Genomic DNA, 123,221 nt, shown 5'->3' with positions numbered 1-123,221 from the left:
ACATACATGAAGCATATGCTCACACAGACATGTGCACGTAAATATAGAAGCTGTGGAATGGGTGGTAAGTGCTGTCCATAAGGTGACCCCACACACTATTCACTTCCCGCCTCCATATTTATATATTAACTTGCATTAATCCTGAGGCCTATTGATTATAAGATAACCTTTATTTTCTACTTCTCTAAGCAAAAAAAAAAAATCTGTAGCCCTGTCCTTATGATTTACCAATGCAAGTTAAGTGCATCCCAGCTGCACTGTATTCTCAGTGTGAGCAAAGTGTCAGGCTCTCCTGGGGAGATCTTGAGCAGATGTCTCCCCCTCCCCAGGTGCTGGTGGCACCTCACTGTTACTTTGCACCCTTTTGAGCCCTTTACATGACACACACATCCTACACTCAGCATGGACCCTCATAGCGACCCCAGTGCCATTTTAAAGGTCCCATAGTAGCCGGGCATGGTGATACACGCCTTTAGTCCCAGCTCTGGGTTTGAGGCCAACCTGGTCTACAAATCAAGCTCTAGAACAGCTAAGTCTTTACACAGTGAAACCCTGTCTCAAAAAGCAAACAAGAAAACCCACCCTTAGCATGGAAAGTACTCCTTGATAAGCAAATGTCTCCTTAGAACACAAGTCCCCAGCTGCTCTGTCGCACTAGGGGGACAAGGACTTTGAAACTAGGCCTGTTCTGCAATGCCTTCCTCAGGGAAGCGATCACGTCCCAAATACCCTTCAGGGTGAGGACGCCAGGGGTCCTCCCTCACAAAGGGCCTGCATCTGGTTGTTTTAATCTCAAAGCATGAACAAGTGTCTTGGGAAAATGCTATGGGAGCTGGGACTAGAGCCTGGTAGAATGCTTGCCTAGAATTCACGAAGCTGTGGATTTGATCCCCAGTACCATATAAACTGGCAGCTATGGTGTAGACCCGTAATCCCAGCAGTTGGCATGTGGAGGCCAAATGATCAAGTTCATCCTTGGTTTCATAGGGAATCCAGGGTCAGCCTCACTACTTGAAACGCTGTCTTCAACAAGTCCTGAAGTCAGCCTGGACTATGTAGTTTGATCACCTCAGAAAAAAGTCTTATGTGACGGGAACTGAATGTTTGAAAACGGGAAATGGGAGTGCCCAGGGACAGGCGGCAGGAACGACAATCTAGTCCAGTGCTTTTGGAAGGTGCTGGAGTTTGACTAGTCTGAAGTTTGAAGCCTGAAGATGTTGGGTTTGGGAGAGCTGTGGAGAGAACAGGTCCCGTGTCTGACGCTGTGGAGCTGGTAACGAAAGAAAAGCCTTCCCTCTCTGCTTGATCTACCCAGAAACGAGGCAGTCCTGCACACACAAAGGCCAACCCAGGCTTTCCTCACCATGATGGACCATATGCTCTTATACTGTGACCTAAGATAAATCCTTCCATTAGATTGCTTCTATAGATGTTCTGCCAGAGTACCACAAAAATAACTACTGTATCCCCTTCTGCTCTTCTGTTACTTAGATATGCCGAGTCCATGTCTTGCATTACAGTAGCCCAGGCTGGCCTGAAGCTCCTGACTCAGCCCCTTCCTATTTCCCTTCTTTGGCCTCGTTTCTTCATAGCCCTTTGTCTGGCCTACAGCCATTTAATTATCTTCCTCCAGGACAAAATACACAAGACTGGGACTTTTTGTTCCTGAACGAAACCACTTGGCATGCCTTAGATAATTACCAAATCTATTCACTAAGGAGTGGATAGATAAGTGTTGTAAAGGCGTAAAGGCACTGGGTGTGGTGGCACACACCTTTAGTCCCAGCTCTCCAGAGGCTGAGGCAGGCGGATCTCTGTGAGTTCCAGGCCAGCCTGCTCTACCTATCGAGTTCCAGGCCAGCTAGAGCTACAAAATAATACCTTGCCTCAAAAGCTATGAAAGCTGGCAAAGCTGAGGCGGACACTTGGGGTGATGATAGCAGAAACGTATGTTTCAGAAGAAAGCCGTGCTGTACCTTTTATTCCGTTGTAGCTCTTCATTCTCGAGTTATTTTAATGCATCTGGTTTCTTCTCTATTTGCTTACAAGTCTCACCCCTGTCGTCATCTGGTTGGTGCAGGTGGTTAACTTTAGGCTTGAGTTTATAATTGGAAACCATTATACAAACCAGGATTGCCAATATGCTGCTACAATGTCCCTGTACTATTCCTTTTAAGATGGGTACCTGTTACCTGTCAAATTTCTATAGAAATAAAATTATCTGAATCATGTTAGCCCAGTGCTTTGAAGCCGGCACCTATGGAGCAGTGAAACTGAAATAATAAATATAAATAAAATAAAACAATGTTAGGCAGTCATAGACTGAGGGCCATTTCTTCTCAACCTTGTTGCTCAGAAATGGCTAAGAGAATTGCAATGGGCTGGAGAGATGGCTCATTGATTAAAACTTCCAGGTGGACCTGGGTTTGATTCCCAGCACCCACATGGCTGCTCGTGCCTTACCTGAAAGACCCCCAGTGCTGGGGAGACTCTCACTCAAGTCTCAGGATAACACGACCCCCCCCAGTAACTCACGAGAGACCGTCCTTGCTGCAATCATACGAGGCTTTAATGATGAGATGGGACGGGAACCAGTGCACTGGGGCCAAGACTCATAACCAACGCAGGGGGAAGAGTTCGACCCTGAGTGACCGGGAGAACCAATTTTTAAGGGACGAAACCACAGCTCAGTGATCCGGAATTGGCAGGGAGTGTGTTACAGAAAATTCTGAAAATACCAGTGAAGATCACAAGGGGGCAACTCCCTGCCTCTCAGGACCACTCCCAAGGTCATAATCAGCTAGTTCCTAAAACACAATACAATGACAGTCACAAGAGGGAAACTCCCTGTTTCTCAAGATTATTCTCAAGATCACAATCTAACTTTATCTTCAGCTAAATCCTAGACTTTTGATTCTTCTCTTCCTGCTTGGATTTTTGGCTATTTTCTTCCTGCTGGGGAGGTCTGGATTTATCCAGGTCTTTCATACCTATGACTCCAATCTCCAGGTCCAGGGGCTCTGAGGTTCTCTCTGGCTTCTGTAGACACCAGGAACATTAGTGGTGCATGGGTATACATGCAGACAAAACACCCATACTCATACAAAATATTCTCTTTAAAAGGGTCTTGAAACCAGCAATACCACTGTTGGGTATATGCCCAAAGGATGCTCAATCGTACCACAAGAACATGTGCTCAGCTATGTTCACAGCAGCTTTGTTTGTCACAGCCAGGACCTGAAAATAACCTAAATGCCCCTCGACTGAAGAATGGATAAGGAAAATGTGGTACATTTACACAGTGGAGTACTACACAGTAGAAAAAAGATGACATCTCAAAATTTGTGGGCAAATGGATGGATCTAGAAAACATCATATTGAGTGAGGTAACCCCAACCCAGAAAGACAAATATCATATGTACTCATTCATAAATGGCTTTTAGACATAAAGCAAAGAAAAACCAGCCTACAATTCACAATCCCAGAGAACCTAGACAACAAAGAGGACCCTAAGAGAGATATACGTGGATCTATCTACATGGGAAGTAGAAAAAGACAAGATCTCCTGAGTAAATTGGGAGCATGGGGATCATGGGAGAGGATAGGAGGGGAGGGGAGAGGAAGAGAGGGGAGGAGAGAAAATATATAGCTCAATAAAAACAATAAAAGGGTCTTGAAACTGATGGTGTACACTTTTATTCCCACACTCAGAAGGTGTAGACACAAGTGTCCCTGAGTTCAAGGTCAGCCTGGTCGTACAGTGAGTTCCAGAACAGCCAGCACTATAGTGAGACACTGTCTACATCATGTATAGACACAGAACTACACATAATGCCCTGTTATATGCATTATGGGGATGGCTCATAAACAAATCAAAAAACCAAAACAACAGAAACAAAAAACAAGACAACCCCCCCTCCAAAATCACTTAACTATAGATAATAGGATTAGTAATACTTTTGGGGAAAGATCTTGATCAAAAAGGAAGAATATACCAGGCATGGTGGCATAGACCTGTAATCCTAGAGGCAAGAAGATCAGGAGTTCAAGACCAACTTCAGCTATAAAGTGTGTTAAAGATCAACGTAGTTATATGAGACCTGGTTTTAGAAAAAGCAAGGAAACTTGACTGGGCATGGTGATGTACACCTTTAATCTCAGCAGTCAGGAGGCAGAAGCAGGGAACTCTCTAAATTCAAGGCCAATTTGTTCTACATATCAAATTCCAGAATATCTAGGACTACATAGTAAGACTGAGGCTCTGTGAGTTCGAGACCAGCCTGGTCTACAGAGCTAGTTCCAGGACAGGCTCCAAAGCCACAGAGAAACCCTGTCTCGAAAAACCAAAAAAAAAAAAAAAAAAAAAAAAAAAAAGACTGAGGCTTTGTTTTTCGAGATAGGGTTTCTCTGTGTATCCTTGGCTGTTCTAGAGCTCACTCTGTAGACCAGGCTGATCTCGAACTCAGAGATCTGCTTGTCTCTGCCTCCCAAATGCTGAGATTAAAAGCAATGGCCACCATACCTGGCTCAAGACCCAGTCTCTAAGAACAACGGTAGGAAAGTACTACAGAAGCTGTCGCCGATGAGCTGGCGCCTGGGGGTCCTGGGGAACAGGGTCTTGTGCTTGTATGTCTGGGCCAAGAACAACTGCAAAGATTGCCTTGAAGGTCCTTCCAAGTATGTGTTGGGTCACTTAACTTGACAGAACAGACCAGTTTTGCCGGGCGGTGGTGGCGCACGCCTTTAATTCCAGCACTTGGGAGGCAGAGGCAGGTGAATCTCTGTGAGTTTGAGGCCAGCCTGGTCCATAAGAGCTAGTTCCAGGACAGGCTCCAAAGCCACAGAGAAACCCTGTCTCGAAAAACCAAAAAAAAAAAAAAAAAAAAAAAAAGAACAGACCAGTTTTTGCTTGCTTGCATAGATACTGAAGGTCTTCTTGTGGTTTTCCCCTTTAAAAGCCCCTTTCTCATCCCTCTCTTAAAGCAATCTCAAATTTGGCTCAGAGATTTTTTTTTTGTCCTGCAAGCAGTTAACCAGTAAATCTTTAACTGGATTGAGTCTATGATCTTTTCCCAGAGGTCACAAACTCTGTAACAGGTGCTTGCACAGTAAGGCAAACTACATCCTTCAAGTGAACTGTTAGGGCTAATCTCCTATTTATCATCTTATGCATATGCATAATTGGCATGCATACAGTTAAAATCAGATGCATTATGGGAAGGAACATGCACAGTAGAAAAATGATTATATGACCTAATCGATTGGTTAAAACCAAAAAACGGGGGAGGGAGAGAGGAGGGGGAGGAGGGGGAGGGAAATGGGAGGCTGGGAGGCAGCGGAAAATTTTTTTTTCAATAAAAAAGAAAAAAAAATATTAGCATCATGCCATCGAATTTTGCAAAAAACTTTTAAATCTTAGATAAATGTATATTTATTCTTTTTTTTTTTTTTTTTTTTTTTTTGGATTTTCGAGACAGGGTTTCTCTGTGGTTTTGGAGCCTGTCCTGGAACTAGCTCTTGTAGAACAGGCTGGTCTCGAACTCACAGAGATCCGCCTGCCTCTGCCTCCTGAGTGCTGGGATTAAAGGCGTGCACTACCATCGCCCGGCTCAAAATGTATATTCTTGACTATCAAAATTTTGACATCATCTGCACTCTCATCTCATGAGTTATTAAACTGCTTTACAGATCAATAAAAAAAAAAAAAAAAAAAACAAGAAACGGGCCAGGCGGTGGTGGCACATGCCTTTAATCCCAGCACTCGGGAGGCAGAGGCAGGCAGATCTCTGTGAGTTCGAGACCAGCCTGGTCTACAAGAGCTAGTTCCAGGACAGGCTCCAAAACCACAGAGAAACCCTGTCTCGAAAAAAACCAACCCCCCCCCCAAAAAAAATCTTTTTATTATCTTTTCTCTCTTGTGTTCAGGATCAAACCCTAGGTCTCACACATATAAGGCATGTTGACTACCACTAACCTAGACCACCAGAGCCGATCATCCTTCTTTGCAGGGCTGGAGAGCTGGCTCAGTGGTTAAGAGCGTGGCTGCTCTTTCAGATAACCTGGGTTCAGTTCCCAGCACCTACTTGGCCACTCACAATTCTCTGTGACTCAGACTTTGGTGGATCCACTCCTTCACACAGACATACATGCAGGTCAAACACCAATGCATATAAAATAATATGAGATGTCTTTCCATTAAAAAAAATTTTTTTTTCAGTGCTGGGGATCAAACCTAGGGCCTCAGTATATTTGGTGAGCACTACTACTGAGGGATTCCTGGCTCCTAAATCCCTTTTTACCTGTATTCTATTTTTGTTGTTGTTGTTTTTTGTTTATCAAGACAGGTTTTCTTTTTTTGTTGTTTTTTTTTCGAGAAAGGGTTTTTCTGTGGTTTTGGAGCCTGTCCTGGAACTAGCTCTGTAGACCAGGCTGGTCTCAAACTCACAGAGATCCACCTGCCTCTGCCTCCCGAGTGCTGGGATTAAAGGCGTGCACCACCCCCACCTGGCCCAATTCCAGTTTTAATGGAGTGCACAACTGTGTGTGTGTGTGTTTTCCAGGATGGTCTTGAACTCCTAGACACAAGGGACCCTCCTGTCTTGGCCTCCCGGGTGGGTATCACTACAGGCAATGCTGTCGCCATGATAAACTAGTCTACTAGGTCTGATGTGGCCCTGGATTCACTACATCACCAAGGATGACCTTGAATTCTTGCTTTCCAGCCTCCATCTGCCTATTTAGAGGCTGTGTCACCTAGAGCTTCATGAACACTAGGCAATCACTCTACCAACTGAGTTATACCCTGTTGTTTATTTTTTATGTTAAGAGAATATACATGTTTATGTGGGAACACAGATGACCAGTGGGGGAAGAACAGAGGTGAAAGGGACAAGGTATTCCATAGCACACAAAAGAAAGCTCCTGGAGCACATTGGAGCTTTGTCCTTTTTTCACCTTCTTCCTTTTGAGATGGGTAATAAGTAACGGGAAAGGTGGCCTGGTGATTAAAGTACTTTCTGCTCTTCCAGAGGACCTGGGTTTGGTTCCCAGCATCCACATGACAGCTCACAACCATACACACTCTAATTCTGGAATATCCAGTATCCTTGTCTAGCTTCTGCAGGTACCAGGCACTCATATGTGCACACACATACACACAGGCAAAATACCCATGCACCACTTTTCTTTGTTCTTGTAGCCATCTTCCTCTGAATCCCTCTGAATCCTCCCTGTCTATTAAGTAAGCTTTTCAAAGTGTACGGCCCGGCCCGTAGGGTGGAGACTAGCCTGGGCCTCAGGCATGCTCACTACTACCCAGCATTCCCTTGTCTGCGGTCCCCACAGCATCTAACTCAGAATGACTTTTGCTTTTGCTGCACGGCAAGCACTTCCCCCTTGGCTGTTGGCTTCTGGTACCAGGGACTGTGTGAATATTAGAATTGGGCACCAGTAGGCATCACTGAGTGTTTTATGGACTGCCAGCTACCAAGGAATGTGGCAGGAGGCTCCGGGTGGCTCCATGCAACAGACAATAGATGTTTTAGTTTTCTTTAACAAAGTACTCTTGAATGAGAAAGTTCTAAGCCGGGCGATGATGGCACACGCCTTTAATCCCAGCACTCGGGAGGCAGAGGCAGGCGGATCTCTGTGAGTTCGAGACCAGCCTGGTCTACAGAGCTAGTTCCAGGACAGGCTCCAAAACCACAGAGAAACCCTGTCTCGAAAAACCAAAAAAAAAAAAGAAAAAAAAAGAAAGAAAGTTCTAGAGCTTTAGGGCTGCCTCCCCCTCTGGCCTTATTATTGCATTCGTATTTTATTAACATATTTATTAACTCTTTCGAAAATGTGCGACATGATTTTAAACACGGTCACCCCTGACTACTTCTGGAGAATATCTGTCCTCTCCACTCTGTGAACTCATATTCTGAGTGGGACCGTGTCTTGATTGGTTTTGGTCAACTTGAAAACATCTGGGAAGAAGGAATCTCAACTGAGGAAATGGTCCATCAGATTGGCCTGTAGGCAAGTCTGTGACGTAGGTGGTCCATCCCTAGGCAGGTGGCCCTGGGCTGCGAAAGAAAGTAAACTGAGGAAGGCAGGAGGAGCAAGCTAGTAAGCGTCATTGCTCCCCTCTGCTCTCGTTCCTGCCTTCATGTTTCCAAGCCTGCCCTTGCCAGAGCTGTTGCCCTGATTTTCCTTAAATGATGGACCATGGCTGGGGCATGTCAAACCCCCTTTCCCCAAGTTGCTTTTGGTTACGATGTTTTATCATCGTACTTGGGACCTTCTGTACCACTCTTGCGTCCTATGCTCACCTTTGATGGATGGAAGCAGAACCACCCCAGATCAAGGAAAGCATGGCACAAGCCTCAACCCGGTCTCTCTCTGGAGACTTAAGTGTGAGGGTGTGAGTCTATAAATGCTGGAGGTTTTCCCTACCACGTGGAGAGACTGCTGTGAGACATTAAAACCGACCCATAAGAGAACCAAAGCTGGGTTCAGGGACGTAGCCTACAACCCCAGCACTCAGGTAACAGGAGGAAAGCAATTGAGTCTACATTGGGCTACAAAGTGGAACCCTAGTTCAATATCTTTCCCACTTTGCAAACAAACAAACAAATAAACAAACAAACTTATGTAGGGCCAAAGAAGAAAGCTGGAGAGATGGGAGTCCCAACAGCATTTGAATTCTTGACATTCATTGGCTTCTCTGATACTTTTACTGTTGTGATCTGGTAAATTCCTTTTATTTTGTATCCATTGAAATTTCATGGCTGTCTTTATAGCTAGTGCGACCATAACAAGAAACTAAAAGTAAATAGGATAAGAAACAACTTTGCTGTCAGCAGTAGATATAGCTCAGTGGTAGAGCTTCTGACTGCAGATCAAGAGGTCTCTCTGCTTCAAATCCAGGTGCCCCTTTACTCTCTCCCCTCCTAGGTATTGACTGCCTAGTAATATTTGGGAGGAAAAAAGTGATGATACTGGGAAAACAAGGAGCAGATTAAGAGGAGAAGAAACAATCAATAAAGAGGTGTCCACCAGAGGGAGTGAGATGATCAACCTGAAACTGGAAAAACAAAAACATTGTTCTATCCGTGATTACTTGGAAGACCTGGCAAGAGAGACTAGAAACTGGAGTGGCTACCCTGTGATGGAGAGGGCTGGGCTGAACCTGGCTCCTTGACACTCCACCTCCCCTGCACAGGGCTGTCTCATAGCCCTTGCAAGCTTTCTTCTTTCCCCTTGCTGCTGACAAAAACATCAATGAGATAGCTTCTCCTTATTGATCTGCACACGAAGCTCAAACTCAACCTTGCAGGTTGGGAAGAGAGGCCAGGTGAGGTGGAGGACAGTAAATCCAACTTAAGTTTATTGTGGTGTTATTCATAATAGCTGAAATACCAAAGCAACATGGGCTGCAATGAATAATGAGCAAGCAAAAAAGCAAAACATAATGTGTATGTATGTATGATGTATGTATGTGTATATACATACATGTATATACACACATATAGGACAGACTACTAATTCAAATGTAAACAAGAAAATACTGGGTATGGTGGTTTGGATGAGAATGGGCCCCATAGGCTCATGTATTTGAATGCTTTGTTCCCAGGTGGTGGAACTGTTTGGGAAGGATTAGGAGGTGTGGTCTTGTTGGAGCTGATGCATCACTGAGGGCAGGCTTTGAGGTTTCAAAAACCCACACCAGGCCCAATCTCTCTCCCTGCCTCCAACTTTTGGATAATACGTAAGCTCTTAGCATGCTTTTAACCCCAGAAGTAGTAAAGGCAAGAAAATCTCTGGGTTCAGAGTTTGAGTCCAGCATGGGCTACATAGCAAGTACCAAGACCCTATCTCAAACACACACGCACACACATGCATGCACACACACGCTACTATTCCAGCATCTTGCCTACCGGCCTTGCTGCCATGTTCCCCACAACCTTGAAGGTCAGGAACTCTGAAACTGTAAGTAAGCAACACTCCTTTATGGCTTCTGCATTAGCTCTTGCCTCCAGGTTTCTGCTGTTTGAGTTCCTTCCCTGACTACTCTTTTTTTTTTTTTTTAATTTTCGAGACAGGGTTTCTCCATAGCTTTTTGGTTCTGGTCCTGGAATTAGCTCTTGTAGACCAGGCTGGCCTCGAACTCCCAGAGATCTGCCTGCCTCTGCCTCCCAAGTGCTGGGATTAAAGGCGTGCGCCACCACCGCCCGGCTCCCTGACTACTCTTGATGATGAACTGTTATGGATTGAAATAAAACCCTTTCCTCATCATGTTGCTTTTGATCACAGTGTTTCATCATAGCAATAGGTACATGCCTTTAATACCATACTCAGGAGGCAGAGGCAGGTAGATCTCTGCAAGTTCTAGGCCAGCCTGATCTACATGGGGAGTCAGCCCAGCCAGTGCTACACAGCAGACCCTGTCTCAAAACAAAACTGAAACAAATAACAATGAAAAGGAGGGCATTCATATATGCCACAGCGAGAACGTTATGCCGAGTGAAAAAAACCTAGTCACATAAATACTAACGTGGGTCCTGGGAATGCTGCCCAGCTGGTAAAGTGTGCAAACACTGGGACCCGAGTTCAAACCTCAGCACCCAAGTTAAAAAATAAATAAATACAAAGCTAGGCTTGGGCCAGTGAGATGGCTCAGTAGGTAGAGGTGCTTGCTGCTAAGCCCGATGACCTGAGTTGAATCCCTGGAGCCTGCAGGGTAGAAGGAGAGAACTGACTCTCATTAAGTTGTCCTCCAGCTTCCACATGTATGTTGTGGCTGGCATGTGCACACGCACACACACACCCCCTCCAATAAATGAAAAATGGAAAGGTTTACAGTGCACGCACAAGGTATATGGTTCTATTTAAATGAAGTACTTAAAGTCACTAAAATGAAGGAACAAAGTAGATGAGTGGCTTTGAAGAGCAGGGGGAGGGGGAGAACGACAAATTACTGGTTGATAATGTCTCAGTCGTAAAGGACCAGTTAGGAAAAGAGATATATGGTGATGGTGGTAATGGCTACAGGACATTCGGATTTTCAAAAATTGTTTATTATTTTTACTTAGGAATGTGCTCCAGTTCACATTGTAGATTTTTATTTTAAAAATATACTTTTTTATTTTATGTGTAATATTCAATTTATACAAATGTATGTGCACCCAGTGTATGCCTAGTGCTCACAGAGGCCAGAAAAGGGTATAGGATTCCCTGGAACTAGCAATTATTAGTGTTTGTGAGCCAACATATATGAAGGTGCTGGAAACTGAACTTGGGTCCTTTGTAAGAGCAGCAATTACTCTTAACCACTTCTCCCTGGCTCCAACATTATGGGTTTTAAAAACCACTAAAGGACTGGAGAGTTGGCTCAGAGGTTAAGAGCATTGGCTGTTCTTCAAAAGGTCCCGAGTTCAGTTCCCAGCAAACACATGGTAGCTCATGACCATCTACAATGAGATCTGATGCCCTCTTCTGGCCTGCAGACATATATGCAGGCAGAACACTGTATACATAATAAATAAATAAATCTTAAAAAAAAAAACAAAAACAAAAAAAACAACACTGAGCCGGGCGATAGTGGCACTCGGGAGGCAGAAGCAGGCGGATCTCTTGATCTCCAGCCTGGTCTACAAGAGCTAGTTCCAGGACAGGCTCCAAAGCCACAGAGAAACCCTGTCTCGAAAAACAAAAACAAACAAACAGAACAAACAAACAAAAAAAAAAAACACTGAACTGTACATTTAAATCTAGTTGGGATAGCAAATTATATGTTCTGTGAATTTCACCACAATAATAACAATTGAAAAAAAATCACAATTGTATTTCTATATTTGAGACACAATAGAAAATATAAACTATATGAAAATAACATTCATTATAACATAAGGTATGAAGCATTAGAATTAACTCAATCAAAATACTGGGAGAGTTTCCTCCACCTGGAAAAGCATAAAACCTTGAGGGAGATTGTACACTAGATAGGTAAAATAAAGTAAAATAAAGTACTCCATATTTTATTTGTAAAATACATCAATTCTTATAGAATTAACTTAAAAAGACTCTTTGAATTCCAAGCAAATTACTGACAGGCTTTGCTTGGGGTAGGGCAAATCAGCAATTCTAGTTCATTTTTAAAAAGAATTATATTTTTGTATGTTATATAAATATATTTATATAACATAAATATATATACATGTGTGTTATGTGTTGGCATGCACATGTCATGACTCTTGTGTGAAGATCAGATCAGAGAATAACTTCGGGGAGAAGTTCTCACCTTAATTCTAAAGTTCATGCGACAGATATGAAAAGTTTGTAAGACACTGGACTAGGTACATGATGCAGTAACTAGTCCACCGGTAATGATTAGCAAGCTATAGGGGTTATGACTTAACACAGTACAGGCAGAGGTAAGCTGACCTCTTAAGCTCGCAATACGAGGGGCCAAGGACAAGCCCACACTCTATGAACTACGGAGAGGGAAGCTGTGTTCGTTTTTAGCGTCACAGGGAACGTTCACAGGGTTTGGTCCACAGGCTCTAGTCAGCTTCCTTCTGCCGAGGACTTAATTTTGTCAGTACAGCTCCAGAAGGGAAAGAAACTACAAACCCGGCTAAGGAAGGAGTAGTTAGGCAGTGGTGGCACAACACACGCCTTTACTCAGGAGGCAGAGGCAGGTGGATCTCTGTGAGTTTGAGACCAGCCTGGTCTACAGAATGAGTTCTAGGACAGACTCCAAAGCTACACAAAGAAATCCTGTCTCAAAAAACCGAGAGGGAGAGGAAGAGAGAGAGAGAGAGAGAGAGAGAGAGAGAGAGAGAGATACACGAATGGACTGGAACCAGGGACCCTTTGTTTCCAAACGCTCTCCCCTTGAGACACGCTCATTAGTCCTTCTCCACACTTCTAATCCCAGCCATGCAGGTGCCTGTTCTAACCAGTCCTACTCTACCGTAAATGGACTTCCTTGTGCCACACTTTCCAAAACCACCATCAGCCAGGTGTGGTGGTGTGTACCCACAGTGCTGGCAGAGGCAGGAGGATCTCTGTGAGCCGGGCCAGTCTGGCCTACATATGAATTGCAAGGACAGCTGGGGCTACATAGAAAAATCCTGTCCCCAGCACAAACAAGAAACCCATCGTTTCTTGTCACCAGTTTAGGAGGTCATCACAGGACCCACGTGAGATAATACTCTATTATAGCTTGGAATCCAGAAGACGAACCCCAAAGGGAAGTTATTACTCTCTGAGCAAAAACTAGAGCTTTCGTTGCCGTCTTTGTGCTAGGATTCGTGATGGTTAATACTGTCGACTTGACAGGATCTAGACTCACCTAGGACAACCAGGTGTCCCGTACTGTCTGTACACCACAGGATGGTTTGTGAGTCAGGCAAGGAGCTGGAGATTGAAACACAGAGACACGGATCATCCTTGAAACAAGAATGCCAATTTTATCGTGTTCCAGGGCAGCTTATATAGGGCTCTCCTTGACTAATGGCCACACTCTAGCTCTCGGGATTTTTCAGCTGTAAGCCCACCAGAAACCACTCCCCTGCCATCAGGAACTCATGAGGGTCTCATGCTCAGAGCAGCTGCAAGCACAGGAAAACAAGCTGTTTACTCCGGCAGGCAAGGGGTCATAGAAAATTCAGGGTCTGAAGGTCCGCAGTCCCTAACACTCAGGAGTTCTGAGGGAGTTCCTGGATTAGGTTGAAGGTGGGGAGACCCTACTTAAAAGTGGGTGGCAGCATGCCATAGTCTGGGATCCCAGACTGAATAAAAAGGTGAAAGAGCAGGCTGAGGACACGGCACAGTAAGACAGACACAGGCTGTGTGAGCATGGGGACCAGGGTTTGGATCCACAGCACCCAGTAATTTCCAAGCAAGCATAGCAGATGAAGACAGAATCACGGAGCAAGTTGGCTAGCCAGACGAGCTGAATCATTGAGCTCCAGGTTCTAGTGCAAATTCTTGCCTCAATACATAAGGCAAAGAGAGTTGAAGAAGACGCCCAACATCTACTCCAGGTCTCCACACATCCACGTGTATCTACATATGAATATGAATATACACTCACAGTACTACACACACAACAACAACAAAAGCTGAGCACCAGTGTCTCCTGCTCTCTGACTGTGGATGTGATGTCACAGCTGCCTCATGCTGCTTCCCCATCATGGTAGACTGTCACTTCTTCAGTTGTAAGCTAAAAATCCTTTCTCTCCTTAACTTGATTCTATCATGTATTTTGGCAAAGCAATGAGAAAAACAGCTAATTCAAGGTCTCTTTCCTGTAACTCAGGTAGAGATGAAGATGAACCCTCCCACGTCTCCTTCAAATTCTCCGTCTTCTTGAGATGCTTCGAATTTCAATTTTTGTTTTAGCTTTTTGTGTGGAATAGTCTGGTAAAGCAGGCCATTGAGCATCAGTTCCTTCTTGGACATCCTGGGGTAGACCAGGTGTCTAGGGTTCCCTGGACTGGGAAGGACTTACCTTAGTGGTTCTGGATTCTTCATGAGGTAGCCAAGATGTCGTGAGCAGACTGTCCCAGGAGGAGCCCTCCGGGCTAGCCCACGGCTGTGGTTGTTGGAAAGGGAAGACAGTGCCTCGCTGGTACTGGCAGGAGGCCTCCCTTCTTGCTAATGGGGCTTTTCACAGGGCAGTTCAATGTGTCCTCATGACATGGCCTGACTTGCCCAGAGCTCCAAGTGAGAGCAGACGGAGTCACAGTGTTCCTGACCCGGCTCAGAAGTGGCAGCTTTGCTTCTGCTCCATCCTGTTCATTAGGATGGCGGCACCAAGTTAGCACGCATTCAAAGGGAGGTTAATTGAGCTTTGCAGCCTTCGGGGAGAAGTATCAAAGACCTATGAGCGTACTTTAAAACCGCCACAGTGCCATCAAAGTCAAGGGAGTAGAAAGGTGGATGCCACTGGGCTTTCTAAAGCTGACTCTGAGCTGAGATTTCCCAGTCCTGATGTGTTAGCTCCAGGGACTAACGGCTCCAGAAGGGGCCATCTGGATTGGAAGCAGAGACCTCTTACTAATTATTTGCATATATTGGTTAAATATAATTACATAGCAATGGCTTCATGATGACATTTTCACACATGTATACAATATATTTCGACTACATTCACCCCATTGCCATCTCCTGCCCCTCCAGTCCCACTTACCTCCCTTTTCTTTCTAACTAGCTAGCTCCCTTCCTACTTCCGTGTCTTTTTACAAATTCTTTTTGTTTGTTTTGTTTTTTTGAGACAGAGTTTCTCTGAGTAGCCCTGAATGTCCTGGAACTCGCTCTGCAGACCAAGCTGGCCTCGAACTTGAAATCCACCTGCCTCTGCTTCCTAAGTGCTGAAATTAAAGGCCAGCGCCACCATTCCCAGCTACAGGTTTTTAAAAATTATTATTGTGTCCGTAAAATATGGGTGCAGGTGTGCACGTCACAGCAAGCGTCTGTGAGTTTCCCAGTGCCTGTACCGAATGCTTTGGTTGTGGGACACAGGGAAACCAGGCTGGAGGAGTGAACTGCCGCTTCCTTCCTGCTGCCTGGCTCTCCCGGTTCAAGAAGGTGCTACGTAGACTGGGGGGGGGGGGTGCCCAAAGTGTCAGTAACAGTCTTGCTCAGCCGTAGACCAGAAAAGTGCAACCATGCTCGAAAGCGGCCTGAGGACAGTCGGACGAAGCTACCCTGAGGGGAGGCACCCCAAGGTGGGGCACAATGCTGGGTGCTGCTGGTCACGGGAGGCAGGAGCGGTAGCAGTTGCTACCTGCTAAGGCAGGCAAACATGGGACCTAGCTTAGCAACCTGGGACTCCACTTGGCTTGGAGCCCTCTCAGAATAAAGAACCTAAGCAATCTGTCTGCAACCTACACCCTCCATCCGTCGAGAACTGCAGCGTGCCTGCTTTAGATGCTCCACTGTGAGTAAGCACGATCCCTGCTTTATTTACATTACTCTCCTTTGTGACCTTAGTTTGCTTCCTACTGCTTCCATTAAGACGATGGCCAACGCAGTTAACGAGGAAAGGGCTTATTTCACCTTACAGCTTAAAGTTCACCATGAAGGGAAGTAGAAGCCGGAACCTGGAGGCGGAGACTGAAGCAGAGGTATGGAGGAACACTGCTTACCCCTTACTCTTCTTAATTTGCGCGCTCTCTCTTTCTTCCCTTAGACATATTCTAACTATATAACTTTGGCTGACCTGAAACTGTGTAGCTCAGGCTGAGAACTCAGAGACCTGCAGCCTCTGCTAGGATTAAAGGCTTGCCCACCACACCTGATTCTCAGTTTGCACAGCCTGTGCCAGGATGGCCCTGCCCACTGTGGGGCCACCAATCAAGAGAATGCTCCACAGGCTTGCCTACAGGCCCCTTTGATGGCGGTATTTTCTCAGTGGAGATTGCCTCTTCTCAGATGACTCTAGCTTGTGTCAAGTTAACAAAACCAACCAACCAATCAACTAACCAACCAAACAATAACAAAACAAAAACCACTCCTCAAGCCGGGCGGTGGTGGCGCACGCCTTTAATCCCAGCACTCGGGAGGCAGAGGCAGGCGGATCTCTGTGAGTTCGAGACCAGCCTGGTCTACAAGAGCTAGTTCCAGGACAGGCTCCAAAACCACAGAGAAACCCTGTCTCGAAAAACCAAAAAAAAAAAAAACAACAACAAAAAAAAAAAACAAAAAAAAACACTCCTCAATAATGTGCCACTTCTATTCAAACACTTGTGGGAATTCCAGGTTTTAGGTGCATGCACAATAAGGCAAGCTTCTAGGGGAAATCCCCTATTTAGCATCTTATGCCTTCATAGTTGGGTTAAAATCAGAAGTAGTATGGGTTGGGACATATGCAGCAAACAAGGGCTTAAGTCGTCAAAGCCTGCCAGTCAAAACAGAGAACCACCAAACTAAACCCCCAGCAAGCAAACTCTCTTCTTTGTGAGACAATGTCTCATTATGTAGCCCCGGCTGACCCGGAACTCCCTATAAAGACCAGATCTCACTCCAGGGATCCACTTACCTCTGCTGCGCCACCACAGCTAGCTTCTCCTTCTCTTGAACCCCATAAAAGGAAACCCCAAACAGTAACTGAGGAGTTTGGGCACCCTCATTCATGTGGCTCACCAGCAGCCTGAGTGTTTCTGGTCTGTTCTCCACTTTGCTTTGAGTAAGCGTCCCTTGCCCCTTTGCAATCTAAGTGACAGTTTACTTGTTCTTAAGCACTTGGTCCAGACCCAGGCCACCAGCACCACTGCGGCAGGAACCTGCCTAGAAAAAACACTGCATCAGGAATATAAATTCTTCGTTCTCTGGGGCCACTGCTCTCTGTGACCAAGCACAACGCTATGCCGACCGACTAGAGGGATGTACAGTCCCACTGCACTATGTTTAAGTGGCAGCATGCGGATAACTGTTGCAGGGAACAGCTGACCAGAGATCCTCACTCTCAGGGCAGAGCATCAGTCCCAGCTTTCCCAGGGACCCCCAACCTCAGACAGGCCATCTGTGCATGCCACTGTAAAATCATCTTTTGCAAAGCACTCTGCTCAGTCAGTTTAGCAGAAATCGCCTTGAAATCTGCTCATTATCAGCATCTTCACCCTTCACCTCCTCATAGGTCCCATCCAATCAGCACCTGTCTTCAGCAAGGATTCCACTTCCTTCTGATGTTACCTTTTAGGAATTTTCTTTAAAAAAAAAATTAGCCAGGCATGATAGTATCATTGACGCAGTATAAACAAGCAGATCTCTGTAAGAGAAGCCAGGCCAGTCAGAACTACACAGCGAGAACCTGCGTCAACAAAACAAAACAAAACAACAACAACAAAACCCAAAAACCAAAACAGAATGTTTTCTGGTTTTGTGTCTGAGTGCACACACGTGAGCTGGATCCCCTGAGTTGCAGGTGGTTGAGGACCTGTCTGGTGAGGGTGTGGGGAGCTTCTGCAAGAGCAGCAATAATTCTTACTGTGTATAGGGCGAGTGCTTTTACCTGCTGAGCCGCACACCACGCTCTGCTCTTTCTGAGATAGTCTTTACCATGTAGTTCAGGCTGGCCTCCAATCCCCTAGGTAGCCAAGAGTTTTAGCAAGGTTTCTATTGTTGTGATAGAACATTGAACAAAACCAACATTGGAGTGAGTGACTGATCTGGCTTACGTATCCTGGATTGTAGCCCACTGAGGGAAGTCAAGGCATGAACCTGAAGCAGGAACTGAAAGAGAAACCATGACGAAATGCTTCCTACTGGCTTGTTCGGTTCGGTTTCTAATACACTGCAGGACCATCTGCCTTGGGACACCACCCCCACAGTGGCTCACCCTCCCATATCAACCACCAGTCAAGAAAATTTCCCACACATTTGCCTACAGGCCAATCTTAGGGAGGTTTTCTCAGTTGAGATTCTTCCCAGATACTCTACTTTGTGTCAAATTGACAAAAGCAACCAGCCAAGACACCAAGGATGACCTTGAACTCCTGGTCCTCCTGTTTCTACCTCCCAAGTGCTGGGGTTAGAGGTGTGTGTCACACACCCAGCTTACTAGTGTAACATTTACTAAGGCAGGTGCCCTTTAAGGCCCTAAGCACGCAGTCTCCATGTTCGCCCTCGGCCGGCCAGTTCTGCTGACATCTGCCCCTACTCTTGTGCACTCCACTTTCCCCTAAATATGAGCCTGCAACTTAGTTGGCCAGATGCCTTTCCTGGCATTGGCTAAGCCCCCAACAGCCTCCTCTATGGCCAAGGCCTTAGCCCCTGTGAAAGGAAACCAGAAAAAGTGTGTGTGGGGGGAGATGCAAAAGAAGTAAAAAGTCTGACCAGGGAGCGTTGTACCCAGTGGTGTGACGGGGGAAGGAGAGGACACTCCCGGGAGGGGGTGCTTGGGTGTGAGTAGGTGGGAACCACCAGGGAAGGGAGCAGATCTCACCCTTGTGGGCAGAACTGCTTGGGTAGTTCCCAGCAGACAACACAGCCAGAGCATAGTGGAGAGGTCATAGACCAGGAAGCTAGTTTTAGAAGAAGCTACCACACTCTGGGGGATACAGCCTAGGGGCACAGCAGTTGACTGCAATTTAAGAGGTTCCTGGTTCAAATCCAGGTGCCCCCTGTGGCTTTTTTCCCTTTTGTTCCTGGAGGCATGGAGCCCCTTTTTATCTGGTAGACTGACTCAAGAAATTCTTTTTTTTAAATAATTATTAATCTTTTTTAAAAATATTTATTTATTATGTATACAATATTCTGTCTGTGTGTATGCCTGATAGCCAGAAGAGGGCACCAGATCCCGTTACAGATGGTTGTGAGCCACCATGTGGTTGCTGGGAATTGAACTCAGGACCTTTGGAAGAGCAGGCAATGCTCTTAACCTCTGAGCCATCTCTCCAGCCCCAAGAAATTCTTAAACCAGCATAAAAGATGTGCGTATCCCTATTGTGAGATTTTTCCATGCTTCGTCTTTACCTCCCCGTCACAATTATCCCCTGAAGTACTTAAAGAAATCTGCCTGCATCTTTCTGAAATGAAAGGAAATACATTTCTATTGTTCAAACCACCCAGTTTGGGGACTGTGGTAGTCTAGGGATAGAGAGATGGCGCAGAGGCTAAGAGCACATCTTGATCTTGCAGAGGAACTGAATTTGATTATTGGAACCCACATCATGTGGCTCATGGCCACTGGTAACTCCATCTCGAGGGGGTCCAAAGCCTCTGGTTTCCACTCTCCGTGGACACCTATACTCAGATGCACATATCCCCCATATATATACAGAGAGAGGTATCAAGTAATTACTTTCTTTTTTTAAAATATATTTATTATGGATACAATATTCTGTTTGCATATATGCCTGCAGGCTAGAAGAGAACACCAGACCTCATTACAGATGGTTGTGAGCCACCATGTGGTTGCTGGGAATCAAACTCGAGTCCTTTGGAAGAGCACGCAATGCTCTTAACCGCTGAGCCATCTCTCCAGCCCCAAGTAATTACTTTCTAATATCATAAACAACACTTTGATTAATTTGAACATACACCTTTCTCTATATCAAACTGTATCTCTAGGATTGACTCCTCAATGTGAGAATCTTAGGGTACAAGACTGCTGTCACTAATGTGCTCACAAGTGAGTCTCGGGATTAACACCGAGTTTCTGGCAGCGCCCTCTCTCCCTCACACAGTGCCTGCCGGCTCTAGCATTCAGTCTGCCCTTAACCCTCACTGAGTGCTAATTATTAGCTTAGAAAAGCACCCAGAAATCCTGATCTTCCACGCAGTCATTCACGAAAGGAGTTTGGACCTGGGGTTTGCAGCCCAGACCTCTCAACTTGTACAGGAACCTGATTTGACTGTGTTCTCAAAACCTCCTTAATGACACTCTGAAGGAGTGATGCATAACAAGCCAGAATGCCCTTCAGGTTACCTGGGAAACCAAATTAGCCAACGGAAGCTTGCTTAGTGAAGCTGCCACCAGAACAAATGGAATCAAATGTTCTTGAGACCATTTTCTCAGGCTGTGGAAAATTAATATGAATTATTCTTGTTGCAAAATATTGGTCCCTCTCTAGAGGTCGGAATATAGTCTCACACCCACAAACTCTAAAGCCCAGTTCATCACCGCTGCTTCCTCAGCTCTGGGACCAAAAGTTCAGGCCAAAGTTCTTCCGGCACAAGCTGAGGGATAGATGATAGTTAACTTTACTCTTTTATAATTAAAACAACCTGAAGCTAGGCATGATAGCACACACCAGCACTCAGGAGCAAAGACAGGTGGCTGTCAGTGAGTTTGAGGCCAGACAGGGCTATACAGTCAGACTCTGTCTCAAATAAAATACAAAATAAAATAACTTAATCTATATTTTGGGTTCAGCTGAAACCGAATGATCTAGATTTAGGGGCTTCACCCAGGGCTTCTCTCGTGTCTGTACATTCTGAGCTGGCATTCTATGCACTGTAATGGTAAGGTAGTGATGGGACTCTGGCCTCCCAGGCTCTCCCATCACATATGGACGTGAGTCCCTCTGGTCACCTCGGGCACACGTCCATGTTCTTCTCAGAGTCTCCTCACCGAATTCCTGAAGATGCCTAGCCATGCCCAGTTGGTTCTGCCACCGTTTATGCTATGCTAATGTCAGTCCCCTGAGTCTCGCAGCACACAGCCTGGTAAAAGCAAAGCTTGGCAGCAATGGTTCCACCTGGGAGACCAAGGGAGGCGAATGCAAGTTCGCTCTGCAGGGCCCCTTTCTCAAAATAGTGGGGGAAAAAAAGAAGAAGAAAAGAGGAACAGAAAGCTGAAGGAAAACAAAAGGGGAGGAGGACGTGAGTGCTTCCCAGCATTCCTCTTAAACACGCATGCATTCTATGTGCACAGGTGTAGCGAGCTGCGTGAAGCCACATCTGATAATCAGCTCCTAATTATGGCTAAGACCTGACTTATGCTGTGATCACGCAATGCTTGTCAGCTGCTTGCATATGCGTGGACCTATGGGCAGTGCCCGCCTGGCAATACGGGCTTGGTTGCCCATGCCTACTTAAGGGCTGGGAGATTTTGCCTGAGGAGGAGAGAGGAAAAGAGAGGGAGTGAGAGAGGAAAGGAGAGAGATTTTACAATTGTTAACAAGGTCCTGAATAAACTGCTTAGCAAGAAGAGCTCCGGTGTGTCGTGAGTCTTCTTTGCTGGACGAGGGGCACCGCGACAAGTGGTGGCCCATTGGGGGGCAAGTGGTGCCGCGTACGGGGAACCTCCAAACCTCTCTCCGTGGAGCCCAGAACTTGCTGCAGTCAGGGGGTGCACTGGGTAATCCTCAGGTAAAGACTGGGGATCCGCGAAAAAAGCTGGTTTTCCGCTCTCGCTGGTAGAAGGGAGAGTGGGGGTAATAGGGCCGCAACTATAGCGGACGGATTAAAGTGAGGGCCACGACCAAAGTGGATGGTTTAAAATGAAAATAAAGAATGGGATTTTAGAATGGGTGCTTCAACATCACACCTGATTTTTCTGGCTCTTAACGAGCTGTTACTGAGCGCATTGGAAAGGTTTTTGACTGAATGTGACACAATTGCTCCTTGGTTTGCCGTCTCTGGCAATCTTAATGTGTCATCCTGGGACAAGCTTGGTAGAGATCTGAATTTTGCCGCCGAACAAGGTATACTAAGGAAGGGAGTTAGATTCATGTGGTTTGAATTACCGAGACCTCCTGAGTTTGCAGTGGAGTGTGAGCAGTTGCGGCTCCAAGGCCAAGCAGCGCTGAGGGTCTGGGAAGCTGCAAACACCCAGGACCTGCCTTGAGGACCGACAAGGCCAGAATGCCAGGCCACTCCCAGCGTGTGCCTCCGGGCATAGAAGCGCAGCACAACCGCGATAAGATCTGTTGGCCAGGACCTCTGTCCCTGCCCAGGGCAACAGGAGACAGGATCCGTCCCACCCCATGGGGTCGGGCCAGCCGCTCTGCGCTGCCATGCCTCCACCTTACAGCTGGGTGGGGAGGTAGAGTCTCCGCCTCTCCCCAGTTGCTGCCCTGACCTGCGTCTGAGAGAGGCTGAAAATGGCAGTAAGAATGCAACGTCCCCGCTCAGCAGGAGTAGCCAGAGAGATTGACAATGTCCAAATTCCCTATAAGATAATTTAAGTGGGGCTCCTGCAGAGCAGCAAGCCTGCTTCCCTGAGTTCCGCTCCACTCCGTGCACCAGTCTGGACCCAGAACGAATGCAGCTGGGGCAGAAAGGCAGCTGGAGCAGAGCTGGAGCAGAGCTTTGCTAGGTGGCTGTGGTGGAAGGCACATTGCCTCAGCAGTCGGTGCCTAGCCTGGCGGATGCCACAGCAGTGCTAAGAGTATCAGCAAACGCAACAAGTGCTGGAGCTGAGACAAGCTGGAGCACAGACCCCACAGGGCTGCCCGAGAACGCAGCGTAGCTGCAGGGCAAGGAAAAGGCAATGGCAGTTTCAGGCTCTGCAGGCCGCTGAAGAGTCTGCAGCAGAGCGAATTTAAATCAAGAGACTTCCCTATTGTAGGAGCAGGTGGACCTATGGCTGGTACAACAAATGTTCATTATTTCATTTGTATGACATCTGTTAATATTGCTAATGCCTCTTATGTGGTGAAACAACTCAATGGTTACTTGAATAGCCCTTGAAATGTTACAATTAGCACACCAGATTGTCGATACCTGTGTGATCTGTTTTAGCCAAAGGGCTGGTAGAATAGGAACCCTACTGCTGGCAATCTTAACACCTGTTGTCATGGGCATTTATCTTTAAATCCTGTGTAAGATCAGACAACCCATGAGAATGCAGCATATGGTCACTTAGCAGAAGCAGGATCAGCTGAGCTGCTAGGGAAGCCAAAGAGGTGCATGAGGGAGAAGGTGTCTTCCATGCACTCAGCTGACAAGAATGAATGTGCCACGGGGGTATGGCAGCTGGGGTATGTTAAGAGAGGCAAGTCCATACCCTAGTCTGTCAGACATTTCTATCCATCCGGGGCTGTGTGTGACCAGCATTCAATATGACTCATGCAGCTAATCTGTCTAAAGAATTGTCTAGCCGGGCGGTGGTGGCGCACGCCTTTAATCCCAGTATTTGGGAGGCAGAGGCAGGCGGATCTCTGAGTTCGAGACCAGCCTGGTCTACAAGAACTAGTTCCAGGACAGGCTCCAAAACCACAGAGAAACACTGTCTCGAAAAAAAAAAAAAATTGTCTAGATCTTTTAGGTGACTGGTCTGTGAATTCAAAAACTGGAAAAGCTGCGAGTGGTGACTGCAGATTCCACACGCATGGATACCAGCCTGGCAGAAGGACTATGCTCCTGGATCACTCCATGGATCATCTGAAGGAGTGGGCGGGAGTAGGAGCCCTAGCAGGCTTAATGGTGCTTGCCTCCCTGGTATGCCTATGGTGCATTTGTCACATAAGGGTTTCACAGCATCGCAATGCAGTTATGATCATTCAGGCCTTCACGGTCATTGAAGCAGGACAGTCCCCTCAAGCTTGATTATATTTGAGCACAGGATGCGAGGCTTGCACACTGCACTTGAGGTAAGCATACATCAACCTCAAGAAGAGCAAGTCTGATTGCATGTGGGTTGGTGTCTAACTCCCACCTCTGTAAAAAGGCACCGGACAGGCCGGGCGGTGGTGGCGCACGCCTTTAATCCCAGCACTTGGGAGGCAGAGGTAGGCGGATCTCTGTGAGTTCGAGACCAGCCTGGTCTACAAGAGCTAGTTCCAGGACAGGCTCCAAAACCACAGAGAAACCCTGTCTCGAAAAAAAACAAAAAAACAAAAAAAAAGGCACCGGACAGGTCTAGTGTTCTCTGGGTGGATGACACCTGAACAGACACTAGTACATGTTCCATTTTTAACAGATCAGACCTCTACTCTTGCCTGATGCTTTACAAAACAAAAGGGGGAACTGTAGCGAGCTGCGTGAAGCCACATCTGATAATCAGTTCCTAATTATGGCTAAGACCTGACTTATGCTGTGATCACGCAATGATTGTCAGCTGCTTGCATATGCGTGGACCTATGGGCAATGCCCACCTGGCAATCCGAGGTTGGTTGCCCACGCCTACTTAAGGGCTGGGAGATTTTGCCCGAGGAGGAGAGGAAAAGCGAGGGAGAGAGAGGAAAGGAGAATATATATATATATATATATATATATATATATATATATATATATTGATTTTCGAGACAGGGTTTCTCCGTAGCTTTTGGTTCCTGTCCTGGAACTAGCTGGAACTAGACCAGGCTGGCCTTGAACTCACAGAGATCCGCCTGCCTCTGCCTCCCGAGTGCTGGGATTAAAGGCGTGCGCCACCACCGCGCGGCTGAGAGAGAGAGATTTTACAATTATTAACAAGGTCCTGAATAAACTGCTTAGGAAGAAGAGCTCCGGTGTGTCGCGAGTCTTCCTTGCTGGACGAGGGGGACCGCGACACACAGGTGTTTTGCCTGCATGTGTATATGTGCGGTACACGTGTGTAGGGCCTGAGGGGATCAGGAGAGGACATCAGATCCCCAGAGCTGGTGGTGGGTGCTGGGAACAGCACCTGGGTCCCCTGCAAGAGATATGCTCTCGCTGGGTGGTGGTGGCGCACGCCTTTAATCCCAGCACTTGGGAGGCAGAGGCAGGTGAATCTCTGTGAGTTCGAGACCAGCCTGGTCTACAGGAGCTAGTTCCAGGACAGGCTCCAAAGCCACAGAGAAACCCTGTCTCGAAAAACCAAAAAAATAAAATAAAAATAAAGATTTTTAGACAGGTCTCAGTATGTAGCTCTGACTGTCCTGAACTCCTTACTATGTAGATCTGTCCTCAAACTCACAGAGATCCACCTGCTTCTGCCTCCCGAGTGCTGGGATTAAAGGTGTGTGCCCCCACGCCCAGCTCAATTGTACTTTTAAAACATGAACTCAGGATTCACAAAGCTTACACTCAAAAGGAACGTCACAAGCAGTAAAAATTCTCCGGCTAGTTCATTACCCACCCAAGTTTGTTGTTTGGTTTTTGCTTTTTCCAAACAGGATCTATGTAGCCCTGGTTTCCTGGAACACACTGTGCAAGCCTAGCTAGGCTCGCCTTGAACCGGCCTTTATGTCTTCCGAGTGCCAGGATTACAGGCTATACCACTGTATCTGGCTACTGAGTTTTTTGGGGAACACTTGAGCTAATTAGCCCTTGTAAGAACAATGCTTCCATGCAACTCCGAATCGAAAGTCACGAAGTGCTGCTCAGAGAAGTTTAAGACGTCTTTCGCTCTCCCGCAGTCTCCAGTCTTGTCCCCCCTTAAACCGGAAGTGCTCCCTTAGCCTCCCAGGTTTATTTTATTCTGACGCTTGTATTTGTGTACAGACGGGTGCACAGGCTAAGACATAAATGCCCAGGCTTCAAGTTTCACCGACTGCTAAGGCAAAATAATTTTGGAAATAAATGCAAATGAAGTTGGGAGTAATGACTTAATCCCAGCATTTGGGAGACTGAGGCAGGAGATCACCACAAGCTTGAGGCCAGCTACAGCATCGGATCCTGTCTCACGCAAACAGACAAAAAAAACAAAGTCCTATCTCTCCCGACTTTCATGTTAACAGTCATTCGGTGCTGGATACGATAGGCTCTGCTTGAGATGCTCGTGAGGCTGCCGAGCCTGTGACCACCCCATTGACCCCAGTCCTCCTCCGACAATATAGCTGGCTTCCATCCTGCCGTCGCAGGTGCTAGAGTGCCCTGGAGTGAAATCAAGCACACAGACACTCTAAAGCACCGAGTGTCTATAAGTAGCTCTTAATTATAAAGTAGCCGGACAAGCGATCCACAGCATGCCTGCATTGAAATCAAAGCTGCCGGATTGCTGGCGTGCATGGTGTATGCCTGTGGTCCCAGCGCTCGAAAGGCTGCCGCAGAAGGATCGGGAGTTTAAAGTCATCCTTAGCTACACAGGGAATTTGAAGTCAGCCTGGATTACATGAGTCTGTCTCAAGCAAAGCAAAACCAAAACAATTGAAAACAAAAGATGCCAGTGCCTGCCAGATGCCTCAGCAGTAAAAGAACCCAGGTTTAATTCCTAGCACCCACATGGTGGCTCACCACTGTCTGTAATCCAGCCCCCAGGGATCGGACACAGACACATTCAGGCAAAATACCTAAATACACATAGAAAAGAAAGTGGAAGTGGGGTTACTGGTAGGCTCCACTGTATCATCCTCTGACCTCCACACGTTCTGGTGCACGTGTGGGTATGTGCACACACAAACAGAAAAGAGAAAAAAGGAAAAATACTCAAACTCCCGGAGCCACTGGAAAATTCCTTTGAGCCCTGTCTGAAAGAAGCTCCAAATTGCCCAGCACCTCATGGATGGTGGTGACATCCAAGGCGGGCCTCAGGAGATTTGGTGTTTTCAGAGTCTGAACCTCAGACCTCCCTGGAGCGTGGCTTGCTTTTGCTTATCCCTGCTCCTCCCTTCCAGCTGAGAGTCCATCCCCAGAACAGGCGTCAATGGTGGCTGCAGACATTCAGAAACTATAGAACCTTCTTTTCCTAGGGGGAACATGAGGGCCATCAGGGACAGTTATGCCGGTAAGGCCTGTTGCCCTGACTTTGATTCAGGAAATTACTGCCTGGTTAACTCCTGGGGAAATTAATTGTAATATTTGTTGTACCATCTCTGTGCGATGGGAAAGCACAGGGCTTATGTGCAGTTCTGGGTAGAATAGTCTGTGAGGCTGCACCGTCTCAGTCAGAAGCCTTGAGACTGTTCTGGATGCAGAACTCCGAGGAAACTGGAACAGAGGCATTCTGGGAGGCTGGATACCTGGATCACCTGCTCTCATTGGTGTCTGGTCCCCTTGCTCTGAGAACACACAAACTTGCAAAGGCAACATGTCTGCATTAACACAAGCGTAGATTGTCCATTGTACACAAACCAATCAAAGATATTTTTTGTTTCATGTTTTTTTATCTTTGGTAAAAATGTCACTTGTCATTTTTCAAGGTTTATTTATGTCCATATAGCCAGGATGTTCAGGTCTCCCCCACCAAACCTGATCACTATCCACCTTGAATGAATCCTCAGCCTTTCATTTCCTGTGGAAACAAAAGCATAACCTCTTCCCCAGAGCAATACACTTTAAAGTTCTATCTTAAAGCTAAAGCATTCTTAAAAAGCATCTAGGTTGGTTTAATTTAGCAGTCCCTGTTGTAATCCCATCTCTCGGCAGCTGCCTTCCACTCGCCAGCATTCAGAGCCCGGAAACATAACACAGCAGCCCCCCTGTGTTTCTCATCTACACGTGGCTTATTTTTTTTTTACATATTATATTACTTCTCCATTTAAAATGTTTATCTTTTTTTTTTTTTTTTTTTTTTTTTTTTGGTTTTTCGAGACAGGGTTTCTCTGTGGCTTTGGTTCCTGTCCTGGAACTAGCTCTTGTAGACCAGGCTGGTCTCGAACTCACAGAGATCCGCCTGCCTCTGCCTCCCGAGTGCTGGGATTAAAGGCGTGCACCACCATCGCCCGGTTTTAAGCTATTTTTTCTATGTCTATATCCTTTTTCTTTTCTTAAGCCTATGCACATTTTTATACACACTGGAACCTATTTAGAGGTGTTTTTTTTTTTTCATTTTCACCTGCTCTACTGCCTAGCTCTAGTCTTTGTCTCCATGAGCAGAAAACTGCTAAGCTAAGCTGCAGCTGGTTCCTCCGCCATGGCTTTGGTGGCTGGCTCAGCCCCCTACTTGGGTCTGTGAGAGCCTTAAGCCTGGTCTGGAAGTGTTTGATTGAGAAACCCCCCACATTCAAACCCCCAGCTCTGGAATGCTGGCTCCCTGCTTACCTTTTTGCTTCTATTTAGCATCAACAATGCAGTTTAAATGCTCTGCTGTAAGGCAGGGTCTCTAAAAGGAGTCTTACCCTTTTTCCTCAGCTTTCTCAGGTCCTACACAGAATATGGGGCCCATGTTTGAACACCAAAATGTACCAGGCTTTTTCTTTAAAACCACCAGCCAGATCCCAAACCATGACACAGAGGTTTATTGTTAGCTCTGAATGCTTGGCCTTAGGTTAGCTCCATTTTGGCTAGCTCTCTCTCTCTCTCTCTCTCTCGCTCTCGCTCTCGCTCTCGCTCTCGCTCTCGCTCTCTCTTGCTCTCTCTCCCTCTCTGTCTTGGGTCACCGACTTTACTGGTTCAACAATAAACAGCAAAAGCTGTCACTTCGGGGCGTCATTCACAGATGTGAAAGGCCTTGGCTAGCTCTTTTAACTTACAGGAACTTGTTTCTCTTCACCTACCTTTCGCCTCAGGCTTTTTACTGTTCTTTCGGTTTATCTTACTTTCACTGCTTCTTGTGTCTGGCTGACTGGCGACTACCTGACTTCTGGTGGTGGGCATCTTCTTTGTTCTCTCCTCCTCTCTCTTCTCTCATTCCTCCAGCTCTTTCCTTGCCTAGATTTCTCCTATTTGTTCTCTGTACCTGCTAGCCTGTCTATCCTTTCTCCTACCCAGCTATTGGCCGTTCAGCTCTTTATTAGACCAATCAGGTGCCTTAGGCAGGCACGGTGAAACAAACACAACACATCCTTTCATAATTAAACAAATGCAGCGTAAACAAAAGTAACACACCTTTATACAGTTAAAGTAATATTCTGCAGCATTAACAATGTTACACATCTTTGCCCAATTAAATAATATCCCACTGCATCCTGAGAGCAGACCACTGCCTGAGAGCTCCTTGGTGGACATCTCCAGGGGGCTTCACGTAAGTATTCATTCTCTGACTGGTCCTGGAAACAGGCTTCCCATGTCACCCTGAGAGCACCTCAGCCATGCTTCAAAAAACTTGAGTTCAATAAACTTGATGTAGCCTTCCTGGTTCCCACCCTTGAGGAGAGGTTGCTAGTCCAGGTGAGCACACCGTAGTCACTCAGCGCTGCCTCGGTAGAACTGTGGTAAGTGCTGAGAGCCCGGAACAAGACAAGGTAAGATGTCACCCTCAATTGAGCCGTTCCAAGAACTCCCCTAGACAGTGACATTTCCAAAAAGTGACAGGGGTGGGAGTGGGGGATGTGATCCGGAAGATAAGTTGACTAATATGTCTGTGGCTGAGGAGGCTGTGACCCCATGGGCCAGCAGAGAGGAGGCTGTGATGTGACAGGTCAGCAGAGAGGAGTCTATGACCCCATGGGCCGGCAGAGAGGAGGCTAAGGATTGCAATCTGAGCGGGTTCACTAACATTTTTGTTCTAACAATCTCCCAGTGTGCCAGGTGGTGGTAACGCACAACTTTGATCCCAACAGTTGGGAAGCAGAGGCAGGCAGATCTCTCTCTGTGAGTTCGAGGCCAGCCTGGTCTACAGAGTGAGTTCCAGAACAGAAACCCTGTCTCAGTAACTAACTAACTAAATAAACAAACAATAAAACAAAATTATGAAGTATGTTTATAGTCAAAAATCCTGACTTCCTTGTGTTTTAGGTATTGCAGGAGAGATAATGATTTAAGAGTTCTTGTAAGCCGGGTGGTGGTGGCGCACGCCTTTAATCCCAGCACTCGGGAGGCAGAGGCAGGCGGATCTTTGTGAGTTCGAGGCCAGCCTGGTCTACAAGAGCTAGTTCCAGGACAGGAACCAAAAGCTACAGAGAAACCCTGTCTCGAAAAATCAAAAAAAAAAAGAGTTCTTGTAGAGGGCTGGAGAGATGGCTCAGCGGTTAAGAGCATTGCCTGCTCTTCCAAAGGTCCTGAGTTCAATTTCCAGCAACCACATGGTGGCTCACAACCATCTGAAATGAGATCTGGTGCCCTCTTCTGGCCTGCAGGCATACACACAGACAGAATATTGTATACATAATAAATAAATATTATTATTTTTTTTTAAAAAAGAGTTCTTGCAGAGAACTGGAGTTAGGACACAGGCTCTTAACTGTGTGTAGTTAGGAACTCCAGTGCTGGGGGAATCTGATGTCCTCCCCTGCTTTCTGAGTGTTAGGAATCAAGTCTGATTCCCCTGGAAAAGCAAAAGGTGCTCTTAACAACTGAGCTGTCTGTCCAGCTCCTGCTGCTTCTTCTCCCCCTCCATCTTCCCTCCCCCTCTTTCTCCTTCTCCTCCTTCTTCTTCGGATATAGGGTCATGTTGCCCAGGTTGATTTCACATTAACTGTGTAAGGATGAATTTGAATTTCTGATCTCTCAAGTGCTGGGATTACAGCCGTGGCCCATACCCAGTTTATCTCTCTTACACCTTTGTTTCTTTGTTTTATTTTTGGTTTTGTTCTTTGAGACAGGGTTTCTATGTGCAGCCCTAGTTGTCCTGGAATTCACTCTGTAGACCAGGCTGACCTCAAACTTACAGAGATCTGCCTGCCTGTGCCTCCCAAATGCTGGAATTAAAGGTGGGCACCGCCACTGCCTGGCTTTCTCTTAATATCTGTGGTCAAATTATATTAAACTCTGTTCTTCAAGAACTCCAAATTTCTTTCACCATGACTTGTCCTGAGATTCTTTTTTGTTTTGTTTGAGACAGGGTCTCATGAAACACAAGCTCCTAACGATGTAGCTGAGGATGACTCTGAACCTGATTCTAATGCCTCCATCTCCCAAGGGCTTGACTTACAGGAGCTCACCTTTGAGACCAGCTCCGAAATTCTTTTGACACGTGCCAATAATCTCAGCTCTATCTTACTCCTCAGGCTGCTACAGGTGGTGGTGGGGGGGTGGGGTAAAACATGTGCACATGAAGATAAGCACAGGAGAAGCCAGGAAAGTTAAACTTGCAGGCATCCTTCAAGGGAAAGAGATGTTTAGACCCTTCCTCCTGGAATGCTGGGAGTGGATGTAGCTGACAACCTGTTGATCCTTTGCTCTCTGATGAGCCAAGGTCCACCTGTACCTTCCAGAAATTATGTTTTATTTGTTCCAAACCCTTTCCCCCTAGAACCTGGAGCACTGCTTCTAGGTCATAAGCCTCATCCTTGTGAGAAATGTCATTTGAACTTTAACGTGACGTCTGTGTTACCTTAGGGCCACAGGGCCGGGCCAAACCCTGACTCCCACAGGCATTATGTTTAACTCAGGCATTTTCCCTAGACTCTTGACTGTTGATTCTAAGTCAACAAGAACCATCTTACAGACGGGTCATGTGTTCTCTGTAAAGCGCTTCAGAGTAAACGTGCCTTAAGTTCTGTTGTACTCACCGGGCTGAGTCGTTACATGAAAACTTCCCCCAAATTGTGCTTAAATGTGGCAGAAATGAATGAACTGATATCAGACCCAAGTGGTCTGGGTCCAGCAGTGGTCACTGGGTGTAGGAAATCACAGCCTCCCAGCCCAAGAGGAGCCAGCCTGGGGTCTGCCTGGTGCTGCCAGAGGTCCTGATTGTGCCTAGCCAATGAGGGCAACCATGGGATGCCAACAGATCGGAATGCCTGGGTGCTGGGAAGGTATATAAGGTTTTCCCCATTGCTAAATAAACGAGTTTGCCGTGTTCATTTCACCGACTCCTGACATCTGCCATTGACACAACACCTTCTCAGCCCTTCCCGTGATGGAGGAGTTAGGACCCAACAGTGGGGATATTTTCCCTGCTGGCTATAAAGCCTGTAGGGACCTCCCACAGGTAGGAACTGCAGTGCTTCTGGCTGAAGCTGGTGGGTTGATAAGCCAAGGTTTGCTGAGCAACCATCAGAAGGTAAGAGACAGGCAGGAAACAGATTATTTTCCCACAGCTTCAGTTTCTAGTTTTTGTACCTAAAGTCGGCTCCTTTTCTGTTAGGAACTGTTGAGACTTTTATTACTTTCCTAGAATAGGAGAAGGAGGAGATAAACTCCATAGTCAGTTCAACTCTTGGTGTCTAGGAGGCTATAGAGGAAAGAATGGCAGCAGGCAGGCTCACAAGGAGAGTTTTGCAGAGAAGTCTGACACCTCTCTCTCCCACCACATCTGTCTCAAAGGTTCTTCCCAGACATAGACATGGGAATTGCTAACGATTACGTCAATGGAGGGTGTGTTCTTTAACATGCAGACAGGACTTGCAATGACCAGTTCCTGCCAGTGGTGGTTTTGGAGCCTGTCCTGGAACTAGCTCTGTAGACCAGGCTGGTCTCGAACTCACAGAGATCCGCCTGCCTCTGCCTCCCAAGTGCTGGGATTAAAGGCGTGCGCCACCACCGCCTAGCCACAGACAGGACTTAATATGAAGTTACACGTTGTCTTAAGTCCAATTAGTTCCTGATAGCTCACCAAAAGAGGGACTTCTTGGCTACAGGCACTGTATCTTCAACGGTAAGAATAGGGTATCGGTCACCCAGGAGGAACTCAGACAGATTCATCCAGGAAGAACCAATCTGTCACAGACTGAACTTGATCTTCTGGCCTCCAAAATTGTGAGACTCAGTGGGTGTGGTGACCCAGCTCTTGGGTGGAGGTCATCTACATAGTAAGTTCTAGGACATCCAGGGCCATGTAGCAAGGTCTTCCTCTAAGAAGGTCTGGAGGACCAAGGGTCAGTTCTCAGCACCTATATGATGTTTCATAACTCCAGTGCCAAGGGACCCAACACCTTCTTCTGACCTCTGAGGTGCACATGTATACATGCAGGTAAAACACTCATACACGTAAAATAAAATAAATAAATGTTAGAAACAAAAACCAGAATGACTGGAAAGATGACTTGTAAGCGCTTGCTGCTCCTGCAGAGGACTGGAGCTCAGGTTCCGGCACCCATATCACGCAGCTCACAACCATGTGTACGCATCCACGCTCAGAGATACATACAAATAAGTTTAAATTAATTAAACCTTAAAGGACTGATCAATTACTTTTTCCTCGCTATTGGCTTTCTTCGCCGCCGCAACTGGCTTGAGCCATCGGTTGGGGTAAACCTCGTATTTATTATGCGCTGCAAATTCCGGAGACTTTGCCTGGTGTACTCACAATTGTGATTGCACGGGGATTTGCAAAAGGAACTAAGGGGCGGCACAAGATTCAGAGAACTGTGTCGAGCAGGTTCGAGGGTGCAGGGCAACGACGACGCCGGCATTGAGGAATTGTTGCAGGAAAACGGCACTGCATTGGCCGGCAACGCTGGGGCCGGCCTTTCGGGGCACCAGCCACCCCTGGGCGTGGCTCGCGGACTGGGAGCGCGGAAACGGCCCGCGCCGCCACCACCACCGAGAGGCCCCCCTCTCTTTCCTAGAGCGGCCGCCAGCAGCCAGGTACGGCCCTGGCCTCCGCGGCCTTCTCGGTGCTGGCCGCCAGGGGGCAGCACAACGGCCAGCGCGGCCCGACGTGGCGTGGCTTGCAGGAGCCAGCAGTGGGCTCGGCCTAGGGAGAAGTTGCTGGGCAGGAGGATGTTTGGAATCCAGAACATTAAAATTAGTTTTAAATGTATAAACAGAATATTTTTTTACATTTAATGAAAATATAAATATAGAAACCTATAAGCTACCTTTTGGGGACTAGAAAATAGGATGGTTTTTGGAGCCTTGGCTCTCTTTGCCACACTCACAAAATCTGTGAGGCACACACGGCTGGTTTTCACGACTGTTCAGGGTTTGCAAGTTTGCTATAAAGTCTCTGGGGCAGAAATGATGGGCTCTGAGGCCGCTAGGGAGATTAAGGCCACGCTGGGGGTGGGGTGGGTTCTTTGGGAATCCGGAGGGCTTGAGGGGATCTGGAAGGGGTTTGGGTGATCTTTCCCAGGGTCTGAGCTTCCGTATGTGCCGTAGAGAGTGGGCAGAGAGCCAAGTCAAGCATCTAAAACAAGAGCCTCAGAATATGGTTTATTTTGGTCTCCAACAGTTTGCGCTCAGTCAAAAAGGTGGTCCTTCGGACGCGGAGGTGGCCAACCACACCATCTTCCCAGGGTCTGACTTTGCAGTCTGCCTGCCCTTGGATTCCTTATCAGACTTCTGGGTGACCTTCCTTCTCCCGCAGGTCGGGTATTCATTTGGAGGCTTTGGCAGTGATCTGACCCGGAGACTTTCCACCTAGTATGTGGGCTAAATATGAGAGGGAATGCTAGAATGACTGCATACTAAAACAATATCATTTAAAGGTTTAAGAATTTTTTTTGTTTGTTTTGTTTGAGACAGAATTTTGTTTGGCCTCCAATCTGCTGTGTAGCACAGGCTAGTCTCAGTCTACTGAGCACTGGGATTGCCATGTCACCACACATGGCTCTGGTCTGGGATTGCCTATAATTATTTCTGGCATACTCCTTTAATCCCAGTACTCGTGAGGCAGAGTCAGGCGGTCTCTGGGAGTTCCAGACCAGCCTGGTCTACAGAGTGAGTTCCAGGACAGGCTCTAAAGCTGCAGAAAAACCCTGTCTCGAACCCCCCCAACACACACACACACAAAAAAAAAAAAAGAGGAGGAGAAGGAGGAGGAGGAAGAGGAGGAAAGAGGAAGAGGAAGGAAGGAAGAGGTGGAGGAGGAAGAAGAAGAAGTATGTCTGATTGGAAGGGTATTGGATGGTGGGACAGTGATGCTGAACCCCAGCACTTGAGAGACAGAGTCAGGGGAGTTTGAGGCCAACCTAGTAAGCTCCAGACCAGCCAGAAAGGCCTAGTGACACCCTGTCTAAAAAACAAAATTCTACCAAGGTGGAGTTTTTAATCATTGTTGACCTGTAGCATATTTATCCACTAGACCCTTATAGACTGCCCAGGTGTTAAGACTCCAGAGCAAGCACAAAAAGTAAAAGCTGTCCCTATCCATGGGGAAAATCAAAACATGATGGCCACTGAGCGGCCCTAGGACGGCACAGCCTCTCCAGGATGCTCACAAGCTGTGAGGTGAGGCCCACCAATCTTCCCTGGCAGAGGCAGCAGAAGCATGTGCTGTCGTTATAATGTAGCCTTTAAGGACATCTGTGCCGTCATGTCCAAAGCCTTCCAGGAATTCTTGGTAGTTTTGGCTTCTGAGATTTTCCTGGTGAGGTTATAGAGACTTACAATTTTCTGATAGGAATATCTACCAAGCATATGAAACACAAAAGAAAATTAAAGTTAAGAAACTTTGTTCTATCCAAGACTGAGGTAACTATGGCAAGTGTCACTGAATAAATTAAACACACAGAGCTTGAATTGAGACTTGGACTTGTTAGGAAGAGTCATAGGGACTTGGCCAGAACCTTGGACTTAGAGAAAGCTTGCACCTTGGTGGTCCCTCACAGAAGCCACAGCAGTGGCCAGCAGGAGAACGCCTTGCCACGGACATGGTGAGACATAAATAGGGGATTCAGAGGCTGAAACAAATGTTTGAGAACACAGACACAGTGCAGAAAGCTAGGACTGCGGAGCTGGCAGATCTTCGTCCAGTTGATGAAGCTATGTGTCTTGACGCTGGTTCTTACAGCACTCGGGAGATGAGGCAGATGGTCCTTCCGCATGTAGTGAGCTCTCTGCCTCCCTGGCCCCAGGAGACTCTGCCTCTAAGAGAGAGGGGGGCAGTAGCCCCTTCCAAGTAACACCACAGGTGTGGAAACGGCTACGAGTTCTCATGCCAGATGGCACCTAACACACATTTCTTTGGTCACATTTAGGAGAGAAATTGATTAGCAGAAAAAAGTTATTTGTTCACATAAAATTTTTTGATGCTTAGAACTCAGAAATTCACTAGGCAGTGGTGTGTAGGCTTTTAATCCCAGCACTCAGGAGGCAGAGGTGGGTGGATCTCTGTGAGTTCAATGCCAGCTTGGTCTACAGAGCAAGTTCCAGGGCAGTCAGGGCTGTTACACAGAGAAACCCTGTCTTGAAAAACCAAAGTAAAAGAATTCAGAATTTTTTTTAAAGCCAGGAAGAAAGAAAAGAAAGGAAGGAAGGAAGGAAGGAAGGAAGGAAGGAAGAAAGAAAGAACCTATTTTCATTTGAGGAGGAAAATGTTTTAAGTAAAAGTTTCAAATTCTGTGATTATGTGCTAAGGCGAGTTAATCTTTTCCATAAAATGAACACCCACATCTGTTTGGGTGAAGTTAATATTTGTTCCAAGACTCCAGGCAGCTGGCAAGAAAAACGCATCTCTATTTCTTTCAATATGTCTACTGTTTGAATCAGATATGCAGAGACCATCTCAATTGGTCTAGATTTTCACTTGTTTGTTTTGGTAATTATTATCATATTACTTGTTTTGTTTTTTTGACACAGGGTCTCACCACATGGCAGTGGCTGATCTGCCTGACCCTGTCTCCCTAGTGCTGGGACTAAAAGTGTGCACCAACACATTGCTGAAGCTCCCCCTCTCTCAGCATTCTGAAACCTTTAACATTTTTCTCCCCAAATTTACTTGAAGATGTATCATAAACTTGGTTGAATAAGGCACTGGTTAATTCAAGTTAAGCAACCACAGGATTAAAGACAAAAATGAGTAATCGTCTTAGTTTTACATTAATTAGCATTAAATCATTGGGAGGTAAAATTGTGAGAACCAATGTACTTCTGCTTTTGGACAAAATTAATGCAATTTTCATTGTTAACTATGCTCAAGTAGGTAAACATACAAACAAACTTTTTATTTGTGTGTATGGGCATTCTGCTGGCATGTACGTCTGTGCGCCATGTGTTCCTGGTACCCTGAGAGGCCAGAAGGCAGCAGATCCCCGGGACTGGAGTTACACACAGTTGTGAGCTGCCACGTGGGCACTGGGAATTAAACCCTGGTCCCCTGGAAGACCAGCTAGTGCTCTTGTTGAGCCATCTCTCCAGCCCCCACACAAAATTTTTATCTTAGATGGTGGTAGAATGATAAGAGCACTTGCTTAAGCCTGCAGTGCACACCTTTAATCCCAGCACTGGGGAGGCAGACACAGATGGATCTCTGAGTTTAAGGCCAGTCTAGTCTACAGAGTGAGTTCCAGGACAACCAGGGCTACACAGAGAAACCCTATCTTGGAAAACAAAACACAAACAAACAAAAAGATTCTGAGCCAGGCCTGGTGGCATCTGTAATCTCAGCTACACTGGAGGTCGAGTCGGCTTGGGTTGGTTTAGCATTTGTTCTCATTCATGTCGGGAGAGATGGTAGCTCTGATCCTGCCACATAGAGGCAGGGTGTGTTACTTTAAAAGTGCCTTTTTCTTCTAAGAATTCCTTTTCCTGCCAGGCAGTGCTGGCACACACCTTTAATCCCAGCGCTCAGGAGGCAGGCAAGTTTTCATGTTGTTTCCCTGTTGGACTATCTTTGGATCACCAGCCTTCAAATAATGACCCGAAGACGTCTTATGAGAGCTTTGCGTAGTTTAGGCTTTTCTTTCCCCCCAACTAGTCTTTATAACTTAATTAAACTCATATTTTTAAATCTACATTTTGTCATGTGGCTTGGTTACCTCTTCTTAATAAGGCACATCTGACTTGTTCCAGTCTGTTGGCAAAATCACACCTAGATCCCTCCTCTCAGTTTTTCCTCTTTCTATCTGGAAGTTCCGCCTATTTTTTTCCCGTCTAGCTATTGGCCATGTAATTCTTTATTAAACCAATCAGAAGGCACCTTAGGCAGAGACATCTTTACAGTGTAAACAAATGTTCTACAACAGATCTCTGTGAGTTCGTGGCCAGCCTGGTCTACAGAGGAGTTCCAGGACAGTAAGAGTTACACAGAAAAACCCTGTCTCGAAAAACCAAAGCCAGCCAGGTGGTGGTGGTGCACGCCTTTAATCCCAGCACTCGGGAGGCAGAGGCAAAGGATCTCTGTGAGTTCGAGGCCAGCCTGGTCTACAATAGCTAGTTCCAGGACAGGAACCAAAAAGCTATGGAGAAACCCTGTCTTGAAAATAAAAAAAAAAAAAAAAAAAGAAAAAAAAAAAAGAAAAAAAAAAACCAAAGCCAAACAACAGAAGAATCTCTTTCCCCAACTGCTGCTCTGATCATTGCATAACAGGTTTCTTGGGTCCCAGCCTCAGACAGAACCTCAGGAGGTGGTAGCCTCTTGCTAACCTCAGGACACAAAGTAGCTCGTGCACAACAGCCATCATTTTGACAGACAGGCAACTGACAGCCTTCTCCTGATGGAGGTGGGTCTTGTATTAATCTGTTGCTTTCATTGGTTAATTAATAAAGAAACTGCCTAGGCCCATTTGATAGGCCAACCCTTAGGTGGGCAGAGTAAACAAAACAAAATGCTGGGAGAAAGAAGCCGAGTCAGTAAGTCGCCATGATTCTCCCACTCCAGACAGATGCAGGTTAAGATCTTTCCTGGTAAGCCAGCTCATGGTGCTACACAAAATATTAAAAATGGGTTAGATCAATATGTAAGAGCTAGCCAATAAGAGGCTAAAACTAATGGGCCAGGCAGTGATTAAAAGAATACAGTTTCCGTGTAATTATTTCGGGGCATAAGCTAGCCATGAGGGCGGCCGGGTGCCAGAGACGCAGCCCCGCCGCTCTTATTTCAACATTCTCGGAGTCCCAGTCCACTAAGTGGGCAACATCTACTAGATCTTGGTTAAGGAATGGCAGGGTTGGAAGATGTCTGCCTTCAGCCAGTCCAGGTTTAATGGAGGTGTCCATGAGTCAGAGCTGCAGGCTTTGCCTCCTCTTCTGAAGGATCATCTGGATAGAAACTGGGAGGCATGACAGCAAATACTTTGGGGCCGAGCTTAGGTTAAATTCTGGCCAAGCAAGTTTGCTGATGTCTGACAGTCATCTGTTAGAAGGGGTAGGGACAGCAATTTCATAGCTTGTCATGGGATGAGACAGAAGCATTTGTCTTGTACAATGCCTAGAATATGGCAAGAGTAAATTAAACATAGGTTATTTTCATTATTCTTAATAAACTGAGAGATGATTTCAGTTTTTATGTAAGGCCACTATCAGTAGTATTAGGCTGAATTCCTTTTCTTCTTTCCTTTTACTTCTTTGAGTCTGTGGCTATCCTTTGTCAGAAATAGAAAAAAATTAAATTGTGTGTTTACTTCAAAAACACATTTCAAGGAACCCAACTAGAAGTGTTCAATTCAAAATCAACTCTGAAGAAATTTTAATTTAAAGGTTCCCACTACCAGAAGCAAGATGATGCTGCAGCCAAATCACTTCCCGGAAGGCTGATGCAGAGGCCTGGGCCTGACTCAGCATTGCCCTGGCAACAGAAGGGCCTATAAAGCCTCAGTCCCTGATCCCTTAATCTGAAGACCTGACACACAGGCCCTGGGAAAGGTCTCCCGGGCACCTGGCTGTTGGAACTGCTCTGGGGAAGGATAGAGGTGGAAAATCAAAGATGTGGCCTTTTGTTTGTTTTTGTTTGTTGTTTTGCCAGTGATAAGTGAGAAAATGTTCTCCCTGAAGCCCAGGCTTCTGCAGACCCCAAAGGTGCAGCTCAGAGAATGAAGCCCAAGCTGCCCAGCCCAGCACTGCCAAGGCAGCAGTGGTTTGTTTCCTCACAGAGCCCCGTACAATTCTGGAGGCCACACAACCAAGAACCTTAATGGTCCCAGGCCCACACCTTACTTCATCTGCTTCCTCCTGCCCTGACAAGAATCTCTCAGATGGCCAAGAAAACTCATCAGTTGCCCACTTAATGGCTCCTTCTAGGAAATGCTGTCTTGCTCTAGAGTTTTTTCTCCCGCTAAAATTCATTTCCATCCTTAGGACACTCATCATTTTGACAAACACACAGTCTTAATATATTTCCTTTCCCTCAATCTTAATTTCAATGAAAAAAATCTGGTATAAATAGAATAGATAACAGACTGGCTTTTCTCTTTCCAACAACCTCCAGATCCCAGGGAAAGAACTTTAGGATCAAACATGGCTTTTTGGGTTGAAGACTTGAGTTCAAATCTGAGCTGTGACCAGGCATGGGTGGTTAGGGTCTTTAATCCCAGCACTTTGGAGGCAAAGGCAGGGAGATATCTCTATCAGTTCCAGGACACTCTGGTCTACATAGTAAGTTCCAGACAGCCAGAGGTATATAGTGACACCCTGTCTTAAAAAAAAAAAAAAAAGCCACGAGTTTGAGACCAGCCTGGGCTACACAGCGAGTCCAGACCAGCCTGGGCTACACAGTGAGTCCAGACCAGCCTGGGTAGGTGCAAGAGCCTGCTTCAGAACATTAAAACCCAAAAAGTAAACAGACAAAAATCCTGTCATTTTCTTTTGTGTGACTTTGGACTACATAAGCTGTTACCCCTGATACCCGTGTGCACTCCCGATACCTGTGTGCACTCCCGATACCTTTGTGCACTCCTGATACCTCCCCGATACCTGTGTGCACTCCCGATACCTGTGTGCACTCCTGATACCTCTGTGCACTCCTGATGATACCTCTGTGCACTTGATACCTCTGTGCACTCATGCATGTGCACACACAAGTCCTACCCCCACATAATTAAAAACAACGCCCCGAATGGTAGTTGTTACTGCTCACCTTCCTCAGTCTTCGGGCCTTCAAGTTGGTCAGCATTGTCCCTCCTCTTGACTTTATATTCAGTCAGTGGCACCTGCTTCTCCTTACCCCCCCACCCCCATGGACAATGAGACAACCATTGTGTTAGGTGATACTAGGTATACAGCCCTCGGGCCACTCCAGCCCCTCCCCTTACAAACCAAACAAGAACAGCAAACAGGAAACGCTCATCTTTTAAAAATTACTCTATTATTATCAAATAGAACCACAGTATCCAAAAGGTAATTAGAAAGTTCTATCCCCGACTAAATGGCCCTGCATCGCCGCCTGTGAGTGGCTGGCAGCCAAATCACTGCCCCCGTGCAGATTGTTTTCATCCATTTTATTGTCAAGGAAATTAACAGCCTGAAGGGGTTCCCCAGGCCCAAGAGCTCCCCCCCTGGGACCCTGGGGGAAGCAGGCAACAAGCGACCTGGTTTCACTACCCGTCCTGGGGAGAAGGGACAGGAGGGGAGGAAGGTTCACAGCAGAAGGGCTTGGGGCGCCCCGCTCCCGCCCACTGGGCTCAGCCTGGGGGCAACTGAGGCACCGGTCCCAGGGGCCTTAGACCCTTGCACCTAGCTGCTCATCTGGCCGGGGCAGGGGCGGGGCGCATGCTCACTCGCCCGTGTGGGTCCGCAGGTGGTACTTGAGCGACTGTTTGTAGCGGAAGCACTTGGCGCAGTGCGTGCAGGGGTAGGGCCGCTCGCCAGTGTGTGCTCGCTGGTGCTCCAGCAGGTGGTGTTTCTGCGTGAAGCGCTTGCCACACTCGGCGCAGTGGTAGGGCCGCTCACCAGTGTGGATGCGCCGGTGTTCCAGCAGGTGGTGCTTGCGGATGAAGCTCTTGCCGCATTCGGGGCATGCATGCGGCCGTTCGCGCGAGTGCACGCGGCAGTGGTTGGTGAGCTTAGATTTTTCGCTGAAGCTCTTCTCGCACTCCGGGCACTTGAAGGGCCTTTCGCCGGTGTGAGTCCGCTGGTGGCGCAGCAGGTGCGATGGGCGGCTGAAGCTCTTGCCGCACAGGCTGCAAATGAAGGAGACCTCGTGCTTGCCAGCATGCACACGCTGGTGGATCACCAGGCTGATGTGCAAGCGGAAGCTCTTCTTGCATTCCGGGCACGTGTAGGGCCTCTCTCCCGTATGTGTGATCTGGTGCTTGGTCAGACTTGACTTGTGGCTGAAGCTGCTGTCACACTCGGGACACTTGTAGGGCTTGGGGCCACCACCACTGCCTGAGCTGGGCGACTTGGGGCGCGGCTTGAGCGAGTGCTTGGGATTGAAGGCTGACCCGCGCTCCGGGGAGACGTAGCCGCTGCGCACCCTGTGGATGCGCTGATGAAGTGTGAGTTGCTGCTTGTGGCGGAAGCTTATCTCACACTCGGCACACTCATACGGCCCCTCCTTGATGTGGTTGCGCTGGTGGATGATAAGGTTAATCTTCAGCCGAAAGCTCTTGCCGCACTCCATGCAAGTGAAGGGCCGCTCGCCTCGTCGATTCCTCTGCTGCTGGCTGGAGGACCCACGGTTCTCACCCAGGTGCCGCTCACCATGCCCATGTGAATGCCCATGAAGGCTGGGCGCCAGCCTCTTCACTGCTGGGTTGCCCAACTGCAAGGGTGGGGGGCTCTCCTCGCCCTCGGGGGACATCTCCCCAGGAAGGGGGGTCTGGTACATACTGGCCTCGTACCTCCCGGATAGCTGCCCAAGGGATTGCAAGTGCTGTGGCAGCTCGTCCTCCTCTTCTTCTTCCTCATCCTCCTCCTGCTCCTCAGTCTTTATCACGATCCCCTCTGCTCCGAGGTTAGAAAAAAAGAGTTTAGCCATTATCTAGAACCCCGATCCTGGATAAGCACAAGGCTTAATCCTCATCCACACCAACAAACATTGTGCTACACACAGACACACACACCTTGATACATATATTTATCCAAATTCCTCCTTTTGGGAAAATCTAGTCCCATGATTCCTACCCTTTGGATGACCAGTTGTGAAACTCAGTACTAAACAGGGCTCTTGGGGAGGTAGTAGGGGAGCTGGCTAGTTGGTGCCCTGGTACTCCTAATATGAAGTAGCTGGAGGATCACGCCCCAGTGGGAAAGAAACCAGCCCTGAGAACCATCACACCGTGCCTGAGCTTGTGCACATGGACTCCAGGCTGTGGGACAGCAAAGTTCCACTTCTCCTTTCGGTGCACCTGGGGCCTAGCGACGGCTGTGGTCTCAAAGGGCACTGCAGAATCAACATCCTTCTTCAAACAGTTCTTCCCCGAGCCCACCTGTTGCTCTCCTTGTCATGCCTTCATTCACCCACCTCCATTAACTCCTCCCTCCTCAGTCTCTGCCTTGCTGTGTGATCCTGACCGGCGAGTGACATTCGACACAGCTGAGCTCTTCCCCACTGGACTCGGGCTCTGGTTTTCTGGCAACCCAGGAACTACAGATGCAGGTCTCACAGATCCAGAGTGCAACGCCCTGCAGTGCCCAGCCGGGATTCCCTGTACCTCCAAGTCTGGCTTGTCCCCATAGGACCTGAATAAAGCCAAGTTCTACAGGGGTCCCTGAGAATCTACGCAACATCTGACTCATTCAAATTTCTCCAGGTGTTTTATAGTCAGTTGTTTGGCATTTCCTAACCAGTGTTAATTGTTTTGCTTTTGAGACAGGGTCTCTCTATGTAGCCCTGACTGACGAACTCGAGTGCACCCCATCTCTGCCTCTTAAGGATTAAAGGTGCGTGCTACCTTGCTCAGATTTCTTTTGTGAAAATAACATTTCTTCCCTTCCTTTCCTTCCTCCAAACCCTCCCATTTACTCCTCCTTTCTCTTTTCAAATTCATGGCCTCCTTTTTAGCTGTTATTACACACCACACACACACACACACACACACAATTTCCTAACTATAGCCCACTCAGTCTGTATGACATCACTCAGCTGTTTCATCATCTTTCAATTGTGTACCTGTGTATGGGTAAGGGATCCCACTGGAGCTGGAGTTGCAGGCAATTTTGAGCTGCCAACAGGAGTGCTGGGAACTGTCTGTCCTCTTAACCACTGACCTATGTCTCCAGTACAGTTTTTAAATTCTAACAAAATTTTACACCTGTCCTTTGTACCTGAGCACTGCATGACCCTTTGGGGGTCAAAAGACCCTTTTACAGAGACCGTCTAAGATCACTGGAAGACACAAATATAGATTATTCATAACTAGCAAAATTACAGTTATGAAGTAGGGCCAAAAATAATTTTATGGTTGGGGCCACCACAACGTGAGGGACTGTGTTAAGGGTCACAGCGTTAGGAAGAGCGAGAACCACCACCCTAAAGCTTGTCAACTGCAGTGTTGGACAGGCAGCACAGGTGTGCTGAGTGAGCCTCCAGACCTGGCCTTGGGGCGCTTAGTTAAGTCTAATAAATTAGATGCTGATCACTTGACCAAGCTTACTGTGAGATTTTTATTAATTGAAAAGATGCAGATTATAGGCAGGTGAGGTGGTACATGCTTGCACTCTCAGCATTGGGAAGGCTGAGGCAGGAGGGATCAAGAATAAGGCCAATCTAAGCTACAACTGGAAGCCCCCAATCTCAAAAACAAACAAACAAAACACAAAAAGCCAACCAGTGAAAACTGGAGCACCAAAAAAAGCTGTCGTGAAGGATATTCAGGATCAGCACTGAATGCCCACTGGTACAATACTATACTCCTGGGGAGCAGAATGAGGACACTGGGATTATGTAGTTACAAGCACTGTGGCCAGAGCCCAGCAGAGAAGGACAGGAATCTCTCTCTTTTTAAGAGTTTAAAAGGAAAACCCCAGGGCAGGCAAGCTATAAATCTCAGTAGCTGTTCAGAGGAGGAGAATGGAGAAATGAAGGGAAAAGCTATGTTGTCTGAGTTAGGCTGGCATGGAGGTCAGAGAGGCACTCCAGAGAAAGACTAAAGAGAAAGCACACTCAGACTCTGGTCAGCATTGGGGAGCTGTGATGGGGGAGGATGGGCGGGGAAAGAAAAGAGGAAAGTTAACCCTTTCTAGGTTAGGACTCAGAATGGTAGGCAGAGTCAGCAGACCCTTGTATAGGCTCACAAGGACTGCCCGTGTTGTTTTTAAAACATGCTTTTCTTGCAGGGTGTGTTGGCACAAACTTTCATTCCCAGCACTAGAAGGCTAGCCTAGGCTACTTAGTGAGACTTTGTCTCAAAAACAGACACCACTATGCAAATAAAACAAAGCAAAACAAAACTACCAAAGTCACAACAGCATGAGATAAATATCAATGAGAAGGAAGTTCGAGCTCTGCCACTGCCTGTGTGACCTTGGATGTGCTCTGACCTCATCTGTCTCTGAGTTCTTGTTTGTGCCAATCTTGGGCAGACCAACTTCTTTCCTAGGCTGGGAGATTCTAACAAATCCCATTTCACAGGAGACAGGCCCTCTGCAGCCCCACAGGCAGAACTCACCCGTGCAGTTTCTCTGCTGCACCAGCATCTGTTTGAGCTCGCTGAACTCGCTGGAGCCCTCGGTGGACTCCTCCAGCGTGTTTTCTTGTTCTTGCATGTCCAGGTCTGGCTGCTCTCCACAGGGGTCACCCAGTTCTGAGTCCTGAAAGCCGTGTTCCTCCACTTGTCCCATCAGCGGCTCTGGAGTCTCCAGTTCTTCTGAGCCCTCATCGTTGGTCTGCACCTCGATCTTAATCACGATGCCATCGTGTGCTGAGGGAAGGTGAGGACACACAGAGCAGTCATGCCACCTCCCCAGGTTTCTACAGTCCTAGCATTACATTCCAACAGGTCTTTTTAATAGAGACCCTAAAAAATACAATAGAGTTCATGGTGAGCAGAAAGAATTTTCTGGACACTTTGTAGTCTAGAATACTATTACAAATTGGAGTCGAGTTATAATAATAAAAACGTTATTCCCTATAAATCCTAAGTTGTTTAAAAAATTGTTTCACTTTTCAAGTCAGGCAACCAAAACCCAGTTTAGTTTCTCTCTTGCTGGTCCATCTATGCACCAAAGACCATAAAAAGGTGGGCTGTCTCCTCACTTCTCAATCTGACTGGGTTCTGGCAGACAGACTCCCAGGTCCTCCTCTTGGCCCACATCATTTACCAGCACAGGTATGACTGCGGGTGGGGTGTCCTGGGTTCCGTCTGTTTTTAACCAGACAGAACACCACAGATACATGGCTGTAATATTTGCGCTTTCTTGCACAGATCTATATTAATTTCAGATGGGCTTTATAGATACAGCATTACTCTACACAAATGGGAGCACAATACACATTTTTGCTTTTCGGTGCAGTCTTTTTTTCTCCTATTAATTTGCTTTCTCCTTTCAATGCACCATTAGGACCATGTAGATGATGCCTGTTACTAGCTACGATTGACTCTATGCTTATATAGTTACATTCATATCAGCATATATACCTTAATTTTATTTTTTGGGTCACTGTTAAGAGCTCAAATAAAACAGCCTCTTCCTCTCCTCTGTGACCAACTATCTTGTAGACATCCCTTCAAGCCCATTTTCACGTGCTAACCAGTCTTTTAAATGATCCATATATCCCATCCTGTGGCTCATAGATAATTTAGCAAGTTATTCCCTAATGGAAAAATACTTTGTCCTCGTCTTTTGCTACAGTAAACAATACTACAACAAACATGCTTATATTCCCAATTACAAAACAGTGGTTTCATTTCTATGATACCGAAGACTGCAAGGGCAGCTCACCTTTCCACTACATCCCTGACAGCAACATTTGCATATGATCCTTTTCTTCAACAAATGCAAAACGTGGCAACTTTGATTCTTTTTTTGTTGTTGTTTTTGGTTTTTGAAACAAGGTCTCACCATGTAGCCCTGGCTGGCCTGGAAATCACTGTGTAGACCAGGCTGTCCTGGAACTCAGAGATCTGCCTGCCTCTGCCTCCTGAGTGCTATGATTACAGGCACTAACACTGGAGTGCACCAACACGCTGGGCTGATTACATTTCTTGACTAGGGAGGTTTATATATGATTTCCTTTACCTATTGGTCCTTCAGAATGACTGTGTAGTAAGTACTACCTATTTTTAATTTTTTAAAGAGATAAGTTTATCTCCACCTCTTAGAGGTGGAGGCAGGAGGATCAAGAATTTGGGTCATCCTTGGCTGCATGTACTCTCAAGTGCTGAGCTGTCTCTCTAGCTTCTCTTTTTCACTTTTTAGAGAGGCTCATGCTAAATTCTCCACACAGTCTTGAACTTACTCCAGTCCTTTCAGGTCTCAAATTTGTGGTTTTCCTGCCCCAGCCTCCCAAACTTCCAGTGCTGGTGCTCTGGGTATCTTAAGTATCTACTAAAGGAGTGGGTCCCACCTTCCCAATGCTGTGACTTTCTAACAGTTCCTCATGTTATGATGACCCCAACCATAAAATTATTTTTGTTGCTACTTCATAACTAATTTTCTGCTGTTATGAAGTATATATATTTGTAGAGGTTTGCCCTTGAGAACCACTGTTCTGTGGGCTCACATGCAATCCTAAGTACTAGTAGTGGAGGTGGTAAAAAGATGGGTAGACTGGGGGCACTGCTGTGGTGAAGGCGGCGACGCTGGCTACGAAAGAGACACGGTTTCTCTCATCTACAGGATGCCATCTGCTGTGCTAGGATGGAGCCAGGACAAGAGGTGCTGGCGACAAGCGCTCGGCAGTCAAAACTGTAAGCTAAACACACGTGCTTTCTTTTCCAGCGTCAGAGTCTCACTTTTCAACTCAGGCTTGTCTGGAGCCCAGGAGGATCTGGAATTAGCTTGCAGCCAAGGATGACCTGAGCTCTTTTCCCAACCTCTACCTCCCGGGTACTGACCCTACAGTGACACAGTGTCTACAACAGAACTGTTTTCTGTATAAATTTACTTACTACTCCCTAAAAAAAAATTTCAAAACAGTCTCTTTGCACCTTTTTGAATAAATATATATGTAAGCTGGGTCATCACCTTAATCTTATCACTTGGGGCGCTGAGGCAGGATTGTTACAAGCTTGGGATGCACTGAGATTGTCTTAAAAAAAAAAACAACTTACAACAAAAATATAATTTCTAGAGTGAACACTGAGACAGAAATGAGTTTTTTCCCATTCCTTAAGGTCACCAATGGAATCTAAAAACTCCAGCAGGTTTTTTTTTTGTTTGTTTGTTTGTTTGTTTTTCGAGACAGGGTTTCTCTGTAGCTTTGGTGCCTGTCCCAGAACTAGCTCTTGTAGACCAGGCTGGCCTCGAACTTCCAGAGATCCGCCTGCCTCTGCCTCCCGAGTGCTGGGATTAAAGGCAATCCATTATTTGCTTAAAAAGCACACAGACAAGCTCTTTTTTGACAGCTGGGATCTTTTTTTATAATTATACATATAATTTATCACACACATACACAGTGCTGTCTGCATGTTTGCCTGCAGGCCAGAAGAGGGAACCAGATCTCATGATAGATGGCTATGAGTCACCATGTGGTTGCTGGGAATTGAACTCATGACCTTTGGAAGAACAGCCAATGATCTTAACCTCTGAGCCATCTCTCCAGCTGACAGCTGGGATCTTCACTCCTCTCTACCTTGAGCCTGTTTCCAATCCCACTTGGCTCCACAAATGCTATCCTAATCAAATGCTCTTCCATGCTCAGGAGCCTTTTGCTGATCACCTCATAGGCCACAAAAATGTTCCTGGAAATGGAAATATAATCTTGTTTTCACTGCTAATAGTCACAAGGCTGTACATGTTCATTTCTTCCTGGTTGAAGTTATCCTTAGCGTCAATTATGCAGAACGATAAACAATTATCTAATATGGAAAATAAAAAAGTTTGGAAACAAATCTAAAGATAAGGAGAAATTTTTCTCAATTAGTTCAATTACAAGAGAATAAACATATATTCTTACTGTATAATTAGACAGATTAGAATCAGGTCTACTCTGTTTCCCATTTTTTTACAGACACAGGTACTGTGGAGGGTGCTCAGTTGGGAAATGTCATTTGATTCTTTGAACTTATTACAAAAACCATTGGGTTGAGGCATCATTAAAAATTGTTCTTTATGGCGAATGGCCAACAATTATGTTCTTTTGGTTTTTTGGTAAAGCAAAATATTGCAAAAAACCCAACTTACAAAAGGCCTGCCACACAGGTCCAAGAGCCCCTCTGCACATATCTTCCACCAGCTTGGATGGTGGTGACGCAGAGAGCTCACCTCAGAGAAGCCCCAGTAAGATTGGGATGGGCACCTTAGAGATACTCCATGTAAGATTGGGATGCGCACCTCAGAGATACTCCATGTAAGACTGGGATGGGCACCTCGGAGATGCTCCATGTAAGACAGGCAGGGGTGCCCTCGTATTTCTTGTGGTCCATGGGATGGAACCTGGGATCTAATGCAAGCCAGACATGTCTACCACTGAGCTGTGCTCCCAGCCCCCATTTTACTTTTTGTTGTTGTTTTTGAGGGGGGTACAGGATTTCTCTGTGAAGCCCGGGATGTCCTGGAACTCACTGTGTAGACCAGGCTGGTCTCAAACTCACAGGGATCTGCCTCCCAAGTGCTAGGATTAAAGGTATGCACCACCACTGCCTGGCATTTTACTTTTCAAATTTGAGATACACACCTTAAATGTGAATAATGAAATCATATTAGTTCTGTATTAGAAGAAAGTCTGGGTGTATACACTTCCTAATTGGTTGTTCACACAAACATTAAATACTCCACATCCACATCAACTAAAGCTTCTGCTGTTAAATCTTTTGCTATGTAGCCCAGGCTGGCCAACTAGAGCTTGGGGTTCTTTTGCCACTGTATCATGACGCTGGGATTACAGGTCTGTGCTGCCATGACGAGTTATTTTATGACAGTTATGTGTATATGCTGTTGAGGTGGCACATGTACCACACTTGCACAGGAGGTCAGAGGACAGCTTTTAGGCCTGGGTTCTTGCTGTGGAATAATCCTTTTATACACTGTGAACATGTATTGCTATTATTAGTAGTAAAGAGCTGACAAGCCAACAGCTAAGCAAGAAGAGGTCAAGAAATTTATTTAATCTGTGATGCTATGTCCGGGCTAGCCTCACTACTGTGGGGACCCTCCTGCCTCTGTATCCCAACTGTTGGGAGGACAAACATGAATCATTGCACCTGGCTGGACTGATTTTTAATCTCTGTAATTGTTTTTCATAAAGACTGTTAAGAAACAAAAAAACTAGCCTACAAACTGATTTTGAATATATTAAGGGATACCTGTTAATGGAAACTATGCAATGTTATATTTGGAGAAACTTAAACAATTGGTTATGTTTCACATTTCCTTTGTTTTGTTTTGTTCTCTAGTTTTATAGATTGTTCAAATACCTTCAGGGTTAGCCCCAGCCCTCTCCTGCCTCTGCCTTCCAGGTGCTGGGATTCCAGACATGCACTACCACACCCTGCTTCTCTTTTTACTTCTGACAGCCACTCACTAAGCTGCCCAGCCGGGCCATGAACTATGGATCCAACTCTCTCATCTTGCTGTTCTACAGACAGGGTCTCAGGTAGCTCAGGCTGGCCTCAAACACACTTGGTAGCCAGGGATTCCAAGGATCCATGCTTTTTACCCCCTGGCTCCTAAAAACACACCTGAACGGACAGTTCTTGAGCCTGTTGGACAGGACTGTCCCCTCCAACCCCTCACTAGCTACCAGATTTCTCATGGTTTCAGTAAGCCTGATGTGGAGTCAGCCAGCGTCGATTGTATCTGCAGCTGGCTTTTCCCCTACAGGTGATCATCTTTTCTTTTGCTTTGCTCACTGTTAATGGTCACACACTCAGTTCCAAATTCTCCTCAATCCCCTCAGCTATGTAACTCCACGCTCAAAGCATTCACACATATATAGCATTTATTTAGTTTCCTTTACTTGTAAAAATTCTAGAAACTTCTGGTGTGACCAGGATCTTTCACAGAGTCCCACTTTGTCTTAATTTTCTTTCCCGTTCCTCCCCCCCCCCCCCTTTATTTGTTGAAGGTAGAGGGAGTGGCAGGAGAATCTCTGTGAGTTTGAGGATAGCCTGGTATACACAGAGAGCACCAAAACAGCCAAGACTACACAGAGAGACCATGTTTCAAACAAAACAAACAACAACAACATGGGTTCAATTCCAAGTCATGGTGGCTCAAACTGTCAATAACTCCAGTTTCAGAGGACCCAATGCCCTTTTCTGTCCTCCACGGGCACCAGACATGCATGTGGTATACACAGATTTACATTCGAGTAAAATACTCATACACATAAAATAAATAGGAAATACCCTAGGGAGATGGCTCAGTGGTTAAAGTGTTTGTTACATAAGTAACCACTTTGGATCAGCAGAAACTATGCAAAGGCTGGTTGGGCATAGTGGCCCCCTGTAACCCCAGCATAAGGAAGGCAGAGACAAGGATACAGGAACTAGCCATGTCAGTGAGCTCTGGGTTCAATAAGAGACTCTGCCTCACTACATAAGGTGAGGAGCAATTGAAGAAGGCTCTTGACATCATACACAGACATGGGAACCTACACACATACATATATGTATGCACACTGCACATACAAACACAGAAAAATTAAGATAACACAAGACCTGGGGACTGGGCACGCCTTTAATCCCAGCATCCAGGAGGCAGAGGCAGGTGGAACTCTGTGAGTTAAAGGCCAGCCTGGTCTACAGAGTGAGTTCCAGGACAGCCAAAAGCTACACAAAAAAAACCCTGTCTTGAAAACTTAAAAAAGAAAACAAAAAAACCCTCCAAAAAACCAAGACCTGAGTTCCTTCTGATCAACAGATTCCTGATGCCCAAACCTGCCAAGAGTCAGGGTTCTGTACTTTACAGACCAATCTAACCCTGTTCATACCATCAACACCTAATGTCCAAATGTCCAGTGTCCAAAACCAACTGTCTCTAGTTCAGACCTCTGCTTCTCCCTGGGGTCTCCCTGGGGTGTCCCCCACATGTTCAAAAGTGAATTTTTGTTGTTTCTCTTCACCCAAGCCTCATGTCTCTCATCTTCCCCATAAGCTGGGTCAGGGGCTAGAAACCACCCTCTGCATCCGCCATTCCCCTTGCTCACATCCACCAGTCACTAAGCTTCTCTTGGCCAACAGTCAATACAAATCTTATAAACAGCCACTGCTCCCCCGGGCTGTGCCAAGGCCTCTACGCACTGCCGTCTCCCAGCTTCCGTGTCTTCCCTTCAATCAGTTCTCCTAGGAGCAAGGAACCTAGCTGTTATTAGGTCTCTACTAAAATTTCCTTGTTCCAAGATTTGTTTTCTTAATTGAATGCTTTCACTATATTTGTGTGCTACGTGCGCATTCATGAGTGCAAGCATCATGCATGTGAAGGCCAGAGGACTTGCTGGTTCTCTCCTTTTATCATGGGCATCCTGGGGTTTGAACTCAGATGCGCAGGCTTGGCAGCAAACACTTTTACCCGCTGAGTCATCTTGCCAGTCTCTATGATGCCTTTCTGACCCCCCAAGCTCAGCAAAACCTTCTGTGTTTTGTCTTGCAATCTGGCTGCTTCTTGTCACAGCTGCATTACAGGAAGTGATTGTGGTTTTTCTCTTTTAAAGACTTACTTTACTTAAGTGTGTACATCTGTGTGCACCAAGGTCATGTGCACACACTGTGTTCATAAGCATGCTTGAGGATGGTAGTGAATCCCCTAGAGCTGGAATGGTAGGCAGCTGTGCACCATCTAATGTGGGTGCTGGGAACTGAACGTGGGTTCTCTCCAAGAGCTGTCCATGCTAATGGCCGAGCCATCTTTCCAGTGCGGTGACTATTTACATATAGCGTAGAAGTGGTTGCTAGAACTGGTCCTCCCTACTGGGGTATATAAGCCTAAGTGAGGGCAAGGACCTCTTGGGTACCCAGCTATGGACAAAGTACCTGATATAAAAAACAAATCTGATGAACTAAATAATAAACAAACAAATGAATCTTATGGTATAAAAATTCTTCATGTGATGTCAGAGGTGACAGAAAGCATATGATACACATAGTATTTTTTTTAAAGATCAAATCTAGGGACTTGTACATACTAAACAGGCATTCTTTTTTTAATTATTTATTTTATGTGAATTGGTGTTTTGCCTGCATGTATGTCTGTGTGAGGATATCAAATTTTGGAGTTATAGACAGTTGTGAGCTTCCATGTGGGTGCTGGGAATTGAACTTAGGTCCTCTGCAAGAGCAGTCAGTGCTCTTAACCACTGAGCCATCCGTCCAGCCCTATACATAGTATTTTTAAACTGTATTTTAGATTCTGTTCAATGTTACAGACTCTCTCAAAGGACATTATTAGGTCAAATGTATTAATGTTTTAAAAATGTTTAAAATTATGAGAATACTTATTTCTGCCGTGCCTTCTGGCTTGTTTTGCTCTTGCAGGGCTGTGAGATATTTCTAAGTGCAAAAATCTGAATTTTCTTTGGATCTCTTAGGGGCCAAAAGCACTGAATGAATATACTGAAGCGGCTCATAAAACTGTCAGTCTTGACATGTGGAACTAAGAAAATTCTGTTTCTAGATGCCCGTTTGGTAGCATAGGAACCAGAACCTTTGGACCTGGTTCAGGGTTGCCTCTGCCGCCTCTTGCTAGTGAGGAGTCACTGGACAGATTATCCCAGATGTGTATAAGGCACCTACAGTTTCTCAGGCTGCAACTGTCTGTAGCTAAGTACGTGGCGCAATGGTCCTGTGTCACCTGCTCCTACTGATGTCAGCTCCAAGGGCTGGGAAGGAGAAGAGCAACAAGTAACACTGCCTCTGCGGAAGCTCGGGCCTGGACAAGTGTGCCAGACTGAACCCAGCTCAGGGCAAGTGGGCCTGGTCATTTGCTATTCACGTCGGACCCTACTCAATGGGAGGTCCGTCTGTGATACAGATGACAAAAGTAGACAGACGAAGAGTTGGATGCTACCAGTGCAGCCCTGGACCTCAAAACCAGTGGGACCAACAGTCCTATTTTCAGGGTTTTGGCCACAATAAGCCTCCCTGCCTCTGGGTTCTTCCACACAGAATCTCTCTATTCCACCCAATTCTTATTTTCAGATGTGGGCACTCAAACCTTTAAAGTACAGATTTTCCTCCAACCAACATGTAGCCCTAGACGAACCCCCGACTTTCAAATTCATCTATTTTTATCTGTGGTATTGAGTTGCATGGGCCAGGCATCCATGGCCTGACCCCTCTGAGGCTGGGAGCCCAAACAAACCTTTTCTGCCTTGGGTTGTTTCTTGTAGTCTTCAAATCAATGACATTCACTCATAACAGAGTCTGTCTGCTGGTCACTGAGTTCCCCAGCAGGATAATCTCCTGACTTCCTTTTTTTTTTCCCCGAGACAGGGTCTCTCTGTAGCTTTGGAGCCTGTCCTGGAACTAGCTCTTGTAGACCAGGCTGGTCTTGAACTCACAGAGATCCGCCTGCCTCTGCCTCTCTGCCTCCCGAGTGCTGGGATTAAAGGCATGCGCCACCACCGCCCGGCTCCTTTTCTGTTTTTTTTTTTTTTTTTTTTGGAGACAGGGTTTTCCCGTATTGTAACTCACTCTGCACACCAGGCTGGCCTTGAACTCATAGATCCACCTGCCTCTGCCTCCTTAGTGCAGGAATTAGAGGTGTGGCTGATGGTCTATTATTTTTCATGGTTACATTCCCCCCTGAAGGGAAAAGGGATGTTTCTACTCAAAATCTCTGGGGCAAGTGATACAAGTCCAAAGGAAAGTTCCCAGGCAGAGCCTACAAAACTGATGTACCAAGATATCACTCACAGTGAGTGTGTGCAGGCAACTACCAGTAAAGTCCAATCCTGCCCTATACTCTGAAGGCATAGCCTTCTATGGGAAATCTAGAAGGAACAAGCCTAATACAGGAATGCCTTCTCTGTGATTCTTCCCGCAAAAAGGAATGGGTCATGTCAAAAAAAAAAAAAAAAACAAAAAAGAAAAAAGAAAAAACCAAATAACCAAACAACAAAAACTCCAAGACAATGAACTCTAAGCACTCCTACTTATCAGCTACCTGGGCTCCTGGTGGTCATGGGAGACCCAGGAAGACCATCTATCTGCAGGCCTCCTTTCTGAACAGCTTGCTATCATATCATGCTTTTCAGATCCTCCCTTACTGTGGCACCCCCAAACTGTAGCCACCTAACTACTGGAAGGCCCAGGATGTAGGCCTGGGACATCCATTCACTTGCCACTCACCAGCACTGGGGTCTGTGGGTGTCTCACCCTCCTCAGAGTCCTCTTGCTCCTGCATGGCTGGCCTTTCTCCACGCTCCATCTGTGACATGAGGTCTGGTTTGGATATTGCATAGTCTGGAAAGAAAATATTCCATGGTAAGAGGTGGCACTGTATTCTGTAAAGGGGCTCTGTATTCTGTATTCATTCGAGGGGATGTGACCTAGAAGAGCCCTTCTTCCAGGGACTAGCAATGCTGGAAAATAAATGGGCAAGTATTCAGCCTCTTGCTCCAGGCCCATTGTGCACGTGTGTTTCATGATGTTCACAGGTACTGAAGCTTGCTCAAGAGCTTCATGACAAAATTCAGATTGTATGAAGAACTAATCCTGATAAAGTATAAAATTCATAAAACAAAATACTGATAGAGTTCCTTATATAAAAAAGGGCTGTCAATCATGATGGCTCACGTCTGTAATGCCAGCACTTGGGAGGCGGAGACAGAACTGCTGTGAGTCCAATGCTGGCTTGGGCCATAGAGGGAGAGCCTGTACCCAAGAAAAAAAATTAAAAAAAAAAAAAATAATAAGAGGCCAGATGTGTGGCATGCACACTTAATCTCAGCACTGGGAGACAGAGGTAAGCAGATCTCTGTGAATTCAAGGTGAGCCTGGCCTATACTGTGAGTTTCAGGTTGGCCAAGGCTACACAGTGAAACCCTGTCTCCAAAAGAAAAAGAAAAAGTTAGGGCAGGCATGTAGCTCAGTGGTAAAACATGTGCTTTACATATATGAGACCCTAGGTTCAATTCTCAATACTCCTCAAAAAGTTTAAGATTATTTTAAAATAAAAAGATGAAGAAATGTGGCAGAAATATTAGAAACATACACACTCATCACATATAGCAAATGGTTAATTCATAATTATTCAAAAGCAACCTTTATAATCAGTGAAAAAGGAGCAAAAGTATAAATAAGTAATTCACAGGCTACAAATGACTTGCAATCACATAGAAAAAAATGCACAACTTCACTAACCACCAAATAAATACACTCGAATAAAAATAGTATCAGTTTTTCATTATCGAAAGGACAAATATTTGCCTATGTTAAGTACTTGGAACGGAGAGGAATCAGGAGTTCAAGGTCAGCACATCTGAGGCCAGTCTGGGTTACAAAATCTTGTCTCACAAAACAAAACAAAACACGACAGAGATTTAAAACAACAGAATAAACAAGGGTGTGAAGAAATCCATTCTCATGTGCCGCTGTAGACAAGACACCATTCAGCCATCTAGGAGGCACCACGGTGGTACATCCCTCACCCCAAGCCCACTCCACATCTGTACTGTCGATCACTGGGTCGATGATGCACAGATTTACAGGGCTGTTTATCACAACAGCAGCGAGACACAGAAGCAGCACGACTCAGCAGCCGTACAGTCAAAAGCCAGAGTTCAGAGGGCTAGAGAAAAGCTCAGGGGTTAAGAACACTTGTTGCTCTTGCAGACAATCTGGTTAGGTTTCTAGAACCCACGTGGTGGCTCACAATCACCTTTAACTCGAGTTCTAGGAGAGTTCAATGCCTTCTTCTGATCTCCATGGGCACCAGGCATGCATGTGGTACACATGCTAACATGAAGGCAAAACAATCAAAACATATTTTTTTTAAAAAGGCCACAGTTCACCTGGATACTGTACCTTCTTTCCAAGGGTTGTGGCCTACAGGTGCTGATAAAGAAAGCTGTCCCCTGGTCTAATGTAAGGTACTGTAAGTGAATGGTTGCCTTCGTGCAAACTCCACACTACATGTGTAAGATGAGAAAGGACACAATCTAAAGAGGACACTTCCTCTGTGGGGTGGTGATAGCGAGCGCATAGTGGTTGTTCTTTGTTACTGCAAATTGGTAACTTTTCATAATTATGCTGGTATTTAAAAAAAACATAAATTTTTAAGAAGAGTAATGTTAGCCTATGGAAAAATATGTCTAAAATTACCTTTTCTAGCATAAATCAGTTTGCTTAAATCTACAGGCATTTTTGCCTACACGTCTGTCTGTCCACCATGTACACAGTGCTGTAGAGGCAAGAGGGCATTGGATCCTTTGGAACTGAAGTTACATATGGTTGTGAACTACCATGTGGGTGCTGAGAATCAAATCCAGGTCTTCGGGAAGAGCAGCAGATGTTTGTAATATAAGCTCTCTCTCCAGCCCCGTATTTATTTAGTTTTATTTTAGTGTAAGTGTTTGCCTACATGTCTGTATGTGTACCATGTGTGCCTCATACCCACAGAGGCCACAGATAGTTGCCATGTGGGCGCTGGGAACCAAACTGAAGTCCTCTGCAAGAGCAGCAAGTGTTCAACTGCTGAGACACCTTAGCACCTGAATCAAAGTCTTTGTCCAACAGCGTACTCAGCATGCAAACATTTCTCTCTTGTGTTTGTGTTTTTAATGAAAACAAGAACCAACAGACATTGGTATAGACAGACTTCTATGAGACTTCCTAATGCAGATCAGGACCCTGGGGCCATATGGCCTCAGTAAGTGACAGTGTTCAGTTGTATGAGTAAGAAAACTAGGTCTCGATCTTGTCCTCAGTCCCTCACTACATGTTATTCTTGGGAAGCATTTCACACCCTGATGACACACAGTAGGCCCTCAGCACATGTGTTCTCTTCTAGTGACTTTCCTTTTAATAATAATTTCCTAGATAAATGAATTTTGTGAGCAGGATACAGAGGAAATGTTCTGATGGAGAAGCCCACCACCGTCTAGCCAGCTTTTCCCCTGCTGCCCCAAGTGCTTCTCCAGAGTGTGGTGTCTCTATGTATAGATTGTTCCAGCTGTGCCATACTGATATACAAGAGTATGTGAGAGGCTTGGTTTTGTTGTTCTTGTTGTTTTATTAATGTTACTCCTTTTAAAAAATATTTATTTATTATGTATACAATATTCATTCTGTGTATATGCCTGCAGGCCAGAAGAGGGTACCAGACCCCATTACAGATGGTTGTGAGCCACCATGTGGTTGCTGGGAATTGAACTCAGGACTTTTGGATGAATAGGCAATGCTCTTAACCTCTGAGCCATCTCTCCAGTCCCCTAATGTTACTCTTGTTAAAAGAAGAAATTATCTTATTTTTAATTACATGTACGTGTATGTTTGTGTACATGTGATTCCAGATGCCTACAAAGTTCAGAAGAGAGTGTCAGACGTTTGGAGCTGGCCTTATGTGGCTACCTGATGTGTGTGCTGGGAACTTTTAACCACTGAGCAACTCTAACCCATCTGTGGCACTCTTTAAAATTCTGTTTGCAGGCGGGGAGATGGTTCAGGTGGTAAAGTGCCTGCTCAGTATGAATGAGAACAAGTCTCGATTCCCAGCACCCATGTAAAAGCCAGGTGTGGTGGTGATCATCTGTAACCCTAGTGCTGGTGGGGTCGGGGGTTGGGGGAAACAGAGAGGTCCCAGAAGCACACTGGCCAGCCAGCCTAGTCAGGTGAACTAGTTCAGTGACAGGCCTCATCTTAAAAAACTAAGAACAACATTTGACATTGACCTCTGGCCTCCACGTGCAGACATGCACACAACATAATATACACATACACACAAAACAAGTAAAATTCTCTCTGAAGCAAGGTGTGGTAGTGCATGTCTATAATCTCAACATTCAGAAAGTTGAGGCAGCAGGATTGTAAATTCAAGGGCAGCCTGGGATAAATGGTTGTTTCAGGCTAGCCTCTCTCAACAGAAAGATCCTATTTCCTATTAAACTTATCATATGCATGGCAGTGCATTCCTATAATCCTGGTTCTAGGGAGGCAGAAGCTGGAGGATCTCAGTGAGTTTGAGGCTAGCCTGGTCTACACAGCAAGTTCTAGGTCATCCAGGGCAACTCTATAACAAAACAAAACAACTCATACATACAAACCTAAACCCAAACATGCACCCCCACCAATGAACCAAATAAAACCAAAACCAAGGCCGGGCGGTGGTGGCACAAGCCTTTAATCCCAGCACTTGGGAGGCAGAGGCAGGCGGATCTCTGTGAGTTCGAGACCAGCCTGGTCTACAAGAGCTAGTTCCAGGACAGGCTCCAAAACCACAGAGAAACCCTGTCTCGAAAAAACCAAAAAAAAAAAAAAAAAAAAAGTAAAACCAAAACCAAACCAAATGTTTGCCTTCTTACCCATAGAGACCAGAGACTCATAGTTGCCCCTCATTACATTCTTGTAGAGCTCCTTCTGCCACTCAGAGAGGTTTCCCCATTCCTGCTCTGAGAAATGGACGGCGACATCATCAAATGTGACAGGGACCTGAAACCAAACAACTGGGTCAGAAAAGACCAAAGTGATGTAATACCACAGACTGTTAAACCCCAGCTCTTCTTACATTTCCTTTTTTTATTTATTATGTATACAATGTTCTGTCTGTGTATGCCTGCAGGCCAGAAGAGGGCACCAGACCTCATTACAGATGGTTGTGAGCCACCATGTGGTTGCTGGGAATTGAACTCAGGACCTTTGGAAGAGCAGGCAATGCTCTTAACCGCTGAGCCATCTCTGCAGCCCAGGATTAACATTTTTTTTATATTTATTTATTATGTATACAATATTCTTTCTGTGTGTATGCTTGAAGGCCAGAAGAGGGCATCAGACCTCATTATAGATGGTTGTGAGCCACCATGTGGTTGCTGGGAATTGAACTCAAGACCTTTGGAAGAGCAGGGAACGCTCTTAACCCGCTGAGCCATCTCTCCAGCCCCCAGCTCTCCTTCTTAAGGAGGGAGAGGAAAGCCTTCCTCCCCTGCCCTTGCTTAGGGGTTTTATGGACTGGAGGACTCATCTTGCCCGGGGCCTTTCCCCGACTTTAAAACACGTGGCACCAGTAGCAACAGGGAACCTGCAGGAAATGCAGACTCTTAGGCCTTGCCGTGGACCTTCAGGGACCAGTGTGCCTTTAGTGAGGCCCTAGAGTTCTAATGCACACCAGCCCTCAGGAGGTACTGGCTTACAGTCTGTTTGAAACAAAAAGAAAACTGGTCTACACTCATGTTCCTTTAGAGCCATCTGGAAAATAAGATGAAAGCCTGGTTCTTAGCTCCTCAAGGATACTTCCTAAATGAGCTTTATTGGTATTAAAGATTTAGAAGTAAACTGACAAAAAACTATGTCAGAGAGCAGAAAACCTCTAGCAGTGAACTACATTCTTCTGCCGTGCCGTCTGAGGGGAAGCATTAAGCATTGCTCATTGGTACTATTGTCCCTCGGTACCTGCAAGGGATTGGCTCCAGAACCTCAGGATACCAAAGTCTGCAGATGCTGAAGCCCTTATATATAATGGCACAGTAATTTCATAAAACCTATAAAAAGCTCCAGCACTTTAAATCATCCCTGGATGGCATGCAATGCTGCCCCAGTGTGAATGCTGGGTACAGTTGCTACAATTTATCACTCAGGGACAGCTAGAGGAACTTGTTCATGTTCAGTGCAGACATATTAACCTGGAGTCAGCGCGCAGAACCAGAGTGTGTGGAGGGCGGACTGAAAGGGCAGGCTTTACACACTCTTCCAAGCCTTCCTTCTGCATCCTATCTCAGGCTCTGGGAAGGGCTTCGCTCACTGCTTTGTAAGTGAACTTTCACACCACTCTGAGCTTTTAACAACAGCTGAGGCAATACCGGACAGCAGGGAGCCTTACTTCTTAATTTTCCTTTCCCAACCATCACCTTTCCTTTCTTTCAACTGAACTAAACCCCTAAGCCAGGTTCCCCCGGGTGTACCTTGGGAACTTCTCCATTGCTGCCTGGGGGTAGCCGCAGGATCCAGAAATTTCTGTTTTTCAGCAGATTCTCCATGTTCTCCAGGCGCCGCTGCAGCAGCCCGTACTCCTGCAGTAAAGTCCCCAGTACGACCCACTTGCTCTCCAGATGGTTTGCAAACTCCACAGCCGTTCTCTCACAGTCTGCTATCTTCTTCTCGTTGGTCCCTGTCCTGCCCTCCAGGGTCAGCAGCCGCATGGCCTGGGCCTCCAGTTTCCTCTCCACCGCTTGGACAGCAGCCCACACAGCTAGGCGAGTGATCTCTGCAGTGGGCAGCGGCTGCTCCTTCTGGGCTGCAGAGGAGGTAGGAAAAGGAGTGTCCTTTTGCGAAGTGGGACTCTGGAGCAGGGCATCCATGTCAGTTTCCGGAACCGTGGGCGACAGAGTTAGCGAGTCTTTCTCGGGAACCTCAGGAGAGTGGGGTGGAGCTTCCTGATGTTGGATGGAGTGGGAAAGGAGAGGGGTCCCCTGACCAGCAGCCGAAGGAGGATACTGAGTTTCTTCTTGGGAAGCCAGGGATACCTGGTGGTGTGTGTCTTGCTCCGAGGTGGCAGGATACAGGAGTGAAGGTCCCTTCTGGAGAACGGGTGACATCTGGCCAGAAGTCTCTTGCTTAGGAGTACTGTCAGTCTGGGGCAGGGCACCTTGCCGGGGGGCGGGGGGAGACAAGGAAGGAATTTCTTTCGGGGGAAGAATGCAAGAAGGGAACACAGTTTCTCTGGGGAGTCCAGCAGAGGCCTGATGCACAGACTCTTCGTGTGGAACGCCGGAGAATGACAGAGGTGATGAGTGTTCGTCCTCCATGTCCAGCTGCTGGACCTGTGTTCAAGGAGAGAAGGACAGACAGCATTAAAGGTCACAGTCTCCAGCTGGCAAAACAAATCCAAGAAACAGGCATTCATGCTAAAATGCCCCCAGTTTCTGCAACAATAAGACATTCCAAGGAGGAAAATGTCTTCCGACAGTGGGACTGATGTAGACGTCGATGGTAAAGCTATTAGGGACACCACATAAAGGACGGCCATGCCACCTTCCGTTTCCTACAGATATGATGAACGGTGTGCAGGCGGGAAGGGGACCAGGGAGAAATCAGAGCACTCGGCTGCTGGTCCCATCAATACCTATCACTGCCCTTTCCACTATGGCCTGCTTGTTTGTCTGCAGAGGCTGGGGCTTGGGGCATGGCGACTGGCTTCTGCTCCAAGTAAAGGACACTGGGATATGGTGGCGGGTAACACAGGCAATGCAGCCTCCTCAGGAGTCCAGGTTTCCTAGGTAGATGGCCCACTGGGACAGGTGTACATTGCTGGGCTTGGCTCCCTCACTGCGGCTCTTGAGGTAGGGAATGAGGGAGAAGGCAGGCCTGCCATGACGGAAGCCGTGCAGATACTACACTAGTTTTGAGTGTGACAAAGGTGTTAGGGACCAGAGGCAGAATAAAGATGTGGTTCCTTGTGGCACTCCGATCCCCATCTTGCCACATCCACATTAAAATCTTGAACCACGAGGGAGCTGGAGCCATGCTCTTCTGTGAGTGCTCAGTCCAGTTATCTAGTCACTCAATACCTTTACCGGATCTACACGTAGCTTTTCTGTAACCATTTTTGTTCTTTTCTTCATACTATTCCTTCAAGGACTCCCTGTTCAGCCTCTGTGTTCTCTATAAGAGCGCTCTGTAAGGAAATTAACTCGTGCTCAATAAATGGCTGTGGAGTGAGTCAACTGTACACTGATAAACTGAAAAGACTATCTAGGTAAGTAACGAGGCTCCTTTTGCCATCTATGGACGACTCGTCTAAACGCACGCTATGCCTCCCGCAGCTGTCTTTCTTACGTCTCCTCATTGATTCGCACGATTTCACCACAGTAGCAATATACTTTTAAGCCAAGGACTGAAGATTTTGAGACCTTGTCCAGCATAGATCTTTGAGAAAGTACGACCCATAGCTGTTATATGGGAGCTTATTAGCAGGGTAAATATTTCGGATTTATTATGTGCCATAAACTGTGTAAGCGTTTCAAAGGATTACCTCACCTGAGCCCCACAAAAGTTGATGAACTAGACGCTACTGGAGTTATCCACCTTTAGCCGACGAAAACACAGAAAATAGGAGAGGTCACATGTGCCTTGCCTCAGGTCACACGGACTCTAGGCCTCAATTATAGACAGGCAGCTGATAGGTGTGAGCCAAGTCAGAGGCTTGGTGATTTAATACTTATGGGAGGCTTACCACAGGCACATGGGGATGGAAGGCCCTATCCCTTAAAGACATTGCTGATTATGGTGGTGTCGAGATCCCCTAGGAAACCTAATGCAAGCGATGAGTTCTCAACATACCCACAGATGCATACTTCTGCAAACACTGAAAGTGGTCAAGGACGCCTTAACTCTCAGCCCTTCATTGTTGAGTTGGTAGCAAGACTAGACAGATCCCTTAGATGGAAGCCTCACTAACACAGGTAAAGAAACCAACAGAGCCAACACAAGAGGTACATTAAGACTGTCTACCTGAGGGCTATTTGCCTACAATTAGTAGGAAGAAGGAAAAAAAATACCTGGAGGGCAGGTTAAGTGTCTGCCTAACACAAGGTTTTAACTCAAACAAGAAAAAAGGCTCACTATAGTAAATAAAGCCAACAGGGCAAGACATCTTTTTAGCCAGTTGAATCTGAGCTCAAAGGAAAATAGTATATTTGTTTCCTCTATTTAGGGACCTGGAGTACGGGAAAGAGGTGAAGAATCACAAGGCCCTTCCCTTTCCCCTTCTGCTACTTAAGTCCTGATACAATGTCATCAGTTCCAGTAAACCTGTGGCTTGATCTTACCCTTAAATAAAGATACCTAAAAGGAAAAAGCTCAAATCCTCAAACTCCTAGAAGAGAGAGGAAGGTTAGAACTCCTCTGTGCCACAGTTCATAGATTCTACCTGTCTCTCTTTCTCCCTCCTTGTATGGTTAAGAGAATGGGGGCTCCAGGATCCATGCCAACATACTAGAAAAGCGCATAACGAAACACATTCAGACTTCTTACAAAAGATGTGGCATTTTCTTACATGACCCAGGATGGTTCCACCAGAATTACATGCCATGAAAGGGTTCTGGAGACCTAAGCCCAGAGGTAGGCAGGTTTAAAAAAAAAAATCTTCGTTTTATTTCCCATGAGTTTTGTTATTGTTATTTTAAGAACTGAAAGGCTTTTAGAAAGCCATCTATCCCAGCTCTTCCTGAACACATAGGAAACAGGCTCAAAGGCACGGACCCCCTGCAGCAAACCTGCCTAGCAGAGATAGGGTGCCTCAGAGAGCACGTTGGGTGGGAGGGCGATTAATTATTGAATGACCCTCTGAAGTGGTACGTCAACCTCTTAGGTGCTCACTCGCCAGACCCCATCCATCCATACCCCAAGTTTGACTCGGGGCCCTCCTGATGCAGACGCTGTGGGTCACAGGGCCCCCCACATCAGAGACGCTGGGCTGGGCGCTGCCCGGCCTTCCCCTCCTCCCCCGACGGGCCGCAGCCAGTGCTCAGCCAGCCCAGGCCGCCCACCCCGGTGAAGCCGCCGCCAGCGCCGCCCCCTCCCCGTCCAGGCCCGCAGCACGCAGGGCAGGCCTCAACGGGGCTGCGGGCACCCAGCCCGGGCCGACTCGCTACGTGACCTTGGGGCAGGCAGGGCAGGTCGCCGCCGGGTGTCCGTGCCTCAGTGTCTCCGCTCTGCGAAATGGGAGAGCCGCGTCAGCGCCGCGCCCAGGCCGGGAGCCGCTCCGCGGGGCCGAGCTCTGCGGAAAACGTGCCGCCGGCCACCCCGACGGACGCAGCGCCGGCTCCGCAGCCAGGGAGCGAGCGCGCCGCCCGCGCCCCACCTCGGGCCGCGTGTCCGGGCGCCGTGCGGCCGCGCAGCCTCGCACGGACGGCCGCCGCTCCCGCCCGCCCCGGCCGGCCTCCCCCCCAGGGGGCGCGCGAGCCCGCCAGGGCGCCCCCTCCCCGCTAACGTCGCCGCGCCCGGCCCTTACCGAGACCCCAGGCCGGGCCGCCGAGCCCGGAGCACGCAGGCAGTCCCCCGGGCCCCGAGGCCGCGCGTCCGTGTGCGCGCGAGCTGCCCTCCCCGGAGCCGGGGCCGCCTCGGCCATGGCCCTGCGCCGCCCGGCCCGCGCCGCGCAGTCCCCGCCGCCGCCGCCGCGCGCAGTCCCACGCAGGCCCGGAGTCGTGGGCGGGCTGGCAGCACGGCGCGGCCTGGCCTCGCCCGCCGGGGCTGCGCGGCCGTCGGGCCCCGGCCTGCTCGGGGCTGCGCGCGGCGGGCGGGCGCGGGCGGCGGCGGCGGCGTCGGAGCGCGGCTGTGCGGGCTGTTCTCCGGCGGCAAGCTGGGCCCCGGCGCTCCGCGGCCGCCCCCGGCGCGCTCGCCCGCCCCGAGCGGCCGACGCTGCGACCCCGGCTGCGGCCCGGGCCCCGGCTGCGAGCTGCGCGGCCGTCCCGGCGCCTCTTCAGCAGGGGAGCTGCACCGCAGCTGCCATGTTGCTACAAACTGCATCCTGGGAGGCATGTCCCTCTCAGGCGTTTCAAGAGGAGCGCTTGGAGGCTCGTCGGAGGCGGCCGGAACCCAGACAGCTCCATCTACAGCCGGTAGGAGCGAACAGTGAGGCGCGGGCCGCCGCGGCGCCGGACACGCCCTGAGCCCGTCGCGGCTCCCGGGCCCTCGCGGCTCACCTGGCGTCCTGGCGGCCCGGCGCCCTCGGGCCTGGCCGCGGCGGGCGGCGGCGGCGGCGGAGCGGAATCCGGGGCGCGCGGCCCGCGCGGCGCGTTGGCTCTGGAGGCGGGCCGATGGGCTCCGACAGCCTTCCGCCGGCGGCCGCCTGCGCGTCTCAAACCCAGAACCCGGTCGTTGGCTTTCAAAACCTGCGCTCACAAAGGGATCGGAGAGAGCCGTCACACCAGAGAAAGCCGGAGTTCATGTGACCAGCGCGGTGCAGCCCGGGTTCCAGGGACGCGGGCTGTGGATCTAAGGGGAGCGAGGGGTGGGGGTGGGAGTGCTTTGTGAAAAGCCTCAGTGTTGTTTTCGGCCAGAAAGGACAGAATTCCTGGAATCCTTGAGGGCACCGGCTGGAAGGGGCTAGACGGGCTGCTTGGGAGGAAACTGAGGCCGAGCGGGGAGCGGCTTGCTGACCCCAAGTTGCTGTTTGGCCCCCGTGTACATAGTGCTCTTTCCAACCGTGACAGATGACCCTCTTTCCTGGACAGGTTCACGGAAACGCGTGTTTGTTGAATGCCGAGGAGCTGGCAAGATCTGGGAACGGAGTGAAAAAAGAAAGCGAGAAAAAAAGTGAGCAGGTGCCCTGGTTAAGTTAGGGATGCACCCCAACTGGAACCGAGAGGAAAAGGCAGAATAATTTTTTTCACTTCATGGAACCCTGGGGATGTCGGGGTTGGAACGGGTCTTAGAAGGCAACCGGGCAGTATGCAGCTCTCACTAAAAAACGGAGACGAGGCCCAGGCCGTCTAATTTACCTCCCTCTAGTCTGTCTATGAATTGCCTGTCAGGTGTGCACCCGCAAACAGTGTACCCTACTGGGTTCGGTATTCTTGAAAATTTATACAAATGGCTCTTTATTCAGCCCACATCCTGTTGCAGTTTTTTGTTTTCACGGCCAATTATTGTTATTTTGAGATACGGCGTGTGTAAACAAGTCTGTTTGGTCTATTCGTTTTAACCACTGTATAGTATTTCATTATCCTTTGGGGGGGGTGAAAGCAACCCAGCTGCCAAGAGGCCGCACACACGTGACAGGCATACGTGGCCCTTTGTGCTGTTCACCAGATAAGGACCAGTGGGTGGCAGGAGTCCCTTCAACTCTGCCAGGCTTCAAACTGCTCACCAGAGATGGTGCCACTTACCCTACCACCTAAAAGTGCATAGCTCCCCGTTTTCACGTGCTGGCCAACGGTCACTGATAAGTGATTTGGAAAATTTGTCAAAAAGTTGAATGAGAAATGCAACTTACTATTACGTGTCTATGATGCCCTCATTAAAGAAATTGTCTTTTTATATTTATGGCACTCAATAGTTTCCTCCCCTGTGAAGTTCTTTGTGTCCTTTGCCTGTTCTATTGGATGTTTTTTCTCCCATTGGTTTATAGTGTAACCAGTGCACTTATTTGTTTATTGAATGCAGTGCTGAGCCCCAGGCTTCGTGCATGCCAGAGTACTGCTCTACCACTGATTACATCCCAGCTCTTATTCTTTTTCTCATTTGTGTGTATGTGGGGTGGGTGTGGGCACACACATGCAGTGAGCTCCAGGAGGGATCACAACTTCTGGAGAGTCAGCTCTCTCCCCCCATGTGAGTTCCTAGGATTGAACTTAGGCCGTTAGGCCTGGTGAAGTACAGTACGGCGTTTCAACATTGCAGCTTGTCTATACAACGTAGGTCAGGACAGCTGGCTTATTCATGAGTTCACCTTTACCATTCTTAGGGTTGGGTCTACCCAGGATCCTCCTGCCTAAGGCCTCAGGCAAGCCCTCCACTACTGAGCATCCCCAGCGCTTGCTGGCTCTTCTGAAACATCCAATAAACTATAGCCACAGTTTACTCTCCTCCACTTTAGACTAAGATGATCCTGCTTAAATCTACCATCTTATGAGTTATTTTCTACCTCTTACAGATGTTCGGAGATTCCCCCCCCCCCCCCCCGCTTTTATAGGCTAAGTAAATTAGCATTTACATTTTTCTTCTCTTTTCTTTTTTTTTTCTCTTTCTTTCTTTCTTTCTTTCTTTCTTTCTTTCTTTCTTTCTTTCTTTTTCTTTCTTTCTTTTTTTTTTGAGACAAGAGTCTTACTCTGTAATTTAGGCTGGTCTGAATTCACAGTGCACCCCAGCTAGCATTCACCGGCAGCGTTGTTGCCCCGGCTTCCCAAGTGCTGGCTTACAGAAGTGAGCTAGCTCCCTGGCAACATTCTAATTCTAAAGTTACCTCTTGCTTTTCACCATTTACTTGTTAGTTACACTTCATTTTAAGTGGGTGCCTTAAGTTATAGACTGTGGGTCTTTGTGCTAGTTAGTTTTTTGTCAACCTTGACACAAGTTCCAGTCATTTAGGAAGAGGCGATCAGTTGAGAAAAAGCCTCCAGCACTGTGGTTCTCAGCCTTCCTAATGGCTGCAACCATTTAATGTAGTCTCTCATGTTGTGGTGACCCCACCCCTAAAATTCTTTTCCTTGCTACTTCATAACTGTATTTTTGCTGTTGTTATGAATTATAATGTGAATATCCGTGTTTTCTGATGGTCTTAGGCCACCTCTGTGAAAGTGTCATTTAATCCTCCCCAAAGGGGTTGCGACCCATAGGTTGAGAATTGTTGCTGGCAGATTGGCCTGTAGGCAAGACTGAGGGTCATTTTCTTGATTGATGATTGATAGTTATGGTTGATGCCAATTCTGGGCAGGTGGTCCTGGTTCGTATAAGAAGGCAGGCCGAGCAACCATGAGGGGCAAACCAGTAAGCAGCAATTCTCTCCAGATTCCTCCCTTGGATTCCTGCTCTTCCGCACTTCATGAGGTGCTCTTAGGTGGTGTAAGCCAAATAAATCATTTGTTCCAAAGTTGCTTCTGGTCATGGCTTTTATCGCTGGAGAGCTGGCTCAGCAGCTAAGAGCACTTGCAGAGGGTGAGCCATCTTTGGGCACATTGGCCCTCGAGCCTGGTGACTGTAATTTGGTCCTTGGGACCCGTATAGTGGAAGAAGAGAACCAATTCCTACAAGTTGCCCTCGGACCCTCCACACATGCCTCATGGCTCCTTCCACCACAAAATAAGTAAATGTGAAAAACATGTCTAGAAAGTTGTATCTCTACAGATCTTTTTCTTCACCATTATTCCCCAAACAACACTGTATAGCAAGTATTTGCAAATCATTTGCATGTATTAGATATAACTGATCTAGTGATGACATATAGTATATGAGAAGGCACATCTAAGTTCTGTATAAATATACTGTCACTTCAGATAAGAGCCTGAGCACCCATGGGTTTTGGTACATGCAGGGGTCCTAAAACCAATAATCCCACAGTTTAGGGTGCTGTGTTATCTGAGGCCTTGGATCCACCGGGGCTTTGGACTGTGTTCTCTTGCATGTCTTATAGGAATGTAGTTTTCTCTGTTTCTCAGTATTTTGTTTCCTACACTGGTGTGTTTGTTGCTGTAATTGTATGTATGTACTCTTTGTATTACTCCCCCTGGGGATTACCAACTGTATATGTAAACATCAATGTTATATGTTCTGTAACCAGATGAAATTTTGCTATGAACTTCCCGTAGAAAAGATTGATCTGTTTCCAAACTGCCCTGAACTGGTCTGATCTCAGAAACTAAACCAGGTCAGGCCTGGATAGTAGTTGGATGGGAGGGAGGATTGCTTCCCTAAAACACTATTAAATATTTTACATTTTCTTCAATAAATGACTATTCTCTTTACAATTTTTGTTTGATTTGATTTTTTTGTTTTTGAGACAGGTCCCATGATATCTTCCTGTCTGCCCTGGAACTAATGTGTAGACCACGCTGGCCTTGAACTCAGAGAGCTAGCTGCCTGCTTCTGTAGCGATTAAAGGAATTTGCCTACATGCCTGGTCACAAAGACATTTTATAGGGTCACGATTATAGCTGGGTGGTAAAAGATTTGCCTAGCGTATAAAAGGCTTTAGGTCAAATTCTCAGTACCGCCCTCCCCACTAATTACATATCATTTTATTATTTACTTTTTATTTTAGTGTATTGTGATTTTTAAGAGCAGTCTGAACAAAATAGGTTATTTGAAATGTGCTGTGTTTTGCTTTGCAGCAGTGCTGGTACTTTGTTTATTTTTGTTTTTGAGGCTGGATCTCAGGTAGGTTGGCCCTGGACTGGCTTTGTAGGTAAGACTGACTCTGAATTCCTGATCCTTCTGCTTCCACGTCCTGAGTGCTGGGATCACAGGTGTGCACCACCACACCCAGATCTTGACTTTTATAAATGACTGAAAAAGTCTCTGGAAATCCATGCCTTTCAGGTTTTTGTTTTGTTTTGTTTTCTATAGACTGGACTGTCCTTGAACTCACAGAGATCCACCTGCCTCTGCCTCAGTAAAGGTGTGTGCCACCACTGCCTTTCAGGTTTCTTATGGTCTTATTCATTTATCAATTACTGAGAAAAGTATGTGAAAATACCTCATTCCCAATTTGTCGTTATAGTTCTCTAGTTTATTTTTTTGCTTTTTGTAATTTTGAGGCCATGTTAGGTACATTAAACTTGTTTTCCCTTTGATATTGTGACTTTATATCCTAGTAAATAGTGCCACTGGCGTCAAAACCTGCTTGGTCTGATAGTGGTAGAGGTGTGCTGGCTTTTGTGGGCTCGTGTTTGCTGATGTCTTCCTCCCTTAATTCTGTGTGATCTCAAGAGACAGAGCTTCAGGAGCATGATCACTGTCCAGGATTGACCAATCACTGATCTGTCTGTTCCCATCACATACAGGTGTGCCACCACCTTTCCTGCAGAGATTTTAAAGGCAGGGTGGCTTTTAGGCCTTCCCAACACCTCTTGAGCCCTGCAAGTACACGAACTAGATAAGAGTTCAGTAGCTTCTTTACCTTCTTACAAAGCATGGATGAAGGGGCGGTCTCAGGCTGCCCACTGGGCTTCATGCCAAAGGGTGAGATGCCTGTACCACAAAAAGGCAGGGATTTCCATCTGCCTCTCTAGGACTGATTCTCAGCATCTAAGGGGGACTCACAGGCAAACATGGAGCCAAGCTGATGGCAGGTTATGTATCCTCTGCCCCTAATCTCTATCTATCTAATTCATCCTAACCTAATCTAATCTATCTTGAGATAGGGTCTCTCTCTAGCCCTGGCTGTCCAGGCTGTCCTGGAGCTCATAGAGATTCACCTGCCTCTGCCTCTCAGGTATGGGATTACCAGCTCCTATGTAAACTCCTAAAGCTGGAAGAACGCTCTGTGAGAGTCTAGGCCATTAGCTGGGTATGGTGGCGCACACCTTTAATCCATTGCTTAGGAGGCAGAGGCAGGTGGATCTCTGCGTTATAGGCTGGTCAGGGCTAAGGAGACCATATCTCAAAATTCAGTCTAGGCCAAAGTCTGAGCAAATGAAGTAAGGGGAGAGAAAGAAAGCTAGGAGGGGCAGTGGGAAGAGCATTCTGCTGGGTTCGCAGCTGCTGAGCCATCCAGTTCTTTGCTAAATGTTTCACACTGAACCCTAAATGCAGTCAGGACTCAGAGAAGCATGGTGCTTTTCTTGATGAGAGCAAGTGACAAAATCTTTTGACATCTTAGCAAGGTGTCATTATGGTACCGAATAGCCAGTGAGAAAGGAAGGCTTGACAGTGCGGGAACAGGACGGTCACTAGGAAAAGAAAGATGATTTTCTGCCCCAGTGGGTTCACGCTCTGAAACTTGAAAGCACAATTTGTTCTTCATCCAAAGAACTTTTCTACTTCATAGTGAAGGTTTGGATTTTCCCACCATTAAAAAACAAACGCTGGAAAGACAGCCCAGCGATGAAGAGCATCTGCAGCCTTTCCAGAGGACACAGTCCTGTTCCCAGCACCCACATCGGGAGGCTCACAACCACCTATGCCTCCAGCTCCAGAGACTCTGACACCTTCGTAATGCTTCTTTGGGCACCCGCAGATATGTGATACAAACACACACACACACACACAAATGAAAAGCATTTTTATTTATCTTTTTAATATTTACTTATTATGTATACAATATTCTGTCTGTGTATATGCCTGCAGGCCAGAAGAGGGCACCAGACCTCATTACAGATGGTTGTGAGCCACCATGTGGTTGCTGGGAATTGAACTCAGGACCTTTGGAAGAGCAGGCAATGCTCTTACCTCTGAACCATCTCTCCAGCCCTCCCCCCACCCCCACCCCAAAAAAAGCATTTTTAAATTAGACATGGTGACATACACCTTTAATCCCAGAACTTAAGAGGCTGAGGCGGGTGAATCTCTTGAGTTTCATGCCAGTCAGGTTTATATAGCTTGTTACAGGGATACACAGTGAAACCTTGTCTCAAAAAACCAAACAAAACAAAGCCCCACAAGGCTTTAATATTAGTGCTCTCTCTGTAGCAGTGGTAGCTCATGCGCTAAAATTGGAACGATGCAGAGATTAGCATGTCCCCTGGGCAAAAATGACACTAAAATTTGTCTTAAAATTTTAAATCTTAAAACTACATTCACCTATGTATTTTGTGTGTGAGGAGGCACGCATGAAGTGAGAGGTCAATGTCGTGAGCTGGTTTTCTCCTTTCACTGGGTGGGCCCCAGGGATCAGGCTCAGGGCATCAGACTTGAGGGCACGTGCCTTAACCTGCTGAGCCATCTTCCTCGCCCTTCCTATTAATTTTACTTTTTGGGTTACTTTCTCCTTTTTCTTAGATCAAGCAGATTTCCTTTTTTCTTTTATTTTGGAGTGGGGTGTATGGGTTCAGTGAGCTTTATTGATGGTATTCAGGAGAGTAGGATTCCCTAAGCCCTGCCCTTTCTCCTAGGTCTGGGATGGAAACTGAGGGGAGATGCTCAGCTGGGACAGGCACTCCTCAACAGCTGAGGGCCTCTCTCTTGCTTTCCGGTTCTTACTGGGGTAAGTGGTCAGGGCTGCTTACTCTTTGTGAGGCCATGAGGCCATGATAGCTACTACCCTGTTGCTGTAGCTCTATTCATTTTCATACCAGGAAATGAGCTTTGTGGAATTCTCACCGAGAACCATGTCAACCCCAGCATCAAAGGAGGAAGAGGGGGCATCCCTATTAAAGTCGCAGGAGACAACCTGGTCCTCAGTATAGCCCAGGATGCCTTTTAGTGGGCCCTACCATGCCTGCTTCAGCACCTTCTTGATGTCATTGTACTTGGCAGCTTTCTCTAGGTGGCATGTCAGATTCAAGAGAGACATGTCAGGGGCAGAGCACAGGAGGCCAACCCGGTGAGCTTCGCTCAGCTCTGGGATGACCTTGCCCACAGCTTTGGCAACAACAGTGGATGCAGAGGATAATGTTCTGGGTAGTCTCATGGCTATCACATCACAGCTTCCCAGAGGGTCCCCCACAGTCTTTTGGGTGGCAGTGATGGCACGGACTGTGGTCGTGAGTCCTACAATGTTGACGTTGTCATGGATGACCTTGATCGGGGGGTCTAAGCAGTTGGTGGTGCAGGAAGCATTGCTGACAATCTTGCGGGAGTTGTCATACTTCTCATGGTCCACACCCATTCCTTTTTTTATGATAGAGTTTCACTATATACCCCAGGCTGCCTGGAACTCAACAGCTTCTTCTGCCTCTGTCCCTGAGTGTTGGAATTAAATGCATACACAACTATGTTCAATGAAGCAGGTTTTCTTTGTATTTTTCCCTCTGCTAGGTGCCATTCTGCTATTCTTTTAGTGTTGTGAATGAACATTTTAAATTGTATGGTTGACTTAGAAAGTCTAAAACCTGGTTCACTGGGTTTGGTGGCACATGCCCAATAATCTCAGCACTCAGCAGAGACAGAGGCAGGTGGATCTTTGTGAGTTTGAGGTCAGCTTGGTCTATACAGTAAGTTCTAGGCTAGCCAGTATTAAAAAGTGAGACCCTGTCTCAAAAAAGCCTTAAATCAAATTGGTATCCATCTTTTTGTTTCTTTTTAAAAATTTAATTTTATTAAAAAACTTTTTTTTTTAAGATAGAAGCTCATGTAGCTCAGGCTATTTTAAATTCCTGATGTCTCTGCCTTCATGGTTCTGTGGTTACAGGGGTACACTACTTCTGTCATCTCTGACCTTTGAAATCCCAGGGCCTGCTGGGCAGTGGTGGCACATGCCTTTAATTCCAGCACTTGGAAGGCAGAGACAGGCAGATCTCTGTGAGTTCAAGGCCAGCCTGGCCTACAGGATAGGCTCCAAAGCTACAGTTTCCACTTGTCATTTCTCTACTCTTCATTCTAGGCTCTCTTTTTCTTTTTTCTTTTTCTTTTTTTTTTTTTTGGTTTTTTGAGACAGGGTTTCTCTGTGGTTTTGGAGCCTATCCTGAAACTAGCTCTGTAGACCAGGCTGGTCTCGAACTCACAGAGATCCACCTGCCTCTGCCTCCCGAGTGCTGGGATTAAAGGCATGCGCCACCATCGCCAGTCTAGGCTCTCTTTTCATCTTTGATGGAGCTACAGTTAGCTCTCAGTACTTGTGGGTTTAGACGTAAAATATTTTTATAAAAATAGTCACTAATCCCTAAATAATATAGTATACCAACTATTTGTATAGCATTTGTATTGTGTTCGATGGCACTAGTACTATTGATGTGATTTAAGCCATCTTGGAGGATGTGCATAGGTTATATACAAATACTATGGGGTAAGGGCTTTGGAATGAGTTCTCCCCAGTACTGATGAATGATGACCATGATTCTTTTCAACTATTGGCTATTCTGTTGTTTAATCAGTCCATTAAGTTTTTTTCCCCAATTTTTGTGATGATATGTCCTGGCTAGTTTTATGTCATACTGACACAAGCTTAAGTCATCTGAAAGGAGGGAACCTTATTTGAGACGCCTCCATAAGATCCAGCTGTAGGGCATTTTCTTAACTAATGATTGATGGGGGAGGGCCCAGCCCACATCCCTGGGCATGTGGTCCTAGGTTCTATAAGAAAGCAGACTGAGCAAGCCATAAGGGACAAGCCAGTAAGCAGCTCCCCTCCACGGACTCTGCGTCAGTTCCTGCCTCAAGGTTCCTTCCCTGTTGAGTTCCTATCCTGACTTCCTTCAGTGATGGACCATGATGTGGAAGTATAAGCCAAATGAACCTTTCCTCCCCAGCTTGCTCCTTGGTCCTGGCGTTTCATCCCAGCTACAGAAACAGAGACACCTTAACTAAGATGCCATTCTTTTACTTCTAGAAATACCCTATTTATTTGTTTTTGCAACAGGTTCTCACTATGTAGCCCTGACTGGCCTGGAACTCCATGTGTAGACAAGGCTGGCCTCAAATTCAGAACATCTATCTGTCACTGCCTCCTCATTGCTAGGTGTAGGCTAGGGGGCTGGAGAAATGGCTCAGCAGTTAAGAGCACTGGATGCTCTTCCAGAGGTCCCGAGTTCAATTCCTAGCATCCAAATGGTGGCTCACAACCATCTAGAGTGGGATCTGATGCCCCTGTCTGGCATAAATTCATACATGCAGATAGAGTGCTCATATATAAATCTTAAAAAAATGTGAGATATTATGGTTGTCTAGAAATACCTTCCTACCTGCCCTCTCCACAAGAAAAGGGTTTCTCTGTATAGCCCTCCTGATGCAAACTCTGTGGGTCACAGGGCTCCCCACATCAGGGATGTTGGGCTGGTGCATGCTTTTAATCCCAGCAGAGGCAGGCAGATCTCTGTGAATTGAATGCCAGCCTGGTCTACAAGAGCTCATTCCAGGACAGGCTCCAAAGCAACACAGAGAAACCCTGTCTCGAAAAAATAAAAAAGAAAAAAAAAAAAAGAAAGAAAAGAAAAAAAAATCCAATCCGATTAGCACGGTTTATACCATTTTGAGTGTGTGGTCATTCACTGTAGTATGTTTCACCTACCAGGGACCATATCCTTAAAGAAAACTAACTCTCCTTGTCCTGGCAACTGTCTATTTACCAATAGCAACTCAGTAAGGGTTGGCTTTGTGCCCACCCTCTCCTTCCGTGCTGGGATTTTGTTTGGCTTGAGCTGTCACAGGTATTGAGCTGCTCTCATAGCCGCTGTGAATTCACACTTGCGGCTGCCTTGCTGGGTTCTTTGTAGTCACATACCACCTTTGGCTCTCATAATCCTTCCACCCCTCACCCCTTTTCCCACCACGATCCCGGAACCTTGGTAGGAGAAGAGAGTGATAAAGATGCACCGTTTAGGGCCAAACACTTGGTAGTTCCTTATTCTTTGCACCTTGACCAAATGTGGACCTCTGTGTTAATTGCTGTGTACTAAACAGCTGATGAGGTTGGTGAGGTTTGAGAGAGGCACTAATCTCTAACAATAAGTCATTAGGAGTCAGTTTAATGCTGTGTCCCTTTAGCAGAGATAGTAATAGTACGTTCTCCCCTAGAGCCTATGGGCCTGTCTAGCCACAGGTTCTTGGCCCTGATAACGGTGCCGGGTACAGGTTCCGTCTGTGGAATGGGTCTTAAATCCAGTCAGAAGGGGTCAGCTACTCCCATGACATTCTTGCCACTATTGGACCAGTGGGCACAACTTATAAGGCTGGTTTTATTGTAGCTTGTAGGGTTCACAGTTGCATAGAAGATTGATGACTAAGGTTTAGTGGTTTCTATGGGCTGTGCCTTTTCTAATTTCCACCTTTGTGCTGTTAGTTTTATACATGCTTAACAAGTCATATTATCTTTAGAAATCGGTTTGTTTGTTTGTTTGAGACAGGGTCTTACAATGTAGCTCTGACTGACTGTCCTGGACTCACTATGTAGATCAGGCTGGCCTCGAATTCACAAAGATCTACTTGCCTTTGCCTCCCATGTGCTGGAATTAGAGGTGTGAGCCACAGCATCTGACTTTAGGAGTATCTTTATATGAATTTGAGTTCTTGAATACAATCATGATATTAGTGTTTCTTATTAATGGTAGATTGTTTTGTTTCTATTGATTAGTATTAGTATTTTTTTTTTTTTTTTGAGACAGAGTTTTTCTGTGTAGCTTTGACTATCCTGGAACTCGTTCCGTAAACCAGGCTGGCCTTGAACTCATAGAAAACTGCTTGTCTTTGCTTCCAGAATTCTGGGATTAAAGGCATGCACCACCACCTCTCAGTGAGATTGCTTCTGGTTTTGTAATGCGTGGTTGTGCGTTTATATTGAACAGGGTTTGAGGTCTGTATTCTGGGGTGGTTCCTCCTGTTGTCGACCCTGCTTTACCTGGGAACTTCAGTTCTATCTTTGTTCTCTGCCCAGTTTTTCTGCCCATATATTAATATCAACCCCTCGGATAATGTAAATTTGAACCCCTAACCTGCTAGGTATGGTACTAACAGATACAAGCTCTGTTGTTTGTTTTGTTTGTCTTTTTGTTTTTTGTTGACAGGGTTTCTCTGTGCAGCTCTGGCTGTTCTGGAACTTACTTTATAAACCGGACTGGCCTCATACTCACAGAGATCCTCCTGCCTCAGCCTCCAGAGTGCTGGGATTAAAGGTGTGCACCACCATTTACCACGCCAGAGCTCAGCTTGAGCTAGATCAGCTTTTGTCATCTGTGGCAGCCATGCTGCTCTACAACTTGGATCTCAGTTTAAGGGCTTGCATTCAGCTTGCCCGTGAACACCTTTGGGAAATGCCTTGGTTTTCATGTTCTGCTTGACAGGGACTGAGAAGCAGGTGGTTGGGGCCTGGTCATTTAGGGCTAGGGTTGGAGGCCTTCAGTGGGCAGCATTTGCCCTAGATCACCTTGTTGGGCTGGTTGAAACTGCCAGGTCTACATTCTGCTGTGCTCCTGATTTCCAAACTTGCTTCCCTGCCTCTTCCTGTCACAGGTGCTCCCCCTGCCTGCGGCCTGAGATGCGGCCTCACATGTAAACTTCTTGTGCTTCAAACTGTTTGAGCATCTGTTTCCCAGGAGACCCGCCTTCACCTTCACATGGTGCTATGGTAGCAGGCCGTGTTTTGGAAGCTCGTGTGTGCTGATGACATGGTGGTGGACAAGGTTTTTGTGGAGTCCAGTTTTGGGGAGTCCTTGGACTTATGGCTGTACCCTTCTCCAGACCCAACCAACCCCAGATAGGTACAAGAGGGACTTCTATGATTGTAACTTGGGCATGCAGTTGTCTTCATTTGGGGCATATACTCTTTCCCTTTATTTTTTGTCTTAGCTTTGTATTTGAAAGCATGTTTATTAAATCTTATTCAGAATTTCAAGATACGCATATCAGAAATGTTTGGGTCATATGGTTCACAATATCTGCATTTATTACTTAAAAAGCTCCTTTATATTTATGCACATGAGTGTTTTGTATGCATGTGTGTATATGTACTATGCATGCTTTGTATTTGTGGAGGTCAGAAGAGGGTCAAAAGAGGGTGTCCCAGAACTGGAGTTATGGATGGGTGTGAGCTACCATGAGCATTCTGGGAGTTAAACTCAGGTCCTCTGCAAGATCACGTGCTCCCATTGAACCATCTCTCCAGTGGCTCCCCACCCATGCCACCCCCTTGTTTAAAATGGCCTCACTCTGCAGCCCAGACTGGCTTGGAAAGTTCATCACATAGCCTAACTGACCTTGAACTCAAAGTGATCCTTCTGCCTCAGCTTCCCAAATGCTGGTATTAATAGATGTGAGCCACCATACCTGATACCCCCGCACTTAAAAAATAACATAGAATTAGTGGACAGTATATATTATCTAAATGGTCTTTTAATATTTTCAATCAATCATGTGTACATTGTAGGATACTTTGTCAATTACATCCAAATTAGAAACTCTGCCTTACACTGTCAAAGAAAAAAGGCCTTGTTTTCTAAGCCTGTTGTTGTGTTTTTAAATGGGCAACTTTCATAGACATCTACAAGGTAGAAAAGGGTGGGACAAGGTGACAGATGGAGTCTACACAGGAGTCTGGGACACAGGCAGAGCTGGTGTCAGTTCCACTGGCAGAGACCAGGGGAGGCAGCACAATTCTTTGAGCCAGGAGCAAGGGGAGGTAGGAATGTACCAGATGGACTGGGGATAAGGGAAGGTGGATATTGTTTGTGGTTGCTGTGGTATAGAGTTCAGGGGAGCAGTGGCTCAGTTTGTTTGTCTCAGGTGAGATGCAAATGGAACATGGGAAAGCACAACGAACCCCCCTCCCCCAACCCCCGGGTTAGAAGTGTTATGCTCAGTTTTAGATTTTAACCAGCGGGTAATGGAGACTCCTTTGCCAACCAGGGAGCATGGAACAGGGCCTTTGTGACAGTGAAACTTTCAGTGATGTAGGAGAGTTAAGTGTTTAGAAAGATCATAGTTGGGTTGGAGATAATGTCTTAGCAATTAAAAGCACTTGCTGCTCTTGCACAGGACCTGGTTTGATTTCTAGAACCAGTGTAGTGACTCACAGGGGCCTGCAACTCCAGTTCCAGGGAATGTAATACCCTCTTCTGACTTCTGCTGTACACACATGTACACATGAACGCACCATAAGCACACACACACGAAAAGAACTTTTTAAAAAATGATAGTTACTTTCCAGCTATGTTTTTATTTATTTTTTACAGGGCCTCACTATGAAAAGCCCTGACTTACTTGGGACTATGTAGACTAGGTTGGCTTTGAATTGCAATGACCCTCCTGCCTTTGCCTTCGAGTTGCTGGGATGATGGAATGCACCACCACATGATGTTACTGATATGGTTAAAATGCAGCTTTTCCCATCTTGTCTTTTGTCATCTGGCAAGTGGCACTCAGCCCAGGATGGAGAAATCCTTTATTAGGGAACCATGGCCAGGCTCTCTGGCTTATTAGTTTTGCATGCAGGAGTGGAGGGGTTGGGGTAGAGCAAGGGCACAGTGAACTGGGTAGGCCTCCTTGGCTTTCAGTACTGGGGACATCCAATGGGAGAGATGACCAGAAGTGAAGGAAGGGGTCAAGTTAGCAAAGAGTTAGCACTGTCATGATTCTCCATCATGGGCCTGGTAGAACCATCCCTCTGTCACACTTTTTTTTTAAGATTTATTTATTTATTTATTTATTTATTTATTTATTTATTTATTTATTTATTATATATACAACATTCTGCCTGCATGTATGCCTGCACACCAGAAGAGGGCACCAGATCTCATTACAGATGGTTGTGAGCCACCAGGTGGTTGCTGGGAATTGAACTCAGGACCTCTGGAGGAACAGCCAGTGCTCTTAACCTCTGAGCCATCTCTCCAGCCCCCCTCTGTCACATTCTTATGTCCTTCATGGAAAAAATAACATGAAATAAGTGAATAAAATTATATATATCTTTATTCTTAATTATGCATATCTGTGTGGGAGCGTGTGCTCATGAGTGCAGGTGTCTTTGAGGGCTGGGGTGTCAGAGCCACTGCAGCTAGAATTACAGGAGGCTCACAGCTGGGAATTGAACTTGGGTCTCTGTAAGAGCAACAAGTGCTCTTAACTGCTAAGCCATCTCTCCAGCCCCCAAAATATTTTTTTCTTTTCCTTAAAAAAATTATGACAAAGATGAAAAATTCCAAAAGCGTGAGGTTAAATGTCAACACTGATTGGCCCTTGGGTGGGAGTATGGCAGAAATGCCACTGGAGCAGCAAGACCAGGTTGCATCTAGAGGTACTGCCACCTCTCCAGGCAAGGAAGGGTGGGAGGACTCAATAGCTTACATCCATTTTCTTGATATTCCATAGTTTTCTCCAAGAGTATCCTATCTTCCTGAATACCATCTCAGAGTAAACTAAAGTATATAAACTGTATTCACAGTCTGTAGCAATGTGATTGGTAGGTTTTGATTCTCTCCAAAATCCAGTTTATCTCCAGGGAGCCAAACCGCCCTGAAATCACCTTCTCATGTTCCCAGAGTGGCCAAGTGTTAGCTGTGGGCTTGGGGCATGGCCGCCTAGAGAAGCTGTTTAGAAGCAGCAGGGAAAATGGCCAAATATCTAAGAATGGATCCATCAAACAGCCTTGGTGCTGGTTAGGTTTTATTTTAACAGGATGTTTTCTGTTCATTTGTTTTTCAAAATATCAGTTATATCAATATTAGAAGTGTAAACAGGTACAAAATATACAGTACATAGAAACAATCTTCTTAACTAGTCTATTTCTAATAAAAGTACGCAGAAGGGAGTTGAGTGGGCACCATGGTCTCTGCCCTCTTCAGGGAGTCATTACCCACTTGGGGAAGAGGACCAGTGGCTGCTTTAACAAAATGGGAATGGTTATGTGTGGTGGGGACAGCACTGTATTGACAGAAACTTGGACCTAGCTCTAATTCCATTGTGAAGATAATCCAGGCAAGCCTGAGGAAGCCACTTACCCAGTTACCTGGCATTCCAACTACCTGTGTGTCTAGTCATGCGGAAGCACACATACTGGGGGCCGTCCAGCTTGAGCTGCCGAGGCCGTTCTCTGTGTCTTGATGATCTGATCCATTTGTGTGAGACAAATTTTTTAAGAGGGCAAGACCTCAAAAACCTCTCCTTCCCTAAACTGGTGTTCCACGAGAGCTGAGACTCAGCTGGAGCTCTTCCCAGTTCCTGGAACACACAGTACTTGTAGTTAGAGGCTGTATCCCCTCTGAGCCCTTTCTTTGTTCTTTAAAAAGAACCACCCATCTGCTGCTTCCCAATGTGAGGTGGAACCATTTTGAAAACGAACATACTGCACAATGGGCAGCCAAGAGAAGCATCTATGGATAACAGACATAGCCCAAGATGGGTGGCCCTGGCTTTCTGTGATCTCATGCTCAAGGGCTCAACACTGTTCAGATCTAACACTACTACAACGCAATATGACTCTTCCTAGCCAGGCCCAGGAGTCACTACTACAGTGAATGTTACCATCTTGGACAGGTACCACCAATGGCTCAAAAAGGGAAAAGTCAGGGCTGGGCATTAGGGTCTTTTCAGAAAGTAAGGAGTCCTTACTGCTGAGTGGAAGCTGTCTAGGCCTCAGTGCCCTCATCACCCAGGGCCTAAGGTCCAGACCAGCTGCCTGGACTGAATGGGAACTCACCTGCCATAGGACTGTATGGTCTAAGGCTGGGAAGCCTTTGCCTGGTCTTCCCACTGACCGCCTTTCCAACACCAGTAAGACAAGGTGAACACACAACCCTGAGAGCCACAAGCACACCTCAGAACTTCAACTGGTGTGGCTACTATTTTCCATCTTTTTTTTTTTTCTCAAGAATTAAAGAGAAAAACAAAAATGGGTTTGTAATTAAATTACTTAAGATTCTACTAAGGTGTTCAGTCTCACAGTCAGAATCCTCCTCACTTTAGGTGGAGGCTGCACTGATAGTTTCTTTCCAATGATCAGTTCCAACAGGGAAATTTGATTCTCTGCCGAGTCTCCCTTTTTGCTTCTGAGCTTTCTGGCCACCCTGCTGTCTGCACACGGGACTTTGTACATTTGTGGCCTGCAGGGACCACAGAAGGGTTGGGGGCCCTCAAAGGTCCCCTCCACCATCAGTGGGTCCCAGGACACTTAGGCCACAAGTCCAGTCAGTCACAAGGTCTGTGGAAGCCATGGGTCCTTTGGCTGCGGGGCTCTTGAAGGGGTCGGGAGGAGCTGGCAGTGGTGGGAGTGGCTGCCCATGGGTGGGCGCCTTGGCCACTGCCGGGTGGTTGCGCTGGTGCTTGCGGAGGTGGTCCTTGCGGATGAAGCTCTTGCCACACACTGTGCAGGTGAAAGGCCGCACACCCGTGTGCGTTCGGTAGTGGTCGATAAGCTTGGAACGCTCTGTGAAACGCTTCTCACACTCGGTGCAAGGGAAGGGCCGCTCGCCAGTGTGTAACATGCGGTGGCGGATGAGGTGTGCGGGGCGTGTGAAGCAGCGGCCACACTCCCCGCATCGCAGGGCACTGCTGTCCCGTGCGCTACCCCCGCCTCCGCTGCTGCCTCCGCCGCCACCACCACTACTGCCACCTCCACCTCCAGTAGCGGTAGAAGCTGCCCCCGTGCCCGCCCCGTCAGGCAGTCCACAGCTGCGCTGGTGAGCACTCAGGCTCACCTGCAGCTGGAAGCTCTTTCCGCATGTGGCACAGGTGAAGGGCCGGCCTCCGGGTGGCGCTGCTGGGTGCTTCTTCTGTCCCGGCTTATGACCAAAGCCTTTTGTCCGGCCGGGATATTTGCAGGGATCGTTGAAGGGTCTTGAGGCCTGGCTGGGGTCCAAGATGGCATCTCCATTGTCAGGAGAGGAAAAAGGGAGCCCCTCAGGCACAGTCCTTGGGTTCAGGCCCACTGGAGGTTTGCACCGGAAATTCCAGCCCCACCGGACACCACCAAAGAGCCAATCCCCAGGAGGGGCCTCCTCCTGTGCTATGGCAGGACTGAGCTCACCAATGTCCCTCTCTGGCCTAGTGGGCTCCCGCAGCCCAAGCACCGTATCCTGGCTAGGGAAAGAACTGCCCTGACTTTCCCAGGCTCCTTCCTGGACAGGGCTAGGAAAGAATCTTGCAGCTTGGCCTGGTGCAAACAAAGTCCCATGAGCCTCCAGGTCGGTGGGATGCACAGGTGTGGCCACCACCTCCTCTTCCTGGACTTCTGTTTTGATGACAATTTTTACATCTGCTGAGAAGAGAAAAGAGCAGAGATCATTCTGGACATTATTAAAGGACAAAGGGTCAGCCCCTTCATCTGGAAGCACCGCAATCGGTCAGCCCCATCGGAACACCACAGCCCAAACGAGCAATCCATCCTGTTTGAGAGGCTAGCCAAAAGCTTCATCTGGCCCGGTGACTTCCCCACTGTAAAAGCAACCCTAAATTTCGTCCCCAGATTCTGTTTTCTCTTTCTTTGGCTGTTAAATCATGAGTTTATTCTAAGAAAGGGATTCTGAATGTGATGGCCATGTACTAAAAATACAAGCTTGGCCTCTGAGGCATCTGGGACTCTGTACAGCTGTCAGACACATTTCTTAACCACAGCTCCACTGTGAATGCCCAACTCCACAGGGCAACAAGCTTGGACAACACATCTAAAGGTACCTCAGCATGCCATTTGGTACACAGTAACTGCAGTTACCTGATGACCAAAATGTTACTGAACAAATAGAACTGTTTGACTTTATATAAATATATTGAATTTCAACCCCAAGGCTTGTTATTGGATTTTTAGTGTATTTACGGGTGGCAAAAGATGACAGAAATTTTTATTAAGGTAACAGATAATTGGCCTTCAAACAAGAGAATGAATACAAGAATGTGAGAGTTGTTCTTTCCAACTCTGGCTTCCGCTGTCTTTGGCAGCAGTGATATCTAGGAAGTGGTTTTAGCTCAGTCTGTTTGCATCTGTGCCATGGGAGCCACAGGTTGCCTGGGGGGAGGGGAAGGCCTGTCCTCCAAGAAATCAGACTATTTGAATAGATTGGCTAACTCTACACAAAAGGAACTATCTATATCTATAAAAAATATCGGCATCCTCAAGAAAGGCTGTTCAAATCAGAGAGTTCTGAAGGAGAAGAGAGCAGAAGGCACAGCGAGCTGTAAGATCAGACTCAGTGCATGGTGGCTGGAAGGACGGGACAACTGACCAGCAAGAATAGGCTCCCAGGCCAGCACTCATTCTCCTTTCCTGCCACTCCTGTACCTTCTGTGGATGCTGCTGTGTTGAGCTTCAGTGTTCCATCTGAGCATGCTGAAGAGGGGTGGTGGGGAGGGAGGTCTGCTTGCCAGGAAGTGGGCGGGACGGTGGTTGAGAAGTTGGAATGGATACCTGTAAGGGAGAGAAATTGTAGCCTGTGGGTTAGGGGAAGGACACGGACATGGGAGAACAGTGAACATGAAAACTGAGGGAGGGTGAGGCAGGGCAGCGAAACCCTGAAAGCCCTGCTCTGAATGTCCATGTGCAACGGCCTCTCTGAAGTCAGTGTGTTTTGCTCCCTTCTCTGTAGCACTGGAAAAGTCAGATGTTATCAACTCACCTTTCTCCAACAAAAGGCGAGCCTATGCCTCAAGGAAGGTTTGAAAAACTTCTTGTCAGGCCAGATTTTTTTCTTCTTTTTAAGATTTATTTTTATATTATACAGATGGCTGTTTTGCCTGCATGTATGTCTGTGCACCATATGCATGCCTTGTACCCTCAGAGGCCAGAAGGGGCCATCAGATCCCCTTATGACAGTCTGCCATGTGGGTGCTGGGAATTGAACCTGTGTCCCTGGAAGAGCACTCAGTGCTCTTAATCACTGAGCCCTCTTTGCAACCCCTTGGCTAGATCTTCTGAGAGCTCACAGTTCCTCATATGCTTTTAGGCACCTTCCCAACCTCTACCTTCAGTCCCTAAAACTCATGCCAGAATCTGCTCCCCTGTCTCAATTACTTACCAGAGGTAGCATCTGTGGAGATGTCTCCTGCCCCAGAGTCCAACTGGCTGAGGCCCCAGGGCTCTTCCCCAATATCTGGCTGTCCAGCTGCCCAGGCTTCCACACCTAGAGCCTGCTGCTCCTGCAGCTGGAGCTCCCCTTCCTGCTTGATCTGCATCAGGAGGTCAGGGGCAGGAACTGGAGCGCCGGAGCCTAGGAAAAGGAGAGCATGTGAGCCCCTAAGGCCTGAGCTGGATGTATATATGATCAAGGAGTGCAAGAAAGCCATGGCGTAGGGTGCGTGGGTTGGTGAGAAGGAAAAACATGCAGACAGGTTCAGGGCTAGAGCTGATCCAAGGGTAAGTCCTAGCTGCCCTGGAGTTTTCCTCTCATTTGTATGTAATAAGCAATGCTTGACCTCTCAACTCTATCTTACCCTGCATGAGCTTAAAAGAAAGAGTCCAGAGGTAAAGGAAAGCAATTCAATTAGGGGATGGAGTGAGGAACATGCTCTTCTGTGGGCCAGAAGAGGCACTAGATCTCAGTACAGATGGTTGTGAGCTACTGTGTGGTTGCTAGGAATTGAACTCAGGTCCTCTGGAAGAGTAGCCACAGTGCTCTTAACCACTGAGCCATCTCTCCAGCCTGAACTTAAACTTCTGATCCATCTGCCTCTACCTCCCAAGTCCTGGGATTACCTGACTGTACCACCATCCTTTTTTAATGTAGTGCTGGGGATTGGACTGACGGCCCCTTGAGCTAACAGGCACTCCACCAGCTCCTACATACACAGACTTTGCATATTTATAGCAGAAAAGGCGAAGCGAAAATTAATGGGCTAGTCAGGTAATGCAAAGTATCACAAATGAAGCAATACCGACAACAAAAGCCTTCATTTACGTATTTATTTAATTTATTTGAGACGGTGTTGTAATTCAAAAAATACCGCAAAGAGAAGTCATGCCATGTAACAAAGCTCACATAGGAAGAGGAAAGAGAAGGGACAGAAAAGTGGGCAGAGACAAGAGTGGCAGAAGAGAAAGGAAGAGACAGAGAGATGGGGTGGGCAAGGTTGACCTTTTAAAAGGGAAGGTAGAAAATGCACACAGGAGGTGCCCCTAGTGGCTGCAGCTGAGGACGTTTCCTGTCAGGACCCTAAAGGCAGGCCAGTACAAATGCCTGAACACTAACACAGGGTCTCTCTATGTAGCCTCAGCTGTCCTGGAATTCACTGTGTAGACCAGGCTGGCCTCAAAACAAAAGCCTTTAAAGAGCAGAAGGAAGATGCCCTGTGCTCAGGCTTCTAGTCCCAGCTTCTTGGCAGGCAGTGGGAGAGGATCATAAGCACATTATTTATGGTAACCTGGGCCATGTTCTGAGACCCTGCCTCAAGAAGTGGGGAATAAACAAAGTCAATCAAACAAAAACAGCTGGGTACACAGTGCTAGGTAGAGAGTACTGGCCTAGCATATGGGAAGCCCTAGGTTTAATTCCCAGTTTGAGAGAGGAGGAAAGACATGAGAGTGGAATTAGTGAAGTAGAATATGGGAAAACAATGCGGAGAACATAAGATTAGTTTGCTGAAAAGAATATTAAACCAGTTCATCTCTAGTAAAAGTACGAGGAGAAAGGAGAGACCCTGACGGTCTGAGCATGATGCAGCTGAGGTTAGCATGGTAAGGAGCACACTGTGAATGGTATTCTAAATGAACGCATCCCTAGAAAAATTACAACATGCCAAAACACCCCAAAAGGAACAGAATACCTAAATAACCTTATAACTAAAATACACTAAATCTAAAGCCTCCAGCAAAGAAAATTTGAGACCCACGTGGCTTCAATGGTGTCTTCTTTACACCCAGAGTAGATCATTCCAACATCAAACAAACTGAGCAAATAATAATGGAGACCACATCATGGCTTATATCTTTAATACTAAAAGCAGGAGGAGGCGGTCTACAAAAGGAAAATTACAGTCTAACTGACGAACACTCAGCATAACAAATCTACAATGTACACAAATGTTCATGATGCAGTAAGGCTTATTCCAGGATCACAAGGTTGGCTCAATTTTAGGAAATAATGTAATTTACTGTATTAGCACACTACAGGAACAAACAAACAAACAAGTATCATCTCGATAGATGCCAAAGTCAACAACAAATCCATCCTATAAAAGTCTGTAGTCCCTCCTGTTGGATATTGGAAACCTCTAGCCTCCCGGAACTGTAGGACTTGTTTAGTGGCATTTTCAATGTGGGAAGTTCAAAGCAGTCTCTTTAAAATCATGAATCACTGGAGTGCCCATTATCACGTACATCACTAGGGCACCCACTATTACATCTATATCACACTAGGGTGCCTATTTTTTACTGAAGTCATTACAGATTTGAAAACAAAAACCAATAATCTTTATTAATTAATGATGTGATTAATTTCTCAGAAAATGTGGAATAGACAATTATTAGAAAAGTTATTTAGTATTAATAAGAATTTCAGGAAGATTTCTAGAAATGTCAACAAATGAGAAGCAACTGCTCTCTCTTTCTTTCCTTCTTTTTTGCTTTTTCGAAACAGGGTTTCTCTGTGTAGACCTGTATACCTAACTGTTCTGGAACTCACTCTGTAGACCAGGCTGGCCTTGAACTCAAGAGAAATCTGCCTGCCTGTCTCCCAGAGCTCGGCTTAAAGTTGTGCACCACCACACCTGGCCTCACAACTACCTTTTTAATACATTACTAGTGTTCTGAGGAGCCAAACAATTGCTATTTTTTCCTGTCATGGATCTTAACACAAGAAACAAAGGAGGAAAGCGGCTCAGCTAAGCTATTTTTATGATGATAATTCAGATTTTCACGTTCATCTGTGGACAAAGAACATTTTTACAATGACCCTAGTATCAGAAGTTAACCTGGGCTGGCTGGAGCCTGTTCCTAGCAGAGAAGTTGAAGACACCTGTCTCAGGAGGAAGCCAGTGGTCCAGGGACTACGCTGTTCTAGCTCCTGATCCTCATCTCTCCAGTGTGGTGTGTTACTTCACACTATCAAAGGCGGCTGTGTGAAGGGCAGAGGACTGAAAACAGCACCTCCGCAGAGCTCCTGCTAGGTGGGAGGGGTGTTTCCTGCCTCTAGTCCCCATAAATCAGCAATAAACAGACACTGCTAGTTAAAACAAGATACCATTAAGCATAGTAATTAAAACAACAATAGCAACAAAAAACCAAAGTACAGGGGCTGGAGAGATGGCTCAGTGGTTAAGAGCATTGCCTGCTCTTCCAAAGGTCCTGAGTTCAATTCCCAGCAACCACATGGTGGCTCACAACCATCTATAAAGAGGTCTGGCGCCCTCTTCTGGCCTTCAGGCATACACAGAGAATATTGTATACATAATAAATAAATATAAAAAAAAACAAAGTACACATGGAACATAGAAATATAAAGAAAAAGTATAAGACCTTTTGAGCATAAAATTATGAAAACTTAGATATCCTAAGGACTGCAGGTCATCAAGTATAATGTGACTCTATGAGAGTGAGAAGTGTCAATACTTTGCAATTTCAAAACCCCACTTGTATTTTTCATGGCACTTGATTTGGCAGTGAAAGTTTTCTCACAATGGTACAGGAAAAAAAACAAAGTGCTAGTAAGAAAGTACCAAGGTCTTCTCTGCTGCTCTGCAAAAAGCCTAAGCCTAATCCTGCTGGGTTAAGGACTTGAATATGTAAAGCAAAGTTTGACACTTTCAGTAGGAAATACAAGACTTTACGATCTGGAAACTGGGAAATATTTCTTAATTGCTGGAGACACAAAAGACTCATGTATGCAGGGAAAGAGTATCAAATCTAAGTAAAGTGGCCTGAGAAGCATCTGGGTTCTAGAATACAGCATGGAGCACACTGTCGTCTATTGTATGCATGGCCTGGAGTTCCAGCTCCAGCACATAAAACAATCAGTAAGCCATTTCAACTTGAGAAGTGTCAGCACACACACAAAGATTCATATTCATACATGTAAAGAACTACAAATGAATAAGAAAAACAACTAAGCAGACAAGCAGAAGACTGGCCCATGAACACAGCACACAGTGCTCCATCTCACATGTGCTCACAGCCTTTTCACTCCCACACAATCGTCAGAAATAAAAACACCTTTTGAATGAGGCAGGAGCCCCAGGGCCTGCTGATAACTCCACTTCAGGGCCACTTTGACATTACGGTTGTCACTTCCAGGTCTATAATAGAGAAACCTTTGCAAATGCCTAAGAATTTTCACAACAGCATGTCCTTATAGCAAAACAACCAAACCAAACCCAAACCCATAACTAACCCAAAACATAGACAAAATGCAAATACTTCCCAACAATAAATGAAGTAAATGCAATGTGGTAATTTAGGGAAATCATGGAAATGAACAAGTTATTGGCTTTCTTTTTTTTTTTTTTGGTTTTTCGAGACAGGGTTTCTCTGTGGTTTTGGAGCCTGTCCTGGAACTAGCTCTTGTAGACCAGGCTGGTCTCGAACTCACAGAGATCCACCTGCCTCTGCCTCCCGAGTGCTGGGATTAAAGGCGTGCGCCACCACCGCCCGGCTAAGTTATTGGCTTTCTATCAACATAGAGGGCTCAAGCACAAATGTCCAATGAGAAAAGCAAGCACAAGAAGAAAATCTGCACCATGGTACCATTCATAAAAACTCTAAAACTAGGCCAAAACAAACAATGGTTTTTGGTAATACACACAGAAAATAACAATATAAAGAAAGGTAGGGAATGATCTGCTCAGTGCCTGATTTCTGTTTGTTAATAAAAAGGGCTGGGACTTGGAAGGGACTCAGACTCTGGAAGGTTCTAGTGGTGCTCAATTCTCATGCTAGGTGTTTGGCATTCAAGTTGTTCATTGCATTCTAGATACCTCATCATCCTTTTCTTGGATATTTTCATATTATGTGTGATGCAGAAAAATCACACTATTAAAAAATAAAAGGAAGTTGAGTGGTGGTGGCGCACGCCTTTAATCCCAGCACTCGGGAGGCAGATCTCCGTGAGTTTGAGGTCAACCTGGTCTATAAGAGCTAGTTCCAGGACAGCCAGGACTACACAGAGAAACCCTGTCTCAAAAAAACCCAAAACAAAACAAAAAACAACAAACAAACAACCCCCAAACCAAAAGGAACCCTCTATGTTTGATAACAATATTTGTCCACAATAAACACTTCTGGCTAGGAGATGAGCTAAAGTGCTTGGTGACCACGTGCATGAAAGTCTCTATAGTGGATTTCCACACAACTGCCCCCGAACCACCCACCAGTTTTGGCTAGATACAAGTAGAAGGGTACGGGTATGCACGTGTGCACGGTGCCGATGGCAGCACTAGGACCTTGCATGTTAGGCAAGAGCTCTATCACCGAGTTACATCCTCAGCCTTTGTTTTTTGAGACAGGACCTCATGATGGGAGTCTCAAATTTCTGATACTCTTACTCCTGAATGTCATGATTATAGGTGTACACAGCTATGCCATAAAACTTAAATTATGTTAAATTACTTAAAATTATGTAATAAATTGCTGATTAAATAGGGTAGTCTAAAATAATTTAAGCTGCCTGACACAGATGCTGGGGAACAGAACCTGGGTCCTCTGGAAGAGCAGAAAGAGTGGTCTTAACAACAGGGTTTCACTGTGTAGTCCTGTGCTGGGGACTGTGGACACCCAGACTTTGAATTTTGCAGCTGCTCTGAGCACAAGACCCTGATGGCAGGGGAGTGGTCTCTGGTGGCTTGCAGCTGAACGATCCTGAGACCTAGGGCATGGCCATTGGTCAGGGAAGGCACTATATAAGCTGCCCTGGTACACAATAAATTTGGCATTCTTGATATTCTTGTTTCAAGGATGACCTGTGTCTCTTGTCTCTGTATGTCTGTGTGTGTTTCAATCCCCAGGGCCTTGCCTGGCTCACCAACCTTCCTGTAATGCAGACTGTAAGGTACAGGTATCATATTGTAGTACATGTAGTACAGGCGAACAGGACTGTAATACACTTAGTAGTATGGACGTTACAGTCCTGGCTATCCTAGAACTCACTCTGTAGACCAAGCAGGCTTTCTTTGAACAAGAGATCCATCTGCCCTTGCCTCACAAGTGCTGGGATTAAAGATGTACAAAGATACTTTGTTTTTTTGAGACAGGGTCTCACTATGTGGTCTTGGCTGGATTGGAACTTGCTATGTAGACCAGAGATTTACTTGACTCTTGTTTTTTTTTTTTTTAAAGTATTTATTTATTTATTATGTATACAATATTCTGTCTGTGTTTATGTCTGCAGGCCAGAAGAGGGCACCAGACCTCATTACAGATGGTTGTGAGCCACCATGTGGTTGCTGGGAATTGAACTCAGGACCTTTGGAAGAGCAGGCAGTACTCTTAACCACTGAGCCATCTCTCCAGCCCCTTGACTCGTTATATACATCAGAGGTCTACCTGCTTCTGCCTCCCAAATTAAAGGTGTGCACCACCATGCCTGGCTCTTGAGAATATTTTTTTTTTATTCTTATTTCATGTGTACTAGAGTTTTGCTTAATATGAGAGCGTTGGGTCCCTTGAAACTTGAGTTACGAGCAGTTGTGAGCTGCCATGTGGGTGCTGGGAATTGAACCTGAGTTCTGTGGAAGAGCTGCCAGTGCTCTTAAACACTGAGCCATCTCTCCAGCCCCCTTTAGAAGACACTTTAAAGAAAATTCCAAGCCAGATATGATGACACACACCTGTAATCCTGAGTCTCAGTAGGCAGGCTTCAGATGTGAGGTAACCAAGGAAATGGAATCTGTTATCTTGGTAGCTGGGTCTATGTTCAAAATGCCACTTTGTGGCTGAACATTCTTAGACTGCAGTTAGGTTATCCCCACTATAGTAAAACTAGAAGGAGGGGGCACTTTCCCAGTTGCCACACATGTGAACTAACAAAGGATATGTACCCTCCCAGGACCCAGGTTTCAAAATACCATTGATATTGTGATTTTTGATCTCTTTAGTGGGTTTCTAAAAAAGAGCACGGGAAGAAATGCCCTAGAAATGTGCTCCAGTGTACCATGATTTGGGAGAGAAAAGGTTACCTTACCACACAAATAGGCTATGCACCTCATAAATATTCATAACACTTCTTACAAAAATAACAAGTGCAAGATCTTTTCAGCTACCTACCCTTGGGTCAGCTTATTCCCAGCTATATGGAACACACTATGACTTTGCTTAATTGTGCTAAGTAAATCATAGCTTAAACTGAGCCCTTCTGATGAATTCTTTCCTTTAAGACAAGCACCCAAGAACTCTCCTCCCAGGTAACAGTTCCAGTGCTCAGCAGGCAAGGAAAGCCTGGGCAGCTCAGGGGGTGCCATGTCAAGTGAAAAATCAAGTATAAACTTAAAAGGAGGCTTGGATACAGCTCAGTGAGAGAATGCTAGCCTGCCGCGAGCAAGGCCCTGAGTTTCATCTTTAGTGCTGAAAACAAAACAAACCACTTGATAAAAAGAAACATTAGCAGCAAAGGTGTCTATTCCACAACATCTTATTGTTAGAGCAGAAACAACGTTGTACAAGTCCCTGGGCTCTATCCCTAGCACCGCCATGACTTTTTTTTTTTTAAAAATATTTATTTATTTTATTATGTATACAATATTCTTTCTGTGTGTATGCCTGAAGGCCAGAAGAGGGCACCAGACCTCATTACAGATGGTTGTGAGCCACCATGTGGTTGCTGGGAATTGAACTCAGGACCTTTGGAAGAGCAGGCAATGCTCTTAACCACTGAGCCATCTCTCCAGCCCCCCGCCATGACTTTTTTGTAAAGGTTTAGAGAACCAAAGATGTCTGAACAGATGACTCACCTCACCTAACAAGAGCAGCATTTTTATTTTAAAGTTTTTTTTTTTTTTTTTTTTTTTTTTTTTTGGTTTTTCGAGACAGGGTTTCTCTGTGGCTTTGGAACCTGTCCTGGAACTAGCTCTGTAGACCAGGCTGGTCTCGAACTCACAGAGATCCGCCTGCCTCTGCCTCCCGAGTGCTGGGATTAAAGGCGTGCGCCACCACCGCCCGGCAAGAGCAGCATTTTTAATCTAATGAAGTCAACGCGTATCACAAGTATCCCTGTCACAACTATATAAAACATAAAATTAAGTTTAAAGAAAACTCTTTAAGTAAAGACTGTGAAACCTTATCCAACCACCTAAGAAACTGTCAATAAATGAGTCTTCCTGTGGACAGAAAAGCCCAGAGTTGTAACGATGACAATTCTCCAGAAGTTAAATTATAAAGCAAACGAATACAATTCATCTATGCTCCCAAGAAGATTTTTCTTGAGAACATAAAGATTCCAAAATGCATATCAAAGAACAAAGATCCAACAACAGCAGAACAGTTCAAAGAGCAAGCGGGGCAGGTTTGACCCACGAGTTAAGGTTTGGAGGAGCTGAACAATGTGGTGTTGGTAGAGACAGAGCAACAGAGAGACCAACGAGCCCTCCAACAGCCTTGTGGATATACAGAAACTAGTTCAAGTTGGAGGTGATATTACAAACCAGCCAGGACAGGAGTATTTACTAATTAACGTATGCTTTGAGTCAGGGTCTCATGTATTTTAAGCCTGTCTTCAATTAGCTTTTAAACATTTATTATTATTGCGTATGTGTGTGTGAGTGCCAGTGCCCATATGTGTAGAGGTCAGAGGGGAACTTTCAGGAGTTGGTTCTCTCTTACCATGTGGGTCCTAGGGATCAAACTCAGGTCCCTAGGCTTGGTGGCAAGTATTTTGGGCAGGGCCTGTTAGTCATCCCTCCAACTTTCTCAGCAGTCAAGGATGATACTGAGTTTCCTATTTTTGGCTGGGAGTGGTGGCACATGCCTTTAATCCCATCACTTGGGAGGCAGAGGCAGGCAGATCTATGTGAGTTGAGGCCAGCCTGGTCTACAGAGTGAATTCCAGGACAGCCAAAGATACACAGAGAAACCCTGTTTCAAAAAAACCAAAAAAAAAAAAAAAAAAAAAAAAAAAAAGTTTCTGATTTTTCTGCCTACACTCCCAGTTAGTTAGAGACATGTGCCACTGTGCCCATGGAAAAATTTTAAGTTCTTCTTTGCAGCCTATATAAATATTAATTCTAGATGGATTAAGGACTTACATTTAAAAAACAAAACCTTAGAAAATGTATTTGGAAAATACATGGGCTGGTGAGATGGCTCAGTGTGTAGCTGCTGAGTTTGATCCCCAGGGGACAAGAGAACGTATCCTATAAGCTGTCCTCTGACTTCCATGTGTACATGCACACCCACACCCCTAAATTTAAAGTGTAACTTAAAAATATTCAAAGGGGTTGCAAAGATGGCTCAGCTGCTTAGGACCCAGGTTCAGTTCCCAGCACTCACATGGTGGCTTACAACAGTCCGTAACTCTAGTTCTAGAGGGAATATGATGCCCTCTTCTGGCCTCTGTAGGTGCTGCACATACATGGTGTGCACACATAAATGCAGACAAGACATTCATATACATAAATCTTTTAAAGAAGAAAAAATTAAGACAATCTTTGCTCTGCTTTCTGTTTGCCCTGAGGTGAATAGACTCTTTTTTCCTCTGTGTGCTATGATATTCTGTTGGAGAAACAGAAATTAAACTGAGATACAATTTCATACCTGCCTCACTGTCAAATGCTAATTGTGAAAAGATGTCAGAAACATATTTCATAATGCTGATGGAAGAGACTTCTGTTGATTCTCGGGAGAGCAGTGGTACTGCAAGGGGTGACCAAGACTTGACACAGGGAAGCACCTTAGGTTGCTCTAAAGAAACATTTACATGTTGATACAAAGATGTGCTCAAGGATGCCACTACCATGCTGCTTTTGGCAGTGAAAAAAAGACATTACTGGAAAATACACTGCAACAGTTTCTTCTTTTGTTGTTGCTGTTTTATTTTTATAGGGTCTATGTAGCCCTGGGTGACCTAGAACTCATTGCAATCCATCTGTCTCAGCCTCCAAAACACTGGCATACATTACTATGCCCAGATTTTTCTTTTATCTTGTTTGAGAGGCTTCACTAATGTACTCCTAGCTCATCTCAAGAGTCGTCTTCTTTCAAATGCTGAGATTACAGGGACGTGTTGCACCCAGCTATACAGCGTTTTTCAAATATCAAGCACCTGAAAAGCCTGGTCCAGGTGCAATAGGCCCTGCCTCTAACACAAGTATTGAGGTGATGGCTGGAAGGCCTGAACTAAAACAGCAGGACTGTCTTCTGCAGCAGCAACACCCTAATATGTTAGTACAGACAAATGTGAAACACAGAGTAAAAATAAAATGACATTTATTTTGGTTTTCCAAAACACAAGGGCAAGTAGTAACTGCAAGAAGAATGGGACTTGTTGTGGAATATTATTTTAAGATGTGTTACACTTGTTTATGCTTTGGAACATCTGCTTTAATGATGCAAAGATATGTTGCATTCTTATATGTTGCATTTGTTTAACTCTGTGAAGCTGTGTTACTGTGTCTGTCTAAAATACCCGATTGGTCTATTAAAGAGCTGAACGGCCAATAGTAAAGCAGGAGAAAGGATAGGTGGGGCTGGCAGGCAGAGAGGCTAAATAGGATAAAGAGAGGGATAGGGAAGCAAGAGAGATCAAGGAGCAAGAGAATAAGGAAAGGAGGACTCGAGGGCCAGTCACACAGCCAGTCATGGAGTAAGAGTGAAAGTAAGGTATACAGTAGTAAGAAAAGGAAATAGCCCAGAGGCAAAAGGTAGATGGGGATAATTTAAGTTAAAAAAAAAAAAAAAAAAAGCTGGTTAGAAAAAGCGAGGCTAAGGCATTTATAAGAAAAAAAAGTTTCTATGTGACTTATTTGGGAGCTAGGTGGCAGACCCCCCAAAAGACTAAAAGAGTTAAAAAAAGAAAAGAAAAAAAAAATCCAGCAATAGAGACTGACTGAGTCTGCAAAGGCAGCTAATGATACCAGAGACACATTCCAAATACCAAACCATAGACACATCTTAAAGGATGGACTGAGCATACACTCAAAACCACTTCCTGAATTCCTACTCTGTTATGAAATATTCCGAGTATGGAATTATTCCATGAACAAAAAACACATACTTTTTATCGTCTGAGATTTCTAAATGGGAGGGAGGACATGCATATAAAGAATAGATAAATACACAACACCTGGAACAAAGAGAGACTAGAATATTAGATGGGGAAATCTGAGGAAAGTCCCACTCAAAGGCCTCCCTGCAGTGGCTCTGAAGAAGTACACCACTCAGGGATTTGGGACCAGAAGCCTGAATGCTGAACAAATAGCTTAGAGGAGAGTGGGATGAGAGCAGAAAGACAGGAAAGTGGGAGGATGGCTGGCTGTGAGAAGTTAGAATGTGCATTTTACGCGGCTCTCTGCTGGGTCCAAGCAGACTGTAGGGGCTAAGGGCAGGACCAATGATGGCAATCTCTCAGCAGGAGACTGAGGCTTGGAGGCAGTCCAGATAACTGAGTGGGAGGGCTAAGAAGAGAGAAAGCGGATGTGTGGTAAACAGAGGGCCAGAGAACTTGGGTTTTTGGCTTACAGCTGGATGGATGGAGAAGACAAGGAGAATGAGGGAAGAATGGGTTTCAAAGAGAGGTTACTAGCTTGCCTTGCCATGGCTATCTATGGGCCATCCAAGTGGAGACACAGCGTAGGCAGTGGGGTGTGGGAAATTCAGGCAGAAGTCAAGCTAGGAGCACACACCTAGACATAGGTGCTGAGACCTAAGCTGTCATGAGGAAGGGACTGTGAGGATGAGGGGGACACAATTTCAGAAAGGTCCCAAGGCCACAGGAAACAGCAAAGGAAGGACATCAGGGGTGGGGCAGGAACCACAGGAGATGGAGTTGTCCTGTGTCTCCAAAGACACTTCAGGAAGCAATGCTATGGTTGGGTGTGTCCCTGGAATCCCTGTGCTGGAAACTTAGTCCCTTGATTCTTGTTAATGGTATTAGAGGCGGAGCCTTTGGAGGCAATCAGGATTAGATAAGGTCATGAGTGTGGGATCCCCCAAAATAGCCTGAGTGGCTTTTTAACAAGGGGAAGGAGGATTTGCTGTCCCACAATGGGATATTCTTTCTTGCTTTCATCAAGAAGGGTCATCAAGAAGGGTCAGCCTCCAGGCTAGGACTGTGGGGGAATCTACAATGACCCCGTCTATGGTATTCAGTAATAACAGAGAATGGATTAAGACAGTGAATTATGGGGCAAACACTCCAGACACAATGAGGAAGGCCGGCATTTTGGCACCAGCAGTTCACTGGAGTCCGAGATGGTTAGGATTAGTGGAGGAGGCACCCAGATTAAAATGGATGGCTTGGAAACTTATATGCTCCCTCTGAAGCTTGACTGGAGGCCAGAGAAGTGGGGCAGTCTTGGGAGAGGAGTGGGATCAAGGGCGGGAATGTCTGTTGCCCTTGAGAAGGCGGCATAGGGCAGATTCTTGGGCCAGGCAGATGGGATATCAAAAAATATCCAAAGACCACAGAGTAGCCAGGTAAGCAGAGCAGCAGGCACAGAACAGGCAGGGCACCAGGAGTCAGAGGGCCATGAGAATTTTTTCTTAAAAAAATAAAAACCAAAAAACCCTAATATATATTATACCTATGATATATATAATATATCCATATATGGATAGGTTTTAGATTTATTTTATCTTATGTATGTGAATGTTCAGTCTATACGTATACACATGCACCACATGTGTGCTTGATGAGAAGGTTATCAGATTCCTTAGAATGGAGTTACAGATGGTTGTGAAACACCATGTGGGTGCTGGGAAAAGAACCTGGGTCCTCTACAAGAGCAACATGTGCTCTTAACCACTGATCCATCTCTTTAGCCCTTCCCTGCAAGAGTAGGTTTTTAAAATTAAAAGTGATCTTTTAATATATACCGAAATTGCTGGTTGTGAGCTCTCTCCATATAAATAGGGCTAGGTCTGGTCTCTGAGCTAGCGAGGCAACTGAGATAATGCTGGTGACTACTGGCAGATGAAAAGCCCCCACTAAATGTTGGTCAGGAACACCACATGAGGCTGGCTGTAGGGTTATGGGTTTGCCACTGGCAGCTGCCTGCGTGCAGGTGCAGAGCAGGCAGATGATTTTTCTGAGATTCCGGCTTTGCCAAGTAGACAGAATAAATAGAGGGAAAGTGAGAGAGTGTGTGTGGGGTAATTGGTGATGGCCACAGGGGAAGGAGGAGGAGGAGAGAGTGAGAAGGCTTTGAAGGTCCTACAGATTGAGGACCTGCTGGACTTGAGGTTCTAAGGACTGGAAGGACAAGAAGCAGGAAGTGGCTGTGGAATACATACTAGGGATGGGGACAGTGGAAGGGATGAGGCAAACACCAAAAGTGGCAGGACCACCACATGACTCTAGTAATCTTCACGAGTAGTGAGGCTCAAGGATGACAAGGTGGTAGATCTGTAGAGGAGGGCAAGGACACCTGCCTCCTGAAAGCCCAGCGTCAAAGGGACATGGGGAAGAGGACAAAAGAGCTGCAGGGCAGCAGCACTTGGAAAGAGAGAGCCAGGGCTCAGCCTGAGCAAGACAGATGGGAATACACCGGACCCATGGAGGGTCCTGAAAAGTGTCATGGAGATATTAGGGTGTGAAGAGAAGAGATGAGGTCTGACAAGGGCATGGACTTAATCAAGAGTGAGAGGAGGGCAGGGACCCAGATGCCAGGACTGAGGAGGGAAGAAAGGCAGCATGCGATTCCTGCTGTCAAATTCCAATGGGCAGTGGACAGTGAGGGCCACCAACTGGCTGTTTCTTGGACCCTACTGGTTCTCACCAGGGAAACTACCACATGTTACAAACACTAAGAAATAAAAGCAGATACCAGGAACCTCTCACCCTTGGCTTGGAAGTCAAGGTGACATGTGTCCCCCCCACCAGGCGCGAACTCAGTAGACACCTTTCCACCATCCAGCTGACCCACCGTCTTTGGTACCAACAAAACTCAACACAATTAACTACACAGGAATTAACCACAGGAAGATCTGAGTGACACAGTATCAAAAATGACAAACCTAAGGTGGCAGGACAGGCAAAGGACAGACAAGGGAGGCAGAGGCTTAGCAAAGTCAATGTCTCTTGCAAATGACTCAGCAAGGTCTTCCACGTAGGAACCCGGCATCCCTATTCTTCCTAAACTTGAAGAGGTGCTGACTGCTCCAGGGAAATGTAAGACACTGTGTTTAGTATCCAAGTCACCTGAAATAAACACCTGGTTCTAGTCACACTGGACCACATAGCTGGCCAATGGGTTTTGAAAGTTCCAGTGTTTAAAACTGGATGACTCCTTGAGCAGCTCCAGCTCTTCACTCCCTCTTCTCTTATCCCCTAATTCTGTGACCCTGCTTCTGGCTTTGCTATCTATGTCCAAGATACAAATGACCAGTTTCCACACCATGGCTGGGTAAGTCAGTTGTGACTCAACCATCGAAGAGTTACATTTGAAACACTGTGTCTTTCTGGAAAGCAGAGTAGCACCAACCCTAGACCTTTATTTTTCTATGTTCACTTGGTCACCTGGTGTGTCCCTGACCTTTTCCCAACCCTTCACCTGGACTTGGGTCCACAGGAACTTCCGGGACCTTGGGGCCGGCGCGACGCCAAGTGCATGGTTCCTTGCCTTGTTCAATCTGGGAGAGGACCTCGGGTTTGGAGATGGCATAGTCTGAGGAAAGACAGGGTTAATCACATTCTCATCAGAAAGGGTGATAGGCAGCTGTAAAATCACTAATAGCCTAGAAACTAAATGTCTTGACTGGTACCAAACAGCAGTTCTCAATGGTAGGCATTCTGCTGCGACGTCTAGGGACGAGCTTGTGTCAGCTCTGGGGTGGGAGAGCGCTACTGCATACTGAACAATGCATATGAAAGACCCCATCCCAAGCGTCGTCTGTCCACAGAGCTAGCTGTGTGGGATACAGAGCCACACTAAGCAGCAGCATGCCTGCAGAGCAGAACATACTGTGAGTGCACTCACTCAGTCCACGAAACACTCCTGATTAGAAAGTAAGGCCAAGAGGAGGGGGCTGGAGTAACAGGGCTTTGGGGCACCCTGTGATGGTGAAAGAACAATTCCTTCGCTACAGCAGAGTGGACTAAAAACCCCGGAGAGCTGTGGCACACCTGCACTCTAGTCTCGGTAAAAGCACAGATGTCCATACTTTGGGCCTGGTGAGGACAGAGGCTACCGCTTTCCTAGGTCTGCTACTCCAAACAGAAGGAGTACCTGACTCTTCACCCCAGAACATGGGAGGAGTCTCCTTGCTCACAGTATCTAGGGATCTATATAGACACCACTGAAAACAACTATATGACAAAGAGGTCTGGGGAGTCTAAAATCCCACCTTACAGAGGCATGTGTCAGGCCTTACCCAGGGAGACCAGTGTCTCATAGTTGCCCCTCATCACGTGCTTGTAGAGCTCCTTCTGCCAGTCCTCCAGCTTGCCCCACTCCTGCTCAGAAAAATAGATGGCCACATCACCAGAGGTCACAGGAACCCGAAACCACAATTCACACTCACTCACCCACATCCTTGCAGGCATGGACCCTTGGACTCCCCATCCCAGGGCCCCCAAAAGCTACCTTGGGGACCTCGCCCTTGCTGCCAGGGGGAAGTCTCAAAATCCAGAAGTTCCGGTTGCGCAACAGATTCTCCACGTTCTCCAGCCGCCGCTGCAGCAGCCCATACTCCTGCAGCAGGGTCCCCAGCACGGCCCACTTGCCCTCCAGCTGGTTGCTGAACTCTACAGCTGTCTTCTCACAGTCAGCCAGCTTCTTCTCTGCCATCCCAGTTCGGCCTTCTAGAGAAAGCAGTCGAGCGGCCTGTGATTCAATCTTCCTCTCCATGGCCTGAATTGTAGCTGCCATTGTCCATGGAGAAATCTTCAAGAAAGAGGAGAAACCAACATTATTTTTCTCATTGTGATCCTTCTATCCCACGCATGGGGGAGCCAAGCTGGGAGTGGGGAGCCCAAGTATGTTCGAAGTAGGAACATCCTATATCATGCACCAGATCTTGCCTTAGTAACAGCCTCTGGGTTTAAGATCTGGCCTGAGGCTGGCAGGTGCCTTGCTCAGGACCCCACAGCACACTGCAGATTTCTACCTTGGCCCTTCCCCCTGTTCAGTCAGCTCCTGTGTGTCCCACACTGAACATCTCTCTTGGTGGACATGATTTCTTTCACAGCACAGCGCTAGACACATGGTAAACACACAGTGCGATTTTGCAAAATAAACAGTGACTTAGCATTGCTGGGGCGTTTTAGTGGAGAAACGATAAACTGCAGATTTACTAGGGCCCAGCCTGCACTTCTGTCACAATCACACAGGAACTGCCTGATGATGACCCAGCAAAAACTCCAGCTGCTTCAACTGAGAGGCACAAACAAGGGGTTGCTCAAGTGCTTTTTAAAAGAGCATCTCATGTCCCCTCTTACAGACAGATAAGCTCAATGGCCAATTCCCTTTCCTCCAGGACAACCTGATTTGGTCCCTTCCTAACTGCCCCTCCCCCCATGAGCTAAAATTATCATTATTGCCAATTTTAACCAATAAAAGAGATGACTATTTTGTTTCTGTGATGAAGTCTCACATAGTCCAGGCTGACCTAGAACCTGCTTGGATGGTGCTGAACCCTTGCTCCTCCTTGCCTTTACCTCCCAAGTCCTGAAGTGACTCTTAATGCCTGGCATTAAGAGTTGGACTCAACTCCCTGCAAGGTATGAATCAGTCTCAGATACAAGCTGTCCTGAGATCAGGGACATACTTAATCTGGTGGGGAAGATAGACTTTTACACGTGCAACAACAATCACAAGACTGACACGTCCTTGCCATTGGAAATGGCAGAGGCTTTAGTGACTGCCCACTGGAGATGAAGAACACAGGTTGGGGGGGGACAAGGGAAGAGCTCCTTCATGTACATCCAAGGTGCAACCCCCAGGACTGATTGGAGATTCCTGCATGGGTGCTTCTCTGGTCAGTGCCTGAAGACAGATGCTCCTTACATTCCAGAAGGATGCTCCTTAACAAGAAAGGGTGGATGACTACTTGTAAAATAAAGTGACATCTAGGAACTAGTGTGGACTCATCTGAGTCACTGGGAACCAGAATGTGGGAAGGCACATCAGAAAATGGGGCCAGAAAAGCAGGTCTGCATGGTGCTCCAGAGTTTCTCAGGCTGTACAGGAGGCACAAGCTCTGAGGACTTTCAGTGGGTCTCAGAAGACGGATTCTGACAGGCAGAACTGTTGTAAGGGAAAGTCTGCTGTGGGAGGATACCTCTGGCCTCTTCTTCTTTAGGGCCAGCCCCGACTGGGATTATCCCAGAGTCTATTTCAGATGTAGCCTTGTACTTTGCCACCATTCCCTCTGCTGCAATCTCTGTGTTACACAAAAGGGCATCTGCACAGACATCTTCCTCAGTGATGTTTTTCTTGTTCAACATCTGAACAATGGGTCGGGTTTTTTTGTTGTTGTTGTTGTTTGAACTATTTTTGTGGGGTTCATGGACCTTTGAACTGCGTGGCTTGTGCTCTGCTTAAGCCTAGCACCTTGCTCACTCAAAGGGAAGGTGGAACAGCCAACTGCAAAAACTGACAGGGAAGTCAAAACTCTGAGCTTGAGAGGAGCCACTGGTCTAAGAGGACGCCAAATCCTTCCACTGTTCCCCACCCACATGACGAAGTCCAGGCCTTCCAGCCCCTTCCAACTCTGCAGCTCATAACCAAAACCATCTCTCCAGGCTTGTGGACCAGTCCTGTACTGTCCTGTCTCTGTGCCTTGACTCTCTCGGCCCAAGTCCTATGAAGCCCTAGTTAACTCAGTTCACGGAAGCATAGACTACCTGGCCAGGTAGGAGGAACAGGGTCTGCTAAGCACCTGCTTATTCGAACTTCGTTTCCACCAGGTTGCTACAAGCTCTTTCTGTTTGACCATATGGCTACTCGGGTACCTGTCTGCTTTTCTTATCACAGTCACTGAACTGTAAGCACTGTCTTCCCACACTTTCTCTCCGAGATTCTCAGCAAGTTAACTTCGCTGGACCTCCAGCTTCTCTTTTGTACAAAATAATAACGATAATAGTAACTATCCCACAGGTTTGCTGTGAGGACAGAAATCATGCCTAAACCGGGCTGAGCACAGCGCCAGCCTGGCTGGACAAATGGAAGCAAGCCCTCGCGCGCCGCCCGGGGAGGGCCGGGCACATAGTGGGTGCTCAGTGTATGCGGAATCGACGTCGGACACCTCCCAGGTGCCACCAGGCCGCTGGGGGAGCTGGGGGAGGGAAGCACCGGCCCGGCGCCGAGGAAGGAGCTCGGCCCGGGGACGCGCAGATCGCGAACTTGGCGCGGGTCGGCCTCCGGAGCGCGGACGGCCGTTCCCGGCTCCACCCGGTCCGGTAGGCCCCGGCGGACCTCGCGGCCGCTCGCCGCAGCCCCAGGACCCGCAGGCCCGGTCTGGCCCGGAAGCCCTCCTGGGGCCTGCGGCACTGTGTGCTGGGCCCCGGCCTTCCGGGGCCCGAGGCCGCGCGGGCCAAGCGCGCGGGCCGCCCTTACCGGAGCCGCGGCCGCCTCGGCCATGGCCCTGCGCTGTCCTGCCCGGCGCGGAGGAAGTCGACGCCGCGGCGCGCGGCCCCACGCAGGCCCGGCCGCCGGGTCCTCTCCGCCAGCAGCGCCGCTGCCTTCCCCGCCGCGCTCCTCGCAGGCCGGCCTCCCGCCGCTCTGCCCGCAGCCGCACCGCCACCGTCAGCGCCCGGCCACTCCACACTGCATCCTGGGAGCCGGCGCCGCGGCCAGGCCGACGAAGGCCCGTGAGGCTTCCTGGAGGCAGCGCGGCGGCACAGCTCCACCTGGAGCTCGAGCGGCGAACGGCAGCGCCGGCACCCGCCCGCCGCCGCGCCTGGCCCCGCCCTCCTCGCGAGGCCCCGCCTCAGCCCGGCCTCCGGCCCCGGCCCCGCGCGCTGCCCCGCCCCTTGCGGTCCTGCGGCGCAAGTGTTGGGGCGGGAGGGACAGACAGCAGTGGCATCCTAGTTTGGCTGGGTAAAACTTGGGCTCGTGGCCTCGGCGGGCAGTGCGCACCCCTGGCTCGGTCACATCTGCAACTGGCCAGTTGTAGCACTCCTATCTTTGCCTTGAAATGGAATGACTACTTCCAACAACAGAAAAATGACTTGATAAGTCCCAGGAGGCATCCGTGTAGGATTTTCCCTAATATGTGTATTTTAATAAACATTTAAATGACAAACATGGAATAAAATGCCGTCGTTTAAAAATGTTTTGAATGGAGCCGGAGGGACAGCTCAGCCGCTAAAAGCACTTGTTCTTGAAGAGGGCAGGGGTTTGGTTTCTAGCATCCACATGACAGCTCACTACCGTCTGTAAGGAAGTCCAGAGATCCGACCCCCTCCTGATGTATGTTATCATGTGCATTATTCATGTTCATCTAATGTTCATATAAAATTGTATGCCTAACGAAGTTTAGGCAGATTTGGAAGCATATACATTAACGCAGTGTCAGTAGTTTTATGTTAATAGAGAGACCACAGACTGTTTGGGGGGCATTTCCTAACCTTTTCAATTCATATATTTGTTTTGTAATAACAGGGAAGGAAGAAAAAAATAAAAATCTAAAATTCCTCCAGAAGCCTGGTGTGGAGCCCCCGTGTGGCAACAAAGAGGTATTGCCTTTGAGAATTGCCTCTGTGCCAACCCCCAAGCAGGAACTTGTAAGACCTGGGCTAGCTAGTGGCTGAGATCTTTTTGTTGTTGCTATGATTATTTATGATATACTTTTATTTTTGATTATGTATACATGTGCCTGTATGTAAATATGTGTACTCACGTGTGGGGGTGGGAGGGAGGTCACATGTCCTTTGATGAACAGTGATGTGGAAGTGTGAGCCACATAAACCCCTTCCTTCCCAAGTTACTTTGGTCATGGTGTTTCATCACAGCAACAGAAATTCTAAGACACCGACTGAGACCTTAACACTCCCTCCCATTCTCTCCTCAGCCCGCGCGGCCTGTAGCGGTGTGAGAGGAGACCAGTCAGTAGAATGGACCCTTCTTCTTAATGCGTAAAAATCGGATTTCTCCTGGGGACTGCCTTGGGTGAGTTTTTTTTTTTTTTTCCATTTTGGAAACCAGAACATTTATTTTATGACAGATTGAAATCCTCAAGATGAACTGGATGCTGCAACAGTTGCCCTCTTGGGTTTAGGGGTTGTCCCTTCACGGAATCCATGTCTGAATCTTCGGTAGACAATTTTTAGGTGCCTCATCCGCCCAGTCCCGGTAGTGTTTCGTCTCTTAGCCTTGCCACTCCAGTTATACTTTCTCTTGCGCTTGACAGGGTAGCCGCATTTGCCACAGGTAGACTTTTGAAGGTGGTAGGCCTTAGAATCACAGCGGCAGCACGTCATCTTGCTTCTGCCGCCGAGGCCAAAGAGACCGGAAGAGCCCTTGGGTGAGTCCTTACTCTTAATATTTGGAGAGGCTGGTCCCCCATCTCTAATTTTCCTCTCTTCCTGCTAATTCAGCTGTGTTCTGAGGTCTCCAAAGTCCTGGGATTTATTGCCTCTCAAAAGAATTGCCTGGATCCCCTGATGTCACTTGCCTTTTGGAGTCAATTCTTCAAAGGGTGATGCCCATCTCATTTTTATTACAGGGAACAGCTTTGGCATCTGCTCCCAGCTCCTTTCTTATTGTTTCCTTTTGGTAGCTCTTCCAGGGAGAGAATTTATTACCCTTTCAGCACATCCCCTTTGCTGGGGTGGACTGAAGTTTTCTGATCTGGAGGGAATTTGATAAGGGAAACACCCGACTAGACTACAACTGTAAAGGTAGGTGCAAAGAAAGTGTTTCTTGGCCTGTGCTTGTTAGCTTTGCTGAAAAATAAATAAACAAACAAAGCAAAGGCAACTCTCTACTGGAGAGCCACGCCCACACCTCATTCTTACTTTCCTCAGCTTTTCTTCAAGAAGCCCATAGCCATGCTCTTAGGTATGTTTTACTTTTTCCTGTGCCTCCACCCTTCTCCTAACCTTTGTCTTTAAGCCCATATTAAATATCTTTATTAACCCCAACTTTATTAATAAAAATTCAGGGCTAGAGAGATGGCTCAGCAATTAAGAACACTGACTGCTTTTTCAAAGGACCTGGGTTGAGTTCCCACCACCCACCCGGTGGCTTGTAACTGTCTGTAATTCTAGTTCCAGGGGATCCGATGCCCTCTTTCTACCTCCAAAGACTCCAGGGTCTTACAGTGGTCATGAGAATACAAGCAAATAATCACACAGAGTGACCAACCACTGAACCCTAGCTTCTCCTGTGAGCAGCGACCCTATATGGGGTTGTGTGACTGGATGTGGGGATCCTGAAACATTTGTCAAGAGAGACACATTTCTGAGTGCATGGAGACCCAAAATTAATTCAGGGAGCCCCGGGAGTCTAGAAATCTGCACCTTCAGCCATTACTGCCAGAGATTCTTGACAAGTCAGCCAGTCTCCCGGGGTCTCCTCGTCTCGTGTTTAAGATGGTCACCCTAGAAATTTACTTGACTCTGCCTTCCTTTTGATATTAAGTTGCCTTTTTTTGAGACAAATCTTTCTATCTATTCCTGGTTGTCCTATAACTCGGTATGTAGACCATGTTGGCCTGGAACTCCCAGAGATCCACCTGTACTGCCTCCCTCCAGAGTGCTGGGGTTAAAGGCTGTGCTGCCACACCTAGGAGAAACTACCTTGCTTTCATACTGGACCCAGCTGAAGCCCAACATTCCCTCAATCCTTCCACCAAGCCTTAGTTCAGGGCTTCTTTCTTAGAGATTTTAAAATTAAAAACATTTTTTGTATTATGTGTATGGGTGTTTTGCTTGCACGGATGCTTGTGCACCACTTGTGTGCTGGATGCCGGCAAAGGCCAGAAGAGGGCATCAGAGCCCCTGGAGCTAGAGTTACAGATGCTTGTGAGCTGCCATGTGGTGATGGAAATCCAACCTAGGTACTCTACGAGAACAGCCAGCTTCTTAACCACTGAGCCATCTCTCCAACCTCAGTTCTTAGACTTTTTATGCTTCAGATTGCTGAGAAAATTTTATATGACCCTAAGTATATATAAATGGGTCTCTAAATCAAACATTTTCTCATAGTAAGTATAGATTTTTTTCTAGAATGACTCTTTGGCATATGTATAACCTTACCAATTATTTACAGGGAAAATCAAGTTGATTCTAATGTGATAGGTATACCTGTTTATTTTTAGGTTAAGAATTAAATCTTGGAGGCAGAGTTGAGTGGTGGTGGCAGCACATGCCTTTAACCTTTAACCCTAGCATTTTGGAGGCAGGGGCAGGTAGATCTTTGAGTTCAAGGCCAGCCTGGTCTACAGAGTGAGTTCCAGGACATAAAACCCTGTCTCAAAAAAACAAAAAGAAAAAAAATCTTGGCTGAACATTTGATATCACCGGATGTGGAACATCTGCCGAGAGTGGCTGATATTTTGATTTCATAATTTTCAGTACTGAGAGCTCCACTTTGTGCAAGCGCCTAGTACAGAACCGCAGTTTGTTTAGAGCCATTTCAGAAATTGTTGGAAATTCTACCCTAATCTCAAGCCAAAATTCATTTGGATTTTTTGTTTGTTTGTTTTTTTTTTTGGTTTTTCGAGACAGGGTTTCTCTGTGGCTTTGGAGCCTGTCCTGGAACTAGCTCTGTAGACCAGGCTGGTCTTGAACTCACAGAGATCCGCCTGCCTCTGCCTCCCGAGTGCTGGGATTAAAGGCGTGCGCCACCATCGCCCGGCTTCATTTGGATTTTTTAAGAAATTAAAATTCATGTCAGTGTTTCAAAGAGCACTTTTAAATTTCCAACATTCACATATACAATAATTCAAAGACATGCTATAATACAGTATGAAACTTACATACTGATAAAAGATGGTAGGACAATCTAGTCTTAATTTTCTGTAAAGCATTATGTTTCTATGTAAGCATAAGACTGGGAAAGCAATGCGGTTTATAACACAGTAGTTCTAAGTCTGAGCCAAGGCGTCCCAGGCGGTGTTTGTTGGTATTGTGTGCTGTGATGGAGGGTGCAGCACAAAGTGCATGTGTTCAGGTCAGAACCCAATTTTCAGTGAGGTTGTTCAGTGCAACACAGGCAGGTGATGCTAGCTGCACCAAGAATCCATTTTGTGTTTTGTTTATTTATTGATTGCTTGTTTATCTTGAGGCACAAGGTCTTGGCACAAAGCCCAGGCTGTCTTGTAATTCCATATTCAGACAACTGGCCTTGAATTTCTAGTGGAGATCCTCCTGTCTCTGTCTCTGCCGTGGTGGTGGGATTGCAGGCATGAACCACCATGCTGGGCTACACGTTTGATTTTGAGTTAACTTTTTGTCTTTGTGCTTTCAGAGACCTTTAACTGCTGCCCAATGTTTCAGGACCCCCATTGTGTTTCATGAGCCTCATGCTTAGTGTCACAGCTTTGTATAGAGTCCACGCCTGCTCTTTAAGGAGCTGTGGTGGTAAACCATGTGGTGGTGGCGCACGCCTCTAATCTCAGCACTCAGGAGGCAGAGGCAGGTGGATCTCTGTGAGTTTGAGGTCAGCCTGGTCTGCAGAGTGAGTTCCAGGATAGCTAGGACTCTGTTACCGAGATAAACCTTGTCTCAAAAAACCAGAAAAAAGGGGAACAAAAGAAGAAAAAAGAGAAGAAGAAGAAAAGAAGAAGTAGCTGAAGAAGAGAATAAGATGAAGAAGAGGAGAAGAAGAGAGGAAGCGACAAGGAGGAGCAGGAGAAGACCAGCAGCTGCTGGTCTCTCCCCATGATTATTTGCGTATAGTCTCACAGGCCTCCCACCCAGCCCCAATACCCAATGTAAGTCCAGTCTACTCTTAAACTTATGATCCTCCTTTCTCAGCCTTCCGAGTGCTAGGATTATAGGCCTGGTACACCACCATTCCTGGCAGGTCAGCCCATTTCCTTCTGCCTGAAGCCATTGCTCAGAAAGAAAGGGCCTTGCTGCTGCCTAAGGACAAAGAGGTAGAGAGTCCATGGTGTTAGCCTCAGGACTCCTACTGTTTCCTCCCACCACTTCCTTGGTGAAAGAGCTCTCCATCCTTGAGGACACAGCATCCTGATAGGGTGTTGCCTGGGTTTAGGAGACCACCTGTGAGTCCCCCAAAGGAATTCTGGGGGAGGGAATCTAGTTGGTCAGTTCTTGCCATCCAATGCAGGGCAGAGTTGAAACCGAGGCTCTCAATATGTAGGAGGCCAGAACGGCACTGTCAGGAACTTGGCACAGATTGTCAGCGACTTTGTAGAGAGAAGTTACCTTGAATTACGGTCTTTCAAAGGGAGCTGTGGGTGTGAGAATGCTTTAACTCCACAGACCTCTTCCAATTTGTATCCCACTGTTTGCTCTGGTCTGCTGAGGATGGACGTTCCACTACGTGATGGAAGAACCACAACTTGCTTTTCTTTGCATCCCAAGACTAGCAACTGCTAAGAAAGTATGCAAGAGAACTATGTGTCTAAATACATCTTGGAGTTGGAGAGATGATTCAGTGGTTCAGAGCACTCATTGCAGAGGACTTGGGTTCAATTCCCAGCATCCGAGCGACAGCTCACAACTATCTGTAACTCCAGTAGGGAAGGACCGAACACCCACCTCTCACCTCCAGAGCACACACGTAGTGCACAGACAAAACACCCACACATGTAAGATAAAAATTAAAAATATTTTTTATCATTTGTTTTTCTTCAAAATGGTAAGACTTTACAGAGAAGGTAAAATTTGAACTGATCTTGCAGGATAGGCAGAATTTTGGTAGAGAGTTTCAGACCCGAGGGTGGTAATAATGGTGGGAGTTGGTGTCAGCCTGGGAAAAACCGGAGGCAGACAGATACATTTTAGAAAAAGGAGAGCAGGCCAGTATGATTAAAACTTGAACAATGGAGGAAATAAGCTACGAGACAGCTTTCTGTTGCTATAGCTGAATACCTGATACAATATAAACTATGAAAAGCTTATTTTGACCTAATTGATTTTATTATTTAGGTATGTGTGCTCACGTTTGTGTGAATATATTTATCAGTGCATGTGCGCGTGTGAACGCGCCTGCATATGTACACACACACACACACACACACACACACACACACACACACACACACTAGAAGAGGGTGTCAGATCCCCGGGAACTGGAGCAGGTCCTAGAAACCAAACTCTGACTCTGCAAGAGCAGCAAGCATTCTTACCAGCTGAGCCACCTCTCCAGTCATATGGCTCACAGTTTTCGAGTTCCCCTCCAGGACTGGGAAGACTCCCTGCTTTAGTAAAGTGAAAGTGCACAGAGGAGCAAACCCCACTCACCTCATGGCCAGCAAGTCAGAGTGAGGAAAGAGCTGGGGTTCACAGTACCCTCTGAACCTAAGATATCCAGTTGGTTACCACTTAAAGGCTCCACCATCTCCATTAACACCACACTGGGGGCCAAGCCTTGAACTTCATAGATTTTAGTGCACATTCACTATCCAAACTACAGGGATCTGGGGACCTGGGCTGGGATGTCTGTGGCTGTGTACCTCGCAAGCATCCTACACCAGTGCGTTAGAAAAGTGAGCATTTGGGCGCTGGAGGGATGACTCAGTGGTTAAGAGCACTTGCTGCTATTGGAGAGGACCCAGGTTTGACTCCCAGCACACACATGGTGGCTCCCAACCATCTGTAACTCCAGTTCCAGGGGATCTGACACCCTATATTGACTTCCTTGGGCATCAGACACATACATGTAGACAAAACACCTATACACTTAAAATAAGATAAATAAATATAAAATACTTTAAAAGTTGCCACATGTTCCTCAGGGCCAGATGTATCGACTTGTCACACTGTAACAATCCATGTAAATCTCGTAGTCTCCTTTATAAAACTCTAGGCTTGTTTGAGTTTTAAAGGATTGTTTGGGGGACACTCTGGAGACATGGCTTGCTGGTGAGGTGGCTCAGGAGTTAAGTGCACAGGATTCTCTTCCAGATGACTTAGATTTGATTCTAGCATCTGTATGGTAGTCCACAACATGAGATTTCTTACACTCCCTTCTGGCAAAGTGGAATGCACAGAGAAGCCAATCCACTTGCCTCAGAGACAAGCACCAGGTATCAAGGCACAGACATATATGCAGGTCAAAAAACAAAACAAAATATACACAATCACATACCCACAAAGCCAAAATATAGACATAAAGTAATAAATTATAAATTCTTAAAAGATTAGTTTGATCTAGAGAGGTTGCTTAATGGGTTAGAGCACCTGCCATTAGGTCTGCCCACTGAACTTCAATCTCTGAAACCATAAGGCAGCCGAGAACCAGTGCCCACAAGTCATCCTCTGACCCACACGCTGCTATGGCATGTATGTGTGAGTACTCAAGTGTGTGTATGTACACACACACACTAAACCAACCAACCAACCAACCAACCAATCAAACAAAATAAAACATTTAAAGGTTTGTTTGATTTATTGACTACCGGGTAAAAATCAAGGCTATGCTGCTTCAAGAGCCCTCCCTTGGACTGGAAAGATGGTTCAGTGGTTAAGAGCACTTGTTGTTCTTGCAGAGGGCCCAGGCATGATCCCCAACACCCACACAACAGCTAGCAACTGTTCGTAACTCCAGTTCCAGGGGAGCTGTCACAAGTGCAGACATACATACAGGCTAACACTGATATACATAAAATGAAAAAAAAAAATCAATCTTAAAAGAAAAAAGCCCTCTAGTCAAGCAGTGGTGGCACACGTCTTTTAATCCCAGCATTCAGGAGACAGAGGCAGGCGGATTTCTGTGAGTTCAAGGACAGCCTGGTCTACAAGAGCGAGTTCCAGGACAGACCACAAAGCTACAGAAACCCTGTCTTAAAAAAAAAAAAAAAAAAAAAGAAAGAAAGAAAGAAAAAAAAAAAAGGTGGGAAGAGCCTTCTCTTGTTCCTCTTGTTCCCAGAGCTGTACTGCTCTGGGTACTTCTTTGGAGAGGCCCAAGCTTCAGTCTGAGAAACAGCCCTGAGGTGGGATTTTCATCACAATGACATCACTCTTGGACTGGTGGAGGTAAGATTTTGACATGACTTTGAACCAGAGATGAGATGGACAGACGGCATTTGTGGGGAAAACCCCTGAGGTCCACGATTGTCTTCTGTTTTCTAGAACCCTCTGTAGTCACAGTTATTGTGAGGGTTGATGTCAGAGCTTGAGGACATGGGTGTCAGTGACCGACAACCACTTAGAGGGTAGCCCATCCCTAGGAATAGCGCTCTGAGCAGCAGAAATTCAGGACACAAATCCTTCCCCACAGGTTGTAGGGCTTTAGGCCTGAGCTCTCCAGGACAAGAAAGGGGTCACTGCTCCAGCAGAGGAAGAAGTCATGAAAGAAAAACCAGGTGGGGCTGTCTTTAAGTAAACTTTAAACAAGAAAAAATCCAGACTCATAAAAGAAGTACCAGTGTGTGTTTATTTGAAAACTTCAGGAACTAAAGTTACTAAATTTCCCTGTAACTAATGCCATTTAAGTTCCACATGAAAATAATCCTCAGAGGAAGGAGACTCACAAGACTTGGGAAGCTAATGAAACTAGAAGACCCAGGATGTTTACAAAGTCCCAAGATTGCCAGCCCCTTCCCCAAGCTGAGAGGAGCAGTAACCAGTGCTGGGGGAGGGGCACACTCTCTGATGATGCTGACAGCAAACTGTGCAAAGATCTCCGGGATGCTGCTTCTCTGAGTAATCCCTACACTGGAGTCGGTTTCCTGGTGCCGCTTCCTCTGAGTCCTGTGTGTAACCCCCCCCCAAACTCATTGGCCACCAAACTAGATGGGGTAGAAGAGTTTCTTTGGTGTACTCTCTGGGGGTGGGGGAGACATTTACTCTCATCTTCCCGGGAAAAGTCACAGAATGACTAAGTTCTCCGTGGCTTTTTGAGAATAATGGTCTAGGCATAAAAAGCTGAGTTTCTCACTTTGTAGTTGGGGAACACCAGCATGCAAGAGTCCAGTGCGCCCCAGCAATGACATTAGTAATTATAACATAGACAAGCTTCTTACTCAGACCCTGACTCACATTTACAAGAGATTCTGAAGCTTTATAAGGCTGACGGTTGACTCATCAATGTTGATGACCTCATAGTCAATGCAACATGGCTTTATAACTTGGAGTGGGAGAAAGATGTCACATCAAAGGCCAGTCAGAAATTAAGAACGCTTTGCTGGGACACTGAGTCCTCTCTAGCTTGGGTACAAACAAACCCACTCAACAGGGATTAGTCAAGTTTATACAGAATTCTTACTGGGGCTTCTGGCTGGTCTTAGGTATGCAGGGCAGACATAGAATAAAGAAACAAGTATCTTCTAATCCCAAACTCAGGGATTCTGGTATTTTAAAGATTTTTTTTTGTGGCACTTATTATTGCTGGGAGATATGGGGAGAAAGAGTCTGGGACCCAAATACAGAAAAATGGAACAATTTTTATATTCATCTGGGCAAAAGACTTGTAATTGACCAAGGTAGACAGGTAGGCATGGTCCCTGGTTCAGCACAAACTGCTCAGGGCTGAGCAGAAGGTTGAAAGCCACAGTCTTCCTTAGGGATTTCATTGTCTAGTGGTGAGCAAGCAAACATGAAGAGGATGGGGTTTGGAGAGATGGCTCAGCAGTTCTTGAAGAGCTTCAAAGTTTGGTTCTCAGCCCCAACATGGTGGCTCATAACTGTTAGAAACATTTCCTAAGCGAGCTCTCTGACGATGCAAAAATTCCCAATCAAGCCAAATCAAAACAAGCCAAATTAAGAAATATCCAGGTTTACAATGGGAGATCTGCACTCTCGGATCTGCTTCTCGAGGGGGAAACAGGAAGCCACAGGACCGCGACCCCCGGGATGAAGAAAGGGAGACCACGTGTTCTTCTTTTGGGGGGATCACTTAAGTACCCTGGGGAGTGGTCCTGACCCCACCCCCAGGGAGAGGTCAGGACCTGGCCTGCTGGGATTTGAAGTTCAGACCAGGCCTGGGGGCTGAGATAGATGCCAGGGACTGGGGCCTACACTCCCAACCTAACAATAACCATCTGTAATTCTAATTCCAGGGGATCCAATATCCTCTTCTGACCTCCACAGGGACAAGGCATTCAAATAGTGCACAGACATACAATGCAGGCAAAACACTCATGAACATAAAATAATATCAAGTAAAGACCACCATTGATTTAGGATCTGGGAAGCAACTGGTACATTTGGAGCTGAGCATGAAATACGGAATAGACATTTGACAAGATTACCCTTGGAGTTGTACAAACGATTGCTTTGAGGGAAGGGTAGCAGATGTTAGGAGGTGAGAAGAAAAGTCCAGGTGAGACACAGGGAGAGGATGATTGGAGTCTCCAGCTTCCAGGAGGAGAGGTCCTGATAAGCTCCAGCACCAGGCCAGCAGCAGTAAAACGGCATGATAATGTGTGCCATGTAAGCATAACAGAAAGAAAGCAGTGAAGTTTACCATTTAATTTATTCTGAAATTTAAGAAACTTTTAGAAATTTCTTAGAGAAATTTCATAACATGACCAATTCAGTAGAGTGGAAATATATAGCATATTTTTTTTTCTTTTAAACACTGCCTGGCCCATTAGTTTTAACCTCTTATTGACTAGCTCTTACATATTGATCTAACCCATTTCTAATATTCTGTGTAGCACCATGAGCTGGCTTACCAGGAAAGATCTTAACCTGCGTCTGTCTGGAGTGGGAGAATCATGGCGACTCCTGACTCGGCTTCTTTCTCCCAGCATTCTCTTCTGTTTACTCCACCCACCTAAGGGTTGGCCTATCAAATGGGCCTAGGCAGTTTTTTTTTATTAATTAACCAATGAAAGCAACAGATAAGATACAAGAACCACCTCCATCATTTCCCCTTTTTCTGTTTAAACAAAAAAGAAAGGCTTTCACTTTAACATAGTAAGATTACATATAACAAAACAGTTGTCAAGCAAGAATTACAGTTACAATATTTATATCTATCTTTTAACATAACTAAGGAAAACTATAACTATCTATCCATTTTTTAACTCCATCAAAGACTTCAGAGGATATAATATTACCTAAGTAAACAAGAAATCCAAAACTCTAGAAATGAAAGAGACATCTCACTGTCTAGACAGTCACCCAAAGTTCTTTTGTACTGTTGGGGCATCCATCTTTGGCCTACAGGCCCATAGTATCCAGCAGACATTTTCATGAAGCAGGAAATTCCAAGACAGTTTAGTCACTTTCTGCTGTGTCCTGCAGAATGTCTCGCAGACTCTTTTATGAATCAGGAACCCTGAAAAACCATCTCACCTTTAGGCAAGTTTAGCAGTCCTCTTTTTGTGGGTTTTCTGTGTCCAGTTTATGCAACAGTTCAGGCAAGAGCAGTTTTTTGCCCAAATGGCTATTAAACTCCTTAAAGAGCCTCTTTGGTGCCCATCTTCCTCTTGAAGTAGATTGGTGCTGCCAGGAGCAGATGTGTCTCATTATCATGAAAAGCCCTAAGTTATTAAAACATTAAATGCCATATTCTACAGTCTTTGAAAGACATGAAGAATGCCTATCTAGCTAAAATATATCTATGCACATCTAGAAAATCTAACTAACATGACTAAAAGCTTGACAATTATCGATGATTATCCATTAACAACCTATATACATTACATTTTTAAATGAACTATACAATCACAATACCTTAATCAAGATTAGAAATATGCATATACATATAACAAAATTGACCTTCAAATCCACACCAATGTAAATTATTCATATCTATATCATACCCCCTTTAAATGTAAAAGAACGTTTATAAACAATATTTGGGAACATGGGCGCAGTTTTTTCTCCAAACTGCTTCCTGCTGAATGGGGGCGCTGTATTCAGATCTTCCATGGTGTAACCTGTGTGTCAGGGTCATCTCAGTCGGCAGTTGAGTGAAGTAATTTTCTGAAGGTGTTCACAGCAACCTTTCAGGAGGGCGTGGTCTATCATACCATATTGGGAAAGACGCAATCCACAGAGTCTCATCCTCTGTGAAAACAAAAGGAGACCCTCTCCAAAGCATCATATCCTTAGACCCATATTCTGAAATCATAATACCCTTATATCCATTCTGGTTTAGCTTGGCAGCCCATATAATGAAATGTCTCTCTGCATTTAGCTCCTTTACAGTCAAAAATTTCAAAGAAAACACAATAATACAAAGAATCCAGACTCTCTGTGAATTTTCCATTTTTACGTGGCTTATTTTTCTTTATTTCTTTTAATCTATAACTATCTGTACTCTGTCTCTTTAAAGACTTTACCCTTTTTTTTAAGACATTAACTTTATTCTTTATATATATATATTTTTTCTCTCTCAAGCCTACGTACATTTATACATCAGTGTCTGAATCAGTTCTATTGTGAATCTGTAATTTTTTTACTATCCAGGAGCATTTCTTAAAATGTTAAGCACTTCTTAAAAACTTAAGTTGCACCATATACAGATAATACGGTACCACCTGTGTCCTGCCCAGTCGAAACCTTAACTGCGCTGTTATTACAGTAATTATGGTAGTTCCTGCCTGAGACCAGCAGAGTTCAGCACGATGGAGCTGAGCTGCTCCTGCCTCAGAGCCATTTGGTGCCCCTGAGCCACATACAGTTCCAGACACACAGCAGTCCACATTGCCATCAAGCAAGCCATAGCACTTTACTCCAAATGCTCCATTCAAAAGCTCTGTCTCCAGTAGGAGCCAGACAGAGATCGCGATGGCGGCACAGCCCAGAAAGCCGGCATTTTAAAACAGCCAGTTTTTTTCCTGTTGCTGAATCAGGACAATTTCTTTGCCGCACGCAACCCACAAACAGCAAAAATCTGTCTTAAATTCTCTCTGTGTCCTTTTTAAGCTCTCTCAGGTTTTACGTGGAGTTCATTAGCACGTTGGGTGCCACTCTGTTGAAATAAGAAGCAGCGGCGGGGCTGCTTCCCACCACCCGGCTAGTTTTACCCGAAATAATTACACGGAAACTGTATTCTTTTAAACACTGCCTGGCCCATTAGTTTTAACCTCTTATTGATTAGCTCTTACATATTGATCTAACCCATTTCTAATATTCTGTGTAGCACCATGAACTGGCTTACCAGGAAAGATCTTAACCTGCGTCTGTCTGGAGTGGGAGAATCATGGCGACTCCCAATATATAGCATATTTAAGTTTGTTTTTAAATTACATTTATTATGTATGTGTGTGTGCACGCACATGTATGTATGTCACCCACCATGGCACATGTGTGAAAGTGAGGGCAACTTTCAGGAACCATTTCTCTCTGTCCATCATGTGGGTCCCTGGGATTGGATTCACATCACCAGGCTTGGTGGCAAGTGCCTTTACCTGTTGAGCCATATTGCTGACCTCATATTTAAGTGTTAATGCATAAACACCATAGCCTCAAAAACATAAAAGCTAAAATTAAGAGGACTAAAATAAAAACTTTCAAATACCTAACCATGATGGGTGATTTGAACAACTTCTTTATAACTGATAGAAGTAGAGGAAAAATCAGCAAAGATGGAAGGCTTTGAAATTCACAATTAATTCTATTTAATTTCCAAATATAAGATGATACCCAATAACTGGAAAGACAATTTCCCTTTCATTGTGCAGAGATAGAACACTTACCCAAACTGTCAAATTGCTGAGCCAGCAAGTCAGCTTCAACAGCTTTCAGAACACTGAACTGGCCAGGGGGTGGTGGCACACACCTTTAATCAAGGCAGAGGCAGAGGCAGAGGCAGAGGCAGAGGCAGAGGCAGAGGCAGAGGCAGAGGCAGAGGCAGAGGCAGAGGCAGAGGCAGAGGCAGAGGCAGAGGCAGAGGCAGAGGGGTCTCTGTGAGTTTAAGGCCTACCTGGTCTACAGAGATAGTTCTAGCACAGTGAGGGCAACATAGAGAAACCCTGTCTCAGGAAAAAAAAAAAAAAAAAACCAACAACAACAAAAACTAAACTGAAAGAGTAGATTATCAGTAACAAAACTATGAGGAGATAATATAAAATGTTTGGAAAGGGGCAAGAAGATGGCTCACTGGTTAAGAGAACTTATTGCTCTTGCAGAGGACCTGGGTTTGGAACGAGAAAAGTAGATTGAAACGCCAATAAAACAAAAGTAGAAAAAGAACCAAATTAAACCCACTGAACACAAAAGAAATGAAACAGTACGAGTAAGAACAGAAGTCAAGTGTTCATAGATAGGATCAACAAATGCAAAGTCTATCAATAAAGCAAACTAATAAATGGATAAGCCAACAGAAAGATTGACCAAGAGAAAACAAATGGAGATCTCAGAGCATACGTCAGAAATTATGAGAGAACTCCTCAGGGTGTGGACCATGAGAGACCAAAGAGGATATTATGAACAACTTGATGCCAATACATCAAAATATTGTTACAGAAAATTTCAAACTCAGTGTAAAACTTAACTTACTAAAACTGAGCCACAGAATCGGGTGCGGTGCGGTGCACACCTGTGGAATCGGGTGCGGTGCGGTGCACACCTGTGGTCCAGCACCAGGAGGGACGGCAGGAGGAGCAGAAGTTTAAGGTCACCTACAGCTTCTTACTGAGTTCGAGGTCAGCCTGAGATGCATGAGACTCTGTGGAAAAAACAAAACTGATCAAGGAAATGTAGAAAACCGAATGTTTGTATATTTTCTAAATATTAGATTCAGTAGTTGAAAACCCTCCGAGAAAGAAAGTTTGCATCTTAGATGGCTTTACTGGTGAAGTCTCCGAAACGTGCGTGGGGAAAGCAATAGTCACCGCGTGTACAACCTTCAGAGAACAAGGAGAACGGGGAATACTTTCCAACATGGTTCACAACATGAATAATTGATATTGAAGCTTGCTAAAGACGAAAGGAGAAAAGTAAAGCCCAAAGCTCTTGTAAGCGAGGTGAAAATATTCTAAGTAAAAAACATAACTGACACCAGTGATATAAAGCACCACCTAATTCTACTCATCGCAGGAATCAAGGTGGGTGCAGCATCTGAAAATCACTAACGGACTAACAGTCAATCGTAATCACAGTCATCTTAATAAGTACGAGAAGATTATTTGAAAAATTTAGCTAGGGGCTGGAGAAATGGTTGTGCAGTTAAGAGCATTACTGCTCATTCCAGAGGGCTGGACTTTGGCCCTCAGTACCTACATCAGGAAGCTCACAACTGCCTGTAACTCCAGCCCCAGGGCATCTGATACATCCTCTTCTGGTTTCTGTGGGTACACACTTGTGACAGACAAATGAACAAAAATAAATCTTAAAAAAGAAGTTTAAGTTGTATTTGTGCCAGGCGGTGGTGGTGCACGCCTATAATCCCAGCACTCGGGAGGCAGAGGCAGGAGGATCTCTGTGAGTTCGAGGCCAGCCTGGTCTACAAGAGCTAGTTCCAGGACAGGCTCCAAAACCACAGAGAAATCCTGTCTCGAAAATAAAAAAAAAAAAAAAAAAAAAAAAAAAAAAAAAGAAATAACCACAGAAAACCGGGCATAGTTTTCAAAGTGCAGGCCTTGAGTCCCAACACACAGGAGGCAGAGACTGGTCAATCTCTGTGAGTTTGATATCAGCCTGGTTTACATAGTGCGTTCCAGGGCAGCCAGAGTTATGTAGTGACAGCCGGTCTGAAAACAAACAAACAAAAAGTCACAGAGCCGGGCAAGGTTGCTCAAGCCTTTAATTGAGGCCTTCAGGAAGCAGAAGTAGGTGGATTATCTGTGAGTTTGAGAGCAGCCTGGTCTATACAGTGAGTTCCATGGCAGCTAGAGCTACATAATAAGAGACCCTATCTCAAAAATAGATAAATAAAAGACCACAGACTACGTGACTTCAACAGCAGTTATTATTCTCCAGCTCCATGAGCCAGAAGTTGAGAATAAGCTTCACTATCATGCCATCAAGGTGTGTATCAAGACGGGGTACCATGCTTGCCTCTTCCGGCTTCTGGGGCTGTTCCTCTCTTGGTTTGCGGTTCCATCCTTTCAGGCTCAGCCTCTGTGACCATATTGCCCTCTGTGTTGAATCTCTCTTGGTATTTCTCATAAGAGGATACGTGTATGTCTTTGTATGTTTCTTGAATTGTTAGAAATATGGTTGGAATACTTCGATATGTATTTTCTAAAAACACAAGCTTTCTGAGCAGGGGAGGATACACAGTCCTGTAATCCTGAACTAGTGAGCTGAGGCAGGAGACCGAAAGTTCAGAGCCAGCGTGGGCTACAAGGTGAGTAGAGAACAGTGTGGGTGCTATAGTTAGACTGTCCTAAATGACAGGAAACTTTCTCCTAAAATATACCCCCAGATAGTCAATCAGTTGACAGATGCTATAATCAACCACCCCATTATACAACCCAGAGGCTGGAGGCTGGAGGAATGGGCTCAGCGGTTAAGAGTGTAGTCAATGGTCTATATGTTCTATTTCTGTGAAGAGACACTGTGACCATGGCCACGCTTCAAAGGGAAAGCAATTTAACTGGGGCTGGCTTAGTTTCAGAGGCTTAGTTCATTGTTCATGACAGGAAACATAGTAGCAGGCAAACAAGTACAGTGCTGGAGAAGAGAGCTTACATCCTGATCACCAGGTAGCAGGGAGAGAGAGAGAGAAGAGAGAAGGGGGAAGAGAGATAGAGAGAGGGAGAGAGGGAGGGAGAGGGAGAGGGAGAGGGAGAGGGAGAGGGAGAGGGAGAGAGAGAGAGAGAGAGAGAGAGAGAGAGAGAGAGAGAGAGAGAGAGAGAGAGAGAGAGGGGGGAGAGAAATGCTAGAGCAAGATAGGAAAGGATATAGATAGGAGAGAGATAGAGATAGGACAGAAGGGAGAGAGAGGACTTTTGAAACCTCAAAGCTTATCCACAATGATACACCTCCTCTAGCAAGGCCATACTTCCTCCAACAAGATCACACCTCCTAATCGTTTCCAAATAATTTATGAAACTGGGCACTAAGCATGCAAATACATCAGCCTACGGGATCACTTTCATTCAAACCACTACAGAGCACTTGCTGCTTTTGCAGAGGATCTGAGTTTGGTTCCCAGCACTCATGTGACACCTCACAACTGCTTGTAATTCCAGTTCCAGAGGATTCTACACCCCTGTTTGACCTCTGTGGGCAACAGACATACATGCACAAGCACACACACACACACACACACACACACACACTTTTGAAAAAACTACAGCTGTGACTGGAGAGATGGTTCAGCAATTAAGAGCACTTGCTGCTCTTCCAGAGGACCTGAGTTCAGTTCCCAACACCTACATCAGGTGGTTCACAACCATCTTTAGCTTCAGCTTCAAGGGATCAGATTCCTCGTGCCTCTAGGGACACCTGCACTCACATTCCCATTCCCATATGTACACGTACACACATGAAATTTAAAAAAAGCCCATATTGAACTATAGCCTTTATTTCTCAATTATTCAAACAATGTCAGTGATAGCAGCCTTTGATTTGCATGAGCTCAGGGCCATGGCTTCAAGGGCTTCCAGACTGATTTGTCTACATCAGTTCTCTAGTCTTTCTGATGTCCAAGAAGCCGAAGCTGCTTGCTTTGCATTCTGCGTCCAGCATAGGTTCACCAGCATAGCTGAGTCTCACAAATAAAACCCAGGGAGAAGGAATATGTCGGGATCAACAATGGACCAAAATGTCTAAAAGAAGAAAGGAAACAATGCAATACATCTGTAGATAGTTAAACAAATGCACATCTATCTTAGTTAGGGTTTCTGTTGCTATGAAGAGACACCATGACCACAGCAGCTCTTATAAGGAAAAAAAATCATTTAATTGGGGGTGGCTTTCATTTCCAGAGGTTTAGTCCATTATTATCATGGTGTAAGATGGAGGCAGACAAGGTGCCGGAGAAGGAGCTGAGGGCTCTACAGCTTGACTCAGAGGCAATGGGAACTGGTCTGAGACACTGGGCAGTATCTTGAGCACAGGAGACTGAAAAGCTCACCCCGACATTGACACACATTCTCCAACAAGGCCATGCCTACTAATAGTGCCAATCCTATGAGCTTGTGGGGGCCACTTACATTCAAACTACCACACATGGTTCAATTAAAGTGATATCTGACATATATTTCCATATTCTGTTCCACAAGAATCTTGTCCAGAAAAATTAGTACCTATCAATGATTCTGATCCAATTCAATGATTAGGATGATCACTATTGAATAGTGAGTATTGACGTACAAAAGAGTTCCACAATAACCCAGAATGGAGTATATCAAAGGTTTATTTATCTGGGGATAAACTCACAGAAAGAGTAGCAATCTGAAGTCCTGTACATGCACGGGGAACTGGAACTGAATCCAACAGTCAAGAGACCCACACACATTTTCCATCTGCATTCACCACCAGAGTGGGCTGGTATCTTAAAAGTTATTGGCTGAAGGAGTTCCCACAGCCCCTCCCCCTTTTGTTTAAATAAGTGAGTTCTAAGCCTAATACAAAACTATATATAATAAGAACAAATATCAAGTACTGTCCAGGAAAAAGAAGAGACAAAAACATGCATAAAAATTAGAATTACAACTAGCATAAACAAGACCAAACAAGAAACATATACTAAATGTTTCAATACTTATTCTATCCTAAGGAGTCTAAATCTAATATTAAAAATGGCTTGGGTAAGTAATGAGAAGAAAGTAACTATGACTAACTAGTCTTTAACCCCATCAAAGAAGGGAAATAATATTACTTGAGTAAACAGGAAGTGCAATCAAGCAACTTCCAAAAGGTACAAGAAATGACAGAGACAACTGGCTACCTGGGCAATCACCAAAAGTCTCATTTGAAAATGGTTTGTCAGATACTTTAGGTCTTAGCCAAAGTTGGTTGCCCCAATGTTGGCAAGAAAGAGGCAGAAAGATTTGAAAAACTGTCTTACCCTGTCTTGGCAAGGTTTGGCAGTCTTTTTGCTTGCATCCTGCTTACCCAGTCTGGATACCAACTGTGCATTTTGTCAGTGGTTATGGTGGAGCAGTTCTTTACCCAAAGGCCAGTTTTGTCAAGAAGAAAACAAGCTCCAAGTGGAGTGCCTTCAGCCAACATTCTCTCAGGAATGGATCAGTGCTTCCAGGAGCAAACATGTCTCATGTCAACAGAATCCCAAGTAATTTAAATGCCATATTCT

The 123,221-nt window shown here is 46.2% G+C and overlaps 2 protein-coding genes and 2 pseudogenes across 7 annotated transcripts; 1 reads left to right on the top strand and 3 right to left on the bottom strand.

Moving 5' to 3' along the window:
* Positions 1-41,096: 41,096 nt before the first annotated feature.
* On the bottom strand, positions 41,097-65,690 carry Znf777 (zinc finger protein 777). 3 transcript variants are annotated; one of them, XM_057777478.1, is made up of 7 exons: positions 64,912-65,527; positions 64,558-64,612; positions 60,863-61,720; positions 59,270-59,396; positions 55,098-55,211; positions 45,318-45,569; positions 41,097-42,651 (listed from the first exon to the last, which is right to left on the bottom strand). In XM_057777478.1, exons 1-7 carry the CDS (start codon positions 65,436-65,438, stop codon positions 41,480-41,482), a joined length of 3,105 nt encoding a protein of 1,034 aa, XP_057633461.1. In that variant the 5' UTR covers positions 65,439-65,527; the 3' UTR covers positions 41,097-41,479. The 3 variants fall into 3 exon arrangements, with proteins under 3 accessions (XP_057633461.1, XP_057633479.1, XP_057633469.1); XM_057777496.1 differs by lacking the exons at positions 64,558-64,612; positions 64,912-65,527 and adding an exon at positions 65,603-65,690; XM_057777486.1 differs by lacking the exon at positions 64,558-64,612 and having other exon boundaries at positions 64,912-65,092.
* A 6,333-nt stretch (positions 65,691-72,023) lies between these two features.
* Positions 72,024-72,123, top strand: LOC130889622 (U6 spliceosomal RNA; annotated as a pseudogene).
* A 435-nt stretch (positions 72,124-72,558) lies between these two features.
* LOC130887383 (glyceraldehyde-3-phosphate dehydrogenase-like) lies at positions 72,559-73,164 on the bottom strand (annotated as a pseudogene).
* A 5,279-nt stretch (positions 73,165-78,443) lies between these two features.
* On the bottom strand, positions 78,444-103,829 carry Znf746 (zinc finger protein 746). Of its 4 annotated transcripts, XR_009057742.1 has the most exons (8): positions 103,539-103,829; positions 100,566-100,865; positions 100,354-100,435; positions 99,534-99,647; positions 84,926-85,117; positions 84,193-84,318; positions 81,619-83,175; positions 78,444-81,140 (listed from the first exon to the last, which is right to left on the bottom strand). XR_009057742.1 is itself a non-coding variant. In XM_057781297.1 (7 exons), the coding sequence occupies exons 1-7, from the start codon at positions 103,560-103,562 to the stop codon at positions 82,052-82,054; spliced, it is 1,962 nt and encodes a 653-aa protein (XP_057637280.1). In that variant the 5' UTR covers positions 103,563-103,829; the 3' UTR covers positions 78,444-82,051. The 4 variants fall into 4 exon arrangements, 3 of the variants coding, with proteins under 3 accessions (XP_057637280.1, XP_057637292.1, XP_057637301.1); XM_057781297.1 differs by having other exon boundaries at positions 78,444-83,175; XM_057781309.1 differs by having other exon boundaries at positions 78,444-83,172.
* Positions 103,830-123,221: the final 19,392 nt, after the last annotated feature.

The sequence above is a fragment of the Chionomys nivalis genome, chromosome 1 (genome assembly GCF_950005125.1).
Source record: "Chionomys nivalis chromosome 1, mChiNiv1.1, whole genome shotgun sequence".
NCBI lineage: Eukaryota > Metazoa > Chordata > Mammalia > Rodentia > Cricetidae > Chionomys > Chionomys nivalis.
Note: the sequence above shows the minus strand (reverse complement) of the source record. Positions and strands in the feature narration are given on the sequence as shown.

What these genes read in the sequence shown, in the direction of transcription:
- Znf777 (XM_057777478.1), bottom strand. Translation starts at nt 65,438, where the DNA reads ATGCCTCCCAGGATGCAGTTTGTAGCAACATGGCAGCTGCGGTGCAGC. An exon ending in CGGCCCGGCCTGGGGTCTCG is followed by an intron (nt 64,613 to 64,911) that starts GTAAGGGCCGGG and finishes CCCATTTCGCAG; the next exon opens with AGCGGAGACACTGAGGCACG. An exon ending in GCAGCAGAGAAACTGCACGG is followed by an intron (nt 42,652 to 45,317) that starts GTGAGTTCTGCC and finishes ACCTCGGAGCAG; the next exon opens with AGGGGATCGTGATAAAGACT.
- Znf746 (XM_057781297.1), bottom strand. Translation starts at nt 103,562, where the DNA reads ATGGCCGAGGCGGCCGCGGCTCCG. An exon ending in GCAAGGGCGAGGTCCCCAAG is followed by an intron (nt 100,436 to 100,565) that starts GTAGCTTTTGGG and finishes TTTTCTGAGCAG; the next exon opens with GAGTGGGGCAAGCTGGAGGA. An exon ending in TCCTGTGGACCCAAGTCCAG is followed by an intron (nt 85,118 to 99,533) that starts GTGAAGGGTTGG and finishes TCCTTTTCCTAG; the next exon opens with GCTCCGGCGCTCCAGTTCCT.